Source organism: Anolis sagrei, chromosome 1 (genome assembly GCF_037176765.1).
Source record: "Anolis sagrei isolate rAnoSag1 chromosome 1, rAnoSag1.mat, whole genome shotgun sequence".
Classification (NCBI taxonomy): Eukaryota; Metazoa; Chordata; class Lepidosauria; order Squamata; family Dactyloidae; genus Anolis; species Anolis sagrei.
This window is the reverse complement of record NC_090021.1, coordinates 332,385,186-332,507,081: the sequence shown is the minus strand read 5'-3', so window position 1 is coordinate 332,507,081 and position 121,896 is coordinate 332,385,186. Positions and strand designations below refer to the sequence as shown.

General features: G+C 42.1%; 2 protein-coding genes across 2 annotated transcripts; one reads left to right on the top strand and one right to left on the bottom strand.

The window, feature by feature from the left end:
* Nucleotides 1-1,078: 1,078 nt before the first annotated feature.
* TRMT5 (tRNA methyltransferase 5) lies at nucleotides 1,079-12,660 on the bottom strand. The gene is made up of 5 exons (XM_060754193.2): nucleotides 12,571-12,660; nucleotides 7,520-8,178; nucleotides 5,811-5,938; nucleotides 3,378-4,023; nucleotides 1,079-1,397 (listed from the first exon to the last, which is right to left on the bottom strand). Exons 1-5 carry the CDS (start codon nucleotides 12,573-12,575, stop codon nucleotides 1,312-1,314), a joined length of 1,524 nt encoding a protein of 507 aa, XP_060610176.2. The 5' UTR covers nucleotides 12,576-12,660; the 3' UTR covers nucleotides 1,079-1,311.
* Nucleotides 12,661-12,728: 68 nt separating this feature from the next.
* On the top strand, nucleotides 12,729-94,526 carry SLC38A6 (solute carrier family 38 member 6). Its single transcript, XM_067463055.1, has 16 exons — nucleotides 12,729-12,836; nucleotides 16,450-16,568; nucleotides 18,929-19,002; nucleotides 25,089-25,141; nucleotides 25,385-25,424; nucleotides 47,975-48,053; nucleotides 61,305-61,387; nucleotides 61,898-61,956; nucleotides 75,742-75,792; nucleotides 77,156-77,209; nucleotides 78,227-78,306; nucleotides 80,124-80,224; nucleotides 89,610-89,734; nucleotides 90,689-90,833; nucleotides 90,934-91,028; nucleotides 93,232-94,526. Exons 1-16 carry the CDS (start codon nucleotides 12,729-12,731, stop codon nucleotides 93,310-93,312), a joined length of 1,347 nt encoding a protein of 448 aa, XP_067319156.1. The 3' UTR covers nucleotides 93,313-94,526.
* The last annotated feature ends 27,370 nt before the right edge of the window (nucleotides 94,527-121,896 follow it).

Here is a 121,896-nt window from a genome sequence, read left to right as displayed (position 1 = left end):
ACAACATGCTTGTGTGGAGGAGAGCAAAACACAGACCACCTACTACAATGCAGTCTGAGCCCTGCCACAGGCACAATGGAGGACCTTCTTACAGCAACACCAGTAGCACTTCAAGTGGCAAGCTTCTGGCCCAAGAACATTCAGCATAATTCAACATAATGCCAAATTTTTAACTTTGTGTTTTTCAGTACATTACAATTGTACCCTCAATTTGCTTCTGACACGAAGAGAGCTTTTCCTGATTCCTTCTCCAGAGGGATAGAACCGAAGAAATGTGAGTAATAAATGGCTTCTGGTTGGAACCAGAGGAGGCTCCATTTTGCAGTTTTCTCACAGCTTCCTTAACCTCAGAACATGTGGAATTTCTCCCAGGCCCCTACTTTAGCAGCTTTCAGAAAGAACCTAAAAACTTGGCTGTTCCGATGTGCCTTCTCAGATTAGGAATCCCCACCCAAGTCCTAGAAGCACTTTAGCACAATTAACATTACTGCACACCGTACTATTTTATTCCCATGCTCCTCCTACCACTCTAGCACTTTTAACCCTGTACCCCACTGCGCTGGCCAGCCCAGTTTTAAAGTGTCATGATGTATTGTTATTGTTGTTATTGCTTGCTTAACTTATTGATTTGCTATGTTTTCTACTGGTGTGTTGTTTTTACTGTATTGTGTTTTGAGGCTTCGGCCTGTGTAAGCCGCATCGAGTCCTCCGGGAGATGCTAGCGGGGTACAAATAAAGTTAATAATAATAATAATAATAATAATAATAATTGTCCCACCTTAAAAGGGACTGTGCCCAGGACTATAAATAGAGGGATAACAATCAAAATACAAATCTTTAAAAAGAGTTTGCCCCGGTCTATTACATATGCATTTCCTTTGTCGACCTGGTTATCCCCCTTATGGGAACAGTGGGCTCAATGGAAGGACATCAATCTGGCCAAAGCTTTGACAACTTCCTCTCTGCAAAAACACTGGCTGGAGTTGTTGAAAAGCTACAGTCAAGATACCATTTTACTTGGTTAATTTAACTTCCCCAGTTTCTCCATGAAAGGCTGCATAGAATAAAAGACAACATCCATGGTGAAAAAATACATTTTAATTATTTTTCAATAAAAGAATGGACGTTGGCCAACTTTCAAGGAATAAAAAAGAACCCATAATCAGCACCTGAGTTTAGCATCTGGATTTCCAGTTTCCAGAGGTGGCTATTCAACATTTGCTCATATATATTCAGATGAGAAAATCCAATCCAATTTCCCCACCTTGAAAGACGAGTTAATGTTTTGTTTAGCGATCCACAAAAAGGCTCCTATACCACTGGATTCACTTTTTCTTCAAGGGCGTCTTCGGTTAAGCGCAGGCGTTTTGATTCCGGTTGCTGTGTATTATCCACACCTACAATAAGACAACAGGTTATCTGAATCCATACAGATTTGCATAATTTACTTGTATAAATTTCTGAAGCTGCACAGAGTTTAGGTTTCTCGTGCAGTCTTCAGGCCACTTAACAAAACAGTATGTTGCCCAATTCTGAATCAGAGCGCTGATCCATCTAACTCAGCTTTATCTTCAGTGAAGGTTGTGGAGTTGGTACACTATACCTTGGAATCCAATGCCTGCATTCTTTCTACTCTTTCATAAATAGTAAATAATCAGTAATAACAAATCTTTTGTAGGAAGATTTTAGCACCGTCACCCCATGCCTCATCAGGCTACTTAGACTGAGAGAACATAAAATATATTTATGTGATTAAAATATCTGAACAATATCTCACAACCTCTGAGGATGCCTTTCATAGATGCAGGCAAAACATCAGGAGAGACTGCTTCTATATAGCCCAAAAAACTTATAACAACCCAGTGATTCCAGCCATGGAAGCCTTCGACAATACATCTGAACAAGACTTCTATTTATTATTTTGAATTAAATTTATTTATTATTTTGAATTAAATATGCAATAAACCAGGCATTTAATGTAAGGTTTTACTTTGAAGTTGAATCCAGTACATTTCCATTAACTCCAACTCAATCCAAATTTGCCTCCAATTTTGGATCCATACTAACTGGCAGTAATATCTCCAGAAAAGACACTGGAGTGGATGTAAAGAAATAAAAAAAAACTACTGATCTACAAGATACAGAGTACTGTATGCACAGTAGGGATTTTTCTCCCACCGCATTTTCAAGTATAGTTCTTCCAGACCACTAAGGGATCACTCCTTCAGGGACAGGGCAATCAATATGACAGAAGATTATTTGGATGAAAACCTCCCTATGAGTATCTGTATCCTTTCAGCCTTGGCCATGGAGCCTAGGATTTTTTCCCCATGTCAGAACCTACTTGAGAAGCTGCAAGTTGCTTCTGATGTGAGAGAATTGTCTATCTGCAAGGATGTTGCCTAGAGGATGCCCGGATGTTTTACCATCCTGTGGGAGGCTTCTCTCATGTCCCCACATGAGAAGCTGGAGCTGACAGGGAGCTCACCCTATTTCCTGGATTCGAACTGCTGATCTGCTGGAACAAGGGTCTAACTTATTGTGCCACAGGGGCTCCTATATACAAATTAAAATGTATTAAATCATTTAGTCACAGGGCTTGGAATATCACTTTTTATAGGAAAAGAATGCATATCCTAAGCACATATTTTCAGTTCCTGACAAATTTGTTCAGATGGATTTGGTACCTTTTGGAAACAAGCTCCACATTATTATTATTGTTGTTATTATTAATAAATATATTTTTCATATCACAACGGTTTAACCCATTGCACAACCAGGGGCAATAGTAATAATAATAATAATAATAATAATAATAATAATAATAATATACTTTATTTATATTCTGCTATATCTCCCTGAGGGGACTCAGAGCTGATTACAGGATATATTTATGGCAAACACTCAATGCCATTATACAGTTAACAACAAAGACAAACTGTACATAGACAGAGGCAAAAGCCTATGGGGAGCCTAGGATCAGAGTGACAGAAAAAGTAAACATCTGAGAGTGACCATCAAATTGTTCAATTCTTCTAGAAGCGTAAAAATATGTTGAAAATATGTGATAAATGAATATGAATGTTCATTTCACCACACCTATATGCTGAGAAAGTGACTGAGAACAGCTTTCCCACACATAAAATTGATACATGTGTAGTCAACATGACAAACATCAAAAAACATGACATTTCCCTCTGTTATCCCTGTCAGAATATCATCATACCTGTTTTGGTTCAGAAGCCTATCTATAAGACCAGAGTGAACAGAGTTCATAATTTAAGAATCTCCACTGGACATTAATCTATTACAAAGAATTTGTTTTCAAACACAACAAACCCTCACTGTAATAGTGGCCGTTTCCTGGGTGAATTTACCTGCCAGAGATGATGGTGGCTTGTACAACACTTTGGCAAGAAGACGGAAGCTAATGCACATCATATCTTTATTGGGCGCCACGTTCCTCACCAGCTCCACCGAGCACAAGCCCTCTAAGGAAGTTCCCAAGCAAGCTTCGGCTCGTTGCTGAACGTCCTGTGCAGGATTTTCATGCTTGGAAAAGCAATGGCAATGCACTGTGGGAAGCTCTGTGCCACTGGGTTCTCCATCCAAGAGGTGCTGGAAAACATCCAGGAAGTCAATGGCCATGGCTGGCAAGTTCATGATGATATGTAGGGAACTTTTACGCTCTTTCAGAGAAAGTTGCTTGACCAGTTCTTCCTTCATCGGCCCCTTCATGAACTCTCTGCCATCCATGTTGAAGACTTGCACTTTTGTGTCCACTTTGTTCAGTTTACAGTTGTGCTGCAGCCACTTGTAGGACTCAGGGTTGAGGTCATTTGCAAACACAATACAGTTCTTCTTTGCTGCAGGGATAGCAAAGGGCCCCACCCCAGCAAAGACGTCAAAGAGAACATCACCAGGCTTCAAGAGGCTGACAATGCGCGCATGTTCAGTGGAGAGGCGGGGATTCCAGTAGACCTTGGAAAAGTCAAATTCGTAGGAGATGTAGTTTTCTTTGACCTACAAGAGTCCAAAACACAGCCTATGTCAGATATGCACTTAGGAGGAGCTGCACTGATGCAGTCAAAAGTTGTATTATGACCAAAACTACATCTTTGCTATAGAGAATGAAAGCTCCAAGGACTGTGATACCACTTCCAGTGGTGCACCAGTGTAGCCAACTGGGATATCTGTGGATATGAATCTTAGTGTTGGAAGAGACCACAAGGGCCATCTAGTCCAACCCATTTTTGTCATGCATGAACACACCATCAAAGCACTCCCAACAGTTGGACATCCAGCCTCTGTTTGACTTCTGCAGTTACCCAGCCCTGTCCTAATTTTTTTGCAAACTTCTGTTATTAGAAGGGGCAGGCCTTTGAGCGGTGCAATTGCAAGGAAATTCCAGAGCACAATGGCATTTAAAACCACTTTCTGTGGTCTCCTCACCAGCCTAATGCAAAAGAATCACTGGGTTGCTGTGAGTTTTTCCAGGTTGTCTGACCATGTTCCAGAAGCATTCTCTCCTGACGTTTCTCCCACATCTATGGCAGGCATCCTCAGAGGTTGTGAAGTCCTTAAGAGGGCCAAATTTAGGCCAAGAGCTCCTGACATTCGCTTTGACGGCACAGAAGCCCTCTGTCATATATGCCAAATTCTGTTGTTCTTGTTTAGGTAAAGGTAAAGGTTTTTCCCTGATATTAAGTCCAATCGTGTCTGACTGGGGGTTGATGCTCATCTACATTTCTAAGGAGAAGAGCTGGCACTGTCCATAGACGCCTCCAAGGTCATGTGGCCAGCATGACTGCATGGAGCACTGTTACCTTCCCACAGGAGCAGTACCTACTGATCGACTCACATCTGCATTTTTCGAATGCTACGTTGGCAGAAGCTGGGGCTAACAGCGGGAGCTCACGCTGCTCCCCGAATTTAAACCTGCGACCTTTCGGTCAGCAAGTTCAGCAGCTCAGTGCTTTAACCCACTGTGCCACCGGGAGCTCCTGTTACTGTTTATTTAACATACAAGAACTAAAGATGGAATGGGCACCCAGAAACGCAACAAGGAATGGGCACCCAGAAACCAGGCTTTATAGTCTGGGGCTTCACACTAAAAGATATAGAACAATGCTCATTTTCAGTATGAGATTTAAATATAATTCATTCTCTAGGGCAAACAGAAAAAGTTATCCATCAAATTCATTTTGCATGCATCCCTGACTAGGAAATGACCAAGTGAGTGTGTTTTGGATCCAAAATATTGTAAAATGTGATATGCAGAAATTGTACTGTTCATATGCCTTTTAAAACTTCGGTATCAGCTCCGAAATACAAGGCATATCATATAAATCCATCCTAAATATTGCTGGAAGGGATTCAATGTGCTTACTTATTTTCCTCAAACCAAATGCATACATGTTGAACGGGAAAGCTACTACATTTCTGAAGGAACAGAATACCATACTAGGTTTGTACACTAGCTCTAAAATGAGTTTCTCCAATAGTTCATTAATGTCTTTGGTTATGTGGTTCAAAACAATTTAATGTGGGCTATAAATTCAACCAGTAAGCTATACTCTTTCTACTTGAGGCTTATGAGCAGAGCTGTGATTTCATTTAGGCTCAACTGGGACATTTGAGACTATGTAGACTGCCAAGTCTGTCAAACCCAGAGGAAGGGAAGCATTAGTATGTTGGATTGCATCTTTCCATAATGTCTACACTTTGCTTTGTCTACTCTCTTTCTCTCTCAATGTAAGAATTTAACCCTCTTTTTGCTACCTGGAAATAACTCTTAAAAGCTGCAGTACCTTTGTTGTCATGTTGCTCTCATCTCCAGCCAGCACCTCCATTTGGAAGTTTCGATAAGCACTCTCAATGGTATTGATTTTATTTACAGCACAGGTGATACCATGATTCTTGTCAATAATAACTTGGCCTGAAAGTAAAGGAGACTTTCTATATGAAAAAAGCAGAAATGTGATTTAAGCATATCCAAAGAAAAACCAGTTCCATTTTTCATGAAATCAGTGCTTTTGTTTATTAATCACAAGTAACATTTTCGACAGCTGTCCCAAAGCATGACACTGCCTTTGTCGATAGCTGTGTGCGTACAACTGTTCTCTAAATCTATGGAATTATCAGTTACCCTTTAAGACTGAAAGAGACTGATACCCCATCACAGTTATACATCCAATACCTTAGTCCTTGAGACAAAAGAAGAAGATGGAAGGAGAAACACAGCTTTGAAATTTTCTTTTAAAATGTTACTTTCTCAACTACAACTCCCAAAATTCCAAAGTCAGCATGGTCAAACACTGGGGAACAATGGAAGTGAGGGAAGAAAAAGGTAGGTTACCTCAATAATTTTTGTAAAAGCAAAAAAGTCTTGTGGTAACTTAACCAGTAACAAATTAATCGCAACATGTGCTTTTTAAATCACCGCACAACACTCATTTTAGGACAGAGTAACTCATTGGATTTAGATTGGTCAGTTGTAGAATTTTCTCCTAATAAGGAGTTATTTAGGATTGGGTTAGAGACCTACACTATTGCGGTTCCCAATCACAGTATTGTAAGGTAAAGGTAAAGGTTTCCCCTTGACATTAAGTCTATTCGTGTCGACTCTGGGGTGTGTGTTCATCTCCATTTGTAAGCGGAAGAACCGACGTTGTCCATAGACACCTCCAAGGTCATGTGGCCAGCATGAATGCATGGAGCATCGTTATGTTCCCACCAAAGTGGTACCTATTGATCTAGTCACATTCACATGTTTTCAAACTGCTAGGTTGGGCAGCGTGTTTGGCAGTCCATACAACCCCAGGAGACTCACAGACCAGAAAACTGACCAGCTCTAGACTCTAGAAACAAAATCAGCTTGAAATGGTACAAGACCTCCCCTATAGAAACAATGCCCAGTTTGGTACAACAATGTTATAACCTCAACTTAGATCAAAACTCCAGAGTCTATATATACAGAATGTTTGGCTCAGCTATTCACAGGCCACTTTTTGCCTATTACTCTTTTCTGTTTCTTTATCAAGAGCTCACAATGCAATTCACAATAAGCCACATTATTATTTTAGATACCCGACATGAATAATGTGTTGTCGAAGGCTTCCATGGCCGGAATCACTGGGTTGTTGTAGGTTTTTTTGGGCTATATGGCCATGTTCTAGAGGCATTTCTCCTGACATTTCACCTGCATCTATGGCAAGCATCATCAGAGGTAGTGAGGTGGAACTTCACTACCTCTGAGGAACCTCACTACTTCTGAGGATGCTTGCCATAGATGCAGGCGAAACGTTAGGAGAAATGCCTCTAGAACATGGCCATATAGCCCGAAAAAACCTACAACAACCCAGTGATTCTGGCCATGAAAGCCTTCGACAACACATTATTCATGTCGGGTATCTAAAAGCCTGAATCCTTTTTGTGTGTCACATGCTTGAAGCAAATTTAAAGAACAACTGCTGAATCACTAAAATGAGGACTACTACAAACCTTTACCCACACGTACCAATTAAATGCTTGTAAGGTAGCTGATGGTCTCTGAGATTCAAGTGAGCGATGTGGCCGACTCTGCTAAATGCTGTGGTCACTTCCTGGCCTTCAGGAAGAACCGCTTGCAGAATTTCTTCCGCCTTGAAATGGTCGTATGTCAACTCCACATTGTAACTGATTATCTCGGGGTTAATGTTAAAGCTCTTTAAGATCTCTTTCTCAGGTTCACCAAGGGAACCATCAGCAGACATTTTGTGAGGATCTAACAAAATGAACCTTCTGCTTTCATCTTCTGGGTCTTCAATAACTCTCTTGAGACCCGGTCGCTTGATCATCACCTCCTTAAGGGACTTCACCAGTTTGTTTGTGATGTCTTTGTTCACCTTAATTGCTGGTACCACAACATCCCTTTTGAAAGCGTCTCTGTTCAGTCTGGTCATCCCACGAACCCTGGGATGAGGGACGTTGAGGTCAAGTTCAACCTTCTTGTCAAACATCTCCGGCATTGTGAAAATGCTATTTCTCTGAGCTACTACTGAAAGATGTCCAGGAAGTCGATGAAGAGGCTGGTCACAAAGCTTCCAAATTGCTGAAAATGATAAATGGGATACAGTTGTTCCAAAATCTTTCGTTTTCAGGAGTCCAGCAAATAAGCCATTTAATTGCCTGCAAATCCTAGAAAGGAAATTATTCGTTTTATAGACATTATGTAAGCGTTTAGGCAGAAATGTTACAAACAGGCATGTCTGCACTGGTCTCATAAATTCACCTGAATGAGATTATTTGAATTTTAACTTTAACCAGAGCTGTGACAGAAGAGCCGGGCTGGATCCACACTGCCAAATTTTAACTTTAACCAGAACTGTGGCAGCTTTCTGTATCCACCGAATTAAAAAGAAATCACTGCTTGAAATTCTTCCCCATCAACAACAATTTTGTTTACAAAAAACAAACCTTGATTTTGCCACTTTATATAACAAATACAACTTTACTATGCCATTATATACATAATGGAACTGGAATATTCACAAATTTTGGTATCGAAAGAGGTGCTGGAAACAAATCTCAGTGGATACTAAGTGTCCTCTGTACTATTAAGAGTCACAATTTTACAATGGCTCTTTTTGAACATTTGTGTTGAAAGCAATAATACTAATAATAATAGTAATAACTTTACATACAATATCATCATCATCATTTGGTATCTTGTTGCCTGTAGCTCTTTTCATGGCCTACAGTGATTAACCTTGAGCTCTCCAATAATAATAATAATAATAATAATAATAATAATAATAATAATAAGTAGTAGTAGTAGTAGTAGTTATGTTTCTGGTTTGAAATTGTTATTTCTTGATTAATTGTGTGGTCCTTACTTTGAAAGTAGTTTTTCCGCTCCAGAAACTTTATTTTTGTGGCTAAGGATAGTGTTATAATTTATTTCAGTCTCTAGGCACTTTGTTTGTAATTCTCCTTAATGAAAATATGCCATTTTTAATGTTTCAATGTGCAGACTGCAATAAAGTTTTTGCAGTTTAATCAACCTTTTCCATGATTTTATAATATAACTAATTGGGAAATGGCATAACCCAGGAACAAAAATTGGGCTACTTGGTGGAATCATTCCCTCACACTTGATCAGTGGTTCCCAGGTTAATAACTGGGGTGGCATACAACTCCCATGTTACCGAGCACAATTCTAAATGCTGGCTTTGGCCTATAAAACCCTAAAGGGTCCCGGGCCAAATTACCTGTCTGATCGCATCTCCCCCTATGAACCATCATGGAGATTAAGATCCTCAGGGGAGGCCCTGCTTTCCGTCCCACCATTGTCACAGGCACGATTGGTGGGGATGAGAGACAGGGCCTTCTCGGTGATTGATCCCAGGCTATGGAACTCCCTTCCTGGTGAGATCAGGTCAGCTCCCTCTCTCCTGGTCCTTTAGAAGGATGGTAAAAACTTGGCTGTGGGACCAAGCTTTTGGGACAGGGCAATAAAGTGGCAATAGGAAAGATGACCAGGCCAATGATTTGACGCGGATGACTAGGACGGTTTTAAATGGTGTATTTTAATATGTTTTTTAAAATGTTTTTTTAATGTTTATGTATTGTATGTGAATCTGTGTTTGCCGTGTATATGCTGTGCTCCTCGATGAGTCCCCTTCGGGGTGAGAAGGGCAGAATAGAAATGTTTTAAATAAATAAATAAATAAATAAACATTCACACTTGCTTCAAATAGGCAAGGGCTCTTTCTCCCATCCTGGATATCATTCCACAGAGGATGACTCCAGGCAACAACAGCCAGGCAGCCTCTACGCAGATACCTCCACTGATGGCCTTTGCAACTCCATGGGTATTCAATGCTATTCAAGCTGGTGGCCAATGGCAATATTCACACTTGCTTCAAACAGGCAAGGATTCTTTCTCCCACCCTGGATATCTTTCCACATAGGGTGCCTCCAGGCAACAACAGCCAGGCGGCCTCTACGCAGATACCCTCACTGATGGCCTTTGCAGCTCCATGGCTGTTCAATGCTATTCAAGCTGGTGGCCAATGGCAACATTCACACTTGCTTCAAATAGGCAAGGGCTCTTTCTCCCACCCTGGATATCATTCTACAGAGGAAGACTCTAGGCAACAACAGCCAGGCGGCAACATTCACACTTGCTTGAAACAGGCAAGGGTTCTTTCTCCCACCCTGGATATCTTTCCACAGAGGGTGTCTCCAGGCAACAACAGCCAGGTGGCCTCTATGCAGATACCCTCACTGATGGACTTTGTAGCTTCATGGCTACTCAATGCTATTCAAGCTGGTGGCCAATGGCAATATTCACACTTGCTTCAAACAGGCAAGGATTCTTTCTCCCACCCTGGATATCTTTCCACAGAGGGTGTCTCCAGGCAACAACAGCCAGGTGGCCTCTATGCAGATACCCTCACTGATGGACTTTGTAGCTTCATGGCTACTCAATGCTATTCAAGCTGGTGGCCAATGGCAATATTCACACTTGCTTCAAACAGGCAAGGATTCTTTCTCCCACCCTGGATATCTTTCCACAGAGGGTGCCTCCAGGCAACAACATCCAGGCGGCCTCTACGCAGATACCCTCACTGATGGATTTTGCAATTTCATGGCTACTCAATAGTATCCACACTTGCGTCAAACAGGCACGGGTTTTTTCTCCCACCCTGGACACCTCCACATATATATATTATATATATTATATACTAGCCGTCCCCTGCCACGCGTTGCTGTGGCCCATCTGTTGATCTGGAAAATAAAGTATTGGTTTCTAATCTATGTAATTTCTTTATGATTGTGGGTAAACAGTATTTCTTGTTGTCTCTTTGTCAGTGTTAATGTGGAGATTGTCTGGTTTGCCTACTCTGGAATATGCAAGATATCATTGTCCTTCTTTAGGGGTCACTTTCAAATCTATGATACTATATGTGTGTATGTGAATCGTATCTATCTATATCTATGGCTGGATGGCTCTTTGTCAGGAGGGTTTGATTACGTTTTCTTGCCCCCGTGAAGGGAGTTGAATGGCCTTAAGTATTTTCTGTTGGTCATGTGGGTTCTGTGTGGAAAGTTTGCCCCAATTCTGTCATTTGTGGGGTTCAGAATGCTCCTTGATTGTAGGTGAATTATAAATCCTAGTAACTACAACTCCCAAATGTCAAGGTCTATTTCCCCCAAACTCCATCTGTGTTCATATTTGGGCATATTGAGTGTTTGTGCCAAGTTTGGTCCAGATCCATCATTGTTTGAGTCCACAGTGGTCTCTGGATGTAGGTGAACTACAACTCCCAAACTCAAGGTCAATGCCCACCAAACCCTTCTAGTCTTTTCTGTTGGCCAGGGGAGTCCATCATTGGTGGAGTTCAGAATGCTCTTTGATTGTAGGTGAACTATAAATCCCAGCAACTACAACTCCCAAATGACAAAATCAAATTTTTTTGAGTGAAGGACATACATTGGGTTGTTAGGTGTATGCTGTCCAAATTTGGTGCCAATTCGCCCACTGGTTTTTGAGTTCTGTTAATCCCACAAACGGATATTACATTACATTACATTACATTACATTACATACATACATACATACATACATACATATATATATATATAAGCTGTCCCCTGCTACGCACTGCTGTGGCCCAGTCTGGTGATCTGGAAAATAAAGTAATGAGAAAATGTTGGTTTCTAATATATGTAGTTCCTTTATGCTTATGGGTAAATAGTATTTCTTTCTGTTTCTTTGTCAGTGTTGATGCGGAGATTGTCTGGTTTGCCTACTCTGGAACAGGCAAAATATTATTGTTCTTCTTTAGGGGTCCCTTTCAAATCTTTGATACTGCATCTGTCATATACATACATGTGTGTGTGAATGGCTGGATGGCCCTTTGTCAGGAGGGCTTTGATTATGTTTTCTTGCTCTAGTGATGGGAATTGGACTGGATGGCCTTAAGGCCGCATTTCTCAACCTGGGAATTGGGACCTCGGGGGGGGGGGGGGTGCAAGGGGGTGTCAGAAGGTCACCAAAGACCACCAGAAAACACAGTATTTTCTGTTGGTAATAAGGGTTCTGTGTGGGAAGTTTGCCCCAATTCTGTCGTTTGTGGGGTTCAGAATGCTCTTTGATTGTAGGTGAACTATAAATCCCAGTAACTACAACTCCCAAATGTCAAGGTCTATTTCCCCCAAACTCCATCTGTGTTTATATTTGGGCATACTGAGTATTTGTGCCAAGTTTAGTCCAGCTCCATCATTGTTTGAGTCCACAGTGCTCTCTGGATGTAGGTGAACTACAACTCCCAAACTCAAGGTCCATGCCCAGCAAACCCTTCCAGTGTTTTCTGTTGGTCATGGGAGTCCTGTGTGCCACGTTTGGTTCAATTCCATCATTGGTGGAGTTCAGAATGCTCTTTGATTGTAGGTGAACTATAAATCCCAGCAACTACAACTCCCAAATGACAAAATCAAATTTTTTTGAGTGAAGGACATACATTGGGTTGTTAGGTGTATGCTGTCCAAATTTGGTGCCAATTCGCCCACTGGTTCTCTCACCTCATGGCCGGGCGCAGGCTTCCTCTGAGGCGAACCTAGGCCCCGTCCTGTGCTGGCACGAGAGGGCGGCGCCTCTGCGGCCTAGCTCCTCCTCCTCCGGCCTCGACGCCCCATCTCCTCCGAGGAACCAGCCACCCCTCTCTCTCTCTCTCTCCCTGATGGCGGAGGTGGGGAGCCTCAACGGCGAGGCCGGCGGCTGGTACTTGTCTGCCCAGGAGCTGGAGGACGGGGCCGCGCTGCTCTCGCCGCTGCCGGGCCCGCCGAGGGTGCGTGTGAGGGGCCGCCGGGGAAAGGGATGGAAAGGAAAGGATCTCAGAGCCGCCTCGCATTGGCTCCCACACTTCCGGGGTTGTGGACTTCAACTCCCAGAAGCCTCCGCCGGTTTGTTCAATGGCTGGGAATTCTGGGAATTGTAGGCCCAAGAGTGTGTGAGGATGCCGGCTTGGTCCTTCAACTCCCAGAATTCCTAGCCATTGAAAGAGCTGGCGAGGGCTTCTGGGAGTTGAAGTCCAAACAAAGTCAGAAGGGCAGAATCAGTGCAGTTGGACTCAAAGCTGAATAAAATCCCACACTATCTGCTTTGAACTGGGAAATATGGCAGTGTGGACTCAGATAATCCAGTTCAGAGCAGATATTGTGATATCCTGGGTTATATAGCTGTGTGGAAGGGCCTTTAAGCCTCTCCCACACAGCTAACTAAAATCCCACATTATCAACTGGGATATAGGGCAGTGTGGACTCAGATAATCCAGTTCAGAGCAGATAGTGTGGGATTTTCCACCTTGATACTCTGGATTATATAGCCTTTAAGCCTCTTCCACACAGCAGACTAAAACCCCACATTATCAACTGGGATATAGGGCAGTGTGGACTCAGCTAATCCAGTTCAGAGCAGGTATTGTGGGATTTTCCACCTTGATAGTCTGGGTTATATAGCCTTTAAGCCTCTTCCACACAGCTGACTAAAATCCCACATTATCTACTGGGATATAGGGCAGTGTGGACTCAGATAATCCAGTTCAGAGCAGTTTTTGTGGGATTTTCTACCTTGATAGTCTGGGTTATATAGCCTTTAAGCCTCTTCCACACAGCTGACTAAAATCCCACATTATCAACTGGGATATAGGGCAGTGTGGACTCAGATAATCCAGTTCAGAGCAGGTATTGTGGGAATTTCCACCTTGATATTCTGGATTATATGGCTATGTGGAAGGGCCTTTAAGCCTCTTCCACACAGCAGACTAAAATCCCACATTATCAACTGGGATATAGGGCAGTGTGGACTCAGATAATCCAGTTCAGAGCAGGTATTGTGGGAATTTCCACCTTGATATTCTGGGTTATATAGCTGTGTGGAAGGGCCTTTAAGCCTCTCCCACACAGCTGAGAAAAATCCCACATTATCAATTGGGACTGGAAAAAATCAACGTATATCCCCATACCAAAAAAGGGAAATGCGAAAGACTGCTGAAACTTCCGTACAGTGGCCCTTATTTCTCATCATGCCAGTAAGGGAATGCTCAAGATCCTGCAAGGAAGACTCCAGCAATACATGGAGCGAGAGTTGCCAGATGTTCAAGCTGGGTTTAGAAAAGGCAGAGGAACGAGAGACCAGATTGCCAATATCCGCTGGATAATGGAGAAAGGCAGGGAGTTTCAGAAAAACATCTACTTCTGCTTCATTGACTATTCTAAAGCCTTTGACTGTGTGGATCATAATAAATTGTGGCAAGTTCTTGGTGGGATGGGCATCCCAAGCCACCTTGTCTCTCTCCTGAGGAATCTGTACAAGGACCAAGTCGCAACAGTCAGAACTGACCACGGAACAACAGACTGGTTCAAGATTGGGAAAGGCGTACGGCAAGGCTGCATCCTCTCACCCAACCTTTTTAACGTGTATGCAGAACACATCATGCGATGTGCGGGGCTTGATGAATGCAAGCCTGGGGTGAAAATTGCTGGAAGAAACATCAACAACCTCAGATATGCAGAGGACATCACTCTGATGGCCGAAAGTGAGGAGGAGCTGAGGAGCCTTCTAATCAAGGTGAAAGAAGAAAGCGCAAAAGTCGGGTTGCAGCTAAACATAAAAAAAACCAAGATTATGGCAACAAGAATGATTGACAACTGGAAAATAGAGGGAGAAAATGTGGAGGCCGTGACAGACTTTGTATTTCTAGGCGCAAAGATGACTGCAGATGCAGACTGTGGCCAGGAAATCAGAAGACGCTTACTTCTTGGGAGGAGAGCAATGTCCAGTCTCGATAAAATAGTAAAGAGTAGAGACATCAGACTGGCAACAAAGATCCATTGCCTAGTCAAAGCCATGGTATTCCCTGTAGTCACCTACGGATGTGAGAGCTGGACCTTAGGGAAGGCTGAGCGAAGGAAGAGAGATGCTTTTGAACTGTGGTGTTGGAGGAAAGTTCTGAGAGTGCCTTGGACTGCTAGAAGATCCAACCAGTCCATCCTTCAGGAAATAAAGCCTGACTGCTCATTGGAGGGAAGGAGACTAAAGACCAAGTTGAAGTACTTTGGCCACATCATGAGGAGACAGCAAAGCCTAGAGAAGACAATTATGCTGGGGAAAGTGGAAGGTAAAAGGAAGAGGGGCCGACCAAGGGCAAGATGGATGGGTGGCATCCTTGAAGTGACTGGACTGACCTTGAAGGAGCTGGGGGTGGTGAACAACAACATTCTGGGTTATATAGCTGTGTGGAAGGGCCTTTAAGCCTCTTCCACATAGCTGACTAAAATCCCACATTATCAACTGGGATATAGGGCAGTGTGGACTCAGATCACCCAGGGCCCTTCCACACAGCCTTATAACCCAGAATATCAAGACAGGAAAACCCACATTTTCTGCTTTGAACTGGGTTATCTGAGTCCACACTGCCATATATTCCAGTTCAAAGCAGAAAATGTTAGATTTTATTTGGCCTTGTGGAAGAGGGCTCAGGCTACATTGCCAAATAACCAAGTTCAAAGCAAGTAATCTGGATTTTATAAAGCAGTGTAGAAGGGACCCTAGTCGTAGGGCACATCTGCACTGTAGAATTAATGCAGTTTGACATCACTTTTAAGTGCCAAGGCTTAATGCCATAGAATGCTAGGAGTTTTAGTTTGGTGAGGCACCAGTATTTGGTAAACAAGGCTAAAGATCAAGGGTCTGGAGAACAAGCCCTATGAGGAGTGGCCTAAAGAGCTGGGCATGTTTATCCTGAAGAAGAGAAGGCTGAGAGGAGATTTGATAGCCATGTATAAATATGTGAGAGGAAGCCACAGGGAGGAGGGAGCAAGCTTGTTTTCTGCTTCCTTGGAGACTAGGATGCAATGGAACAATGGCTTCAAACTACAAGAAAGGAGATTCCATCTGAACATGAGGAAGAACTTCCTGACTGTGAGAGCCTTTCCTCATGTTCAGATGGAATCTCCTTAATATTACACTATACAACACAATTTTTGTTCCTAGGTTATAAATGTTATTTCCTAATTGGTTCTATCGTAAAAATATGAAAAAAGTGTATTGAATTGCAAAAACAATAGTTTTTGTGGGACGTGCTGCAGCACATTTTGCTCTAGTTTTTCAATAATGTCTCAGAAAGTCTCAACCAATTCAACATAGTTTGTGACAGCCACTGAAACAAAGTTTCTGGAGTAGAACAACTACTTTCAAAGTGAGTACCATATGATTAAATAAGAAATAACACTTTTAAACCAGGAACAGAAACTTTTTGAAACTTCAATGGTTTTGATTCATAGACCTAATAGTGGGTTTGAAAGCAGCCTACGTGTTAAATGTCTTCTTGGTTTGGTCATGTTTTGACCCAAATGAAAAGCTTGCAATGTAACCACCTCTTTTGGTTCCGCCATTTACAGAGATACTCACCTGGTGCTTCTTTTGGCTTCTCGGTATTTAACTTAATGAACGCCATCATGGGCAGCGGGATCCTTGGATTGGCATATGCTATGGCCAAGACAGGAATCATCGGGTTTAGGTATGTTTTTTGGTCTCAGTTACACTGTTTATTACCCAGAGAAACTCTGTGCTTAATACAGTTCGTCCACAAAAATGTATACACTGTTAACATTTTAAATTACATTTCCCCCAAAAAACATCCTAATAGTAGAAAAGCATTATGAAATTACAATGGGAACTTAATTACACTAATACTTGTGTCAGGAATGTGTATTTTTCTTAATGTATAATTTGAAATACATGTATATTTTAAAAACAGGATTGGGGAATAATGAGAAACATTAGCACATTGGAGAGAGTTTTGTGATCATTTTTTTACTTTAAAAAAGGGCTCTCTATTAAAGTACAGTGTTATTGCGGATGTTTTGTTCCTGACCACCCGCAATAAGCGAAGTTCCGTGAAATAGGGACGAGGAAGAGGAAAGGAGGGGGAGCCAGGCTCTGGGCCTTAGCCTGGGGCTTGTCTCTGGGCTGGGCCTTGGCCCGGCCCTCTTCGATGGTGGAGGTCTCCTCCTCCCCGCCACCTCTGCTGCTCCCTGCTCCTTTCTCGGAGAGAGCCATGCCGAGGCTCTTCCTCCTCCTCGGAGGCCCCTTGGGCGCCGTTGACGCCACTTCCAGAGTGGGCTGAGGCCTGGTCTTCTGCGCTCCGCAGTGGTGTCAATGGCGCCCAACTTAAAACAAGAAATAGTTTTCTAAGATCTACAGAGACACTTGCTGGAACACCTCAGCAAGTGAGAGTCCAAAAGTGGCAGGCTCAAACCCAGAACCTCAATCAATGGCTGATACCAAATGAGAGACTCCCCCTGGGCACAAAGAAAACCGGGCGACTTGGAAGGTGCTGAACAGACTGTGTTCTGGCACCACAAGATGCAGAGCCAACCATAAGAAATGGGACTACAAAGTCGAATCCACGACATGCCAGTGTGGAGAAGAGCAAACCACAGACCACCTACTGCAATGCAACCTGAGCCCTGCCACATGCACAATGGAGGACCTGTATTGTCGAAGGCTTTCATGGCTGGAATCACTGGGTTGTTGTAGGTTTTTTCAGGCTATATGGCCATGTTCTAGAGACATTCTCTCCTGACGTTTCGCCTGCATCTATGGCAAAACATCCGGAGAGAATGCCTCTAGAACATGGCCATATAGCCCGAAAAAACTTACAACAACCCAATGATCTTCTTGCAGCAACACCAGAGTCACTCCAGGTGGCCAGCTACTGGTCAAAGGACATTTAATAGAATACCAAGTCTGCAAATTTTGTGTTTTGTTTGTTTGTTTGTCTGTTTTTAATGCAACACAACTGGTCTGGTTCACTCCTGACATGATAAATAAATAAACGGGCCTCTGAGAAAGAGGAGGAGAAGGGAGGAGCCTTGCCGCGGCCCGCTTTGGCGGCGGCCTCCTTCTTGCCGCCTCCACTGCTCCCAGCTCCTTCCTCGGAGGCTCCCAGGCAGGAACAAGCTACACCTAAAAACTGTCAGGCCATCAAATGCTAATCAAGGTGGCCAATTGAAACATTCACACCTAGCTCCAACAGACAAGAGTTCTTTCTCCCACCCTGGACATTATTCCACAGATATATAAACCCAATTTTCATAGTTTCCAACAGACCTCACAACCTCTGAGGATGCCTGCCATAGATGCAGGCGAAACGTCAGGAAAGAATGCTTCTAGAACATGGCCATATGGCCTGAAAAACCTACAACAATGCAGTGACCGGTTTTGATTAGTGGCAGCGATACCCAGCAGACATTTCGAGATCCGGTCATCTGTGTTAAACTCTGCCTGCAAAATGCTCCAAATTCAATCCTCCTTCTCTTGGATTCTGGTTACTAAAACTTCAAAGGAAAAGATCTGTTGAAATGTTAAAATACGTTGTTTAGTTATACCCATGCGTTACTGTTAGTCTGCGTTGAGGAAATTTATGTTTTGATGTTTTCATGACTCATTCTATTGCATTAGTGATTCACACTGATAATGTTTAGTTTTAACAGTTGGAAACAGATCCTGGGATTACAAGTAAATCATCCAGTTTGCTTTTGCTTTGTTCACAGGAAGAAAGAAGATCAAATAGCTGGCTGGCGTTTACCAGAGCTTACATTTTGACCATTGTCAAAGGCCATTATTTTTCTGATGTTCTGCATGTGTATCATGACGGGATCTAATTTTATCATATGGGAAATGTTGTAGAAAAGTAGAACATGGGAAACACTGAATAATCTTCCATGGTGTGAATCATATTTTGCCAGTATAGACTTTCAAATGAGGAAATATGTCTTGTGATTTGTTTGTTGGAAAACCCAACTTTCAGTTCTCCATTTCTCCAGAGAATTTCATACAAAATATGGCTCTGACCCTTTGTCTTTTCCTTCCCAGTGTGTTGCTGCTGCTTGTCGCCATTCTTGCATCTTACTCCATATTCCTGTTGCTTACTATGTGCATTCACACTGGTAAGTAAAAGCAGCTTAAACTTCTAAAGTAGAGATTTCCAAACATTTCCTGTTGGTGACACCCTTTTTGGACATGAGTCATTTTACGACACGGTAATTCAGTTTTACTAGCAAACTGGAGGTTCAACCAACTCCTTTTATAACAATTGCAAACACATACATAAATTGTAATAGCTAAATATATGGAGGCACCACATATCTCATGAAAGCCTTTCATTTATATTTTGAAAAAATATATGATTTATAATAGGGGTCCTCAAACTTTTTAAACAGAGAGCAAGGTCACAATCCCTCAAACTGTTGGAGGGCCAGATTATAATTTGAAAAAAAAAAATGAATGAAGTCCAATGCACACGGCACATCTCTTATTTGTAGTGCAAAAAACAGCTAAAACAATACAGTAATTAAACAATTTTAACAAATATAAACTTATTAGTATTTCAATGGGAAGTGTGGGCCTGCTTTTGGCTCATGAGATAGGATTGTTGTTGCTATTGCGTGCTTTCAAGTCATTTCAGACTTAGGTTGACCTGAGAGAAGGCCAAGTAAATGACCTTGGAGGGCCATATCCAGCCCCCGGGCCTTAGTTTGAGGACCCCTGATTTATAATATAGATTTCCAAGTTCAATCCAGTTCAATGCAGATGATCTGGATTTTATATGGCAGTGTAGAAGGGGCCTAAGAGGGCATTTGGAGATAATCCATGTCCATGTTTAAGGTTACACTTTGCAGGGGAAAATTAGTAGAGCTAGACTATTTTTATTAGCTCTGGAATATTTTCATGCACCAGTCATATTTTGACCTGTTCTCTAATGTGTTCAAGTAGTTATATTCTAAGATTATGTGTAAGCTGTGTGGAAATAACAGTTACAATATATAGGAATTTATTCGTTCCCCCAACATAACTTTATGGTAGCTTCTGACAGGAATGTACTGAAGACTTTATTCTGTCGCACGCTGGGCCTGTAAAGAATTTCCTTTAGAACAGGACGTGCAACCTTTGCCCAGTGGGAAGCCAGGGGGCCCAAAGAGAAGTTCTCAGAGGTTTTCCAACACAAATGATCTTTAGATGGCTTGTGAAGTATAACAAAGTCTTTTATTAATGAATAATCAAACAGAAACTTCTCTTGTCATCAGAAAGTTAAACAAATGATTCCAGGCTTATATGCAACTGGTAGTTTCCTAAATTTGCCAACGAAGGACAGGCAACTGTCTTCAATAACTTCTTCTTTACTTTAAAGGAAACTTTCCTTTTTAACTTCTCCCAGGCTGACTGTAATCTAACCCTTTCTGAAGTGGGCTCCACTACCGGGTCGAACTGCGTCTTGAAACACCAAGTGGACCTACCAGTAAAGGCTTAGATGTTCTCCAGCTGGAGTTCTTTGGTCTTTAGGGCTGTTTCCCTGGAAAGTCTTTGGAAAGTCTTAAGACTGTTGTCCCCCAGAAATTCTTAAGAGTTGAAGCTTTTGTACAGGGGAAGCTTGCACATGTCCTGTACATTAGCTTTCCTTGCTGAGACTAACTAAAAAATGGCTCCCTTCGCCGTATTGTATTGCATTTAATAATCCTGTTATCAAAATGCCTTCTGTTCCTGCCAAGTACATCTCCTAGTATTCCTAGGATTGGGAAGAATTGCAATTCAGCAGCACCTGGGTAGCTGTGCCATTCCCACTCCTACCTTCACGCATGATGTGAACGAGGGTCTTCTTACTTCTTCACTTTTTCTTTGTTTTGCATGCTTTTGCCTTAGAGACAGGAGAGAAAGAGGAACTCTTGAGTCAGCATTGTCTTTGCTTCATAGCTATCTTATGATTGCAACACATGCATACACTTTGGTCTTATGATGATGGTATTTCTAGTATAACTGGACCTGCTCCTATCCTAGTGATGTCCTTTTTGTGATCATTGAGATGCTACATTGAGGAGACAGTGTGAAAATTGGTGCAGTTAGGAAACAGTTGCACAACACTGCCTAGTTTGTGAATTGCAATGTCACACAACTGAATGCACCTTGCAGCTGTGTATGCATAGTACAAAGGGGCACATATGCACCATATGCAACCACAACAACTATATTGGATTGTTAGGTATATTCTGTCCAAATTTGCTGTCAATTCGTCCAGTGGTTTTTGAGTTATGTTAATCCCACAAATGAACATTATATTTTTATCTATATAGATGGAAGGCAGTTTCAGCAAGGGTTTGTTTGGTGCACCTTCCTCTTGGCAAGTTTCTCCCTTTCACCCTCCATTTGTACATCTTTACAATCCACAGCACAGATATGTTTCCCATGCAGGATCTTGGTTCAATTTGCAGTGCATCCTTTTCCCAGTGTTGTTTTATATATATATAATTTTAAAATGTAGTTAGTTGGTTATACAACATATATACAAATTATTGGTTGAAGTTATATTGTAATTTTACCAGTAAATGTTGGAAATTATATGGATCTTTACTTGTAAAAACCAGAAGTTTGGCAAAAAAAAAAACCATGATACCTAACATAAATGCAATGACTGCATATTTTACCTATGACTCTTACATACATCCTGCTTGAGCATCAAAAGAAATGATACGAGTTGCAGCAGGAAATGCTTTCACAGCAGCCAAAAATAATTATAGCTGCCAAGTAAAAATTAGCCAGTCTTCCTTCTTTAGGAAGTGTGAAGACCAGAGTGAAAAGAGGGGGCCAGGAAGACAGTTCCACCTTGTCTCCTGCATTGTGCTAATTATATAATATAATATATTGTATATACATATTATATTCATACTTTCATAATGTAATACAATATAATACGATTTTATAATTATATATTTTATATTACATGTAATATTACGAATAACATTAAAGTATAATGGTATAGTACAATATAGTAATATATAATCCTAATATTGTGCTATGGTAATACTATATTATATTGTATTTAAATATTACTTGTAAGCCACTCTGAGTCCCCTTTGGGGTGAGAAGGGCAGCATATAAATGTCATAAATAAATAACATAATAATAATAATAATAATAATAATAATAATAATAATACTTTATTTGTACCCCGCTACCATCTCCCCAAGGGACTCGGTGTGGCTTACATGAGGCCGAGCCTGAATACAACAATACAAGCAAAACAACAACAATACAAGCAATTAAAATAAAAACATAGACAATAAAATATACATTATCAATAAGACAACACACAATGAAAAACAGTGGGAAAGCCAAATGTAAAGTTAAAATGGAAATATTATTGTCTCTGTGGTTAAACTTACAAAAATTGCTTGTTTAAATTTCATTTATATTTTTGCCTATCTTTTCAATGAAGACAGACAAGTAAAAATAAAAAAAAATGAGTCTCATAATGTTGCACCCCGGTCCTGAAGCCACCGATGACCACAGCCCCCACACAAGAGTCCAGAGTATAAGCCAGGGGTCCTCAAACTTTTTAAACAGAGGGTCCGGTCACAGACCCTCAAACTGTTGGAGGGCCGGATTATAATTTGAGGGAAAAAATGAATGAATTCCTATGCACACTGCACATATCTTATTTGTAGCGCAAAAGATACTTTAAAACAATACAATAATTAAAATGAAGAACAATTTTAACAAATATAAACTTATTAGCATTTCAGTGAGAAGTGTGGGCCTACTTTTGGCTGATGCGATAGGATTGTTGTTGTTGTTATTGTTGTTGTGTGCTTTCAAGTTATTTCAGACTTAGGTTGACCCTGAGCGAGGGCTGGGTAAATGACCTTGGAGGGCCACATCCGGCCCCTGGGCCTTAGTTTGAGGGCCCCTGGTATAAGCAGACAGTTTATTGTTTTTTTTAAAAAAAAACACATAAAAGGTACATGGAAGAAAAGGGTATAAAGAAATAAAGTGTATAACCAAAAGAGTCACCAATAGATGATAACCTAACAGGAAATCAATTGTCTCTTATAAGTCCAAAGGTAACACAGTCCTAGTCCCAAAACCCAAAGGCAGCTTAAATCTACAAGCAGAAGAAAGCCTTAGCAAAACTGAAACAGAAATACAAAACAAGAACCTAGAAAACTTCCAGGATACTTAAATCCAAAACCAAGGTTTGAAACATGAACCCGAGAACTCAGGCCTAGCTTCTAACTTGAATGCTACGTTGCCTGAACTGAAGTCAGAGTGTAAAGAGATAAGAAATCATTGCGTCTGCCACAGATTTTCTGTTTCCCATGAAGCTGTGTTGATCTACGAAACTGGCTATCTGCCCTAATCTGCAAATGTGCTTCCTTGCTTAGGTCTGTATCACCAGGTGCTTTCCCTTGAGAGTTTCCTGTCGACTTGTCCTTGCTCTGACACTTTATCTAGGGAAAATGATCCCAACTCCTATGACTGGCTCAGAGGCAATTACATTCTCAGGGCATGCATCACTATCTGAAGCGGTTTCATTTTCCTGGCCTATATCATTCACTTGACCTGTATCACTATGAATCCCTGGAAGGCCCACAATCCCTTCTAACTCTTAAGTCATCAGTGAACCCATCAGCACCTGGCTGTTGTGACTGTTGCTGGGCTACAACACACATAAAATAGTAGATAGAAACTGATTATCAACAAATACAGAGCATTCGGTGTAATTAGATGTTTCTTATAATTACATATTGGGGATCTTGGGTTGCCATGCATATATTGAAAATTATAGAAAAATATATTTGGTTTTTTAGGAGAATTTTGGCAAAATGTGTTATCTGCTTTCCACATTTGTCTTTTTTATCTCTTTTGTGACATTTTGCAATCCTGAGGTGGAAAATAAAATGGCATTTTGGTATTGAGTCTTATCTGTTTGCATGGGAAATTCATCCTTTTAGTTAGAAAAGAAGTTTCTCTGAACCAGTAAGCTTTGTATACCTTTGAACGTATTGAATATAGCTTATGAAATGCATGCTTTGTGTCCTCATTGAAAACAGTGGATTGTGACTTAAAATCATATATTTAATTTACAATTAATCATTAATTTATCTATGATATAGTATTAATATTTTTCTTAATCCATTTAATCAGCAGTTTTAGGTTTAAAGGGATACTTTGATAGTCCTTTCCCTGCTTGGCAGGGGGAAGGACTAGATGGCCCACGTGGTCTCTTCCAATTCTATAATTCTACTCTAATTATCCCTATCAACATTTCTCGTGTCTGCAATTGAAAATTAGTTCGGTTTTTGAATTAAGAGGCACAGACATTCGATTTATACAGTAACTATTAAATTGAGAAATGTTTGTATCTGTGTATATAAAAATCAATCTACGAAGGTTGAATGAAAAATAATGCCTCCACCTTCATAACTCCTCAATAGATGGCAGTACTGGTATGCGGCAGGTACTGGCTTGTTCAGTAGACTCTCATCCACAGTTCCATTTTGGCTGGAAGCTTTAGCATTTAATAGTTGTGTTGTTAAAGTGCTAAGTATGGAACCCTGCACAGATGGTTGATCAATGCGACTTAAGCAACGTGCAGTCATTGAATTCTTTACAGCAGAAGATGTCACCCCAAAGGAGATTCATCTGAGAATTCAAGATGTTTATGGTGATTTTGTTGATGTGTGTACTGTGCGTCATTGGCCGAGTAAGTTTAAAGAAGTTGAGGTGGGAACATCTGACTTGCGTGAGTTGGGCGTCCTGTGACAGCAACCACCGAGTTTCACAAGCAAAAGCTTGACAGATTGATTCAGGATGATCATCATATCACTCAGAAAGAAATTTCAAGCATAATTGGCATTTCACAAGAATGTGTGGGTCACATTATTGCTTTGCTTGGCTATTGGAAGATCTGTGCACGATGGGTTGTGGAAACAGAGTGTTGACTTCTTCCGTGACGGCTTCAGAAAACTTGTTCATTGTTGGCAGAAATGTATCCAATTGTCTGGTAATTATGAGGAAAAGTGAATCATGGTAGTTAAAGAGCACATTCTAAGGATTATTTCTGAGTTTGATTTATTAAAATATTCCCATCCAAATCCAAGTAACAAAGGTGGAGGCATTCCTTTTCATTCAATCCTCAAATAATAAAATGCATTGCTTATGGAAACAAATATATAACTGAATTATTTCCCTCTTCTGACAGCTGTCACTTCTTATGAAGATCTGGGTCTCTTTGCATTTGGCTCACCTGGGAAGGTAAACGAAATTCATTTATCTTATGAAATAATATTGTTTCCTATCATTCTGTAATCAGGATGAGAGGACTGAAATGGTGAAGAAACAGGAGACATTAAAACATCTATTAAAATAATTGTTGTCTTTTAATTACTTTCTTTCAATCTTCTGAGTCCTTTATTCCACTTTGTGTTGAATATGTGATTTAGATCTGTTTTGAAGTGAATCAGCTGCTTTTCTTGACACAATTTATTGTTTCGCTAGGTTCTGGTGGCCAGTACAATCATTATACAGAATATTGGAGGTAAGAAATATTAATGACAGATAATACTGACTCCTCTTTAGTGCAGTCTTGAAAACATATGCATGTCACTTGTATGGAAAAGGGAATGAGGAGGAGTGATAGTCATTTAGATAATTGATATTGTTATGGTTAATAACACTGTCTACTTTGAGTTTCTGGATATTATGATGATGTTACTGTTCTTAACCTCCTTAGCAGTACTGTGTCATAGATGGTTATCTCTTTACCTGCCTTTGGAAAATCAGTTCATTGTGATGTTTTATTTGTTTACAAAATGATAATGGATTGTTGTCTTTTGCTGCTTCTCACTGTGATTGTAATTTATCATGGCTCCACCTAGCCTCATAATTGCATGTGGTGGATCTCTGCCAGATTGAACCACATACCACCCACTAGACATAACATGCAATCTTGAAAGCTCTGCACTCCAATATGGCTGTCTTGTGCCTCATAGCAATGGACAGAACCAGGGAACTCTGTGGCCCATGACAAAATTATTGTAGTAGCTCTGAGATCCACTGAGATCCTTCAAAGGTCTTGCCCAGTGGTTCTCAACCTGGGTTCCCCAGATGTTTTTGGCCTACAACTCCCAGAAATCCCAGCCAGTTTACCAGCTGTTAGGATTTCTGGGAGTTGAAGGCCAAAAACATCTGGGGACCCTAGGTTGAGAACCACTTCTTGCCACTAATTTCATATCTAACTACAGAGGTGTAGCAAGGTGCTTCTCTGATCTTGCCTTTCCACCCACAAGGAACAGAATAGCCACACAGGGAAGGCTTCTGAGGTTGTATTATAAAACATGGGTGTGTTGGCTCAAAATAAGAATGATCTGTATGCTGATTTGTTTTAGTGAGCCTGATAAAACATCTTGACAATAGCTATAGCCCAAGCATGGGCAACCTTCGGTCCTCCAGGTGTTTTAGACGTCAACTCCCACAATTCCTAACACCCAATAGGAGTTGAAGTCCAAAACATCTGGAGGGCCGAAGTTGTTCGTGCCTTCCATAGCCTATATTGTTTGCTGAGCTGTTATTTGAGTTATGCTAGAAAAACACTACAATATAATGTGTCCAGGAACAACAACCAGATTATTTATTGGTCGTGTAAGGGCAACCAGTCAATTGTATTACATTTCTAACAGAACAAAACAAACAAACAGACAAAATACAAAATTTGCGAGTTTGGTAGTTGATTAAATGTCCTTTGACCTGTATGTGGCCACTTGGAGTGCCTCTGGTGTTGCTGCAAGAAGGTCCTCCATTGTGCATGTGGCAGGACTCAGGTTGCATTGCAGCAGGTGGTCTGTGGTTTGCTCTTCTCCACACTCGCATGTTGTGGATTCCACTCTGTGGCCCTATTTCTTGAGGTTGGCTCTGCATCTCGTGGTGCCAGAGTGCAGTCTGTTCAGTATCTTCCAGATGTTATGGCTACATATAGTACCAGACCATGGAAAACATGATTCTTATCATTTAATGTGCTGACTTCAGATAAGGATTATGATGTATGCCTTAGATATTGCTCATGCTCATTTTGTCGTGGTCTTTGTCTATAGTTCTATAAAATACTTATGCTTGGAATAAGCTTTATCTGTTTTGATCACTTCTGTGAATATGTTGGATTGAAAACAGTGCTGGGACTTGGTAGATATTTTGCGAAAGTTATAGCTTGTTGTCTCCTTGTCTTCCTGTGTAGGAGTTCATTCTAGCTCCATGTTTCACTTGGGAAGTACAGTATGACTGATATTTTAGTCCTACTCAAAAGGAAGAGGGGCAGGACATTTGGCAAAATATACACAGGTGTAAGGGAAACTTATATGTGTGTATGCTGCTAACGGGATGCCAGCCTGTGGATGTTATTGTCCTTAGACCATCTCTTGTTGGTGGTGGTGGGGGTGGGTGGGTGGAGTCTATCTGTTCTAACCTTTCCCATTGCTGTTGTTTGGCCTTTGATTGTGCCTGCACCTGATCTTTCTGGGGATGCTGGACCTGTTAGTGGGGATTCTGGGTCTGCAACTCAGCAGGAGAGCCCTGAAAATGAGAAGTCTTTGTCTGAGGGCCACATTCCTGAAAGGCAGTTCACTAGGAACAGATCTGGTTAGGAACAGATCTGAGCTCAGAGGACGAAAATGGAAGTCCAGGTGGACAGACTAATGAGCAGTTAGATAGGAGATTTACATTCCGTCAACATAGAGCTTCTCAGGAGAGTTTACGATGGTCAAGATGCCTATTAGCCAAGAAGTTCTTATCAGTTTCCCAGGGGAGAAGGCATGTTTTTCTCTCTATATTAGCTAGTCCAGTAGATGGGTCCAGCAGTCCAGGCAATGTTCGTGTTTGACTATTGTCAAGCCAAGGGATTTCTAGTTCCATGTTTCCTTGTGTTTAAGTCTCATGATTCCAAGTTTTGAGGACTGTTCCTGAATCTCCTGTTTTGGATTTATTCTGCTTTTGTATTCTTGGTTTTTGAAGTTACTCCTTTACTTTGATTTATGTGGATTATTCCCAATATTTGGACTTTGGTTTTGTATACTATTTTGCTGAAGTGCTTTTCATATATATTCTTCAATAAACTGCTTTGCCATTTTACATTGGACTGGAGTGTGTGTTAAGTACATTGGTGGTTTCCAGCATTTTGAGGTGCTTATAATGAAAAAGTTGGTACCTGCAAGAAACAACAACAACAACAGAGATCTTATGAACAAGCATCTCAGGTCGAATTATTGCTCCAAAGTGAGATGGTTTTCATTCTTCAATGTGAAGTGAAACCAACCTTGCAAACTAGCCAGGTGGAGGAGGGCATTTTTCCCAAGCAGCAGACTCTTTGGAGTCCACCCAGTCAGCAAATAGATCTGCTGCTCTGTGTTGTCTCTGTTTGGCCAGTGCATGGAACATAATGGGGACAGCGAGTTCCATTTTAAAATGGGGAGCAATGATTAATTTATCTCCTGCAGTTGGAGGAGAAGGGTGCCAGCTGTTCCCTGTATACATCCCAAGGGAGCACGTTAGCATAAATGCGGCTATAGATGCTTCATGGCTATCATGTGAAGTTACTTGTTAGTTTCCACATGCTTTGTGTGAGGAAGATTCTTAATATAAAGTGGAAGGACTCGGACCAAGATCCCAAAATTGTTGAGTAGCGTAATCCTTCCACGATTGTACACATTCCAAGGTATGCTGCCAGTTGTTGCTTTCTTTATACTTGGAACCGGGGCACTCACTTTCATAATCCAATTTGGTGCCCTTCTTTGTACAACAAGCTGTGTTTTGAATTTGCAACAAATGCTTGGTGTTCACTCCAAGGCAGGAGTGTGAACATGTTAATCCTAAAGACGACGGATTATTTATCCATACCAGTTTGAGGGGACGTTACGGAGCAAGAAATGAACTTTTTAATTTCCTTTCCTATTTGACTGGACCTCTAAATAAACATCATTAAACAAGTCGGGGATAAGTGGTGAAGGATCAGACAGACTTGGGACCCTAGTACAAGAGCATGCCGGCAAATGGAAATGTGAGTCTCATTTCCTCCCTCCCCTCCTCTCAGCAGTTCATAACCCATGTGTGTCACTTTTAATAAAAATTCTCCTGGGTAGCCCCAGAGGCCTGGACTATTGCACACAGAGTGTTATAAAACTACTTACTCCATCCCCTGTGATAATCCTGCTTGTCATAATTTGGAGGCATAGCTGCCCAAATTCTCATTTTTACTTAATTCAAAAGCCTGCTTTCATGAGTGGAAAAATATTGTTTCAAGGGTTGGAACAGTACTGATTATTTGGAAACTGCCAAGTCCTTTTGGTATGTGGTGTCATTGGTTCGCCATTTTCCCATGAAAATAATTTTTCTCTTGGAAAATCTAAATATTGCTCCCTGCCCTCCATTCCCAGTAATAAAATTACTGCATGGTTGTGAATACTAAGAACGTAACAAGATTCATGTTAGATTTGCCTGAAAACCTATCCAGCCCAAAGTAAGGCCATCAGGATATGAGGGCAACCACACACTCGTCTCACATTCACTAGCAATAGGCATGCTGGGTTCATCTGCAGAATTAATGCTGTTCGACACCACTATAACTGCAATGGCCCACCACTATGGAATCCAGGCAGTCCTGTCCGCAGGAAATGGGAGGGCAAGGGATCGTTCACATGGAAGCTTGGCTCTCAATGATGGGTCTAGCATAGAATCATAGAGTTGGAAGAAACCTTGTGGGCTATCCAGTCCAACCCCCTGCCAGGAAAATCACATTCAAAGCACCCCCGACAGATGACCATACAGCCTCTGTTTAAAAGCCTTCAAAGAAGGAGCTTCCATCACACTCCGGGGCAGAGAATTCCACTGCTGAACAGCTCTCATAACCAGAAAGTTCTTCCTAATGTTCAGGTGGAATCTCCTTTCTTTCCTGTAGTTTGAAGCCATTGTTCCATTGAGTCCTAGTCTTCAGGGCAGTAGAAAACAACCTTACTCCCTCCTCCCTATGATTTCCCCTGACATATTTATACATGGCCATCATATTTTCTCTCAGCCTTCTCTTCTTCAGGCTAAACATGCCCAGCTCTTTAAGCTGCTCCTCATAGGGCTTGTTCTCCAGACCCTCGATCATTTTAGTCGCCCTCCTCTGGACACATTCCAGCTTGCCAATATCTCCCTTCACTTGAGGTGCCCAGAATTGGACACAGTATTCCAGGTGTGCTCTATCATGTGAATATTTACATGGCAGCCCTTGTTCTCAGGAGGTAAACAGAGTGTAAAGACGTCCCTTACCAATAATGTGACCCCTGAGGATGGGATACCCTCTGCACATTCCCAAGGTAGCCTCGGGAAATGAATGGCAAGGGATGGGGATGCTCCATGGCCGTTCCCAAGGTAGTCCTGTCCTTGGGAAGTAGTACTGTAAGGGTGATAATTCATCCCCTGTCACCTCCTGGCAGGCCTGTAGCGAGGGGGTGGTTTTAAGGGTTCAACCCCCCCCCCCCCGAAATGTTTCAGATTTTTTAAAAAAACCTGGTTTACTCATGAATTTTAACTGGTTAACCAAATCCCCGTGCTTAGTCTCTGAGATGCAAAAAATTAAGAGTCCCTCCAGAACTGCAAGCACTATCTCAAGCAAATATTGACAATTAATTCACACTGTCATTACTTGCAGCAATAGCCAATGTAGTGAAGCAACCAAGTTGGGTGTGTGTGTGTTGAATGCTCTCATTAAGGAGGCCAGACTTGGTGGAGGTGGTTGACAGGGGCAGAGCTGCAGGCTATGGAAGGCTGCTCTGCCCCCTGTTGTGCTCTTTGCTTCAGCTTGAGGTAGGAGGCAGGTTTCAGACCCCCCTCTGCAAAATCTTCAAACCCCCCCCCCCCCCCCCGCAAAATTTTCAACCCCTTCTGAATTTTTTTTCTGGCTAAGGCCCTGCCTCCTGGTATCTTTTATCTAGCTGATATCCCATCCCAGGATGTATCACTTTACTCTGGTGTACATTTGTGATTTTATTGTTCTGTCTTCTGCTTTGCTGAGATCAGGAGCTGTCTGCTGTCTGATTTTGCTCTCATGATTTTGGAAAACTTGGGCACCTTACTACACGGCCCTAGCTCCAAATCTATTTTATGAATAAGTTAAAAAGGTCTGGTTTCAGTTCATATTCCTGAGTTGTGATCTCGCGTCTCACATCTCGCTGTTGCACGAAATGGTCATGTATTCCTGCTTCCTATTTTTTAGCCTACTTTCAGTGCAGAAAGGGACTTTCCCTCTTATCATATGACTGCTAAATTGCAGGATCATATCAAAAGTATCAGAAAATATCTACCAGATCACTCCTCTTAATGTGTTTATTGATATGTCTGAAAACATGGAGGGAAAAGCCAAAGGTGATGTGAATTAAGAGTGATATGTGCTTTTTTCCTTGTGAAAAGTGAATATGTCACCAGACTGAGGTCCTCGCTGCTCTTGCCACCCCATCTGCTGGTCACTTGGTGTAGAGCTGCATCCACTATATTTTCAGACAGAGTTGAAGCTGGAGGGTCTTTTCTCCCCACTTGAGAAGTCTGTGACAGGGATAGCAAAGGAATAAAACTGTTCAGCAGTAAGAATCCTCCCCTTGAGAAGGGGAAAGAGTCTTGACATTATTTGCAGTACGTTTATGTTGAATTTTGTTCACAAGTCTGTGTCTGATGTAACTTTTAAAATTTCTTTTGCGAGACAGTGAATATATTTAATTTCCTTCACCACATAGAATTCTGCATTCATTCTACTGCAGTCCAGAAAGTAACTCCTGTATTTTGCTCAAATCCGATCTTCTAATTTTGTTTTGCTAATTCAACCTGCTGTCTCTGGATAAAAGGTAAAGGTTGTCCCCTGACATTAAGTCCAGTCATGTCTGACTCTGGGGTGTGGTGCTCATCTCCATTTCTAAGCCAAAGAGCCGGCGTTGTCCGTAGACACCTCCAAGGTCATGTGGCCGGCATGACTGCATGGAGTGCCGTTACCTTCCCGTCTCTGGATATTTTGGGCAAATAGACAATGTTTTCCATTTTATATACAGTAGAGTCTTGCTTACGCAACCTTCACTCATTCAACATTCTGTATTATCCAATGCCTCCTGCCCAGATCCACAGCTGTTTCAATACATTGTGATGTTTTGATACTAAATTAGTAAATACAGTAATTACTACATAACATTACTGTGTATTAAACTGCTTTTTCTATTGATTTGTTGTAAAACATGATGTTTTGGTGCTTAATTTGTAAAATCATGACGTAATTTAACGTTTAATAGGCTTTTCCTTAATCCCTCTTTATTATCCAACATTTTCACTTATCCAACGTTCTGCCGGCCTGCTTATGTTGGATAAGCAAGACTCTACTGTATTAATTACTTACTTACTTAGGCAATCCCTCGTTGTCCGTGTAAGATTGTCTTCCAAGATCGATGTACTGGCAGTGGGTCCGTAGGTGACTGTGGAGCCCTATTCTTGATCTGCATGTTCTCCCACAGTGAGGGCATTGGTTTCGAGGTGGAAGGCGGTTCCAGTCGGGGTTGGCTTGATACCTCTTCCTCTTGGCACGTTTCTTTCTTTCGCCCTCCATTCATGCCTCTTCAAATTCTGCAGCACTGCTGGTGACAGCTGACTTCCAGCTAGAGCTCTCAAGGGCCAGGGCTTCCCAGTTCTCAGTGTCTATGCCAGAGTTTTTAAGGTTGGCTTTGAGACCATCTTTAAATCTCTTTTCCTGCCTGCCAACATTCCGTTTTCCGTTCTTGAGTTCAGAGTAAAGCAACTGCTTTGGAAGATGGTGGTCGGGCATCCGGACAACGTGGCTGGTCCAGCAGAGTTGATGGCGGAGGACCATTGCTTCAGTGCTGGCGGTCTTTGCTTCTTTCGGCACGATGACATTTGTCCGCTTGTCTTCCCAAGAGATTTGCAAGATTTTCCGGAGGCAACACTGATGGAATCGTTCCAGGAGTTGTATGTGATGTCTGTAGACAGTCCACGACTCGCAGGTGTATAGCAGGGTTGGGAGGACAATAGCTTTATAAACAAGCACCTTGGTATCCCTGCGGATGTCCTGGTCCTCAAAAACACTCTGTGTCATTCGGAAAAATGCTGCACTCGCAGAGCTCAGACAGTGTTGTGTTTCAGTGTCAATGTTGACTTTTGTGGCAAGGTGGCTGCCAAGGTAGCGGAAATGGTTAACATTTTATAATGTTACTGTATTAATATCACTTCGGGGAACCTAGAAAATGCTTAGAGAGAACTGGTCCTGTGGATACAGGGGTCATATTGTATAAGAACCTTGGTGTTTGCATGTATATGGATTATGCTTATACTAACCCCTCTTCTCTGCATCTTCTTCTCACTTTTCTCTCTTACTCCTTACACCTGTTGCCCAATGACTCACTAGCTCCCACTCATGAAATCGAGGTGAATTTTTCTCAAGGGTCATACTTACACAATTGTTTCTGTAGCTGTTTTTATATGTAGCATTGACCCAGCAGAATTCTGGCCTGTATCTTTAAGGTATATTTAAAGGTCAAGGATAGGTTTGAATCATTGCAAAAGGTGGCATGAAACAAAGCCTACATATATCAGTGACTCCTTGTGAAAACAGGGAAGTCATTTGAGTGTGATGTGTTTGAAAATGGCTAATCCGAGGAATTATAACGGCAAATGCTGTGAAGAAAGCCAGAGATAGGGCCTCTTCTATACATACTTTGCAAACACTTTAGGAATAAACAGACACCTACATTGGACGCCAACTTTGTCATTTCCTGCCACGGGACATCCATGTCTTGGTAAAGATCTGCCTACATTAATCTTTTAAGTGACTTCTGTATTTGCCACAAGTGTGGATTGTTTACAAAGAGATTTAGAGTAATTGGAGCGCACACCCCATTCAGAAGCTTATGTTTAGCCTAAAAGCTAATTACTCTTATTATTTCAAATTGAGTATTTCCAGCCTGACTATAATTGAAGACAGTTTTTCCATAGGCAATCATAGCTGAACAATTTGGGCGCACTGATTTCATTCATTTATTTAATATAATTTATAGCCTGTCATTCTCTCAGCACAGGACCAAATGCATTGAGATCATTGTTTTAATAACTTAGAAAATAGTCCAGAAAAATAAAAAGATTACTTAGTGAAAGTATTTATATCCCAACAAATATCAAAAGATAATGGGAGGCATAAAATAAAATAAAAAATCATGTGGACAACTGAAGATTTAAAACAGTAAGGATAATTTAAGCATTTGGTTAGAGCCCCCCGGGTTGTTGGTTTTTGTGTGTGTGTGTGTCAGGAGTGACCTGAGAAACTGCAAGTCGCTTCTGGTGTGAGAGAATTGGCAGTCTGCAAGGACATTGCCCAGGGGACGCCAGGATGATTTTTTGATGTTTTATCATCCTTATGGGAGGCTTCTCTCATGTCCCCGCATGAGGAGCTGGAGCTGATAGAGGGAGCTCATCCGCCTCTCCCCGGATTCGAACCTGCGACCTGTCAGTCTTCAGTCCTGCCGGCAAAGGGGTTTTAACCCACTGCGCCACCGGGGGCTCGGAGCCCCTGGTGTTGCAGTGTGTCAAACTGCTGAGCTGCTGAACTTGCTGACCAAAAGGTCACAGGTTCGAATCCCGGGAGCAGCGTGAACTCCCGCTGTTAGCCCCAGCTTCTGACAACCTAGTAGTTTGAAAACATGTAAATGTGAGTAGATCAATAGGTACTGCTCTGGCAGGAAGGTAATGGCGCTCCATGCAGTCATGCTGGCCACATAACCTTGGAGGTGTCTGTGGACAACGCTGGCTCTTCGGCTTAGAAATGGAGATGAGCACCTACCTTTAGAGGTAGACAAGTTTAGACTTAAAGTCAGGGGAAAAACTTTATCTTTGACTTACGTGCCTGTGTATGTTTATTTTTTTAAATGATATAATAATGAAAAGTTTTAAGAGTTTTAAACCATGCATACATTCAACTTGGTGCCAGAACAAAGCCATTATTAGCACCAGAAGAGAAGGTATTAGTGGCATTTTCAGTGTGAAATCTACTGGTGACTATCCAGCCCATATTATAAATGAACCAGTGACTTCCATTCCAAATGAATGACCGTGCATTGTTGTAGTTACCTGTTATAGGTTGGGTATACCTTATCCAAAATGCTTGAGACTGAGAAGTGTTTTGTGATTTTTTTTTGAATACCTGTTCAGTTTTTGCATATTTGAACATAATCTCTACAGTGCGGATAGCTAAACTCTCCCAATAGTTAATACAGTGCAGCCTATATCTATGCGAGAAGATCCAACCAGTCCATCCTCCAGGAAATAAAGCCCGACTGCTCATTGGAGGGAAGGATACTAGAGACAAAGCTGAAGTACTTTGGCCACATCATGAGGAGACAGCAAAGCCTAGAGAAGACAATTATGCCAGGGAAGAGGGGCCGACCAAGAGCAAGATGGATGGATGGCTGGCATCCTTGAAGTGACCAGACTGACCTTGAAGGAGCTGGGGGTGGTGACAGCCAACAGGGAGCTCTGGCATGGGCTGGTCCATGAGGTCACGAAGAGTCGGAGACGACTGAACGAATGAACAACAACAACATACCTATTTAACTGCATCTGACAAAATATGCCCTCTAGGCATTTCCTAAGTCCTCCAGCACGAATCATAAAATTATAAAGTCAGAAGAGACCTTGTGGGCCATCTAGTTCAACCCCCTGCTAAGAAGCAGGAAAATCACATTCAAAGCACCCTCAACAGATGACCATCCAGCCTCTGTTTAAAAGCCTTCAAAGAAGGAGCCTCGACCATGCTCTGAGGCAGAGAATTCCTCTACTGAACAGCTCTCACTGTTAGGAAGTTCTTCCTCATGTTCAGGTAGAATCTCCTTTCCTGTAGTTTGAAGCCATTGTTCCACATCCTAGTCTTCAGGGCAGCAGTAAACAAGCCTCCTCCCTATGACTTCCCCTCACATTTTGATATATGGCCCTCATCATGTCTCCTCTCAGCCTTCTCTTTTGCATGCTAACATGCCCAGCTCTTTAAGCCGCTCCTGATAGGGCTTGTTCTCCAGACTCTTGATCACTATAGTTGCCCTCCAGACCCTTGATCATTTTAGTCGCCCTCCAGCTCATCGATATCTCCCTTCAACCGTGGTGCCCAGAATTGGACACCGTGTTCCAGATGTGGTCTAAGCTAGGCAGAATAGAGGGGTAGCATGACTTCCCTGGATCTAGGCACTAGACTCCTATTTATGCAGGTCAAAATCCCATTGGCTTTTTTAGCCGCCGCATGACATTGTTGGCTCATGTTTAACTTGTCCATGAGGGTTTCAAGATCTTTTCCATACATACTGCTGTTGAGCCGGGCATCTATGGTATGCTTTCTTCCTTTCCACATGGTTTCATGTTTTCAAATTCTTGAATTATATCGCATTGTAAATTATGATATACCTGCCTTAGCTGTAAACATACATGGGCATGTCCTACAAATGCTGTCTTGCCCCTGAAACTATCAGTACCAACATGTGAGTCCTGTCAAAATTGGGTCTGACACAGAGTTGCACCTATGTCATTAGGCAGGTGGGCTTTAGAGTCCTTGATAGCATTATAGCTAACAATTAACAGTTGTAAGGGTTAATTTGTATTCATGGCTTTGTTAGATTTGTTTTGCATTAGCTTGGTAATTTGGAGCTGGGACTAACCTGATCTCATAGTTGTGCAAGGATGGGTCGTATTTGCTCTGTTTGATTTTCTCTGCTGGTGTGTACACTATATAACTCTTGGGAGTCTGTTAGTTTCACCTAGAGATGCTCAGGGACTCCCCATTGTAATCATTAAAGGGAATTAGATTGCCAGCCAGGCATAGCCTGTTACAGTAAGTTGTAGCAGAACCAAGTGTGTGTGTGGAAGAAAAACCTTATGATGGTAATTATTATGTGCAGATGATAATGTAGGTCTACCAGCAATCTTGGGCCACACCCGATAGGGTATAACTGTATGGGTTTTTGGAATACACTTCTTGAGAGCTTTTTGTGCTCAAAGGCTCTGCTCTGAGGAGTAGGTTGGAGAGAAGTTGTTATGTTGCTCTAAAGGAGGCTATTGTGGAATAGCTTTTTGCTCAAGGTTTATGTTTTGTTTTCTCATTTGACTGAGGATGAAGATGCCTTATTTTGTGTTACTTATGAAAACTGTGTAAGTTTCTTGTACTGTTTGTTTTTTTGTATGCAACTGCAGGTTTGTATTTCATTTCTGCTATTAAGAGTAAAGATTTTTCTCTTCATTTTTCCTCTTGTCTTTGTGTCTTGTGCATGGGACGTGGCTAAGATCCGCTTGCTGCACAACATAGCCTACATAGAATAAGTTGTTTCGGGACCCATCTCTACCATTAACTGTGTGGGGATGCTGGACTCCTCCAATGAATGGACTGGAATGCTTCTCTACTGTGCACCATCTGCTGCATCATTTACTCCCAATAAAGCTTATCTTGTAGCATGTATATATGTAATTATTCAGCACTGAACAAAGTCTTGGAGGCTACACCCAGTGCCAGAACAGAACAAGCAGCTGCAGTAGAGACCTTTCCTCTCATTGGGAGGAAAGAACAAGTTACTCCACAGCTGGGATGAGGAACCTTGGCCGTGAGACTGAATCTGGCCTCCTGGGATATCCTCCTGCTCCCCTCATGACACCATTGTTTGGTAGCTTCATAGATATTGTGCTTTCCCTCCCACTCTAAAAGGCTGAAATGCCTCTCCCAAGGCTTAATTACTATCCAAAAGAGCTTTCATCTAAATCAGGCTAATATTCGTGATCCTATCCCTTTGCTTTGGCTCTTGGCAACTGTGGGAATTTCACCTTTTCTGAAGTTGAATGTTCCCCATGAGCTGAAAAAAAATGGGTTTCCACCCTTGGCAGTATCTGGTCAAAAACCAATGCAGAAGTTCGGTAGTTTTTGGATAATTCTGTCAAATGGCAGGATTGCATCGAAATATTTTTATGGTGCCTGTCCATAAATTTGATTTTACTTTAGGAGTGCTGCTCAGGAAATGTCCTCTTGTATATCTGAGGTTGCTCTAGTTTGGAGTATGCAAGGCAGACTATATTGACATATCCATCTCTGTCGCCCATAAGGAATTGTGCTGTCATGCGCTGGGCCTGTGAAAGAGTCTGTTAGACAGGACGTGTTTTCTGAATGCCCAACGGGATGCCGGGGGTGCCTCGGCTGAGAGGCCCTTTGGATTTCCCCACATAAAGTTCTTTTAAAGACTTAGAAAGTTTTTATTGTTGCTTAAATCTTCAATAAATCAAACAAATACTTCAAGGCTTTGAATCAACTGGTGGCTTGCTTAAATCTTGTCCACAAGGGACAGGCAACTTTCTTCATAAACTGTTTCTTCCTTCTACAAGGGAAATCCTTGACCCCTACTTGGGCAATCTAACTTAAGCTCTGCTGGCGTGGGCCCCTACACCCGGTCCAAATTGTGTTATGACTGTTGCAAGTGGTCCTTACCAGAGTCCTTTAGTAGATTTCCAAGAGGAAAGAAGGCTTTCAATTCCAAGCGAAGGCTGGCTGTAGAGTTGTGGAACTAAATTCCCCAACAAAGGCTATGCTGTAGTTCTCTGTAGAGCTGTGGGACTGGATACCCCCCAGCAAAGCTGTAAAAGACAAAGCTTTCTACAGGTGGAACTGATTCACGTCCTGTACGAAAGGCTTCTCTGTGTGAACTGAACTAGAGGTCCCCTTTTTCCCTCCTTAACCCAGAAAAAGGGGCAGAACTAAAGAACATAATGATAATAGGCAAGTGGCTGGCCCTATGGCTGCAGCCTGGAAGGAACCACCCAACTGCAAAATGCATAGTTGAAACAAACACATGCATAGAAAGGAAATGTAGGCTTCTGGTACAGCTGTACCAGCACAGGAATAATACATAGTTTGGGAGAAGGAATGGCTAGTGGGTGAACCAGCCAGCGTCAAATACTTGATGCAATTGTCTCACTTTATGTAATGGTAAGTTTGAGTCCTGTCCAGTGGATGCTTAGAGTCTTCTGTTTGATCTGTGAATCAAAACCAGTGTCTATAAAATAAGAGTACGATTTGTTTTTCTCAGAGTTGTTATGCAGACGGCCACAGGGAGGGCAAATTACTTTGCAAATTAGAAGTGTGGTATAAAATACAAACTGTAAACGATAATTAGTAGGAACAATGGGTTTTAAAAGTCTCCTTCTTGCCTTTAGCCCAAATAAACTTCTGTAAAGTGCTGCGTTTGGCTTGTTCCGTAAAGCCCTGTAAACCTCCGTAAAGATATGTGCCCTTCTTAATAACAGTGTCATGAACTGAACTGGTTGGTTATGAACAACTAGCCAGAGGGAATGAGGTTCATTCTTTCCAACCACCGGATGTTTTTAAGGGTGCCTTGCCAACCCTTCAGCAGTCCCATGAACTCCCTGACAACTCCCTGAGCGCACGAACACACATCCTCCTTTTGTCACCAGAAAGCTGTGGTTTTGGCACTAATGGCTTGCCTGTGGACTAAGTGGTTAGGAAACGTTGGAGCCTATGCAAGGTGACCATGAACCTCCAGAAACAAAGCCCAGCTTGTGTGTTAACACTGGTGTAATCGCCTGTCAAAGGATATATCTTCTCATTCTAGTAAAATGAATTTTGAATGTTTTCATTCCTTCTCTTCTACGAGTGAATGGCTTCTTCAGGTGCGTGTCCTCAGGACTACAGCTTGGAAAATATACTTTTGGGGACTACAGCTGCCAAAAACCTCCAACTAGCATGGCTGATATGCTTGAACCTTATATAGTTCTGTGTCTGCAAAATAAGACTGGGATTTATCTGCCTCAGAGTTATGCTTTCCCCAATTCTGTCCAAGTTATCCCATAAGACAACCAAGGCAATTTATGTTCCAAATGGAGGCCTGAAGTCAGATTGAATTTAATCTAGAAAATCATGTAGTCCAAGAGAATTAAAGCTGATTAGCAAATGTTTAGCTGAGTACCTTGCATTGGAAAAGTATGTTAACAATTAATCTTGAGTTGTTTTCCTCGTCATTTCATTTGGGTCATCAGCTGCTCATAGGTAGGATCGCTGTTTATTGCCTCCAGCATCCAAGGCAGGAAGCCTTTGTAAATCTTTTTGTATGTACATCTGTACATTAGTATCTGGGAGACAAAGGTACTGCTCCATCCATGTCTTACTGGCAGGCTTTTTATAGACGTCCTCATGGACAACAAGTTAAACATGAGCCAACAATGTGATGTGGTGGCAAAAAAAGCCAGTGGGATTTTGGCCTGCATCAATAGGAGCATAGTGTCTAGATCTAGGGAAGTCATGCTACCCATGCTCTATTCTGCTCTGGTTAGACCACACCTGGAATATTGTGTCCAATTCCGGGCACCACAATTCAAGAGAGATATTGACAAGCTGGAATGTGTCCAGAGGAGGGAGACTAAAATGATCAAGGGTCTGGAGAACAAGCCCTATGAGGAGCGGCTTAAGGAGCTGGGCATGTTTAGCCTGAAGAAGAGAAGGCTGAGAGGATATATGATAGCCATGTATAAATATGTGAGAGGAAGCCACAGGGAGGAGAGAACAAGCTTGTTTTCTGCTGCCCTGGAGACTAGGATGCGGAACAATGGCTTCAAACTACAAGAAAGGAGATTCCATCTGAACATGAGGAAGAACTTCCTGACTGTGAGAGCTGTTCAGCACTGGAACTCTCTGCCCCGGAGTGTGGTGGAGGCTCCTTCTTTGGAAGCTTTTAAACAGAGGCTGGATGGCCATCTGTCAGGGGTGGTTTGAATGCAATATTCCTGCTTCTTGGCAGGGGGTTGGACTGGATGGCCCATGAGGTCTCTTCCAACTCTAGGGTTCTATGATTCTATAATTGGTTGTGCAGAAAGTTGAACTGAATAGACTTTTCATTTCATACAACATGGTTCTTAGTTTCTTATGGGTTCCTAGCTTGTGTGGTTTGTGTTGTTGGCTAGTATAATTTGAATTATAAACTCAGTTGAATCTTTAATGTTCCAAAATGGTCTCCCATTCATATTGCATAGTTTTATAAAAAGAGGTTCTCCCTGTGCCTTCAGACCTTCTCTGAATTGTGGAGGAAGCTAGTGTTATAGAATCATAGAGTTGGAAGAGACCTCATGGGCCATCCAGTCCAACCCCCTGCCAAGAAGCAGGAAAATGGCATTCAACGCACCCCTGACAGATGGTCATCCAGCCTCTGTTTAAAAGCCTCCAAAGAAGGAGCCTCCACCAGACTCTGGGGCAGAGAGTTCCACTGCTGAACAGCTCTTACAGTCAGGAAGTTCTTCCTCATGTTCAGGTGAAATCTCCTTTCCTGTAGTTTGAAGCCATTGTTCTATTACGTCCTAGTCTCCAGGGCAGTAGAAAACAAGCTTGTTCCCTCCTCCCTATGACTTCCCCTCACATATTTATGCATGGCCCTCATCATGTCTCCTCTCAGCCTTCTCTTCTGCAGGCTAAACATGCCCAGCTCTTTAAGCTGCTCCTCATAGGGCTTGTTCTCCAGACCCTTGATCATTTTAGTCGCCCACCTCTGGACACATTCCAGCTTGCCAACATCTCCCTTCAATTGCGGTGCCCAGAATTGTGCACAGTGTGATTCCAGGTATAGTCTGTCCAAGGCAGAATAGAGGGCTAGCATGACTTCTGTGGATATAGATACTATACTTTTATTGATGCAGGTCAAAATCGCACTGACTTTTTTTTTACCACCGCACGACATTTTGGCTCATGTTTAATTTGATCCCTATGACGATGCCAAGATCTTTTTCACACGACATTCACGTGTCGTCTGGGGTTGCCAGGTGAATATTTTTGGAAGAAGGTGGAAGTTTCTCCCAGTTGCTGCTTGTTCCATTTTGACTCCTTGGTTTCATTAATGGAATAAATGCTTTCCAGTAAGAAGTAGATTCATTAATTGAGCAAGTTGCTAGAGGGTTGTCTAATTCTCGGTAGAGATATAATGTTGGGTTTCTGTTTTTTAGTCAAGATTTTGGCTGCTTGTTGCAGGATGTACATCTGCACAAAGCCATTTTAGTATTCTAAATAATAAGTGAGAAGGCAGACATCCTGGCTTTAAGCCATCTTGAGAAAGGAAAAGATTGACAAGTCTAATTGACAAGTCTTAATTGATACCACATTGGACACAGCGATCGGTTGGCTTCCATCCATGGAGGAAAGGTGAATTCATTCAAAATTGCCAGGAGCTAAGTGAGATTGTCCTAGCATTTCAGCGTCCCATTTGCAGAAGCTACAGATGAGGAAAAGACCTTAAGTTTGTGTTTATATCTGTAGAATCTCTGCTCGATCAAGTACGTGGGCTGACTGAGAAGTCTGTTGACAACTCCTAGTCTCTCGTCTTAGTTTTAACTAATTATTTTTAGCTTTTATCATATGCATCTAGACTGGACCTGGTTATAATAGTAGCCCTGGAACACATTGCACTGTGAGTGCCTCTGGTCATGTGCAGAATATTTTTATTTATTTATTTACAATATTTCTATCCCACCTTTCTTAGCCCCAAGGCAACTCAAGGTAGCTTACAAATTGGTAGCGATTCGATGCCATAGTAGTCATAAAATAAAATTAAAAACATTAAAAACATCATTATAAAAATCCATTTAAAAAAACACGTTAAAAACATATAATCACCAATGTGTTCCTGTTAATCTCATTTTCCAGTAGCATCGTCTAAACAGTTCCATGTTTCACTCTTTCATAGTTCCATGTTTATGTATTACGCTGCATTTCCAATGCTTGTTTGCCTACTCTGGAACATGCAACATATAATTGTCCTTCTTTAGGGGTCCCTTTCAAATTTATGATACTGTAACAACACCTTGGTTACATCCAAACTGGACTATTGCAATGCGCTCTATGTGGGGCTGCCCTTGAAGATGGCCTGGAAGTTTGATCTGGTACAGCTGGTAGCAGCTAGGCTCCTTACTGGAGCCAAGTTTGGTCTAGATCTAGAATGTAGCTGAACTATAACTCCAAAACTCAAGGTCAATGCCCACCAAACCCTTCTAGTGTTTTCTCTTGGTCATGGGAGTTCTGTGTGCCAATTTTGGTTCAATTTCATCATTGGTGGAGTTTAGAATGCTCTTTGTAGGTGAATTATAAATCCCAGCAACTACAACTCCAAAATGACAAAATCAATTTTTTTAGTCATAGTCACTCTTTGGATTGGTAGGTGTCTTGTGGCCAAAAGAGGGAGGAAGGAGAGAAAAAAGGAGGAAGGTTGGCCACAGCAATGCGTGGTGGGTACAGCTAGTATATCTATATAAATAAAAATGTAGTTAGTTTGTGGGATTAATATAACCCAAAAACCACTGGACAAATTGACACCAAATTTGGACACAATGCACCTATCTGGCTATCAAGTGACCATCACTCATAAAAACACTAAAAAACAGGTATGCACAAAACCACACACATACACACACACACTAGCCATCCCCGCAATGTGTTGCTGTGGCCCAGTCTGTGCATATGTGTTTTGTGTGTGTATATATGTATGCTTGCACGTGTGTGTGTGTGTGTGTGTGTGTGTGTGTGTGTGGTTTTGTGCATACCTGTTTTTTAGTGTTTTTATGAGTGATGGTCACTCGATAGCCGGATAGGTGCATTGTGTCCAAATTTGGTGTCAATTTGTCCAGTGGTTTTTGGGTTATATTAATCCCACAAACTAACTACATTTTTATTTATATAGATATACTAGCTGTACCCACCACACATTGCTGTGGCCAACCTTCCTCCTTTTTTCTCTCCTTCTTTCTTTCTCTCCTTCCTCCCTCTTTCCTTCCCTCTTTTTCTTTCCCTCTTTCTCTCCCTCCTTCTCTACCTTTCTTTCTTTCCTTCTCTTTCCCCCTCTTTCTCCCCCTCTTTCCTTCCTTCTCTACCCTTCTTTCTTTCCTTCTTTATCTCCTTCCCTCCTTCTTTCTCTATCCTTCTTTAGTTCCTTCCTTCTCTCCTTCCCTCCTTCTTTCTCTATCCTTCTTTCTTTCCTTCCTTCTCTCCTTCCCTCTTTCCTTCTCTACCCTTCTTTATTTCCTTCTTTATCTCCATCCCTCCTTCTTTCTCTACCCTTCTTTCTTTCCTTCCTTCTCTCCTTCCCTCCTTCCTTCTCTACCCTTCTTTATCTCCTTCCCTCCTTCCCTCCTTCTCTCCTTCCTTCCTTCTCTACCCTTCTTTTTCTCTCCCTTCTCTCCTTCCCTCCTTCTTTCCCTTCTTCTCTCCCTCCTTCCTTCCTTCCTTCCTTCCTTCCTTCCTTCCTTCCTTCCTTCCTCTTTTCTGTGTATGTTTTGTGTGTGTGTATGCATATATATGTGTGTATATATGTGTGTGTGTGTATGGTTTTGTGCATGCATTGTAATGTATTTTGGGGTGGGTTTTTTTTTTTTTGGCTTTTTAAGTCTCTTCTGCTGTGTTTTTCCGTGTTTTTATGAGTGATAGTCATTCATTGGCCTGAGAGGTGTCTTGTGTCCAAATTTGGTGTCAATTCATCCAGTAGTTTTTGGGTTATGTTAATCCCACAGACTAACTACATTTTTATTTATATAGATATATAGATTAAATTAAGGGTTGTATTACTATTATTTGGTGGCGATTTTGAATGTGAAAGCTTCCCTTCAGTTCAAAACATATGGGGGACTCAACCCTGTTGCTTAACCTTTTAAACTGTGGCCAAAGCGTTCTCCTCCAAATAGTGGAGTTTTCTCATGAGCTGCCAAAAGAGAGATCCGTATCTTGCGAAAGCCTCGGGGTATGAATATATTCATTGAACTTGGCATCCATTTTCCTTATTGCCTGGAGTAAGAAAAGGAGCAGCATGCACAGGAGACGGAGGGAGGGAATGCTTTCCTTTTTAGTTTGTATAAAGACACCGGAGTCTAATAGCAAGTACTGGGTCCTTTTTTTGAAAAAAGCAGGAGGGTGCTTTTCAAAGGAGCAGCTCTGCCATTTAGGAAACAAAAGAGTCAATCATACAACAAAGGATAGAAATGATCAAATGGTTAGCCAGAGGCTGAAATAAATGCACAGGGAAAGAGTGACAGATTGTATATTTGCAGGAAATCTGATCTGGAAATTAGTCCGAGGTTTTTTTTTTGACATCGTTTTTTCCCTCCCTGTCTCAACTGATGTGACTTCTTTAAAAATGGAGATAAATCTCTGATTGCTCAGTTCCAGATGTAGAAAACATCGTTCCTTAATGGAAATGGAAGAGAAATATTCCGTGGTGATACAGGAGACGTTTTCAGTTTCTTCGTAGGTTTTGCTTTAAAGGCAAAACCTTTACATTCCTTGGGATCTGCAGGTCACCATCAGAAAAGGGCAGGAGTGTCTTTATTAGTGTCTTACAGTCATGCTGGTGGTTTTCAAATTACATACCGTTATAACACTCCATCAAATTTTCTTTTAAAAAAAGGAATAAAATTGGAGACACCAAATAAAATGTCTCCCCAAGCCTTAGTCAACCGGGAAGGCCGGGCCCGATTGGAAAAACTGGAGTGTCTCAATACAAAGAAGTGAATGTTTCCTTATTTAGTGACCTCACAACTGTTTTTAATTTAACCTTGCTGTAGGTACATGCCACTCTGGATTAATGCAATTCACTTTTCTTTATAGAGGCCACATTCTTTCGCTTCAAAATTTGTAATCTTTAACTGTTTCAGGACTGGTATTTTGTAGCAGCTTGAAATATTATCTACACATTTGTATTCTCATCGATTTTAATAGCAAGGGAAGAGAAATGACGTCCAGCTGCACATTGGTCATGCCAAAAGAATATTTTTCCCCAGTTATTTAAAATACTTTAAAAAAATATGAGGCCCTCAGTGGCGCAGTGGGTTAAACTGCTGAACTTGCTGACTGAAAGGTTGGTGGTTCGAATCCGAGGAGCAGGGTGAGCTCTCGGGTTTAGCCCCAGCTTCTGCCAACCTAGCAGTTCGAAAACATGGAAATGTGAGTAGATCAATATATTCTGTCATGCGCTGGGCCTGTAAAGAATTTCCTTTAGAACAGGATGTGCAACCTTTGCCCAGCGGGAAGCCAGGGGGCCCAAAGAGAAGTTCTCAGAGGGTTTTCACCACAAATAGTCTTTAGATGGCTTGTGAAGTACAACAAAGTCTTTTATTAATGAATAATCAAACAGAAACTTCTCTTGTCTTCAGTAAAGTTAAGCAACTGATTCCAAGCTTTTAGGCAACTGGTGAATTTCTAATCTTGCCCACGAAGGACAGGGAACTGTCTTCAATAACTTCTTCTTTAAAGGAAAAACCCCTTTTTTAACTTCTCCCAGGCTGACTGTAATCTAACCCTTACTGATGTGGGCTCCGCTACCGGGTCAAACTGCTTCTCGAACGCCAAGTGGACCTACCAGTAAAGGCTGAGATGTTCTCCAGCTGGAGTTCTTTGGTCTTTAGGGCTGTTTTCCTGGAAATTCCTAAAGGTTGAAGCTTTTGTACAGGGGAAGCTTGCACACATCCTATACATTAGCTTTCCTTGCTGAAACTAACTAAAAAATGGCTCCCTTCCCTTCCCAATTGCCCTGAGCAAGGGGTGGGACCAAAACTTAACTATGATGGACAGATGACTTGCCCTATAACTGCAACCAAAGGAAGCCACCTATCTGCAGAATCCCTGAAACCCAGGACTGCAACCAAACATTTACTACAAAGCAAATAAAGTTGGAGCTCCTGGTACAGCTGTACCAGAACACAATAAGTACATGACCTGGGAGATGTCTATGGACAACGCCGGCTCTTCAGCTTAGAAATGAAGATGAGCACCACCCTCCAGAGTTGGACACAACTAGACTTAATGTCACGGGAAAACTTTACCTTTATCTTTAAAATACAGGAAGTTTTTTTTTCCAGAATTCAATTCTAAATGATTTAGTATGCAACTCAAATTAAATTAATATTTTTCCATAAGTCACAAAAAACAGAGTTATTCATATACTGTACTGGCAAATGCTCACCATTTTGATTGGTAGAGTGAAGGTTAATAGGGCAGTTTTCTGTGTCTTACAGTCTTAGAGGAGTTGCAGTGGTGCAATGAGTTAAACCCTCATGCTGCTGAACTGCTGACCTGAAGGTTGGCAGTTCGAATCCTTCTCTGAAATATAAGCTACAACACTTGGGATTCTTGTCTGTTTCCTATCCAAATACTCACCAGTACTTATGTCACTTAGCTTCCAGAATAAGATGGTATCTGGTGCTATTAGGGAATTTGTCCCTAACACTTCTTCTGCAGATGCAGACTGCAGCCAGGAAATCAGAAGACATTTACTTCTTGGGAGGAGAGCAATGGCCAATCTCAATAAAATAGTGAAGAATAGAGACATCACACTTGCAACCAAGGTCTGCATAATTAAAGCAATGGTATTCCCCGTAGTCACCTATGGATGCAAGAGCTGGACCATAAGAAAGGCTGAGCGAAGAAAGATAGATGCTTTTCAACTGTGGTGCTGGAGGAAAAATCTGAAAGTACCTTGGACTGCGAGAAGATCCAACCAGTCCATCCTCCAGGAAATAAAGCCCGACTGCTCAGTGGAGGGAAGGATAGTAGAGGCAAAGATGAAGTACTTTGGCCACGTCATGAGAAGACAAGATAACTTGGAGAAGACAATGATGCTGGGGAAAATGGAAGGAAAAAGGAAGAGGGGCTGACTAAGGAAAGATGGATGGATGTTATCCTTAAAGTAACTGGCATGACCTTGAAGGAACTGGGGGCGTCATCCTCATAGTCTTTGGTGAGGGACTATGTGAACTAAAATTGTCTCAACGTGACTACAAAATCTTGAAGACCACAGATGTTCATTACAGTGTGATCTGTTTATCTGTCTTTAGGAGTATAGTTGTTTTTCACTGAAATATAATAATGGACCAAAGGGACTTCTGTATGACATGGGGCACACTTTAAGGACACATTGGCCCTTTCCCCCTTCTTTTAGTGTCAACTGCAGATGCCTCAAGTTTTCAGAAATCTAACATGATAATAATTGGTGGGTTGTTTTTTTTTGTATTTTACAGCTATGTCCTCTTATCTTTTCATTATCAAGTCTGAACTTCCTGGGGCCATTGCGGGATTTCTGAGTGAAGACCACAGCGGGTAAGGAGAAATAATGCCACAGAGTGAAACATAGGGAAATGCTTCGCAACATACAATCCTTTCTTCTAAGATGGATGAGACCTTTCAGGTGCCTGCATCTATGCATATCTTCTTTGTAGTCTCTGGGTGGATCTACACTGCCATATAATCCATATTATCTGCTTTGAACTGGATTATATGAGTCTACACTGCCATATAAACGGTTCTGGCCCTACTTACTCTCCGAACGCATCTCCACCTATGAACTGACTAGGACATTAAGATCATCCGGGGAGGCCCTGCTCTCGGTCCCGCCTGCGTCACAGGCGCGGTTGGCGGGGACGAGGGATAGGGCCTTCTCTGTGGTGGCCCCTTGGCTATGGAATGCCCTACCTGTAGACATCAGACAGGCCCCTCCGCTGCTGGCGTTTCGGAGGAAGGTTAAGACCTGGCTCTACGAACAAGCGTTTGGCTAAACAGTGCAACTGAACACAGGAAGACGGTAAAATTGAACTTAGGAAATGGTACAAGGATTGCGAGAATGGATTCTGGTTTCTTATTGAGGCGTTATGAATTGTTAATGATTGTTAGATTTTGTCTGCTGTATATGATGTGTTTTAATCGCTTAGGATATTGTTGTGATATTATTGATATTGTTGTGATAATCTTTATTGTGTAAACCGCATTGAGTTGCCTAATTAGGCTGAAAAATGCGGTATAGAAATAAAGCAAATAAATAAATAAATAAATAAATAAAATATAATCCAGTCCTGATCAGATAATCTAGATTTTATATGGCAGTGTAGATCCATCCAGAGACTTTCTGCAGCCGGTGGTTTAACCGCTGTTCTACTGTATAATTTAAATTTCACAATTTCATAAATTCTGAGAATGCTTGGACCTCAAGAAGATCAAACCAGTCCATACTCCAGGAAATAATGCCCGGCTGCTCGCTGGGGGACAGGATATTAGAGACATATTATATTTGGCATCATAATATGATATTATATTTGGCAGCATTATCAAAAGACAGGAAAGCTTAGAGAAGATAATGATGCTGGGGAAAATAGAAGAAAAAAGGAAGAGGGGCTGACCAAGGGCAAGATGGATGGATGGTGTCCTTGAAATGACTGGCTTGACCTTGAAGGAGCTGAGGGTGGCCATGGCCGACAAGGAGCTCTGGCATGGGCTGGTCCAAGAGGTCACAAAAAGTCAGAAGCAACTGAATGAATAAATAACAACAATTTGATATTATTTGGACAGGCCTGCTGGTGCATGTATTCTCTGATGGGAAATTGCAAGGGTATAATAAATTAGTGTTGGACCAGATCTGAGCACCATTTTTTTCTGAGACTAAGCCCAGTTCTTTTCCAGTAATTCTCCTTGTACTACTCGATTTGACTGAATTCCATTGATTTTCACTGGCCCTTCTCCCCCTGGAAAATTGTATTTTTTAACTGGAGGTTTGACACATCCCAACTTTAATCAGTTGCCCTTTGGATCAATTGTGGGGGTCTATTTAAAACAGCAAGGTAGATGCTTTGGTCTTGCAGAGTCAGCCCTAAGTCACACATTATTGGTTTCTGAATTTTTTTAAAAAAAGAAATCTGCCTGCTTTCTCCGCAAGGTGACTTTCCTACCTCATTTTGCCCAGAGACAATTTATCACCTTCATTTTTATGCAGCAGGATCCATTTTTGTCCCATCAAGATGAACTCTCGTTTCCAAGGGGGTTCCGTCGCCTGTTAAAAGTCACCTTGTTTTCGCACCAAATGCAAAACATACAACCCGGCCTGTGACTGAGCCTGAAACGTTTAAACTGCTGCTGTCATGTTACCATGTTAACATATTTTTTAAAAACCACAAAGCAAAATTTGGCAGTTACTGAAATTTTAAATATTTTTGTTTTCGCTGAGTAGTTATTGGACTAGGTTTTGGGAGCAGTGCCAGTTTTCATATTTGTTTTATAATTCCTCCAATTTGGCTGTGCAGCTGTGTTCACTTCGCATTTAGAATTGACTTTGGGGAGGAAAAAAGTGGTTCGGCTTGCTGAGAAAAATGTTCCAACCTCGGAATAACTTGTACTTGTTTTGAATATATTGTAGTTGCCTTTTGCTCCTACAATTAAATAGCTGCAGGCTATCTTTGAGTTGTCTTTTTCAGTCTCTTGGTTTCAGTGCATTTGAACTCTTACCATACTCTGCAAAGCATAAGTTAATGCCCAACATTTTGAGTACGCTTTCGGAAAGTCAAATAGCAAAGTGTTTTTCATTCTCAGTTTTTGTATTAAGGGTGTTAGGATTTGAGTTTTTGAGACATAGCTCTATTGAAAATGATTAAAACATCAGGTTCTTGTGGGTTTTTTCGGGCTATAGGGCCATGTTCTAGAGGCATTTCTCCTGACGTTTGGCCTGCATCTATGGCAAGCATCCTCAGAGGTAGTGAGGTCTGTTGGAATTAGGACAATGGGTTTATATATCTGTGGAATGGCTGGGGTGGGGCTGGAGCTAGGTGTGAATGTTTCAACTGACCACCTTCATTAGCATTTGAAGGCCTGGCTGAGCCTGGGAAAATCTTTTGTTGAGAGGTGTTAAGATGTGCCTGGTTGTTTCCTCTCTGCTGTTTTGCTGTTGTAATTTTAGAGTTTTTTTTAATCCTGGTAGCCAGATTTTGTTCATTTTCATAGTCTCTTCCTTTCTGTTGAAATTGTCCACATGCTTGTGGATTTCAATGGCTTCTCTGTGTAGTCTGACATGGTGGTTGTTGGTGTGGTCCAGCATTTCTGTGTTCCCAAATAATATTCTGTGTCCAGGCTGGTTCACAGGTGCTCTGCTATGGCTGACTTCTCTGGTTGAAGTAGTCTGCAGTGCCTTTCATGTTCCTTGATTCGTGTTTGGGCGCTGCGATTAAAACATCAATAAGGGAAAATCAACATTCATAACTCACAGGGTTGATGGTCAGGAAGAAGTTTGTGTTCCACCTAAATACTCAGTGAAAGTCAAGTCAACCCAACTATGTATTTATTTGTAAAGTTAACATATTATTCACAGTGATAAATTACACTACACATTTTTTATTTATATGAAGGACCAGCATTTGGAAATATAGTGTTTTGAGAATCTTATTCAGTCCATATACAGTGTTTCCTCGCTACTTTGTGGTTCACTTTTCGCGAACTTGCTGTTTTGCGGGTTTTTGCCTCCCACTTTATGAATAGTTGCCATTGCCCAGAGCGGTGTTCTAATCCTGCTTTCTGAAATGATGGACCATTTCAGCAATGGGTGGGCTTCCCACGCTCCCCTTCCCCTCGGTTTTAGGGCTAGCACTCAACGCTCGGTGTAGGCCCTGGCAGGCATGGGCGCTTTGGGCCTGCTTAGCACACGTGCACTCTCCTTGGAAAGAGCGTGTATCTGTGGCAAGCAGTCCCAAAGCAACTGCACCTGCCAGGGTCTACAACCAAGTGCTGAAAATCAACTGACCGAATGGTTATCGTTGCCACTTTCCTTTTGTTTCACTGAAACTTTCATACCAGAGGGAGGTGTACAGTTTCGGGTCTTAGAATCATAGAATCATAGAATCAAAGAGTTGGAAGAGACCTCATGGGCCATCCAGTCCAACCCCCTGCCAAGAAGCAGGAATATTGCATTCAAATCACCCCTGACAGATGGCCATCCAGCCTCTGTTTAAAAGCTTCCAAAGAAGGAGCCTCCACCACACTCTGGGGCAGTGAGTTCCACTGCTGAACGGCTCTCACAGTCAGGAAGTTCTTCCTCATGTTCAGATGGAATCTCCTCTCTTGTAGTTTGAAGCCATTTTTCCGCGTCCTAGTCTCCAAGGAAGTAGAAAACAAGCTTGCTCCCTCCTCGCTGTGGCTTCCTCTCACATATTTATACATGGCTATCATATTTCCTCTCAGCCTTCTCTTCTTCAGGCTAAACATGCCCAGCTCCTTAAGCCGCTCCTCATAGGGCTTGTTCTCCAGACCCTTGATCATTTTAGTCCCCCTCCTCTGGACACATTCCAGCTTGTCAATATCTCTCTGGAATTGTGGTGCCCAGAATTGGACACAATATTCCAGGTGTGGTCTAACCAAAGCAGAATAGAGCATGGGTAGCATGACTCCCCTAGTTCTAGACACTATGCTCCTATTGATGCAGGCCAAAATCCCATTGGCTTTTTTTGCCGCCACATCACATTGTTGGCTCATGTTTAACTTGTTGTCCACGAGGAGTCCAAGATCTTTTTCACACGTACTGCTCTCGAGCCAGCACTCCCCCATTCTGTATCTTTGCATTTCGTTTTTCCTGCCAAAGTGGAGTATCTTGCATTTGTCCCTGTTGAACTTCATTTTGTTAGTTTCGGCCCATCTCTCTAATCTGTCAAGATCATTTTGAATCCTGCTCCTGTCCTCTGGAGTCTTCTGAATGAACGAAATGGTACGAAAACATGAATTAAACGGATGAAACGGTAACCGGCCCATGACTTCTCTCCCCTTTACAGGTGGTTCTTTGGACTCAGGGAAAATTTAGTTTTCAAGCTGTTTTTCTCACTGTGAACACTTTGGGAGTTACAGTTATATGCAGCATAGTGCCTTGGAATGTAATGCTTGAATTGTCCTGCCTAGAGCAATATTGCCCCAGTTTTGGCTGGCATCTGGGCATGCTTGGATAGCCTAATGGTCCAGCTGCAGATCTAAGTGAGACGTAAAGCCTGCAGGCTTTTTTCACCTATATGGAACAAGAACCAAGGTTGCCAAAGCCTGAACATCAGCACGCACCAAGGCTCCGATAGCATGCGCCAGATCTGTGGAGGACATCTGGCTGTGCCAAAACTTTGTGTTGCTCCATAATAAACTCTTTATGAGGGAGTCACCTGCAGCGGATGGTCCCAACTGCCAAGGAAAACATTTGGCCAGAGACAGCATTGGAGTCCTTATAAAAATAGTTACCAAAGAGAGAGAGAAAGGAGGGGAGAAAAGAGGAAAGAAATGCCAAACCAAAACATTTTAGAAAACTCAAGGAGTGAAATTATTAACCCTTTAGTGAGCTTTATGTGAATAAAACTGGCCCTTCGGAGAGACAGTCTATTCAATTTACAGCCAGCTTTTAATGCCTTTTCCAGAGCGCAGCCATAACCTTGGGCGCTGCTACCTTCTCCAACAATAATGTTCTTTCCATAACAAATATTTTAAAATTGCTGTATAAGCAAGAAGCATCTTTCTTGCTTTTGTCAACATCAGCCAAAGACTAAGTGCTGATAGGGCAGAATTCCCAACTGCCTAAATAACATTTTAAAAAGAAATTCTTGTTCCCAAGGGCCTTCAGTTTCATTAAGTTAATCTATGAGGGAGCAGAACTTTCATGGGTACCTCTCTGCAATAGATTTTTTAAAGTAGAGGAAATGATTAGAAATGAAAAAAGGCATAATCTTAAGCCACATCAAAGGGGATGCTTCCAATGTACAAGGAATAGAAATATTAGGGCAAATGATGGTTGTTTCTTCCTCAAGTATGATAATTTGATATGTATTAAGTTTAATTACAATAATTAAGAATGTGTTGTCAATATAAATACATTTAGTTTTAAAATGCTGAGTTTATTTCTGCTTTTAAAAATGTTCTCTATGACTCAAACATTGTGCATTTGAACTAGAGTAAGCATCGCAAAATGTATCTGGTTTAGAAATGAGAACAGAGCTACCATAGCAGCACTCCCTGCTAGGAAGACTGGCTTCCCAGTGATGGAAAGAAGGAAGGAAACGAGAAAGGAAAGAGAGAAGAAAGAAAGGGTGAAAGAGAGGAAGAGAAGAATGGAAGGAGAAAGAGGATGTGAAGGAAGGAGGGAGGAAAGAGGGAAGGAAGGAAAGACAAAAGGGAAGTAAGGAAGGATGAAAGGGTGGAAGGGAAGGAGGAAGGAAAAAGAGAAGGATGGAAGGAAGGATAAAGGAAAGAGAGAAGGAAGGAAAGACAAAAGGGAAGTAAGGAAGGAATGAAGGAAGGAGAAAGAGAGAGGAAAGGGAAGAAAGTAAGGATGGAACAGTGGAAGGGAAGGATGGAAGGAGAAAGAGGGAGGGAAAGGAGAGAGGTAAGGAGGAAGAAAAGAGAGAAGGAAGGAAAGACAAAAGGGAGGTAAGGATGAAAGGGTGAAAGGGAAGGAGGAAGGAAAGAGAGAAGGAAGGACGAAATGGTGGAAGGGAATGGAGGGAGGGAGAAAGAAGGATTGTGGGAGGAAAGAGAGAAGGAAGGAAAGATAAAAGGGAGGGAAGGAAGGAAAGATAAAAGGTAAGGCAGGAGGAAGAGGGAGAGAGGGAAGAAAGGAAGGACGAATGGGGGGAAGGGAAGGAGGAAGGAAAGAGAGAAGGAAGGCTAGAATGATGAGAGAGAGGAAGGTCTGAGAAAAGGCCCAAGGGGCCGCATCCGGCCTCCGAGCCTAGGTTTGTCCATACCTGTACTATAGACTTACAAAGAAAATTGTAACTGTAGTTAGAATTCATTTTTGATTGCAGTGGAATTAATTGCCATTCCCTTTGTCTCTATTTTTGGGGGAATGTTCTTTATTTTTCATTTCAAGAAAGCAATTTTTATCAAGCTCATTTGTTGAATAAAACTGAATAAAACTGTTTTGATTTGAACCATATCACTTCCTTACAAATAGATTAAACTATAAAAGTAAATAAACATAAAAAATTAAAATATGCACACTAAACAAAGTACTATTTTATAGATGTAAAGAGGGGCATGGGATGATAGATTTGAGAAGCACCGTCCTAGTGTATTCATATGGCTTCAGTCCTAAATATACTTTGTACTGTTCTTATATGCTTACATGTCTATTCTAACATTTAACAACCCTCAGGCAACTCTTAGCACAGAAGTTAATGGGGCTAAGGGAGTGTGGCTTGCCGTAAGTGACCTAGTGGATTTCCATGGCTGAGCACGGACTCAAACCCTGGTCTCCAGAATGGTAGTCAGTGCTCAAACCACTACACCATGCTGGCTCCACTGAAACTATGGGATATAGCATGGAGTGAGAAGATTCATTTTCTGGAAAGTAGAAGAAAAGTTGGATTTATGCACAGAATATAAATCCAAGACAGGAGATTTGGGATCTGTTGGTTTAGACCAGGAATAGAAAACTTTGGGCAATGTAGGTTGGAGTGGCCATAAATGTTTTGGTAGCCCTTGGTTCCTAGAAAATCCCTAGACAGACTTTTTCTGGTCGAAAACCAAGAATGAGTTTTTGGTCAAAAACCAAGAGCAAGCTTCCAAGTGCAACAGTTGACCTTTTATAAAGATTGCAAAGCTCTGCATCCTGTTTGACAATGAAAATAGTTGTTTTTGAGAACCAGAAGTGAACTTTGGCCCTTTCTGAATTTTTATTTTGAGTATTTTGGTGGTCTGTGTGGCCCAAGGATGAACTCCTTAAAAGATGGACTTCCTGCAACTGCCCAATTCTGCTTTACATGTTTTGGGCTGTAATTCTCGCAGTCCATTACCTTAACTATCATTTTGGCGTCTAATGGGAGTTGCAATCCAGAACATCCTGAGGAGCAAATATTCCACATCATTTGGGGTAATAGGACCAGGGAGTCTGTTTCTGATCTTGCTGAGTGGAGAAGTCAAGCCCAAGAGTGTGCTGATGATGGATCATCTAGAGAAACTTTGGAAGAGGATACCAGTTTGGTTAGTGGTTGGAAAGCCACAACAGCAATTGGAATATTTGACTTGCTACTCTTTCCCTTTGTGCTTTTGCATCCCATTTGCCAATTAGCTGAGAGGCTGGAAATGTAGATACAGTGGTTCATAGAAATGCCCACATGAGATGCAACTACACAAACTGTGTCTTGAGTAATGTATTTCCCTTAAGATACAGTGAGTCTTTTCTATCTGATGGAGTTTTGTTCTAGGTGGCCTTATGAATACCAACATTTGTGGTGCTCAGGTCCCATTATATATGCTGACAAAGTGAAACAGCGCTCCTTATATAATATGACAAAAGCAAGGTTTGCTGGGGGGGGGGGGGGTTAAATATTTCAATGCTGTAGATATATATTTGTGTGCACACCTTTAAGCCACGAGTTGGTTGACACATGGTGACCCCATGAATTTCACTATCCAGGAATATTCAGACAGGGTTTTCCATTACCATCTTCTGAAACACAGCATACAGAGCAGCCTCCCATCCAGGTCCTACCCAGGCCTGATTCTGCTTAGCTTCCAAGTTCAGGCCAGATTTGGTACCTTCATGTTTTAAGGTCTCTGCCCTTTAGGTACATCTTGTGATAGATAGATACCCACACAGGGAGGTCAAATGTGTATGAAATATTTCTCTGGTCAGCACTGCCCACCTTGTTTCAACAACCAGTGCAGACATAGCCATATGTGAGTGGCCTACTTAAATGGTAATATGATGCCCGGGCCTGTTTATGAGGTGCTAACCATGCTCTGCGCTAAATAAACCCTGAGCTCAAGGTGTTTATGGGGAACAACCCAAAGAGATGATGCAGTAAGGTCCTTATCAGCTGGGATACAATTTTAGCCAAGAAGACTTTTCACATGATGTTCCTTCAGAACATTTTGATGATCTGACAGGTCACAGTCATCAGGACTCTTAACTTCTCTTGAGACATATTTATTTTGCTGGAGCAGGAGAACATGCCTCTGCCACGAAGAGTGATGAAAGAAGCTGCATTAGTTGAGATTGTCCTTACTTACAGTCTCTGTGGTACTTTTTGTGTGCACTGGAGAGCACACAAAGTGCTGTGTGCTCTCCAGATGTTCCTGAATTATCCACACGTCCAGGGCATTTTTATACATTGTTACTCAGTGTCTATTTCCCATTCAGAAGGTTCATGAGTGGAAGCTTCTCTATTCCATATAATCCTGATATTATTTTTTTAAGCAGAAAGTCAGTACAGAGCAACAGATATATTTATACACCAATGGAAGCAACAGAGAAACAGTTCTTCTCTGTTTGGAGTTGTTTGAATTAATCAAGGACCTCTTATATTATGCCCCATAATGTAGACCACTCAGCAATTGGTTTGGCTCTTGCTTGGGAAGGGTTCACATAAAAGTTAGTGCTGTGGATTTCCTGCTTGATCCCATTGACCTGCGAAATCCCTCAGATTCCTTTGTGTTTTGCTTTATCCCTATAACATCTACATCAGTGGTTCCAACTTGTGGTCTGTGGACCACCAATGGTCCGCAAGAATAAAATATGGTCCGCTGCATCACCGTTGCAACAAGAGCGACTGGTCTCGCAAAACCCTCTTATTGTCCTGAGGCTTATTAAATATGGTTTTCTGTGGGCGAGCAGATGGCGACTACTGGATGGCATATGTTCTGCATCAGAAACTAGAGCTGATGTGGTTTATCCAATGCAATTTTCTGAATCAGCACCCCAAATAACCAAACCAAATCTAAAGTTGACCAAAAACTGATTCGTAACCATTTTGGTCCTAATGCTGGAGAGTGTTCCCTGGTCAAGTGGTCCCTGATCAAAGTGGCCCCTGATCAAAGAAAAAAAAAGGTTGGGAACCACTGATCTACATGAAACTGCTGGAAGAGATTATCCAAAATTTTGGATCTGGATGTCACCACTATGTTGATGACACCCAACTTCGTATCTCCTTTCCATCCAATTTCAAGAGAGTTGCTTTTGCTAATAGACTGAAGACAAATAAATTTGAAACTTAACCCAGATAAAACACAGCTGTTTCTGCTCAGTCAGAAACAGATCAAGGAGTAGGGATTCAGCCATGTTGGATGAGATTACACTCCTCCTGAAATCTCAGATTCTTTGCTTGGTTATCCACGTCTCGCCAGTGTCCAGGAGCACCAGCTAAAACTGATGCACTGCCTACATCTGTTCCTTGAATCGTCAGACCTGGTTATGGTCATTATATCCTATTTGGATTACTATAACCCACTCTACATGAGGCTGCCTTTGGAAACTGTTTAGAAACTCCAGTAGGTTAAAAAGGTTCTGGCCAGGTTACTAACTGGATCATCAGGATCATATAACCCACTGGCTAAGTCAAGTCTACTAGCTGTCTATACGTTTTTGAGCAGATTTGAAAATGATGAGTATGGCATTTAAAGCCCTATGCAGTTTGGATCCAAACTATTTGAAAAAAACCCTATAGCTTCCTATGTGAACCTGCTGTGTGCTAAGAGCTGCAAAAAAAGGGTTTCTGTTCAGTCTTGTCTCCATCCTAAGAACATCTGATGAAGACATGAGAGGAAATCTTCTCAGTGTCTGCGCCAAAGTTAAGGAACTCCCATCCCTAGAAAATCCGCTTGGTCCCCTCACTGCTGTCTTTATATCTAAGGAAGCTTTTCTTTTTAGTTTAAGCAACATATACTTTTTTGATGTGTAATTTCTTTATTAGTCATTTCAAAATATTTTCCAGAGGGTATGGTAGGGAAGAGGGAATGGGTAGGGTACACATATTTGTCAGTAAGTTAAATGTAAACAAATATCTAGTAAATCACTGAACATACACTTTTTTTAAACAAGGATATTATTTATTTATTATTATTTATTTACTTTACTTGTATACCGCTCTTCTCAGCCATCAGGCGACTCAGAGTGGTTAACAACCAGTATCAGCAACACAGTACAAAATCATTAGTCATTTAAAATAGTAGTATCAATTAATTAACAACAAAGACATCAATGCATAATGTTTTTCTTTTATTATGTTTTCAAAGTATCTCTCGATGCTCTTTTAACTTGTTTTTATTGTTTTACCTTGTATCTCTTAAATTGAAATTTAGTTTAGTTGTGTTTTAAATTCTGCATGACCAGTTCTTTAATTGTACTGTATTCCATGTTGGAATAAAGGTAGGGTATAAATTAATTAAGTGTCTCAGTAATGTTGTTATCCTACCCACCAACAGAAAATAGTTGAACTAAAAAAAGAAGAAAACATTCCCCAAAAAGGTTATCAAAGCTTAGAATAATTCATCTTAAAAGCACAATTTATCTGAGATTGAAAAAAATATTTCTATTCAATAAAAAATAAAGATAATCTCTGAATATTTATTTATTTATTTTATTTAAATAAAGTAAATAAAGTAAATAAGTAAATAAATATTCAGAGATTATCTTTATTTTTCTGGTTAAAAAAATAATTTAAACAAGTTTACTGATTACATAGTATATTTTCATACTGGATGACCAGTATCTACTATTTAGGACTGGTTATCCATTGGGACAAACACATTTTCCTTTAAAATATCATGCTCACATTTGCCTTATGGAATAAGTTAGACTGAAAATCAGTCGTTTTCACTGGACTATTAGGTTTCGTTGTGGCTAAACAGATGTTGTAACTGCAGACAATTAAACAATAACCCTCCCCCCCCAAAAAAAAAGTTTTATCGTTTAAATAAGTCTGCAAAGGTTTTTTACGGTACAGAACGTGCCCTTCATTAATTGGGGAGCATATTATTATTTATTTTAAAACAACTCTGAAGGTATGTATTCACAAACAAATCATACTAAACAGTTCTGGCCCAGTTTACCTGTCCGAATGTGTCTCCCCCTACAAACCATCAAGGACTTTAAGATCATCTGGGGAGGCCCTACTCTCGGTCACACCGCCATTGCAGTCGCGTTTGGTGGGAATGAGAGACAGGGCCTTCTCCGTGGTAGCCCCATGGCTGTAGAACTCCCTCCCTAAGGAGGTTAGATCACCCCCCCTCCCTTTTGACCTTCCAAAAGAAGCTTAAACCCTGGTTGTGGGAGCAAGCGTTTGCAGATTAGATTGTTTTTACTGGCACCATAATTTGGATGGATTTGGATGTCGTTTTTAACCTGTTGAACTGTTTTAATGTATCTGCATTGATCTTTTAGGTATTGATTGTATTTTATTATGTGTTTTATTGCTTGGCATTGAATTGTTGCCTGTTGGTAGCCGTCCTGAGCCCCTCCTTGCTGGTCGAGAAAGGACAGGATACAAATGCTCCAAACAAACAAACAAACACTGATGTTCAATGTATTGTTGAAGGCTTTCATGGCTGGAATCACTGGGTTGTTGTAAGTTTTTAGGGCTATATGGTCATGTTCTAGACAAGAGGTCCTCAAACTTTTTAAACAGAGGGCCAGGTCACAGTCCCTCAAACTGTTTATAATTATAATTTGAAAAAAACATGAATGAATTCCTATGCACAATGCACACATCTTATTTGTAGTGCAAAAAAACACTTAAAAACAATACAATAATTAAAACGAAGAACAATTTTAACAAATATAAACTTATTAGTATCTCAATGGGAAGTGTGGGTCTGCTTTTGGCTGATGAGATAGGATTGTTGTTGTTGTGTGCTTTCAAGTTGTTTCAGACTTAGGTTGACCCTGAGTGTGACCTTGGAGGGCCGCATCCGGTTTCCGGGCTTAGTTTGAGGACTTCTGTTCTAGATGCAATCTCTTCTGACGCTTCGCCTGCATCTATGACAAGCCTCCTCAGAGGTTGTGAACTCTGTTGGAACTAGGAAAGTTGGGTTTATATATCTGTGGAATGTCCAGGGTAGGAGAAAGAACACTTGTCTGTTGGAGCTAGGTGTGAATGTATCAATACTGAAGTGTTGTCGAAGGCTTGGACATCCCACAGATATGTAAACCCCTCTTGCCCAGTTTCCAACAGACCCCTCAACCTCTAAGGATGCCTGCCATAGATGTGGGTGAAATAGCAGGAGAGATACAAGAGAGGAGATTCCATCTGAATATGAGGAAGAACTTCCTGACTGTGAGAGCCATTCAGCAGTGGAACTCTCTGCCCCGGAGTGTGGTGGAGGCTCCTTCTTTGGAGGCTTTTAAACAGAGGCTGGATGGCCATCTGTCAGGGGTGATTTGAATGCAATATTCCTACTTCTTGGCAGAATGGGGTTGGACTGGATGGCCCATGAGGTCTCTTCCAACTCTTTGATTCTATGATTCTGTGAATGCTTCTGGAACATGGCCATACAGCTTGGAAAACTCACAGCAACCCAAATCCTACTACGTTTGATAGAATTCACTCCTAAGAATGACTGCAACTTGAGATTTATTTAATTAGGTGAAGGCCTCCCTGACCTAACTGTGCATAGTAAGTGGCAGGAGCAAAGTTTTGAACGATTCCTTTGAAATCCTGACTCCCAAAAGCAATTTTGTAGAAAACTAAAGACGATCACTTAATTTCCAAGAACCTGTCTTTTCCGAAGATTGAGTTGTTCTCTGCAAAAAAGGCATTTGACACGACAATCACCTTATTTTATCTCACCTGATAGTTCCTGGTACCTTGACGGGAGATTGCTGCTCCTGATTGTCTCCGTCTGCATTGTCTTTCCTCTGGCACTTCTTCCTAAAATTGGTGAGTAATTTTAAAAGGGGGGGGGGGGCTTATTGCTGTCATAATGACATAATTACTTCTCTTTTAGTAGCAGTTTAATTGAGGGGTTTTAAAAGAAACCCTTTAATAGGTTATTGGTTTGCAAAGTGGGGAGGGAGAAAGATTCAAAGCAAGATAGAGGGGGGTGGGTTTATTTGCAACCTATTCTGCCCCATTCCCAGCTTTGCCTAGTTAACCTATTACTGAGATTGCAGTAGTATTTTGTCTGCCCTCCTAAAATAAAACCTTTACAGCAGAACATTAAAGAGCTGCATTTACTTATAGCATGCCATTAGTGGTAAGCCAGTTCTAATTCTGCCCTACAAAACTGCATAAATGATCTGTGACAGGCAAGTTGGAATGTTGTTATTCCGAGTCTTAAGCCCCAGATACCAAGACCTGTAATGGAAAACATACCTACAAGCGCTTTTAGCTCCACGTCAGGATCACTTTCCTTATAAATTGCCTCTTATTTTTACTGTTATTTTACAGGCTTTCTTGGCTACACAAGTAGTTTATCATTTTTCTTTATGGCGTATTTTGCTCTCGTGGTAAGTCTCAATTTTTTTTTGAAAAAACCATACAGTTCGCTGCTTATGTTTTCTTATTATTTTGATGGATTTCAGCGTTCCTTCAAAACGGATGTCTGCTCTTTTAAAACTTGCTTCTAAAACCAATGTTCCTTGTCTTGGCCTTTATGTGTGGCATGTGCATAGGTATGTGTGTGCTTTTGCTGTTGGATACATTGACTGGGGATATATATGAAAAGATATACCATCGTTAATTTTTTGGACCGTAAAATGCAGCAAAGTGTATTTGTTTTGCTGACAAGGCAATGAAAAATATTGGCTCGTGAGCCTCCCTGCCTCTCCGCTCCCTTCCTCCACGTGTGGAATGGGACTCTTGCGTCTTTCCTCCTAACCACCATTTAGTGCAACTCATGCAGAAGAAAATGTCACGTATTCCAAGTAAATTGAATGTACATGTTCGTTTAATGATGAAAAAGCACAAGAAGCAGCAAAACCCTTCTGAGCAATTTAATATAGAGATATTAATATATCAAAAAGCTTATTCTTTCCAGCTGAAAGGAATGGGTTTCTCCCTCTTTTCTCCTCTCTCCAGTTCTGTGCCAACTAGGGCATTTCAGTGGTGATATTTACAGCCATTGATTTCTGTGTGATGTATGGAAAACTAAATCCTGGAGTGCATTTGTTTTCGATTTGAGTTGGTAGTGGTTTTTTTCAGACAAGAGAATATGGAGTAGCTTTTTAGGAAAACTTTAAAAAATATATAGGATAGATTTCAGCATGATTCCATCTCTCAGACTTGCATTAAGACCCACAAAACCCTTGCCTATAATGGGCTCTGTGCAATTGCCATAACTCTTAAATGTTCTTTTTAATATTAGTCTGTGTTCCAGCAGATAGATAGATAGATAGATAGATAGGTAGATAGATAGACAAACAGACAGATAGAAATGTAATGTTTGTTTGTGGGATTAACGTAACTCAAAAACCACTGGGCACAATACAACTACCATCACTCATAAAAATACTGAAAAATACAACAGAAGAAACTTAAAAAACCATTTTTTTTATTACAACACATGCACAAAGCCACATATATATACATATACACAGATATATACACACACAAAACACACATACACAAACTGGGCCACAGCACCGTGTGGCAGGGTACGGCTTGTGTATGTGTGTGAAAGGACCAAGGCAGAGACATCTCCAGCTCATACCCTGTTTGGGTATCAGCCAGCACGTCAATGACTTAAATCTAGAAATAGTTTTCTAAGATCTACAGAGACACTCGCTGGAACACCTCAGCAAGCAAGAGTCCAAAAGTGGCAGGCTCAAACGCAGAACCTCAACCAATGGCTGATACCAAATGAGAGACTCCCTCCTGGGCACACAGAAGACTGGAAGACTTGGAAGGCGCTGAACAGACTGCGCTCTGGCACCACAAGATGCAGAGCCAACCTCAAGAAATGGGGCCACAAAGTGGAATCCACGACATGCGAGTGTGGAGAAGAGCAAACCACTGACCACCTGCTGCAATGCAACCTGAGCCCTGCCACATGCACAATGGAGGACCTTCTTGCAGCAACACCTGGGCTCAGGTTGCATTGTGCCTGGGCTCAGGTTGCATTGCAGCAGGTGGTCTGTGGTTTGCTCCTCCGCACTCGCATGTCGAGGATTCCACTTTGTAGCCCCATTTCTGAAGGTTGGTTCTGCATCTCGTGGTGTCAGAGCGCAGTCTGTTCAGTGCCTTCCAAGTCACCCAGTCCTCTGTGTGCCCAGGGGGGAGTCTCTCATTTGGTATCAGCCATTGGTTGAGATTCTGCATTTGAGCCTGCCACTTTTGGACTCTCGCTTGCTGAGGTGTTCCAGTGAGTGTCTCTGTAGATCTTAGAAAACTATAAGGACATGTAAGAGGAAGCCACAAAATGAAATAGCAACCCGATAAAATACACAGCGAACCCTTGGTATCTGCTGGGATTTTGTTCCATGACCCATTGTGGACACTTGAATCAGTGGATGCTTTAGTCCTATTATATACCATACTCTAGTAAATTGGCATCTCTTATATAAAATGGTAAAATCAAAGTTACTGGGTTGCTGTGAGTTTTTGGGGCTCTTTGGCTGTGTTCCAGAATTCATATTTAACTATGAAACTCACTCCACGACACCAACCCAGTCGGCATTTCTTTGCTTAACCTGAATCACCAAAACTGGTATATGCACCACTTTAGCCTAATTAGAGCAAGAGGAAGATGCAAATAACAATAAATAAAAATGGCAAAATCCAGAGTGGTCAAGTAATTTTCACCCAGAATTCCTATTCTTGGAAGGTATGTGCTTCCATTGAAATGAGTGGGTTAATCCATACGAACTCAGTCATTACAAAGCGATAAAGTCTGTTTATGTGAGCAAGAATTACAGCCTGCCCATCTTCTCTCTGTTGTTGTCACCCCTGCAGCTGTTTGGGGCCTTGAGTGCATAGATTAACTGGGCGGCCCCCATTATTTCGGATTCTCCTTAAGCAAACAACCTCCAGACAAATGGTCAACCCCCCCCCCCCCCACACACACACCTCTCCCCACCCTTTCCTTTAGCCCAATATCCAGGATGTGATTAATAACCTCCCACTGCGTAGTCTGGCTTGCTGTGTCAGTTTTTTTGTTGATCGTGGTGGGCTTTTAATGGCTTGAGTTAAACATCAGTGTCATAATGAGGGGCCATGTGTACCGGTGCCATAGAAATAGATCTTTTAATTGTAAAAGGAGGAAAACCAAGAGCAGTGATAATAAATAAGTGCAGATGGTGAAAACAGGAGTAGTAATGATAATTATATTATATAATTTTAGATAGATATAAAATATTTATTTATATATTTACTGCTTTTTCCCCCTTAAGGAAACTCAAAGCAGTTTCCAGCATTATAAAGGCAAAATTAAATGCTGTACATACATGTGAAAACCAAAAGATAATAGCATATAATTATAAATTAGCCGAAGCAAATTTATTTATTTATTTATCGTGTCAGGAGCAACCAGGCATTTCTATTTACATTTTTAACAAACAAACAGACAGACAAAACATAAAGTTTGCAAACTTGGTAGTTGATTAAATGTCCTTTGACCAGTATCTGGCCACTTGGAGTGCCTCTGGTGTTGCCGCATGAAGGTCCTCCATTGTGCATGTGGCAGGGCTCAGGTTGCATTGCAGCACGTGGTCAGTGGTTTGCTCTTCTCCACACTCGCATGTCGAGGATTCCACTTTGTGGCCCCATTTCTTGAGGTTGGCTCTGCATCTCGTGGTGCCAGAGCACAGTCTGTTCAGTGCCTTCCAAGTCGCCCAGGTTTTTGTGTGCCCGGGAGGAGTCTCTCATTTGCTAACAGCCATTGATTGAGGTTCTGGGTTTGAGCCTGCCACTTTTGGACTCTTGCTTGTTGGGGACCTAGCCAAATTAAAACAAACATAATTTTTTTTAGACATAATGCATAAAAAATTTAAACATCAATAATATAATATCATTTATATTAAAACAACACAATTTTAAAACAGTTATTAAAATCATGCCATCCAAAATCAAGTCTGTAGTCATTCCATTGGTCCTCCATTGTGCACGTGGCAGGGCTCAGGTTGCATTGTAGAAGGTGGTCTGTGGTTTGCTCCTCTCTGCACTTGCATGTCATGGACTCTATTTTGTGGCCCCATTTCTTAAAGTTAGCTCTGCATCTCGTGGTGCCAGGGCTCAGCCTGTTCAGCGCCTTCCAGGTTGCCCAGTTTTCTGTGTGCCCAGGATAGAGTCGCTCATCTGATATCAGCCATTGATTGAGGTTCTGTATTTTGCCTGCCACTTTTGGACTCTTGCTTGCTGAGGTGTTTAGGCGAGTATCTCTGTAGATCTTGGGAAGCCATTTCTTGATTTAAGATGGGAAGGATGGAAGAAAAGAAAGAGGGACAAAGTGTATGAGAGAAAGGGAGGAAAGACACACAAAGAAAATGCAAATATTGTGTGCCTGTACCTTGGTTCATGGCTGAGAGACTGTGACTTCTAAGAAAAGGCAGGATTTGGTGCCATTTAGGTGGTCAGGCCATGAAAATAGCCAGGATGAGACGTAGGATGAGCACTTCTTCAATAGTCAACCCATATATTAAAGTATATTGTAAAGGGGAAGGGATGACAAAACTTACACTGAGGCTGAGAGTGTCAAGATCAAAATAATGCGACTTGCTAAAGACAACAGTTTAAGAATTTTGGGGCTTGCACAAATCTTGGCCCGGCCTTTTAAATTTTTTAAAGGCAGGATTACTTTTAATATATGTGTGTTATGGCGACAATTTTTATGCTTATATCGTTTTGTTAATCTTATGGTTATGTCGTTGTTACTTTGTATGTTTTGTGATGTTACCTGGGAACCTCTCTGAGTCCCCTTGGGGAGATAGAGCGGTACATAAATAAAGTTTTATTATTATTCTATTAAAAGAGGATTGTGCCTACCTTTCTCTGAGGCCAAGAGTGTGGCTCAAGGCTGAGAGAATAAGCACAATTTCTTAATAACTACCTTATGTGCTTGCCATTGTCCGAGTATGCATTTTCTTTTTTTTAAATAGTCTTAATTATTATTTCAGTGTACATCTATTAAAATTGTATATAAAACTAAAATAAAAGTAAAGAAAAATAGAAATAAAAAATAAAGAAGGAGGTGTGTGTGTGTGTAGAGGGGAGAAAAAAGGAAGGAGGAAAAAAGAAAAAGAAAGGAAAAAGAGAGAAAAGAAAAAAGAGAAAAAGGAAAAATAAATAAATATATGAAGTCTAGTTTATTCTTTCTCTTATTCCTTCTTTATATTTTCTCCCCTCCTTCCCATTCTACCTCTTTTCCTTTCTGTGTATATACATATTTTCTTTGCTCTTTTCCTTCTTATCTGTTTCATTTTTGTATCTTCTTCTCCTCCCACATATTTCTGTATTAAGGATTTTCGAATGCTATTTATTAGATATACCCCAGTGGTGCAATGGAACTCTTGTGCTGGCAGGACTGCTGACCAAAAGGTTGGTGGTTCGAATCCAGGGAGCTGAGTGAGCTCCCATCTGTCATCTCCAGCTTCTCATGCAGGGATATGAGAAAAGCCTTCCACAGGATGGCAAAACATCCAGGCGTCCCCTGGGAAATGTCTTGCAGATGGCCAATTCTATCATACCAGAAGCAACATGCAGTTTTTCAAGTCGCTCCTGACATGTAATAAAAAATAAAAATACTTATTGTTGTTAGCTTTACCATTTTATGATTTGTCCCATTACAAAATATATACCTGGGCAGTGCCAGGTACTTAAGCTACTGTAAATATAACTGCCCCTCCCTTCCTTCCATCTGAGAAGGCTTGGTATGCAGAAAATCACTGCTTTGGCTCTGGGATCACCAGGAAAGCCCCTGGACCTCCTTGGCTTGCATTGACTTGTGTACGAGTCTTGAATAATGTGTGCCGCTTTATTTTTGTTCCCTCTTTAAAAAAGAAAGATAAAAATCGGGAAAGGCTGTCCAGCAAAAATGTTGTCCACCATGCGAGACATCCAACCCATTAAGGAACTGAACCATTTGATAAATATCAGACTTCAAAGCTGTCAACGGAATTCCCTAAGGGCTGCGTCTCTCAAAAATGGCAAAAAAAACCCTCCTGCAAAGGTTAGGAGATAATAATCTTCTGCAACTTCACTTACAAGAAGAGACTTCTAGGTGAATTTGATGATTGACATCCAATGTGCATCCAATTCCTTGGGCACACCCAGTGTTTTGAGTGATTATGAGCAACAGGCTACTTTTCCATATCTTACTTAGGCAATCTCTCATTGTCCGAGTAGAATTGTCTTCCAAGATCGGTGGTGGGTCCATAGGTGGCTGTGGAGCTCTATTCTTGATGCATGTTCTCCCGCAGTAAGGGCATTGTTTCCAGGTGGAAGGCGGTCCCGGTCGGGGTTGACTTGACGCACCTTCCCCTTGGCACATTTCTCTCTTTCGCCCTCCATTCGTGCCATTCTACAGCACTGCTGGTCACAGCTGACCTCCAGTTGGAGTGTTCAAGGGCCAGGTCTTCCCAGTTCTCGGTGTCTATGACAGAGGTTGTTGTTTTTTCAATATCTCTCTCTCTTGCTTTCTAGTTTCAAAAGTAGGCATTACAGTAGGGTTGCTATTTATATCTAATGCCCAGAGAGCCAGCATCCTATCATGATTTGAGCAATGGACTATCACATTGGAGACCAGGCATTGGTTCACTGCTCAGCCATGGAAACCCATTGGGTGGCCTTGGGTGAGTAACACATTCCCACCCCCAGAAAACCCTACTATAAGTTTCCATATGTTGGAAACTACTTGAAGACACACAGTGGCTGTAGGCACACATTCCTGTTGCATTGCACTTTGAATCCTTTAGGTTACTGTAATTCAAACTGTTTAGTTTTGCATGACAGTTCCCACAGTTCACCATCCAGTGGTAGCCACGCTCGTTGAAATGTTGAAGTTCCCCAAAGCACCGTAACTTTTCCACATTCTGTGGATTTTTGTTGTTGTGTACCTTCAAGTTGGAGCCCCCGGTGGCACTGTGGATTAAACCGCTGAGCTGCTGAACTTGCTTACCGAAGGGTTGCAGGTTTGAATCTGGGGAGCTGGATGAGCTCCTGCTGTTAGCCCCAGCTTCTGCCAACCTAGCAGTTCAAAAACATGCAAATGTGAGTAGATCAATAGGTACTCCTCCAATGGGAAGGTAGCGGTGCTCCATGCAGTCATACTAGCACACGACCTTGGAGGTGTCTACGAACAACGCTGGCTCTTTGGCTTAGAAATGGAGATGAGCACCAATCCCCAGAGTCGGACACAACAGGACTAAATGTCAGGGGAAAGCTTTTACCTTTACCTACCTTCAAGTTTTTTCTGACTTATAGTGAGCCTGACACAGGGTTTTCTTGGTAAGATATGTTCAGAGGGAGTTAGCCATTGTGTATCCCTGATGCTAAGAGATGTGTGACTTGCCCAAGGTCATTTAAAGGATATTCCATAGATGATCAGGGTGGGGGTGGGTTGAATTCTGGTCTCCCAGACTCCCACTTAAACCACACTACTTTTCTCTCTGTAGATTAGTTTCCATTAGTTTCCATTAGTAAACATGTAGTTTTTTTAACGTATGAGGTCATCAATGCTCGATGGGCCATTCAATCCTTGGATGGAGAATCCATGGAAACAGAAGGCTAACTATATATTTTTAACATCTTTAACATCTTTAGATTTTTCTCAATTTGGATCCCTAGATGTTACTGAATGGCAACTCCAATCACTCTTGATTATCTAGGGGTGCTGGGAATTGCAACCCAGTAGCACTTGTGGCTCTGAAGTTGGGGAAGGTTGAAGGACATTTCAGAGTCAAGACATCCTATCCACAAGCCTTGTATCTAAATTCAAACTCAACTATCCTGACTAAACAGAACAAACTGCAGTCTTTCATATGTTAACTGTATCTCAACTCCCATCAGCTCCAGTCATGATGTGTAATGATGAGGAAGACAGGAACTGTAGTCCAGCATCTGGAGGGCCACATGTGTTGTTCATTCGTTCAGTCGTTTCCGACTCTTTGTGACCTCATGGACCAGCCGACGCCAGAGCTCCCTGTCGGCCGTCACCACCCCCAGCTCCTTCAAGGTCAGTCCAGTCACTTCAAGGATGCCATCCATCCATCTTGCCCTTGGTCGGCCCCTCTTCCTTTTGCCTTCCACTTTCCCCAGCATAATTGTCTTCTCTAGGCTTTGCTGTCTCCTCATGATGTGGCCAAAGTACTTCAACTTTGTCTCTAGTCTCCTTCCCTCCAGTGAGCAGCCGGGCTTCATTTCCTGGAAGATGGACTGGTTGGATCTTCTCGCAGTCCAAGGCACTCTCAGAACTTTCCTCCAACACCACAGCTCAAAAGCATCTCTCTTCCTTCGCTCAGCCTTCCCTAAAGTCCAGTTCTCACATCCGTAGGTGACTACAGGGAATACCATGGCTTTGACTAGGCGGATCTTTGTTGCCAGTCTGATGTCTCTACTCTTCACTATTTTATCGAGACTGGACATTGCTCTCCTCCCAAGAAGTAAGCGTCTTCTGATTTCCTGGCCACAGTCTGCATCTACCGTAATCTTTGCACCTAGAAATACAAAGTCTGTCACGGCCTCCACATTTTCTCCCTCTATTTGCCAGTTGTCAATCATTCTTGTTGCCATAATCTTGGTTTTTTTTATGTTTAGCTGCAACCTGGCTTTTGCGCTTTCTTCCACATAAAGGGCCACATAAAAGGACATATTCGCGTTTGACCCATGTGCTCTAAATTGATCCCGCACATGTTTTTGAGTAAACCACATTGGCTTTGATGGGTCTTCCCCCCTGAAAGCATTGGATATGATTATCACATTAGTTTGCCTTCCATATCCAACTTACAGGTGGTTTAACAGCATTAGAATGACTAACTTCAGTAACATTTGTTAACCAGAACTCAGAATATGAATCCATCTCCACTGAGCTTTTCCAATATTGATCCCAAAAGTTTCCCAAGTTATCTCCTGTATCTTAAAGTGCCTGCGTGGCAAGTTAAGAGCCAAGCGTGGTTTTATGTGTGTGTCTAAAATATAAATATTTTGTTATTTATTAAACATACTGTACTTTTAAAATCAAAACAGGAACAAAATGGAAATAAACCTTATGCTTTTTATTTCACATTCCATTTGCCACACTGACATTCTGGGAGATGTTTTAAGGGCAGTTTGGTTTTCCCAGCGAAAACCTCATGTTGAGAAACATTTGCACAGCATTTCCTGCGATCACAAGCAGATATACTTGTATTCTGTTCCAGCAGAAGGAGAGCCCTACACCAGGCATATGGAAGCAATACTTGTACTATAATTTCCTATTCTTGGTTTCTAGGACAAACCATCTGTTCAGATCCTTGCCCATAAGGATGAATGTTCAGTACGAGTGCATCTGCACTGTAGAATGAAGGCAGTTTCATAGCATCATAGAGTTGAAAGAGACCTCATGGGCCATCCAGTCCAACCCCATTCTGCCAAAAAACAGAAGCACCCCTGACGGATGGCCATCCAGCCTCTGTTTAAAAGCCTCCAAAGAAGAAGCTCTACTGCACTCCGGGGCAGAGAGTTCCACTGCTGAACAGCTCTCAGAGTTAGGAAATTCTTCCTAATGTTCAGGTGGAATCTCCTTTCCTGTAGTTTGAAGCCATTGTTCCATTGTGTCCTAGTCTCCAGGGCAGCAGAAAATAAGCTTGCTCCTTCATTCCCATGATTTCCCCTCACATATTTATACATGGCCCTCATCATGTCATTGAATCATAGAGCTGGAAGGGACCTCATGGGCCATCCAGTCCAACCCCTTGCCAAGAAGCAGGAAAATCGCATTCAAATGACTCCCAACAGATGGCCATCCAACCTCTGTTTAAAAGCCTCCAAAGAAGGAGCCTCTACCACACTCCAGGGCAGAGAGTTCCACTGCTGAACAGCTCTCACAGTCAGGAAGTTCTTCCTAATGTTCAGATGGAATCTCCTTTCTTGTAGATTCCTCTCAGACTTCTCTTCTGCAGGCTAAACATGCCCAGCTCTTTAAGCTGCTCCTCATAGGGCTTGTTCTCCAGACCCTTGATCATTTTAGTCACCCTCCTCTGGACACATTCCAGCTCGACACCACTTTAACTGGCATGGCTCATTGCTATTTAGAATCATGGGAACTGTGGTTTGTTGAAGCAATAGCACTCTTTGGCAGAGAAAGTTAAAGACCTTGTAAAACTGCAGCTCCCATGATTCCATAGCATTGAGCCAAGGCAGTTAAAGTGGTGTCAAAGTGCATTCATTTTCCAGTGCAAATGCACCTTCAGGCTATAGATACATGCTTGGACAATCAAGTCTTATACTGGGAGAAAGCGGGAAACATCAATCAAATTGATCAATCAAATGAAAACTATTTGTACTATTTGGTGTCCTGAGGGTCTGTCTCTCTGTGTATATGCGCCTTCAAGTCACCTCTTGGCTTATAGCAACCCTACAAATTTCATAGAGTTTTCTTGGTTAGGGAATCCTCAGAGGTGTTTTGCCAGTTCGTTCCTCTAAAACATAGCCTACAGCCCTGGGGATTTGTTGTGCTCTCCCACCCAACTGCTAAGCATGGTTGGCCTTGCTTATTTACTGAGATAAGAAAAAAAAACTTTAGGTAATTTAGGCACATTTCCTGGGTCCTAATTCTCAAACAGCAGACGAGATAGTAAATCTGTCAGGATTGCACCATTTCAGACACCAGCTGAAGGCTCACTAGACAGAAGGCTTCCCCTTGCACCCAGCCCTATATAAACTTAAAAATAAACATTCCTGCACATAGCAAAATAGCCTGCCAGGAAGCAGTCTAGCCTAGGACTCTTCCATCTGACTTTCAAGTTGTTTTTTTCTGTGCCCAGGGAATGCTGCATCAAAAAACATTTGATCACAGGAGTCTGCCCTCCTTCCAGCCCTTTCTCTCCTGGCACAGACCAAGCACGTGTTTCCTGCCTCATTTGCTATTTATGAGACTTACACCTTGGGCTCTGCTCCAAAAGATCTCCTTTCTCGCCAGTTCTGTGCAGATACCGTCTCTTTGAGGTCTTGTTTTCTCTCTGGACTCGGAGTACATCCACACTTTAGAACTGATGCACTTTGACACCACTTTCACTGCTGTGGCCCAGTAATTTGGCATCATAGGAGTTTTACAGGGTCTTTAGTCTTTTCTATCTCACCCAACTACAACTCCCAGAATCTTATACCATTGAGCCATGGTAATCAAAGTGATATCATACGGCATTTATTCTACAGTGTTGATGCACTCCTTCAATTCTGATTTTCTGTCATTATGACCAGAATCTAAAAGTTACTCTTTTAGATTCAAACTCTTAGTAGCTCATCCCATATGGTCATTTGAGTTGCACTCTCCAAAAATTACTCTTCGATATTCTAGTCATGCTTTAGGGTGCAAAATGAAGCCACTGAACATTTTCTTCAGTCCCCAAATATCTAGCACTTCAGTAATATAAAAGCTGGTACCAAGCTTGCAAACTTTGCGTTTTGTTTATTTGTTAAAAATGCAACACAACTGTTTGGTTTGCTCCTGACACGATAAATAAATAAGTAATATAAAATAATTGAGTTTTTAGAAATGCATTACGAGCCCTACCCCCAATATCCATGAGGGTCCTGAACTTTCAGTGGAATAGTGCTGAATCCTATTATAAAGAATGATTTCTGCAGAAGTTATAATACTGTCACCCTAGGTGACCTAGGAAATTCCTAGAGAAGTATTGTATTTAGGATTTTTTTAAAAAATATAATCTTTATTGAAAGTTTTTCTTTTAAAATACAAAATACCAAAGATAGTAATAGCATATAGAAAACAGAAAACAAAACAAAAAAAACGGACAAAAAAAGAAAGAAAAAGAGAAAAAAGAAGAAAAGGGGAAAACAAAAAACAGTACATAAGTAGTTAAAAAAACCAGGAGGAAGGTGGTATACATCTCCTTTATGGACTTCCTGAGTATCTTCCGAGTGGTTTTTCTTCTTCTTTCTTTTATCTTGTCTTTTCTTCCATCTTATTTTCTCTTCCTTTTATATTATAGTATTTCCATTCTTCTGTTTCAAATAATTTGTATTTGTATTTAGGATTTTTTAGGTTCTCCAATTCAACTCTGTTGGCACTTCTGACAGAAGCTTGTCATGAAATCACTTACATAACCTAGAAAATTCCTAGGGAGGTAGTTTTTGATGGGTGCGGATAGGTGAAACCACGGTATCATTCCTGCAAATATACGGGTCAGATTGTATGGTTTAGGCATCCAAAGAATCAGAGCAGGCAAAACGACAAAGGGGATGTGAACACCAGAAAGAGTTGTACACATTTACATTGTTAACACTTCTTACCTTCTACATTCCTAGAAATTTAGGGAGTGAAGAAAAAACCATTAAACAGGCAGAATTCTTTTTGTGGGGCAAAGCTTTCATCCTGATCCCACTCTCCCCATTGGTCTTGTTCAGCCTGCCTTCCAGATTACAGTATTTATATTCCATTCTTCTCACCCCAAAGGGGACTCTGGATGGATAACAGAACACATATACAGCAAACATTCAATGTCGTTATACACCGACAAGACAGACAACTGTACACAGATAGAAATATATGTAGGCTTTCCCATCTTTGGCATCTTGGAGGCTGTGCTTAGTTCCAGCCACTGGGGGTGCTGTCGCTCCACTTTCCCTGCCAAAGAGCTTTGTTCGTAAACTTCCTCTTTGATCGAATTGCAGGTATTTTTCTGGTATTTGCTTATGGGTGCCTTAAATACCACCCCACTTAAGCAGTACCTATTTATCTACTCACATTGCTTTTTTTCAAAAGTGCTAGATAGGCAGAAGCTGGGCTAAAGGTCAGGAGTTCACCCTGACCCGGGCATCGAACTGTCAACCTTTCGGTTGGCAGGATTTACTGCAGCTGGCAGTTAACCTGCTGTGCTAAAGCCCGGTCCTTCCTTCCTTCCTTCCTTCCTTCCTTCCTTCCTTCCTTCCTTTCTTCCTTCCTTCCTTCCTTCCTTCCTTCCTTCCTATAGAGCATGAAGCTCTCTCAGCTTGGCAGCTTGATTCACCAAAACACCTCTGCATCAACATGGGAACATCTGGGGTTTCCTCTGGAGAAATATAAGATTTGGGGTACGATTGCCAGTTTGTTCTGCTATGCATGCTCTGCTATACATCTAATAAATAAAAATGTAATGTTCGTTTGTGGGATTAACATAACTCAAAAACCACTTGACAAATTGACATGAAATTTGGACACAATACACCTATCAAGCCAACGAGTGACCATCACTCATAAAACACTGGAAAATACAGCAGAAGAGACTTAAAAAGCCAAAAAATAAAATATGCATTACAACGCAGGCACAAAACCACATATGTACACAAACACACATATACACAAATATATACAGAATGTATACACACATATATGCACACACAAAACACAGAAAAGGGAGAAAGGAAGGAATGAAGAAGAGAAGGGGGGAGAGAAAGAGGGAAAGAAGGAAGAAAGAAGAGAAGGAAAGAAAAAGGGTAGAGAAGGAAGGAGAGAAGGAAATAAAAAAGTGAAAGAGGGAAGAAAGGACAGAAGGAATGAAAGAGAGAAAGAAGGAGGGAAGGAAGGAATGAAAGAGACAAGGAAGGATGAAACCAAAGAGCAAAGGAAGCAAAAAAGAAACAGATAGAAAAGTAAGAAAGAAGAAGAGAAAGAAAAAGAGGGAAGGAAGAAAAGAGGGAGGGAAGGAAGGAGAGAAAGGAAGGAGAGAAAGAGGGAGGGAAGGTTGGCCACAGCAACACGTGGTAGGTACAGCTAGTTACTAAAATATTTCTTTAGAGAAGGGAAGGGTATCAACATTTGAGGGCCCTTTAATAAAGGCTCAGGACCTGTGTTTGACAATTTAAACATTCAAGTATCCACAGTAATTCTATTATAATATATAGTGGTATATATTTTTTTTTATGCCAAGGGACTAGTAAAGTTTCCAGCCTTGCTCTGGATCCTTCTTGGAACAGAAATAAAGCTTGGATGAGTTCTCTCTTGCAGTCTGCAATTCCAAGGAAGATGCAGTCTGGACAAACAATTATTTCTCTGAATCTCGCTGCATGGGCTGGTGGGGTGTGGTATATGTATAACACATGGTCCCACACATATAGAGATGATAAAGCCTGCAAAATATCAACTCTGTTCTCTCTTTGTGCAGATCATAATTAAGAAGTGGTCCATTCCGTGCCCTTTGCCTCTCAACTTCGCTGTAAGTTTCGTTCAGATCCACTCATATGTTGAAGGCTTATCAAAGACATATATGGAAATCATTGAAAATCATATTATTGTATGGTGAAGTGATTGCTTTGATGGTCGGAAACAGCACAGTTTGGGTTGAAGCTAATTGGGGAGTTGGGTTGCTGTGAGTTTTCCGGGATGTATGGCCATGTTCCAGAGGCATTATCTCCTGATGTTTCACCCACATCCATGGCAGGCATCCTCAGAGGTTGTGAGGTCTGTTGGAAACTAGGCAAGTGATTGGGTTGTTGTAGGTTTTTTCGGGCTATAAGCCATGGTCTAGAGGGATTCTCTCCTGACGTTTCACCTGCATCTATGGCAAGCATCCTCAGAGGTAGTGAGGCCTGTTGGAACTAGGAAAAAGGGTTTATAAATCTGTGGAATGACCAGGGTGAGACAAAGGACTCTTGTCTGCTGGAGCTAGGTGTGAATGTTTCAACTGACCACCTTGATTAGCATATAATGGCCTTATTAATATAATGGCTTGATTAGCATATAATATAATTAGCCATTATATGTTAATCAAGGTGGTCAGTTGAAACATTCACACCTAGCTCCAGCAGACAAGAGTCCTTTGTCTCACCCTGGTCATTCCACAGATATTTAAACCCTTTTTCCTAGTTCCAACAGACCTCACTACCTCTGAGGATGCTTGCCATAGATGCAGGCGAAACGTCAGGAAAGAATGCCTCTAGACCATGGCCATATAGCCTGAAAAAACCTACAACAACCCAGTGATTCCGGCCATGAAAGCTTTCGCCAATACATTAGGCAAGTGATGTTTATATATCTGTGCAATGTTCAGGGTGGGAGAAAGAACTCTTGTCTGCTTGAGGCAAGTGTGAATGTTGCAGTTGACCACCTTGATTTAATTGGGGAGTTAGTGTATTTTGCCTTCTCTACCAAAGAAGACTGGTGCCTTATCAGACTACAAATCCCAGGATCCCATCACATTGAGCCATGATAGTTAAAAGTGGTGTCAAACTGCATTAAATCTACAGTGTAGATGCAATCCTGCTCATATTTTGGTGGTTCCTAAATCTGTGTGTTTCCAGATTTGGTGGGACTTTAGCTCCCAGAATCTCTTTCCATTGGCCATGCTGGCAGAGGCTTCTCGGAACTGAAGTTCAACTACTTCTGGAAACCCAAGGGAAATCTGCTTCATATTATTCCTTTGAGGATTTCTTTGCCTCAACTGCCATATGTAGACAAGTGGGTTGTGATGTCCTTTTTTTCTGTGTTCATTCATAGGATTTTGAAATCGTTTTAAACCTATGGGAATTCAATCCAGTCAGTGAGCTTCCTCACAATCCTTGTATGTTTGTCTTTTACAGGTTTCGAACTCTACCGAAGAATGCAAACCAGCACTTTTTAATTTTTCTAAGGAGGTAATCCTTTAGCATCCTTTTAACAGATCATAGGAGCTTAGGAAAATGTATTTAAGCCTTGGGATAAGCCACGACTTTTCAAAGAGTATTACTTTGTAGGTATTGCTTCCTGCCACTGACAATGGGGATTTTTAAAACTACTTTTAGTCTTTGTGGGACGCAATAGATGTGCAATGTGTAGTATTTTATTTTATTCTTTATTTACACTATGCATCTTTTCTGTCTAAAAAAGCAGCTAACAACAAAAATAAAACAGTATAATGTAAACAATACAAAACAGTAAAATGTAAACAATACTTTAATGTAATTACGGTATATGGCCTCTGATTGGAGTTGGATTCTATATCCCAGCAGCTCAGTTAACATAGCCAATAGTGAGGGATGCTGGATGTTGCAGTTTATTATTTTATTTATTCTTTATTTACAGCTTTTATATTCCTGCCCTTCTCACCCCGCAGGGGACTCAGGGCAGATTACAGTGTACACATATATGGCAAACATTCAATGCCAATTTTTGACATACAAAAATACAGACATACACAGAGGCTATTTAACTTTTTCTGGCCACCAGGGGAGCTGTAGCTTTCATCATCCATCTGCGACGCTGATGAAGCACTTCCTCATTCCCCGCATGCTTCCCCGCTGGAATGCTTTGCTGGAGTCTTCTTTATGGCCTCATAAATAAGTTAATTTAGCCTCTCCACACTTTTAAGGTGGTACCTAATTTTCCTACTTGACAAATGCAACTGTCTTTCGGGTTGCAAAGGTCGACAACAGGCTACACACAATTGGTTGGAAACCCACTCCAACCCGGGCTGGCTTCGAACTCATGACCTTTTGGTCAGAGTGATCTTAATGCAGCTGACACTCAGCCAGCTGCACCACAATCCCGGTGCACTTGAATGGCATCTGTGTGCAGATGCAAGATTAAATCCAAGGAAGGTTTAGAAATGTCTAAAATTTACTAAACTTACTTCGAAATGTTCATATGTTCTTTTGTCCTTTTATTTCTTTTAGAGTGCTTATGCTATTCCGGTTATGGCCTTCTCATTTCTCTGCCATACATCCGTATTGCCAATTTATTGTGAGCTCCAAAGGTAACAAGTCGTTTGTATAATCGTTGGACTTGAAATCCAGCAGTGTGAGAGTACTGCGGTGTTCCAAAAATCTGTTTTGTCTTTCATTTACTGATGTAGATATAAGTGGTTCCTTCAGTATTTTGAGCAGTGATGGGCGACTTCTGAATTTATGGGCTGAATGCAGTTTACCAGGCCTCTCCTTCCAATTCAATTAGCTCTTTTCCTCCTCTCCAAAAGCCCCATGTGTCAAGAAAGGTGTGGGAGGTCACCAAGAAGAACCTTTTATTGTTATTATAATCCAGTGGTTCTCAACCTTCCTAATGCCGCAACCCCTTAATACAGTTCGTCATGTTGTGGTGACCCCAACCAAAAAATTATTTTCATTGCTACTTCATAACTGTAACTATTCTCCTGTTATGAATCATAATGTAAATATCTGATATGCAGGATGTATTTTTATTCACTGGACCAAATTTGGCACAAATACCCAATACAACCAAATTTGAATACTGGTGGGGTGGGGTGAGGGATTGATTTTGTCATTTGGGAGTTGTAGTTGCTGGGATTTATACAAAGAGCATTCTGAACTCCACCAACGATGGAATTGAACCAATCTTGCACATAGAACTTCCACCACCAAGAGAAAATACTGGAAGGGGTTGGTGGGCATTGACCTTGAGTTTGGGAGTTGCAATTCACCTACATCCAGAGAGCGCTGTGGATTCAAACAATGATGGATCTGGACCAAACTTGGCACAAATACTCAATATGCCCAAATGTGAATACTGGTGTAGTTTGGGGAAAACAGACCTTGATTTGGGAGTTGTAGTTGCTGGGATTTATAGTTCACCTACAATCAAAGAGCATTTTGAACCCCACCAACGATAGAATTGGGCGAAACTTCCCACACAGAACCCCCTTGACCAATAGAAAATACTGTGTTTTCTGATCATGTTTGGTGACCCCTCTGACACCCCCTCGTGACACCCCCCCAAGGGGTCCTGATCCCCAGGTTGAGAAAGTCTGCTATAATCCATTCTGGGGAGAAAAGGAAGTCCAATCAAGTAGGACACAAGAGTCCTACTTGATTGGACCTGAATAATCATTTACTAGTAGCCACTGCCAACCTTCACTTCCCATGAATATTTCTAAACACATTTTAGGATACATCTACACTGTAGAATAGATGCAGTCTAACAACACTTATAATGTATAACAAATGTATTGAACTATAATAAAATAATAAAAAAAATTTTTTTAAAAAGACAACCTGGCAAAATGGCACTATCTAGAAGAATTCTCCACTTTGTGCAACTGTGGAGCAGCACAAACAACTCCGCATCTGTATGCTTGCCCACAATGTCCTGCCTCATGCACAGAGGAAGAATTATTTCAAGCTACAGACAATGTGGTCACTGTTGCCCGTTTTTGGCCTAAAACTATTTATCTGCTTGTGATCCCTTTATTTTATCAGTTTTCAACTTATTTATTATGCAATACTTTTGACACAAAATAAACAAAAAACAAACTGCAACGGCAGCTGAGCCATGGCAGTTCAAGTGGTGTAAAATGCATTAATTCTACAGTGTAAATGCACTCTCAAAGTTACCTAAGCCAACTGCCATCATCAATGAGTTCTTTCCAGGAATTATCCATTGTATGTAGAAATTCCTTTTTATGAAAGTTGAAGAAAAGTGTGGTTCCTTGGGATTTACTTGTTTATGAGGGGGGAAAACCACTGAGATCCATCGGTCAACATCTGAAACAGTCATCAACAGAGACTTCTTTTCTACTGACATCTTGACTTATGATGCATTTTTCTTTTGTCTTTGCAGTCCGTCCAAAAGCAGGATGCAGAAGGTAACCAACACAGGAATTGGCCTGAGCTTTCTGGTTTATTTGGTGTCAGCACTATTTGGATACCTCACTTTTTATGGTATGTACGTCTTTATTTCAAGATAGTCATTCTGGTTTTTGTTTTTTTATTGACACTTACCCATAGAACTGCTCTCTCACCATCCTCCTCCTCCTCCCCTTCTTACATTCATTTCTATCTCCCAAACTGACTCAGGGTGATTTGTAAAAATCAAACAGAATAGGCACGTGTAACGAGTGTTAAGGAATTAGGGGTCCCTTAACGCATGTGTGACAGGGGGGAATCTTTCAATCCCACCGCTGCCACCAAATGTAACGAAGCCAGGGCCCAGGGGAATAATACTTAACTAATATATTCCCTAACACACACACACCCACACGTTCCTTCAGCTGTTATATTGCTCACAGCTGGCCACCAATTTGAAGGATCAGAGTAAAGGATTTTATTTTCTAAGGCTCCAACTGGACACCAACACAATCCTGTCACAAAGCTCGATGTGTGTTGAGGAAACGTGAATGTGTATTGGTAGAATTACTGCCACCACTCAAATAGATTTGAGAATTTATCTTGATGTTATGCCTGAGGTAAAGCTTGTTGTTCCCAAGCCCTTCCTTTAACTCCCTTTAAATTGTCTGAGGTAAAAAGATGTTAGAATTTACTGGAACAGACCTACTGGAATGAATCAATGTGGAGACTCTATTGAAAGTTGAACTAGAACAAAGTTTATTTATATATTAGAACAAACAACTAAATTCTTCTTAGAGTTACACGAGCGTATATGGTTGTCACAGCACAATCTTCTTAAACGGTTTCTGAGTCCTAACAAGCTTACTGGACTCCCCAACTGGGTATCTTTTCTTCAACGTGAGCAAATTCCCTCTGACAGACCAATCTTGTCTGTCCCCTCAGAGTATCTAGCTTCCCTAGAATACCCTGTCCCTTAGAGAGTAAAAACAACTAGTGTGTTAACACCCACACCAGTTCACAGGCGGCTATCGACTCTCCAGGCCACTCTCTATAGCCACACCTGCCTTCAAACACTCTCCCTCAGGAAAACTTCAGCTCACTCGAAATCCACCCACTCCCTTCAGATCAAAAATCCAATCTCTCTCCCTGTCAGAAGCTGCCTGCCTTTTTTACACTCACAGCTCCAGCTCCTCCCATCTGTCCTAGCCAATCCTGGGATAGCTAAGCTCCTCCCCTCTGCTGATCTGACTCTCATTGTATTCCCTTACTAACATGGAGGCCGTCTTACTGACTTCGAAGGCTGCGGCCTAGCCAGCACAAGTACGAGTCCATTACAGCATGCAAATAACTCTTAGGAGAAAAAAAACGATGAGTTTTTCTACAAATATATGGTACAGCCATTCCTGTAATGGAGTATCCATTTTCTTCTTAAACCTGGATTTGAATAACCATGCTTTTGAAGTGATGAGCCCTTTTATAATGAACATATTCTACATTGAGTGTAATACATGCATGTTAACATTTGTTGACATGTTGATTTGTTAACTTGTTCAGAAGAGGCTTGTCTGTCTTCCTTCCTTCCTTCCTTCCTTCCTTCCTTCCTTCCTTCCTTCCTTTCTTTTTTTCTTTAGCCCAGTGGTTCCCAACCTGTGGTCCATGGACCACCAGTGGTCTGCAAGAACTAAAATATGGTTCACAGTCTCACCGTTACCACATCATTGCAACAAGAATGACTGTTTTCACAAAACTCTCTTATAGTGCTGAGGCTTATTAAATAAGGTTTTCTGTGGGTGAGCAGCTGGCGATTACTGGATGGCATGTGTTCTGTATTAGAACCTAGAGCTGATGTGGTCTATGTAATGCAGTTTTCTGAATCAGTACCCCAAATAATCAAACCGAATCTAAAGTGGACCAAAAACTGATTCATAACCCTTTTGGTACTAATGCTGGAGAGTGGTCCCTGGTCCAAGTGGTCCCTGGTCAAAAACAAAAAGAAAGGTTGGGAACCCTACTTTAGCCACTCTGAGTCCCTCAGTGAGGGAGAAAGGGCGAGGTATAAAACAAAGTAAATAAATTTGAGACTGGAAGAATGTGACTTGCCCAAGATCACCCAGTGGGTTTCCATGGCTGAGAAAGGATTTGAATCTTGGTTGGCAGAGTCATAGTCCAGCATTCAAACCACTAGACCATTGGTTCTCAGCCTGTGGGTCCCCAGATGTTTTGGCTTTCAACTCTCAGAAATCCAAACTGCTGGTAAACTGGCTGGGATTTCTGGGAGTTTTAGGCCAAAACACCTGGGGATCCACAGGTTGAGAACCACTGCACTAGACCATACTGGCTCTCTATATACTCTCAATATCCAGTCAAATTTCAGCACTCCTTAAACTTTGTAAAAGGGAGGCAAGAATGGCCAGTATAGAAACGCAGAAGCATCTTCAGTGGCTTTCTTCTTTTCAAAGGTCCACCAAAGTACTGCAGAAAATTGGTGAGTGATCCATTGGACAGTGTGGCATAGTCTGCTGGTGTGATGTCAGTAGAAATTACTGTATATACTTGTGGATAAGTCTAGAATTTTTTGTTGAAAAACTGACCTAAAAACTTACCCAAGGGTCAGTGTAGTGGCAACTCTTTGGTGCTTCCTCTCAAAGGAACACCAAGGAAGAAGAGGGGATTGATGCTTCTTTAAGGCTCTCCTGGGAGGATGAAGGTTTCACCTTTCATCACTCTACTCAGAGAGAAGGAAGAGCTTCCTATCTTAATTTTTATCAAGAAAAAAAATCCCTTTGTCTGAGTGGAGTGACCAAAGGCCTGTTTGAATTCTTGGCCAGGAAATGATTTATCAAAATTCACCATTTTGGTTCCAAAACTTGCACTTATACATGAAGCTGACAAATGCACAAGTATATAAAGTAATTGTTTATGTCAAAAGCATGATCAGTGTGTCCTGGTGTTTGCGAGTCTCTATATAGTACTGCTGTGTGCTTTTCTTTCTGAGCCTTATCTTGCTATTATTTTAGCATAGGTCCATGAAGCCACAGTCATTTAAATGCTTGCAGCCGTGGTCATTTAAATGCAGGAATATTTGTCTCCTAAAAGCAGCTGGAAATATGCTTTTAAGTCATAGAAACTTAGTAGGAATTGTGCTTTGCTTAGCGAGACTGCCAACCCATTCTCTTTTTTTGTTTGGACTGGTGCTTTGAGAAAGTAGAGCCCCAGTGGAAAGTGCTTTGATTCCTGATTCTTTGAAGCACACAGCGCTATGATTGCACTATCCGTCTAAGAAGAGATCCCTTTGCAGCATGCGATAGATATACAGCCAAGATTTATTTATTTATTTTTGTGTCAGAAGCAAATTGTTATAGTTATAATGTATAAAAAACCACAAACAACGTTTAAAAACTTAGCATTATCTCAAATGTCCTTTGACCAGAAGCTGGCCACTTGGAGTGCCCCTGGTGTCATTGTAAGAAGGCCCTCCATTGTGCATGTGGCAGGGCTCAAACTGCATTGTAGTAGGTAGTCTGTGGTTTGCTCTTCTCCACATTCGCATGTTGTGGACTCCACCATTGTAGCCCCATTTCTTGAGGTTGGCTCTGCATCTCGTGGTGCCAGAGCGCAGTCTGTTCAGCACCTTCCAAGTCACCCAGTCTTCTGTGTGCCCAGGGGGGAGACTCTCATTTGGCGTCAGCCATTGGTTGAGGTTCTGGGTTTGAGCCTGCCACTTTTGGATTCTCGCTTGCTGAGGTGTTCCAGCAAGTGTCTCTGTAGATCTTAGAAAACTATTAAGTCATTGACGTGCTGGCTGATACCCAAACAGGGGATGAGCTGGAGATGTCTCTGCCTTGATCCTTTCAGTATTGGCTGCTACTTCCCGGCAGATGTTGGGTGGTGCAATACCGGCTAAGCAGTGTAATTTCTCCAGTGGTGTAGGGCACAGACACCCCGTGATAATGCGGCATGTCTCATTAAGAGCCACATTTACTGTTTTAGTGTGGTGAAATGTGTTCCACACTGGACATGCATACTCAGCAGCAGAGTAGCATAGCGCAAGGGCAGATGACTTCACTGTGTCTGGTTGTGATCCCCAGGTTGTGCCAGTCAGCAAAACCAAATAAACAAAACACGTCCAAGGTCAGGAAAACACTAACAACAAAGAGTACTTCCAGTGACCAAGAGAGAACCGTTGAGAGTGGCAGGGATCTGTTGGGAGATTGATAGCCACTTACGTCTCCTATTTAACTGTTGCCGGGATTGGTGTAATTTCTCATTCTTTCTTCATCCCTTTGCAAATGATGGTAATGTGTCTTCTGTTTCTGCATTCTCTTGCTGAGGGTAAAGCCCCTCATCTGCTTCAGCTTCCAGTTCTTCAGGTTTGGAGAAACCACTGTCATCAGGAGCTATAAATTCCTGGCAATCTGCCTCCTCCTCCTCCTCCTCCATTTGATTCTTCTAAGGATCAGTTGTGACAATAGAGACCAAAAGAACATATATAGGCATTGCTGCTTATTCAGTTAGCCTCATGTTTATCTCTGAAGGTTTTGTTTATTGGGTTTTGCTAGACCCATCCATTTTACTTCCATATTTCATTTTTTTCTCTCTCATTCAACCATCACAGCTTTGTCATGTCAAAATTAAGATCTCTGCAGCAATCAAATTTGTTCAAGGAGACTAAATGTAGTCACTAGAAATAAAATATTCCCTCCATTCTATTTTGCTGTTTGGAAGGGAAAGATGGCGTATTTAATTACCTTAACTGTACAACAGCCTATTTTCTTATCCTCCATTGCTGCAAAATTGTGGTTGTCCTCCCATTCTGTTCCCAATTAGCTGTTCTTTAATATCATCCAGAGTTTAATTTGCCAAGATTCAGAGGTCAAAAAGTTATTAATGCACCCCACCCACTAGCTTATGGTAGAGAGTTGTGGCACGTCATTAGCTTTAAAAATGAATTTCATGGAATATGTTTTTGCCTATTACGCAGTGTCCTGGACCTCTTTACTCTTCTCTATAACCATTTTGGAAGCAACAGATTCAAGTGTTGTTATGATGTGATGGCATCTTTCAGTTTATCCATGATCCGATCTAGCTCTGAAGAAGCATTGGCCCACCAGAGCTTATTCTTTCTCTTATATGGGTTCTTCTAGTTATTCTTTGCCCAGTCATTGAAATGTTGGCATTCATTTGAGTTTGCTTTGCTTAAGCCTTTGCATTGTTTTTATAAATCATAGAATCATAGAATCAAAGAGTTGGAAGAGACCTCATGGGCCATCCAGTCCAACCCCCTGCCAAGAAGCAGGAATATTGCATTCAAATCACCCCTGACAGATGGCCATCCAGCCTCTGCTTAAAAGCTTCCAGAGAAGGAGCCTCCACCACACTCCGGGGCAGAGAGTTCCACTGCTGAACGGCTCTCACAGTCAGGAAGTTCTTCCTAATGTTCAGATGGAATCTCCTCTCTTGTAGTTTGAAGCCATTGTTCCGCGTCCTAGTCTCCAAGGAAGCAGAAAACAAGCTTGCTCCCTCCTCCCTGTGGCTTCCTCTCACATATTTATACATGGCTATCATATCTCCTCTCAGCCTTCTCTTCTTCAGGCTAAACATGCCCAGTTCCCTAAGCCGCTCCTCATAGGGCTTGCTCTCCAGACCCTTGATCATTTTAGTCGCCCTCCTCTGGACACATTCCAGCTTGTCAATATCTCTCTTGAATTGTGGTGCCCAGAATTGGACACAATATTCCAGATGTGGTCTAACCAAAGCAGAATAGAGGGGTAGCATTACTTCCTTAGATCTAGACACTATGCTTCTATTAATGCAGGCCAAAATCCCACTGGCTTTTTTTGCCGCCACATCACATTGTTGGCTCATGTTTAACTTGTTGTCCACGAGGACTCCAAGATCTTTTTCACACGTACTGCTCTCGAGCCAGGCGTCACCCATTCTGTATCTTTGCATTTCATTTTTTCTGCCAAAGTGGAGTATCTTACATTTGTCACTGTTGAACTTCATTTTGTTGGTTTTGGCCCATCTCTCTAATCTGTCAAGATCGTTTTGAATTCTGCTCCTGTCCTCTGGACTATTGGCTATCCCTCCCAATTTGGTGTCGTCTGCAAACTTGATGATCATGCCTTCTAGCCCTTCATCTAAGTCATTAATGAAGAATAAAACAAAATATTGTATTATGCGGTGTTGTCTTGTCACAATTAGTTTTGCCTGTGTATGTTTTATATTGCCTGAGGATCTATGAGGCTGGAGAGCCGTATAAAATGACTTTTAATAAATAAAGTGCATTACAGGTTGAGCATCCTGCATCTGGAATTCCAAAATTGTCCAGTTGGGTGGCTTAGACAGTGTTTCTTTTGCTTTCTGATGATTCAATGTATACGAACTTTGTTTCCTGCACAAAATTATAAAAAAATGTTGCATTTAAAGTTAGCTTCAGTCTCTCTGTGTGTATGGATATATGTGTGTGTGTGTGTGTGTGTGTATAAAAAGTAAATGAATTTGTGTTATACATGGGTTACTTCTCCAAGATGATGATGACGATGATGATAATTTATTTATTCATTTCCCACCTCTCCTTTTGGCCTGAGGTGAGGCAAAACATAGTTCAAGACATCTATAAAATAACATATTAAAACATAATAAAATGTGACAATTAAAGCATATTTTGAGACATACATATATTAAAATGCATTTATTTATTTGTCGTGTCAGGAGTGACTTGAGAAACTGCAAGTCGTTTCTGGTGTGAGAGAATTGGCCGTCTTAAAGGACGTTGTCCAGGGGACGCCGGGATGTTTCGATGTTTTACCATCCTTGTGGGAGGCTTCTCTAATGTCCCCGCATGAGGAGCTGGAGCTGATAGAAGGAGCTCATCCGCGCTCTCCCCAGATTCGAACCTGTGACCTGTCGGTCTTTAGTCCTGCTGGCTCAAGGGGCTTCTTTCAGTCCCACACCTTTCCACCAGGACCCTCACTTGAGCATAAGTCAAGGGAGATTTTTTTTAGCCTAAAAAGGTGGCTGAAAAACTCGGCTTATACTCGAGTATATGGTATATTCCAAAGTCCAAAAATGCCTGAAATCCTAAACATTTCAGATCCAAAGCATTTTGGATAACAGATACTCAATCTCTATATTTATATAGGAAAATGACACAACATGACAGCAACTTCAACTGACTTAAAACCCAAGGTTTTCCCCTCACTCCCTTTCTTCCAAAGCACTTCTGGTACCAAGTGTTTTGAATAAGAGATCCTCAACCTACATACAGTCCTATTTTAATTGTAAGAAGTGTTTCTAAGCATGCATGCCATATGAACATTTAGTTTGTAATTTATCCTCTTAAGGCAGTGGTTCCCAACCTGTGGGTCTCCGGGTGTTTTGACCTACAACTTCTAGAAATTCCATCTGAACATTAGGAACAAGGAAAGGAGATTCCATATGAACATTAGGAAGAACTTCCTGACTGTGAGAGCTGTTCAGCAATGGAACTCTCTGCCCCGGAGTGTGGTGGAGGCTTTGAAACAGAGGCAGGATGGTCTTCTGTTGGGGGTGCTTTGAATGCAATTTTCCTGCTTCTTGGCAGGGGGGTTGGACTAGATGGCCCATGAAGTCTTTTCCAACTCTATGATTTTATGATTTTACCAGTTGTTAGGATTTCTGAGAGTTGAAGGCCAGAACATCTGGGGACCCACAGCTTGAGAACCACTGTCTTAAGGGCTCTTTTCTGTTTGGTTTGTGAATTGCATGTCATTGTAGTATTTCTGATGCAAACTTAAAATGAATGAACCAAATTGCTTTACCTGTTTTAATACCCTATTGTTAAATTTCTCATTGGAATAGTGAACAAGCCAGCCATTTTTTGAAGAAGCTTGCTTACCATTTCTGATTTCTTAAGGGAGTCCTTGGTTAATATTTCCTCGCCTTTGGCGAGTAGATGTACAACATGATATTACTGCTCCCCTCAACGCTTCTGCCACTGGAGTAAACACCCTCCAAATGGGAAGTTTAGTTTCACAACTCTGTTTTGTTTTTATGAGCTCCCTGCAAATAACCTGCTCCTATTTGATCTCATTAGAGTCTTTTAATTGTTTTATCCTGTACATGTGGCCCGCCCACTGTTATCGTGACTGTGTTTATTGGAATGTTTTTTTCCCTTTGTAATTGTGATGATGTTGTTTGTTGTTTATGTTTTTGCCTTTATTTCGCTTGGCCCCATGTAAGCCGCTCTGAGTCCCCACCGGGGAGATGGTGGAGTGGTATAAATAAAGATTTTTATTGTATTGTCGGAGGCTTTCATGGCCGGAATCACTGGGTTGGTGTAGGTTTTTTCAGGCTATATGGCCATGTTCTAGAGGCATTCTCTCCTGACGTTTCACCTGCATCTATGGCAAGCATCCTCAGAGGTAGTGAGGTCTGTTGGAACTAGGCAAAAGGGTTTATTTATCTGTGGAATGACCAGGGTGAGACAAAGGACTCTTCTCTGCTGGAGCTAGGTGTGAATGTTTCAACTGACCACCTTGATTAGCATATAATGGCCTGACTGTGCTTGAGGCAAACTTTTGTTGAGAGGTAATTAGATGTCCCTGCTTGCTTCCTCTCTGTTGTTGTGCTGTTGCAATTTTAGAGTTTTTAATACTGGTAGCCAGATTTTGTTCATTTTCATGGTTTCCTCCTTTCTGTTGAAATTGTCCACATGCTTGTGGATTTTTATGGCTTCCCTGTGTAGTCTGACATGGTGGTTGTTAGTTGTGGTCCAGCATTTCTGTGTTCTCAAATAAAATGCTGTGTGCAGGTTGGTTCATCAGATGCTCTGCTATGGCTGACTTCTCTGGTTGAAGTAGTCTGCAGTGCCTTTCATGTTCCTTGATTCGTGTCTGGGCGCTGCGTTTGGTGGTCCCTATGTAGACTTGTCCACAGCTGCATGGTATACGGTAGACTCCTGCAGAGGTGAGAGGATCCCTCTTGTCCTTTGCTGAATGTAGCATTTGTTGGATTTTCTTGGTGGGTCTGTAGATAGTTTGTATGTTGTGTTTCCTCATCAGCTTCCCTCTGCGGTCAGTGGTTCCCTTGATGTATGGCAGGAACACTTTCCCTCTGGGTGAATCTTCATCTTTATTCTCGTGGCTTGTTCTTGGTCTTGCAGCTCTTCTGATGTCTGAGGTGGAGTCTCCATTGGCCTGTAGAGCCCAGTTGAGGTGGTTCAGTTCATCTTGGAGGAGGTGGGGTTCGCAGATTCTTTTTGCACGGTCTGTCAAGGCTTTAATGCTGCTTCTTTTTTGACACTACCTTTGAGGATGCTTGCAATAGATGCAGGTGAAACGTCAGGAGAGAATGCCTCTAGACCATGGCCATATAGCCTGAAAAAACCTACAACAATCCAAGATTATTATTATTATTATTATTATTATTATTATTATTATTGTGGTGTTACATGCATGATTGAGCCCTACTTCCCGTCTTTTAAAAACCATTTCAGGCCACGTGGATTCTGAACTTCTGCGAGGATACAGTAGGTACTTGCCCCATGACACAGTCATCATGACAGTCAAGCTGAGCATCCTCTGTGCGGTGCTGTTGACGGTTCCCCTCATCCACTTTCCCGTAAGTCTTGCAAGCAAGTTGATTTCTTGGCCCCGCAAAAATGACTTCCTTAATTATTTCCAGACCTCCTTGCCATCTAGTCTTGGTTGTCTCCCACGTTCAAGTGGTTGATCCAAACCCTTGGGCTCTCATTAACCACAAGCTTAAGATGCTATGCTGATTTTAATTTTTTTTAAAAAAAAAGTAGAAAAAGAAAGAGTTTGGGACTTCAGTTGAATCATAGCATTGTTTCCAGAATCTTGACATTTATTTGGCTAGTATTCATATGACATTTTCAAGCAAGCATGCATTTTTATGAGCTAAGAGGAGTCAGCAAAAAGCTTTCTTGAAATCTCAAAGCCTGTTTCCCTCACTCTTTGAGTATTAGAGCTTCAGGTTGACCAGCAAAACTAAATGGCAGAAGATGTACACAGCTGCATGACTCCAACTTATGCTGGAATTGCTGGGGAATTCTACTAGTTCAAACAGTTGTGTAACCAATCATGCACTGTACAGCAGGCATGGGCAAACTTGGGTCGTTCGGATGTTTTGGACTTCAACTCTCACAATTCCTAACAGCCAGTAGGCTGTTAGGAATTGTGGGAGTTGAAGTCCAAAACACCCGAACGGCCCAAGTTTGCCCATGCCTGCTGTACAGCAATGTTTCATTCTTATCTATTAGAATACCATCCCTATTCAATCTTAGAAAATGCAATTGTTTGCCTAATGCTCACTTCTGTTTACGTTTCCAACAATAACAGGCTGTTAGGAATTGTGGGAGTTGAAGTCCAAAACACCTGGAGGGCCCAAGTTTGCCCATGCCTAGTATCCAGTCTTTATTGTGCCTGTCAACAGCTAAAATAATGCAATTTTATTTTTGCTTTTTCTTTTTTTAAACAAAAAGAACTTTCCAGACAGTTGTTTTTGTTTGTTTAATCATTAAAATGCATATATTTTGTCTTTTGAATTCCCCAGGCAAGGAAAGCTGTGATGATGGTGTTTTTTTCCCATCTTCCCTTCTCTTTAACCCGCCACATTTTCGTCACTTTAACACTCAATGCAACTGCCGTCTTGCTTGCAATGTATGTTCCTGACATCACACAACTTTTTGGAGTAGTCGGTAAGGCTTCCTCTGTTTTTTCCTTCCTTAGCCTGACATTTATAAAATATCTATATAAGAGGGTTTATAACCAAATAACATTCCTCTTACTTTTTTCAAGGTTCTACCTCATCAACCTGTTTACTTTTTATATACCCTGGGTTGTTTTACCTTAAGATCAGCACAGAAGATTTCGTTTCACGACATAAACTTGGGGTAAGATGTCAGTGCGATGCTTTCATTGTGTTTTGAATTGCTAAAGCAAGAAGATAGATGTGGTTTTAGCACACAGGTGCCAAAATCCCATCCCCACAGGAATAATGCTTGGGAAAGTTACCTTTTTAGATTACAGCCCGCCCCATAATCCCCCAGCAAGTATGGCCCAGTTATGTACAAGCATCCAGATGCTAGATTTGTATTGTTTTTAATACACATTAAATGTTGTTTTTAAAGTTGTTTAGTTCTAGTTGTTGATCATGTTATTTGCCATTACTAAATGTACTGGAGCCCCCGGTGGCGCAGTGGGTTTAACCCCTGTGCTGGCAGGACTGAAGACCGACAGGTCACAGGTTCGAATCCAGGGAGTGCACGGATGAGCTCCCTCTATCAGCGCCAGCTCCTCATGCAGGGACATGAGAGAAGCCTCCCACAAGGATGGTAAAACATCAAAACATCCAGGCAACATCCTTGCAGACGGCCAATTCTCTCACACCAGAAGCAACTTGCAGTTTCTCAAGTTGCTCCTGACATGCACAAAAAAAGTCTAATAACACCTATAGTGACATCTTTCATATTCACATATTGTTGGAGAAATATGATTAATCTTACGCAGATATAATCTTTCCTGAAAAGAGTATCAAATTGTGAAGTATCTTAAGACTTCCCTGTTATCTCAGCAGAGAGAGTCTTGAAAGTCAGGAGAATATTGACTAATACTCTTTATTAGTCAATATTAGTCATGTGAAGTTTCCATCTACAAAGAGGAGCTTGGGAGTAGAAACTGGGAGATCATGGGAACTGTAATCCAAAAAAGGAACCTTTCTAAGCTTACTCCTAGCTCAGGCATGGGCAACTGTTAGGAATTGTGGGAGTTGTTTGGGACCCACCTGCCTTCGTGACCGTGTCTCCCTCCATGAACCAACTCGGGCCCTCTGTTCTTCTGGGGAGGCCCTTTTTTCGCCCCTGCCAATTTCACAAGCTTGCCTAGTAAGTACAAGGCAGAGAGTTTTTTCCTCTGTGCCCCCCCCCCCCCCGACTCTGAAACTAATTGCATGGAAAAATTAGGAAAGCCTCTACCTTAGAAACCTTTAAAAAGGACCTTAAAACCTGGCTCTTCTGCTGCGCTTTTGATGAATAGGTTTACATTCTCACACTATTGCTTAGCCTCAACGTTTTGTCATTGGAGTATATGCCCCCCCCCCCTTTGTGGGAAAGCCTGATTCCACAACCCCCACTATAATGAGTTCTCCTCCGCAAATAATCTGTCTCTCTCTTATTTTTCCTGAGTTTTAATTAGTCGTGTCAGGAGTCGCTCCTGTTATGAGAGAATTGGCTGTCTGCAAGGACGTTGCCCAGGGGACGCCCGGATGATTTGATGTTTTTATCATCTTTGTGGGAGGCTTCTCTCATGTCCCCGCATGAGGAGCTGGGGCTGATAGAGGGAGCTCATCCGCCTCTCCCCGGATTCGAACCTGCGACCTGTCGGTCTTCAGTCCTGCCGGCACAGGGGTTTAACCCACTGCGCCACCCGGGGCTCCATATTATTATTATTATTATTATTATTATTATTATTATTATTGTTGTTGTAGTCCAAAACACCTGGAGGGCCAAAGTTTACCCATGTCTGTCCTAACCTAACTCACAAGAGGTCTCCAAACAGAAGTTCTTTCTAACCTGAATACCAAGTTAACACACAGCCTTCTGTATTCTGAGTGTGAACCTAGACATATGAGCTATGGTGGATCTTGGAGCTAAAAGAAATTTGAACTGCTATATATGCCTTGCAAGGGTAAAATTCCCTGTTTTAATCTGAGATCTTAATTTAATTTCATTGTAGATCCCCTTTTTTCACACATCAGGTCATGCACAGTTCATTCCACTAATACTGTTCTATCAAAAATTGCGAATAATTGTGTTTTGCCAAGTTTCTGTCTTGGAGGTTACCATAGCTTTATCCGGTTGAGAAGGCAAATCCTTGAGTGAAATCATTTCCTCAACCACAAATGCAGCCCATTTGTGTGAGCAGATCCGAATATCCCCAAGATGCACACAGTGAGCATGTTTGTTTAAATGCAACCATTTAACTCGGCTGCCACCTACGAGTTGAAATAATGTTCCCTTAATCACGGACTTAATGAATCAAAGCGTAAATTGCTTTCTGCTGCTCAGGATTTATCTGTTTGTCTTAATTCCTTCCCAGGCATGTACGCTGCTCGTTTTTGGCCTCTTGGTCGGCCTCGTCAGTTTAGCACTAATCATGTACAATTGGATTCATCATTGAAAGCATTCCTGCCTTCTGGAACTTGGAGCTGCCACTCAGATAAACATTTTAGCTACACTGCATCAAATGCTGGAGGAGGAAGAAAGGCGTCACCAAAGTTGGGAAATCATAGCAAAACCGCACTGCAAATCTTTTTTTTTTCTTACTGCAAAATTGAGCTGGAACTCAAGAATATTATAGCAGCAATTTTATCACTTTTCACTCTTTTTGATAATAATTTTTATTGAAAATATTTCTACAATATTCTAAAATGGGGCTAATGGGGTTGGGAGTGATATATGGGTATGGTTTGTGGAAATAAAAAAACAATAGTTTTGTGGGAATATAAGGTATGAAATAAGGTAGGGTGAAAAGGGAAGGGTTGCTGTAAGTTTTTTGGGTTGTATGGCCATGTTGCAGAAGCATTCTCTCCTGACATTTCGCCTGCATCTATGGCAGGCATCCTCAGAGGTTGTGAGGTCTGTTGGAAACCAGGAAAATGGATACTAGGAGAACTAGAATCATAGAATCAAAGAGTTGGAAGAGACCTCATGGGCCATCCAGTCCAACCCCCTGCCAAGAAGGAGGAAAATTGCATTCAAGGCACCCCCGTCAGATGGCCATCCAGCCTCTGTTTTAAAGCTTCCAAAGAAGGAGCCTCCACCACACTCCGGGGCAGAGAGTTCCACTGCAGAACAGCTCTCACAGTCAGGAAGTTCTTCCTCATATTCAGATGGAATCTCCTCTCTTGTAGTTTGAAGCCATTGTTCCTTGTCCTAGTCTCCAGGGAAGCAGAAAACAAGCTTGCTCCCTCCTCCCTGTGGCTTCCTCTCACATATTTATACATGGCTATCATATCCCCTCTCAGCCCTCTCTTCTTCAGGATCCCAGGCGCTGGAGGGATGGAGAGAAAGGGGCCAAGCTAAAGTTGGTCCTTGACTTCTAGTTCCAAGGAGGAACGAGGATTTCCAGAAAGGAAAAAAATCCGTGCCAGCTAACACCTCCCAACAAAGGATCCCCTCCTAGGCAGCAACCAGCCAAGCTTTGAAGCTGCAAAACTTTTCAATGCTAATCAAGCTGGCCAATTTCAACATTCACACTTGCCTCCAACAGACAAGAGTTCTTTCTCCCACCCTGGACATTCCACAGATAGATAAATCTCATTTGCCTAGTTTCCAACAGACCTCACAAACTCTGAGGATGCCTGCCATAGATGCGGGAGAAATGTCAGGAGAGAATGCTTCCAGAACATGACCATACAGCCCAAAAAACTTACAGCAACCCAGTGATTCTGGCCATGAAAGCCTTTGGCAATACAAAGGGGGTTTTGTTGACTTCCAATCTTCCTCATCATGATTCATAGAATTTTGTTTCTTTGGATAGTTCTTCTCCCATTCTTCCTTATTTCCAGGCATCTTTTAATGTCTCTTTTATCATTTTCATTTTTTTTGTCATCTCAAGAATTCTTTAAAAGGTGTCCAGTCCGTTATTATTTTATGTTATTGTTTTGCCTTTTGGTTATTTAGTAGTTGTGTCAAATTGTCCATATTCATTATATCGGCTATTTTCAATAGCCAGTCTTCTATTGTAGGGATTTCTTTGCATCCCCAATTTCTCGCACAGTAATTAAACAATCTGTCCTTATTTTTGTCTAATTCCATGTTTGTCATGCCTAGTAGGAATTTATTTATCATATCAGAAGCAAGCCAAGGGTACAGTTGTAATGTATCTAAAAATACAAAGTTTTAAAAACTTGGCATTATATTAAGTGCCCTTTGACCAGTAGCTGAGCTGGCAGGGCTCAGGCTGCATTGTAATAGGTGGTCTGTGGTTTGCTCTTCTCCACACTTGCATGTCGTGGACTTAACTTTGTGGCCCCATTTCTTGAGGTTGGCTCTGCATCTCATGATGCCAGAGCACAGTCTGTTCAGCACCTTCCAAGTTGTCCAGTCTTCTGTGTGCTCAGGAGGGAGTCTCTCATTCGGTATCAGACGTGACTTGAGGTTCCGGGTTTTAGCCTGCCACTTTTGGACTCTTACTTGCTGAGGTGTTCCAGTGAGTATCTCTGTAGATCTTAGAAAACTAGTATGAGATACTGCGGCTTCAATTGAATTCTTATCTCCAAAATTTTCTGCATCTTTTCTTGTATATTTCTCCAATAACTTTTTGCAGCTTTACAGGAACACCACATGTGGTAAAAAGTACCTACATGAGTTTCACATTTCCAGCATTTTGTATTTTTGTAACATTTTGACAGCTTTTGGGATGTTACGTACCATTGGTGCATCATTTTATACCAGTGTCCCTTCAAATCATATGTGTATGTATATTTTAATTTATTATTCCATATTTTCCCCCATTCCTCCAGCTTAATTGGGTGTCCAATATTTCTTGCCCATTTAATCACGCAGTCTTTTATTTGTTCTGTTTCTTTGGACCATTTTATTGAGTCTTGTATATTTTGTAATGACTTTCTTTTCTGTCTTAATTATATTATCGGAGATCACAGTGACATTGTGTTACGTTTTCTGGTTCCAAGTATAAGTGTTGCAGAAGAAGTAAGAAATGCTGGGGTGTTTTTGCACAACAACTCCCAAAATCCCCCTGCCAGCATGGCCAAAAGATTGGAATGTTCCATCCAGAAGAAAAGAAACAAACAACAGAAACTTTGCCATGTTCTGTCCTTGGCCAGCTAGTAATAAAATAATCAAAAGCCTAGTACCCAGTGCGGTAGAGTTGTGGTGAAGGGACACAAATGTAGGGGTACGCCCTCACCAGCACTCCAAATGCACAAGCTTAGGAGTCCCCTCAAAGGCCCAGGCAGCTGTGCAAGGAGGAAGCCACAAGTTGGATTCTTACTACAAAGGCTTTTATTGTGGGCCTAGCAATAACAACAAAATGCATGCAAAAGCTTTGTTGCAACCTGAAATGAGGCTGCAATGCTTTTTTTTTTATCACTTTTACAGGAAATTGAAAACACATTCTCATTGGTGTACAACAATCAATCATTTCATTGGTCTAAGCTGGCTACTTACTTACTTACTTACTTATTTAGGTGATCCGAGTAGGATTGTTTTCCAAGATCGGTGTACTGGCGGTGTGTCCGTAGGTGACTGTGGAGCCCTATTCTTGGTCTGCATGTTCTCCTGCATTGAGGGCGTTGGTTTCCAGGTGGAAGGCTGTCCCAGTCGGGGTTGGCTTGACGCGCCTTCCTCTTGGCACATTTTTCTCTTTTGCCCTCCATTCGTGCCTTTTCAAATTCTACAGCACTGCTGGTCACAGCTGACCTCCAGCTAGAGTGCTCAAGGGCCAGAGCTTCCCAGTTCTCAGTGTCTATTTAAGGTTGGCTTTGAGCCCACCTTTAAATCTCTTTTCCTGCCTACCAACATTGTGTTTTCCGTTCTTGAGCTTGGAGTAGAGCAACTGCTTTGGGAGACAGTGGTCAAGCATCCAGAACATGGCCGGTCCAGTGGAGCTGATGGCGGAGGACCATCACTTCAGTGCTGGTGGTCTTTGCTTCTTCCAGCAAGCTGACATTTGTCTGCTTGTCTCCCCAAGAGATTTGCAGGATTTTTCAGACGCAACGCTGATGGAATCATTATAGAATTTGCATGTGACGTCTGTAGATAGTCCCTGTTTCACAGGTGTATAGCAGAGTTGGGAGGACAATAGCTTTATAAACAAGCACCTTGGTCTCCCTACGGATGTCCCAGTCCTCAAACACTCTCGGCTTCATTTAGAAGAATGCTGCACTCGCAGAGCTCAGCTGGTGTTTTTATTTCAGCGTCAATGTTGACTTTTGTGGAAGACAAAACTACAGGAAATGGGTTTCCACGTAAACTTCAGGAAGAACCTCCTGAAGACAAGAGCTGTTTGACAGTGGAATATGCTGCTTTGGATTGCTTCATTCGGAAAAATGCTGCACTCGCAGAGCTCAGGCAGTGTTGTATTTCAGTATCAATGTTGACTTTTGTGGCTCTACAGATGTTGATTGGCTCTTTATGACTTTGACAGGCATGAAGGCACACGTGAGATCTTAACAATGGCACAACTATAGTCTATCATTCTCTGGCCATGTACACATGGAAAATATCTATAGGTTGGTACTTCATGTGGCTGGGAATTAAGGGAGTATTAGGGAGTATTTTCTGTCCAACTCTGTTCCTTGGCAGCTCTTTCTCTACACATCAGCATTTTTGCAAACAAAGGCCCTCTGCAAAAGCAGGCACATAGGATTTTCAGTCATTGGAAGCATCCATGAAAACCCCGTTTCAAACTACGTCTCCCTCAGTGGCTGAAATCCAACAATACAAGGCAGTCTTCTGAGAACATCCTGCAGAAAGTGGCAGAAATCCTGCGACACCTGCTCCTGTCAGTCCCGCAGAAAGAGCATGCAAAGCTTCCCCATCCTTCTTGCCCAGCCAAGAGCTCTGATATGCAAACCGAAGCCAGGTCTGGTCTATCTCTGATTAAAGAAGCCTGCCATTCCGGATGATTTATAGTTCAGCAGAAAAGCAAGAAATCACAGTGAGATTAACCCTGCCTGCCTGCCAGTGTGTCCGGGCTTTTTCACTGAATGGAAAATGTGTACAGTTTTTATCCTTCAGTGCATTCAGAGGTAAGATCCCAGGGTTAATGTACAATAAAACTCTGGTTTCTTTCACGTGTGTCGTTTGCATCAAAACTGTCGTGTTGTGAATTTACGCGATGGCAGTAATGTTCTTAATTTAAACTATGTGAATGGATTGCCATGGTACAGTCCTTCCATGCCTCTACATGACCACATTGTACTGATATAACTTCCTATGACAGAAGGGGACATTGCTGTTTTGGCTGAACCATCCAACACCTCCTCTTTGAAACCACCGTCCATCAGGCAGAAAGTATGGTTTGAAGTATTCTCTTAAGAAGTATCACTGTCCTAAGATCACTTCATAATCTTAGATTTGGTCCAAGCATTTCATTCCTTGGGGTCTGCAAATTTACGTAGCTGAAACAAGGTTGAATTCCGGCATGGAATAAGTACCCTTAATATAGAGTTTTTAATAGGCTTGTGCAATCCGGATAGCCCTTGACCCATTTTGTGTGCCGGCTTTTGGTGGGGGCCCTGATCCATTTTATGGGAGCCTCCCGAATTCGGGAAGGCAGATATCTGTTTTTGCTCTGGGGTGCCAAAAAATCCATTGCGGGGAGTGGGCTTCCCAGGCTCCCCTTCCCTGCATTTTAGGCATTTAAGCTTATTCTACTCTAGAGGAGAGGAGTTGCAAGCAGACGTGCTCGCTTTCTATTCCAGGCCTGCTCACCAAGGCATTTAAAGGAGGCAAGTTCTTAAAGCTGTTTCTTTCTTACTCTAGAGGAGAGATGCTTAGCTGCAGGCAGGCATGCACACTTTCTCACAGGTGCATGCATGCCACACGCCCTCTTGCAAAGCATTTTTAGGGGGCAAGTCCTTAAAGCTGTTTCTTTCTTACTCTAGAGGAGAGATGCTTGGCTGCAGGCAGGCATGCACACTCTCTCAGGCGCCTGCATGCAGCTGCAGGCAAGCGTGCACACTTTCTCTCCTAGGGCTGCATGCCACACACCCTCTTTCCAAGGCAAGGAGGCCAGGTTTAAAAGCTGTTTCTTACTCTAGAGGAGAGGAGCTCAGCTGCAGGCAAGCGCGCACACTTTCTCTCCTAGGGATGCATGTCACACACCCCATTTTCCAAGGCAAGGAGGCAAGTTTGAAAAGCTGTTTCTTACTCTAGAGGAGAGGAGCTCAGCTGCAGGCAAGCGTGCACACTTTCTCTCCTAGGGCTGCATGCCACACACCCTCTTTCCAAGGCAAGGAGGCCAGGTTTAAAAGCTGTTTCTTACTCTAGAGGAGAGGAGCTCAGCTGCAGGCAAGCGTGCACACTTTCTCTCCTAGGGCTGCATGCCACACACCCTCTTTCCAAGGCAAGGAGGCCAGGTTTAAAAGCTGTTTCTTACTCTAGAGGAGAGGAGCTCAGCTGCAGGCAAGCGTGCACACTTTCTCTCCTAGGGCTGCATGCCACACATCCTCTTTCCAAGGAAAGGAGGCAAGTTTGAAGAGCTGTTTCTTACTCTAGAGGAGAGGAGCTCAGCTGCAGGCAAGTGTGCACACTTTCTCTCCTAGGGATGCATGTCACACACCCCATTTTCCAAGGCAAGGAGGCAAGTTCTTAAAGCTGATTCTTACTCTAGAGGAGAGGAGCTCAGCTGCAGGCAGGCGTGAACACTTTCTCTCCTAGGGCTGCATGCCACACACACTCTTTCCAAGGCAAGGAGGCACATTTAAAAAGCTGTTTCTTACTCTAGAGGAGAGGAGCTCAGCTGCAGGCAGGCGTGTACACTTTCTCTCCTAGGGCTGCATGCCACACACCCTCTTTCCAAGGCAAGGAGGCAAGTTTGAAAAGCTATTTCTTACTCTAGAGGAGAAGAGCTCAGCTGCAGGCAGGCGTGCACACTTTCTCTCCTAGGGCTGCATGCCACACACACTCTTTCCATGGCAAGGAGGCAAGTTCTTAAAGCTGTTTCTTACTCTAGAGGAGAAGAGCTCAGCTGCAGGAAGGCGTCTGTGTGCTTTCTCTCCCAGGCTGCACTTCCTGGGGGATTAATAAAAAAAGATTAAACTGTGATACCAAAAATCAGAGGAGGAGCCGGTATCCGCTCCTGCTTGCTTTCGTGTTGGGCGGGTTTTTGTACCAGGAAGGCCCTTACCATTACGTGCCCCTGAAGCACCAAAGGAAACAAAGGAAACAGAAGAAACAAGTCTAGTTTTTAAACACATGTGAAAACACACAAAAATGCCCATCAGCCCCAACCACGTCAGGACCTTGCACCACTCCCAAATCCATCCAATTTTCCTCTGCTGTCCCTCTCAAAATGGTAAGGGATTGTCACCATTGTGGAGAATGATTGCAGAACAAAACAGGCGCTTGAGCATTCAAAGAAAGCAGCACTGCAAAGCTCGGATGACTGAAGAAAGTCTAAATGAAAGCAAAGATATGCCAGTCATCTTTGCCACTCCTCTTTTTTCTCACCAAAGTCAAAACCACACAAGAAAGGAAACTACATCCCAAAAACGAGTGAGGAAAAGAATCCACTCCATTGGGGGAAATTCCAGAAGCCCTATAAAACAAGGCAGCCTTCCCTTGCTGTCTGATGGCCAACAGCAATTTGGTGAAATGAGATTGCCTGGGTGGGAGTTCCCATAAAACATCCTGATCCCACCCAGGTCATCCAACAGAGAGGGAACTTCAAGCAATTCTGTGCATTTTTGTGGTATTCTTTAATGTTTAAGGATTTTTAATGCTCATTATCTTTGCAATCCTTGCAATAAATTAGTTAGCAGAAATTGGAAGCAGTGACTTGCTTTACTTGCCATGGCTCAATGCTAAGGAATCACAGGAATTGTAATTTTAGAAGGCCTTTAGCCTTCTCTGTCAAAAAATGTTCTTGCATCACCAAACTACAACTTTCAGGAGTCCATAGCATTGAGCCATGACAGTTAAAGTGGTGCCAAACTGAATTTTACAGTGTAGATGAATCCCAAGTAATTAGGATGCAATGAAGTTACATTTATATATATATATATATAGAGAGAGAGAGAGAGAGAGAGAGAGAGAGAGAGAGATGGATTTTAGTTTATTGCTTTGATAAATTATGCTTTCTAGTTAATTTCAGAAGTATTTGGATTTTATGAGAATTGTATGGATTCTTTCAGGAATCATTTTGGGATTATGCCATTGCTTCATCAATCCTTCGCACACACAAAGGAAAGGAAAGGGACAAAAAGTAATGAATAGAAATATAGTAGAGTCTCGATAATCCAACCTTAGCTCATCCAACGTTTTGGATTATCCAACGCAGTTTGCCTCCCACCCGGTTCCACAGCTGTTTCACTACATTGTTATGTTTGGTAATTCATAAATACAGTAATTACTACATAACGTCACCATGTATTGAACTGTTCTTTATCTGTCAATTTGTTGTAAAATGTGATGTTTTGATGCTTAATTTGTAAAATCATAACGTAATTTGACATTTAATAGACTTTTCCTTAATCCCTCCTTATCATCCAACATTTTTGCCTATCCAGCATTCTGTGAGCCCATTTATGTTGGATAAGCGAGACTCTACTGTAGTAGTTTTGCATTCATACTTTGAATGAAACATCCAAAGTTGATTTTCCAATAATGGAATGAGTAATGACAGCACATGACTTTTCAGACTGTCAAGTCCAAACTATAGTTTAAGAGTAAGTTTCTGAACTCTGGCTTGTAGACTCTAGCATCACAACGGAAGTATATGAATGTATAAAAGTACTTAGCTTAATGTTATTATCTATGGAGCGGATGAAATTGAACTGGGTTGTTGTAGGTTTTTTCAGGCTATATGGCCATGGTCTAGAGGCATTCTCTCCGGACGTTTTGCCTGCATCAATGGCAAGCATCCTCGGAGGTAGGCATCCTACCTCAGAAGCTTCCGACCTCTGAGGATGCTTGCCATAGATGCAGGTGAAGCGTCAGGAGAGAATGCCTCTAGAACATGGCCATGTAGCCCGAAAAAACCTACAACAACCCAGTGATTCCAACCATGAAAGCCTTCGACAATACATTGAAATTTGAACTGCTGGATGTTTGTGAATTATGGTTGGCGAAACATCAGGAGAGAATGCCTCTAGACCATGGCAATATAGCCCGAAAAAAACCTACAACAACCTAGTGATTCCGGCCATGAAAGCCTTTGACAATACATTGAAATTTGAACTGCTGGATGTTTGTGAATTATGGGTCTATCTCAGAACCACTGTAAAACATTGGCTGCTAAATATGGACTTTGAGAGTGTTCAAAGAGGCAATTTGAATCCTTTATTTGATTTTTATTTCTGAAAGCCCATTGCTAATTAATGTCGAGAATGTGAAGAAAAATATGTTTTTTTCTCAAAACCACCTCTGTTGCATTTTTGCCAAGGAGGCCTCCAGGTTATTTGTGCTTTGAACACTTCTGGGCAAAGCAGATATTTTTCATGGAATAGAAGCAACCAAAATAATAGTGTATATTCCTCCTCCTCCTCCTCCTCCTTCCCTCCCTTTGCCTTAAAATTGTACCAAGGAATGGTTTGTATTTAAACTGGGAGCACCTTTCATCTCTTTCTCGCAAATGTTATCCTCAAAGGAAGTCTGCTTCTCCAGAAAATAAGAGCTTAACATGAAATTATGAAATTAAACCTTATACTGGAATGGCAAGAATTCCAAGCGGGGAGTTCCTCATTATTTCCAGATGGATGGAAGGAGTTTAATTTTGGCTGAAAGCTTACAAAAGCATAGCTGCCTTCTGAGCACGCCTGCCCTGTGTGCCTCCGCTTCCTGCCAAAAGCACAAAACCCTCGCTGTCCACCGCTTGGGTACAAGGCTTTTCCATCCCAAGCCAACTGACCTTTGCTTTCCCCACCTAGAAGCCGCGCTGTCTGTCAGCGTTTCATAGGGACTCTTTGCTCTGAATCCTCACCCAAACTAGCCAAAGCCAAACATACTATAAACACCCACTAGAGATCTGCCAATTTTTTGGCAGCTTGGGTCAAGTCAGTATTTTGGTCTCACACTGGCTTTGTCTCCTGCTGTCTGTCTTTTTCCTCCAACAGTTGGCTCTGCTCCGACCGAATTTCCTCTTTTTCCCATGCTGATTTCCCTTTGCACCAGGCCTGTTCTCATATATTTCCACTTCATCCTTTCCTTCCACTGCTTTCTTTACAGTTGAATCTGTCTCCAGTCTTTCAAACCATCCCAGCTTGGGGTTCCTTTGACTCTGTGTTCTTTTCGACTCTGCTTCTTTTTTTTAGCTCTTCATGATCAGACCATGGAAAAGTTCCATTATTGTTGGGTTGTTGTAGGTTTTTCAGGATGTATGGCCATGTTCTAGAAGTATTCTCTCCTATTAGGAGAGAATACTTCTAGAACATGCCATTCAGCCTGAAAAACCTACAACAACCCAGTGATTCCAGCCATGAAAGCCTTCGACAACACATTCCATTATTGTTGTGTGCCTTTCCATTCCTCTGAAGCTGAGAGTGTGGCTGAGCTGGGATTCATGCCCTGGTCTCCAGCGTTGCAGCCCAACGTGCAAACCACTAGCGGATCTTAGCCATATCCCATGCACAAGACTCACAGACAAGAGTAGAAATGAACAAAAAAAATCTTTACTCTTAATAGCAGAGATGAAATACAAACTTGCAATGTTGACACAAAAAACAAACAGTGCAAGAAATTTACATAGTCTTTATAAGTAACACAAAATAAGGCATCTTCATCCTAACAATGGCTTCAAACTACAAGAAAGGAGATTCCATCTGAACATGAGGAAGAACTTCCTCACTGTGAGAACTGTTCAGCAGTGGAACTCTCTGCCCTGGAGTGTGGTGGAGGCTCCTTCTTTGGAGGCTTTTAAACAGAGGCTGGATGGCCATCTGTCAGGGTGCTTTGAATGCAATATTCCTGCTTCTTGTCAGGGGGTTGGACTGGATGGCCCACTGGGTCTCTTCCAACTCAGTGAGTCTATGATTCTATGATTCTAAGTCAAATGAGACAGCAAACAGCTATTCCACCATAGCTTCCTTTAGAGCAGCATAACAGCTTCTCTCCAACCTGCTCCTCAGAGCAGAGCCTTTGAGCATAGATCTCCTCAGAGAAAAAGCTCTCCAGAATTGTATTCTAAAAACCCATACAGTTATACCCTATCGAGTGTGGTCTAAGATTGCTGGTTGATCTACATTACCAGCTGCACATAATAATTACCATCATTAAGTTTTTCTTCAACACTCACACACACACACGCATGGTCCTGCTAAAACTTACTGAATATGGCCATACAGCCCAAAAAACCCACAACAACCCAGTGATTCTGGCCATGAAAGCCTTCGACAACACATTCCATTATTGTTGTGTGTCTTTCCCTTCCTCTGAAGCTGAGAGAGTGTGGCCCAGTAATTTCCCATAGCTCAGCTGGGATTTGTACCCTGGTCTCCAAAGTTGCAGCCTAACGTGCAAACCTCTACACCACACTGGCTCTCAGCATCCTTTAAAATTGTACCGGGAGCAGATTTGGCACCCAATGGATAGGGAGGCTTCCAGCTGCCGCTGACAATTGCCTCATTCAATCTAATAGAAGCCCAGCCCTGTGTCTTATGTAGGACAGGCACTTTCAAAATGAATCACAAGAACCTGGCTGCTCAATAATTAGTCTTCCCACATAACACCAAAATGTTCCTCCAGTCTCCGTCCAGTATAAGAGGCTGGAGGAACATTTTAGTGTTATGTGGGAAGGCAGCTTGGGAGTTCTCCTGGACTCACTGCTGAGCCTGGAACCCAATGTTTCAGAGGTGGCCAGAGGCACATTCGCACAATTGAAATTCATGTACCAGCTGCACATATATCTTGGGAAGTCAGACTTGGCCACAGTGGACCACACTCTGTTTACATCCTGAATAGATTACTGCAATGCACTCTACGTGGGGTTGTCTTTGAAGACTGTTCAGAAGCTCCAAATAGTCCAACAGACGGCAGCCAGATTGCTCACCGGAGTGGTGTACAGGAAGCATACCACCCCTCTGTAATGTCAGCCCCACTGCCTGCTAGTCTGCTACCGAGCACAATTCAAAGTGCTGGCTTTGGCCTATAAAGCCCTAAACAGTTTCAGCCCAGCTTACCTGTCCAAACGTATCTCCTCCTATGAACCATCTTGGAGATTAAGGTCTCCCTGCTCTTGGTCCCGCTTCCTTCGCAGGTGCAACTGGTGGGAATGAGACATGGGGACTTCTCAGTGGTGGCTCCTTGGCTATGGAACTCTCTCCCAAGTGGCATTATATCAGCCACCTCACTCCTAGCCTTCAGAAGAAAGGTAAAAACTTGGTTGTGGGATAAGGCCTTTGAAGAATAGTGCAGTGCAATTAATAGTTTTGGAATAAATTGAATGACTATGGAATGGCTTGGACTACGACTATGGATGGTGCGATTTTAATACAGAATGTAAAGTTTTAAAATGTTTACTATGTTTTAATTCTATTTTATTTTATTTTATTGGAATTGTATGCGTTTTAAGGCATTGAATAATTGCCTCTATGTAAGCCGCCTTTGAGTCCCCTTCGGGGTAGAGAAAGGTGGGGTATAAATAGAGTAAATAAGTAAATAAATAAATATTTCCTTCCTGACAACACAACATCTTAACATCACCCTCAAAAACCACCTTGTGTTTTCCATTACTAAGAAGTTTCCAAAGAAGAATTAAGAACATCAATATAACTCTCTAGTATAGTGCTAGACTTCTAAGCTCAGTTCTTAACCATTTATGTTGCTTTTCCGTTTCATATCTCTGGACATTTCTAACAATTATAGGTCAATTTCATAAGCTGGCCAGTTTCCTTCCCTATCAGAATCATGAAAGAAAGAAGTTTGGTCTCCAAATTGCATCCTTCCAACACATTTTTGGCTAAAAGTTCAAACTTTTGGCCCGAGTGTAATACGTGATTTTTGACATTTCTGCTTTGCATAATAGATGTAAGTTCTGGCCTAAAAACAAAAGCTTTTGCTACATTAAACGTTAGATTTTGTTTTTTACTGTGGTAGATACATAATAATAATAATTCCTAGGTAAACTGGCCACTGAAGACTTTCCTAAAATGTATGCTGCAGGCTGACCACAGAATTAGAATGAAAGAAGTAGAGATTCCCATTTAGGACTCTCTTTAGGAATCTCTACATTCTCCAATGTGCCTGGAGAAAGTTTGTTAGGGAATATAAAAATCCCCTTGGTGAGTGTGTTAACTGAAAATGCAAACCACGAAGCTGATTGGTTGGGCCATGCCCGGGAACTAGCTGAGCCTGGGAGTTTTGGCAACAGTTACATTTCTAAACTTGAGCTGTGCAGGTGCTTGTAGAAAGAAAGTTCTTGATTCATGAGTTGCTGGAAGGAGAATTTCCACATGGACCCCTAAAGACCATTTTTAATCTCTCTTAAAGGAGTCTATGCAACTGTTCACATTTATTTATTTGTTGTGTCAGGGCAACCAGTCAATTGTTTTACATTTCTAACAGAACAAAACAAACAAACAAAAAAAACAGACAACATACAAAATTTGGTAGTTGATTAAATGTCCGTTGACCAGTATCTGGCCACTTGGAGTGCTTCTGGTGTTGCCACAAGAAGGTCCTCCATTGTGCATGTGGCAGGGCTCAGGGTGCATTGCAGCAGGTGGTCAGTGGTTTGCTCTTCTCCACACTCGCATGTCGTGTATTCCACTTTGTGGCCCCATTTCTTGAGGTTAGCTCTGCATCTCGTGGTGCCAGAGCGCAGTCTGTTCAGCGCCTTCCAAGTCGCCCAGTTTTCTGTGTGCCCAGGGGGGAGTCTCTCATTTGGTATCAGCCATTGGTTGAGGTGCTGGGTTTGAGCCTGCCACTTTTGGACTCTCGCTTGCTGAGGTGTTCCAGCGAGTGTCTCTGTAGATCTTAGAAAACTATTTCTTGATTTAAGTCGTTGGCGTGCTGGCTGATACCCAAACAGGGGGTGAGCTGGAGATGTCACTGCCTTGGTCCTTTCACTATTGGCTGCTACTTCCCGGAGGATGTCAGGTGGTGCAATACCAGCTAAGCAGAGTAATTTCTCCAGTGGTGTAGGGCGCAGACACCCTGTGATAATGCGGCATGTCTCATTAAGAGCCACATCCACTGTTTTAGTGTGGTGAGATGTATTCCACATTGGGCATGCGTACTCAGCAGCAGAGTAGCATAGTGCAAAGGCAGATGTCTTCACTGAGTCTGGTTGTGATCCCCAACTGTTCACATGATTGTATATATGTTGCTCTGCATTACAAAGAGTAAACTTGTTCTTTACTGATCACTTGCGTGGCATATTTTCTTTCTCTGGCAAGACAGTGTGTGGACTGGTAAAATGTGAACTACACGTAATTTTCATTATGCTACAAAGTTGACTATAGAATTGCACTGGAAGACCTTGAACATTTGCAATCAAATCTGCAAAAGGCAAATATGCAAAAGTGGAGAACCAACTGTACATATCTATTATATTTAAATGTATCCTTTCCCTAAAAGATAGGTCATCATTCTGTTCCAGCAATGACTTTTCCTCCTTGAATATCAGCGCCTTTCCCATCTTTCCATTAGAAGAGCTGGCTAGGGCGAACTCCCCTCTAAACCTAAAATAAAAGATAAGCCAAGTGCTTACTTTATATACTCATGACAAGTGAGGCTCATCGTTGTGGCCTTCCTTTCCCAGGATCTCTTAATTCTCCAGATTCACAGGCTTAGTTATGCTCAGCTGTCTTGGTCTGAAGGCTAAAAAAAATTCTAAATAGATAACAGATGGCAAGAAGGAAGCACCTTGTGAAAAGAGTTGAAGACAGCTGTAAATCGGTGATTACATATTGCCTTGTCCTCTCTGGCTTAAGGCAACATCTCCCTTTTTGAAGCCCCTGGATGGTTGTGAGTCTTCCCCTTCCTCCCCAAAGGTTGGGATCTGTTTGTGATGAATTTTGTAGCATCTTAAGAATAAGAATTGGATGTTCAAGCAGGCTTAGCAGGAATCACCAACTAAAGCTCTTTCTACTGATACCATGAGTTCTCAAGGGTGAGTGAACAGGTCATGAAGCCACTATATTTTTTATTTTATTTATTTACTTATTATTTATTTATTAATCGAAATTATATATCGCCACTCCCCGAAGGCTCAAAGTGGTTTACAACATACATATGCAATACATTTAAAAACAAAGAATTCTAATGCCAGCCTAAATAAATAAGTTTTACAAGCTCTACGAAAAGATAGTAAATCTCGGAGAGCTCATGTTTCCGCTGGCAAGTCATTCCACAGATAAGGAGCCACCACCGTGAATGCTCTACGCCTAGTAGATATCAGGTGAAAGGTCCTAAAATTGGGAACTTCAAGGAGATTCTGATCATCTGAACGGAGTGATCTCGGGGGTTGGTAGGGGGTGAGGCGGTCCCTCAGGTACTTCGGCCCCAGGCCATATAAGGCCTTAAAGGTAAAAATCAGCACTTTGAAGGTGATCCAGTGGTCAATTGGCAACCAGTGCAGTTGCTGCAAGATTGGAGTAATATAACACCTCGCTGGGACCCCTGCGAGAAGTCGGGCAGCAGCATTTTGCACTAGTTTAAGTTTCCGGATCACCAATAAAGGCAGGCCTATGTAGAGGGCGTTACAGTAGTCCAGCCTTGAGATGACCGTAGCCTGAATCACTGTGGCCAGGTCGTCCCTGGACAGATAGGGAGCCAGACACCTAGCCTGATGCAGATGGAAAAATGCGACTCTGCTCGCGGCGGAGGCCTGGACCTCCATCGTCAGCAGAGGGTCTAAAAGGACTCCCAGACTCTTTACCAAATATGCCGGGCATAATGTCACGCCATCCAGGGCAGGCAACCAGATCACCCCTCCGTCCGGGCAACCCAACCAAAGGATCTCCGTCTTCGCTGGATTCAGCCTTAACCTGCTGGCATGCAACCATCCAGTAACGGCCTCAAGGCATTGATGGAAATTATTGGGTATGGAGTCTGGTCAGCCTTCCATCCTCAGAATGAGTTAATTGTCGTCAGCATACTCAACTCCCAAAGCCTTGCACCAGCTGGGCAAGTGGTGGCATATAGATGTTAAACAACAGGGGGGAAAGGATAGCCCCCTGAGGGACCCCATATTCAAGAGGGGCCCTCTTAGAGACCGACCCTTTCCTCTCCACACGTTGGCCCCGCTTTTGAAGGAAAGAAGACAGCCACTAAGGGCCATCCCCCTAATTCCAGCCATGGCTAGGCAGTGAATCAAAAGGTCGTAATCAACCGTATCAAATGCTGCCGTGAGGTCCAATAACATGAGCAGTGCTGATCCGAGATGTCCAACACCTCCCTCTCAGGAGAGGCATCGCCAACCGACTCATCGGCACACACTCATCCTGCCGCCGCTTTGTGCAGACCAAGGGCAAGGACCAGCCAAGTCAGAGCCGAAGGGTCAATCGCCAAACACGCACCCTTGGCCAAGGTCTGGGGTGTCTCTAGGGGTCATCTCCTGTAGCCAATCAGGGTGCAGCAACGGCAGACTGCACCCTGAATGCACCCTATAGAAGTTAATACAAGCAGAAGCCAGAGATAATTAATGGACAACCTTGCTTGTATCCAATATTGGATGTATCAGCCTTAATGAAATACACTAGGCCTGTGCAGTCTTAACAGAGTGTGACTGTCTTTGGCTGTGTATCTCAATCTTCCTAATGCTGCGACCCTTTAATACAGTTCCTCATGTTGTGGTGACCCCCAACCATAAAATTATTTTTGTTGCTACTTCATAACTGTTACTTCGCTACTGTTATGAATCATAATGTAAATATCTAATATGCAGGATGTAGTTTCATTCACTGGACCAAATTTGGCACAAATACCCAATATGCCCAAATTTGCACACTGGTGTGGTTTTTGATCTTATCATTTCGGAGTTGCTGCATCAATACTAATAGAACTCGGGTCCTGGGTTAAGATGCCAATAGTGCCAAAAGAAACCCTCTGAGAGACAAAGAGGAGGTATGTTTAGCAGCATAGACAAAAAATGGATGGGAGTAGAAACTATTTGGGGAAAACTCCAGCCAACCAAAATCCCAGTCTAAGAAGAACTGAGCATGCTCAGTGGCTGCAGAATGCTCAGTGTTTTGTGTAAAAGGAGAAGAGAAGAAATTGAATATCCTTTTAAAAAAGGATTTGGCTGACTAGAAACGTGCCATAATGCCACAATTTTTTGTTTTTATGCACACACTGTTGCTCACAGTTGCAACCAATCAATCAGGACGGCTGTGAAGCACCTGGTTTGTGGCTGCTGCTGTTGGGTGCCTTCATGTCGAATTCCAGCTTATGGAAACCTAAAGTGACCCTATCGTCAGAGGGTCTTGGCAAGATTGGTTCAGAGGGGATTGGCTTTGCTTTCCTCAGAAGTTGAAAGTATGTGACTTGCCAAAGGTCACCCAGTAGGTTTCCATGGCTGATCAGGAATTTGAACCTTGGTCTTCTGGAGTCCCAGTCCAGCATTCAAATTACTATACCATACTAGCTCAGTAAATACCTCGTGAGTGCTGTTCAACTTGGTGGACCAATAATTACAGCTACATATATACTTGTATGGAGGGGATAGAGAAAGCATCTGCCCAGCCTACTTCCAACTTAAGGATTGGGCAGGTACACTCTAAGCCAGTGGTTCTCAACCTTCCCAATGCCGTGACCCCTTAATACAGTTCCTCATGTTGTGGTGACTCCTAACCATAACATTATTTTCGTTGCTACTTCATAACTCTAATTTTGCTACTGTTATGAATCATAATGTAAATATCTGATATGCAGAATGGATTTTCATTCACTGGACCAAATTCGGCACAAATACCCAATACACCCATATTTGAATACTGGTGGGGTTGAAAGAGGGATTGATTTTGTCATTTGGAGTTGTAGTTGCTTGGATTTATAGTTCACCTACAATCAAAGAGCATTCTGAACTCCACCAATGATGGAATTGATCCAAACTTGGCACAGAGAACTCCCATGACCAACAGAAAATACTGGAAGGGTTTGCTGGGCATTGACCTTGTGTTCCGTCCCCCAGGAGCCTGGTTTGCCTTACCTTACAGTGGCTTGAAGTTGCTCCCCCTTGCATTTTCTCCCAGGGCTGCTGCAGCTCTGCCGGAGCCCTGAAAGTTAACAGTTTCAGAGGCTGGAAAGCCAGCCTGCAGGCTTCTTTGCAACTATTGGCCTAGAGAGCAGCTCTTTGGGTTTAGAGCCCGCCTCTTCTCCTGGGCTTGAGATCTCCATTTTGGAATCTCCCCTGCCTCCTTCAGTTTAGAGGAAAGACTTCAGACGTGCTGATGGTTAGGCAGATAGCTCTGGGAAAACCATTGCAAAAACTATATTGTATATTGTTTATTAAGACTATTGAGATATTAAGATATTGAGTTAATATAGATAGTAATTGAGTATTGAGCTATATTGAGTTATAGATAACTATTAAGCTATATTGAGATATATTGAACAATAGGGTATTAACCTATATTGAGATATTATAGATAGATAAGTTTAATTGAGAAGATTGAGTTATATAGTTATAGAGAGAGTTTTCACTGCTTTGTCCCCAGAACTAACCTTAAGTTATAGATAAGGAAAAAAACCTGCTTTTTTCTAACCATAACAGCTTAGGGTTAGGGTGAAAAGATTCCAGGATCTTCTCTGCCTTCTGGGGAAAAGTCAACTCAGTGACTGGAGGAGAAGAGAAAGAAAGAATATATCTGTGGTTTTATTTATTTATTTATTTATTTATTCAACTTGTATACTGCTACTCCCAATTTGGCTCGGAGCGGTTTACAGAAGCAGATTAAAACAATACAATTAGCTTTAAAAATAACAATAACAAAACAATAGGCGGCGAGAACAGGCATCTATTGACTGTATTGTCGAAGGCTTTCATGGCTGGAATCACTCAGTTCTTGTGGGGTTTTTCGGGCTATATGGCCATGTTCTAGAGGCATTTCTCCTGACGTTTCGCCTGCATCTATGGCAGGCATCCTCTGAGGACCTCACCTCTGAGGATGCTTGCCATAGATGCAGGCAAAACGTCAGGAGAAATGCCTCTAGAACATGGCCATATAGCCCGAAAAACCCCACAAGAACTGACATCTATTGACTGTTTGTTTGTAACTTTGATAAGCTGTGCCAAGTCTGCAAGGACTTTGAATAAATAAATACCCTTTTAAAATGTTTAAAACCAGTAATAGCCTCAGTTGCCGAGTATCTCAATCTTCTCAAGCAAGACACCCGCAGTTCGCTCAGACATAGAGAGAAGCACGTCGCAGTTTTATTTTTTATAGCGTCTGGGTGGATAACTCAATAAACTTGAGTTTGGGAGCTATAGTTCACCTACATCCAGAGAGCTCTGTAGATTCAAACAGTGATGGATCTGGACCAAACCTGGCACGGATATTCAATATGCCCAAATGTGAACATTGGTGGAGTTTGGAGAAACTAGATCTTGACATTTGGGAGTTGTAGTTGCTGAGATTTATAGTTCACCTACAATCAAAGAGCATTCTGTACCCCACCGAGAGAATTGGGCCAAACTTCCCACACAGAAGCCCCATGACCAACAGAAAATACTGTGTTTCCTGATGGTCTTTGGCGACCCCTCTGACACCCCCTCGCAACTCTCTCAGGGGTTTCGACCCCCAGGTTGAGAAACACTGCTCTAAGCAATGCCTCCTGGATAAGCAGGAATAAAATGGGGGCCTCTTTTGTTCAGAGCCTGGCCCTCCTCCTTTTCATGGCTCTATCCAAGAGATTAGCCAGGGAAATGTTCTTCCTCCTAGCATGGAGATTCACTGGTGGGAAAAGCTTAAACCTCCTGATGGTGCCTCTCATGCAGCTGTTGAAGACAGAAATAGCTCTGCCAGAACGAAGCAAACAAAACACCAAGCCTATCGGTTGGCGATGATATCCCTGTGTCAAAATGAAGAGGCTTGTCACACAATTGTGGAATAAGACTCCAGCAGGTGCGGCACAGGTGGATTGGTCCTTCCCAACACACACACTTCCTCTGCCTTGGCCCTCGTGTCTCAAAGTTGCCTAGGAAGCAGAAACCAGCATAACTTTGTCTCGTGATTATGTGCATATTTATCAGGGAGTAAAATTTCTTTCTTTCCTTCCTGTACTTGTATCTTGCCCTTCTCACCCCGAAGGGGACTCAGGGCGGCCTCACAACCGGCAGCAATTTGATGCCCAACAAACAAGTTCCAAAAATAACAATGACAATTAAAACCAACAATAAAATATACATTATTAAAACAGCAATTAAAACATGCAAGTTCAAAATCATAGTCCAGAATCAGTCTGTTAATCTGTCGTTTTAAGAGTTCTCAATTATTGCACTGCTATAGTTACTGCTCAAATGCTTGGTCCCATAACCATGTCTTAAGTTTTTTTCCTAAAACACAGGATGGAGGGGGCTGTTCTGATTTCATTGGCAAGGGAGTTCCACAAACAAGAGGCCACCACTGAGAAAGCCCTGACTCTCGTCCCCATCAGCCGCGCTCGTGAGGGTGGTGGAACTGAGAGCAGGGCCTCCCCCGACGATCTTATCCTCCGAGGTGGGCCACAGAGGGAGATACGTTCAGCCCTGTGCATATCTTTCTGAAACTTGGGGAAAATGATCCCCTGTTATCTTGTGTCATTGTATAGAAAATTCAAGGAGATCGCTCTTGAAGTTTTTTTTTAAAATGCGGATTGTAAAAACTTCAACTTTCCCCCCAAAATCAGTGGATGAGTGAAACTTTCTGAAACTTGGTGAGTTAACAGTGGTGATTGTGTTCCATAATTGTAGCAAGTTTCATGCCGATAGCTCTAACAATGAGGGAGAAAGGAGCCATTGGCATGATTACTCAATAAAAAGTAGTTACCTCATTACAGTTATGATATGGACCACATCCAATTTTGGAAATACTTTAGAAACAATCCTCCCACCCGCCCAATTTAGTAATGAGTATTGAAAAAAATTGATCACACAGGCCTATTCTATAGCATTGAGCCATGGCAGTTGAAGTAGGGCTGGGTTGTGGCACAGCTGGTTGCATTAAAATCACTACTGACCGAAAGGTCATGAGTTCGAAGCCAGTCTGGGTTGGAGTAAGCTCCTGACCACTTGTTTAGCTTGCTCTCAACCTTTGTAGCCTGAAAGACAGTTGCATCTGTCAAGTAGGAAATTTAGGTACTGCTTATGCGGGGGAGGCTAATTTAACTAATTTACAACACCATAAAACACCCCAGCAGCCGTGCAAAAGAATGAGGAAGTACTCCATCAGTGTCACAAGTGGATGGTGAAGCGACAGCTCCCCCGGTGGCCGGAATTCAAAAAGCATGCCCTCATGAAGCTGGAAAGTTCAATAGCCTCTGTCTCTCTGTCTTTATATGTTGTGTGTCTATGGCATTGAATGTTTGCCATGTATATGGGCACTGAGTCCCCTGCGGGCTGAGAAGGGTGGAATATAAATACAGTTAAATAAATAAATAATAAGAACCTCCAGTAGCGCAATGAATCATAGAATCATAGAATCAAAGAGTTGGAAGAGACCTCATGGGCCATCCAGTCCAACCTCCTGCCAAGAAGCAGGAATATTGCATTCAAATCACCCCTGACAGATGGCCATCCAGCCTCTGTTTAAAAGCTTCCAAAGAAGGAGCCTCCACCACACTCTGGGGCAGAGAGTTCCACTGATGAACGGCTCTCACAGTCAGGAAGTTCTTCCTCATGTTCAGATGGAATCTCCTCTCTTGTAGTTTGAAGCCATTGTTCTGCATCCTAGTCTCCAGGGAAGCAGAAAACAAGCTTGCTCCCTCCTCCCTGTGGCTTCCTCTCACGTATTTATACATGGCAATGAGTTCAACCCTTGTGCCTGCAGGACTGCTGACTGAAAGGGCAGCGGTTCAAATTCAGGGAGAGGGGTGAGCTCCCATCTGTCAGCTCCAGCTTCTCATGTAGGGACATGAGAGAAGCCTCCCACAAGAAGGTAAAACATCTGGGCATCCCCTGGGCAACATCCTTGCAGACGGCCAATTCTCTCACATCAGAAGCGACTTGCAGTTTTTCAAGTTGCTCCTGACACACACAAAAAATGACAGTTGAAGTGGTATCAAACTGCATTCAACACCTACTCAAGGTCCTGAATAGTAAGAAACACTTGACCTCTAAGGAACTTCTTTTGTTTTTGTTTTTGTTTTTAGTTTATGAGGAACAGGCAAATCCTATTTCTTTCTATGTGTCTCTATTTTAGGGCAGAATTGTTTCATTGCAATTGGTTGTGCTACAATTCTTGATTTTGTGCATCTATGCAACCTGGGAATGTACCTTCCTGCCATGCACAGATATGAGAATTGTGCTTTATTTGTTTTTGCTTATATTGTAAGTTCCTTTGGGTCCTGTTTTGCAAGAAAGAAATAATAATAATAAATCCAGATGGTAACAGAAAAAATAGAATTCTTCATTTTCGAAGCTATTAAATCCAGTTTGTGTTGGATGTACATTGGTTTGAGGTACTGGCAATATGAATGAAAAAGAATCACCGCTAAAGCTTCTCTCCAAATGATTCCTTCTGCGTGTTTTGGATTATAGCTCCCATCAGCCCCAATCAGTGTGACCCATGGATTTATAGTCCAAAACCATTGGAGGGTATCAGACTGGAAAGCTGTCTGAACTAGACAGGTAAGTTCTTCTTTTTTAAAAGCCTCCTTGTGTAAATAGTTAGCCTTAGCCTTTGAAGCTGACACTCTATTAAAGTCGATGGAGGCAATTCACACCTTTATGGGGCTATAAAATTTCAAATACGCTGCCAGGCAGACGGCCCAGCGGCTGCTCTGATCTGTCTGCTCTGATCTGTCGCTTCTCTTGATGGCAGACAAACTTTGAGAGGGGAACTCCCAGATGATTAAATAGAGATACCTGGCTATGCTTGATGCGGTTGTAATTCTCACCTAGTTTTAAAAGGGAGAGCAATATGCTTTTAATTCTTAGGTTTTTTTTCTTTCATGTCAGGAGCGACTTGAGAAACTTCAAGTCACTTCTGGTATAAGAGAATTGGCCATCTGCAAGGACGTTGCCCAAGGGATGCCCAGATGTTTTACCATCCTCGTGGGAGGCTTCTTTCATGTCCCCGCATGGGGAGCTGGAGCTGACAGAGGGAGCTCATCTGCACCCTCCAGATTCGAACCTGCAACCTGTCAGTCTTCAGTCCTGACCAGTGCCCACTTTTACCAGGACCCAATTTGACCACAACCCATATTGACCAGTGCCCACTTGACCAGGGACCACTTTGACCAGCGCCCACTTGACCAGGGACCACTTTGACCAGTGCCCACTTGACCATAGGCCACTTTGACCAGTGCCCACGTGACCATGGCTCACTTTGACCAGTGCCCACTTGACCAGGGACCACTTTGACCAGTGCCCATTTGACCAGGGACTACTTTGACCAGTGCCCACTTGACCAGGGACCACTTTGACCTCTGTGGACTCAAAAAATGATGGATCTGGACCAAACTTGGCACACATGCTCAATATTCCCAAATGTGAACACTGGTGGAATTTGGGAAAACTAGACCTTGACATTTGGGAGTTGTAATTGTTGGGATTTATAGTTCACCTACAATCAAAGAGCATTCTGAACCCCACCAACAATAGAATTGAGCCAAACTTCCCACACAGAACCCCCTTGTCCAACAGAAAATACTGGAGGAATTTGGGAGGAACCGACAATGATTTAGGGGAGATGTAGTTCACCTACATCTGGAGAAAACTGTGAACCCAAATAACGATGGGCTTGGACCAAATTAGGCACAAATTTGGTGGGAGGATTCACCGTCTTTTTCCAAAAAGGAAGAGAAGGTCATGCGGAGAGATCTTTAGCCTTCTCTGCCAAAGGGGTTCCTAAGACCATCAGAAATATGTGTTTTCCTATGGTCTTCAGTGACCCCTCTGAAGCCCCCCTCGCAACCCTTCCGAGATCCCGACCCTCAGGTTGAGAATTGCTGAGCTATATATTTTTGAAGGGTGGTCCTTCTTTTAATTTGCAGAAAGAAGTAATGACGTGACGTAGTATAGTCCACTCCGCTGCATCAGGACTATACCATCTTCTGTTACCGTCTTTTACTCTACGAGACTAGCTTTCACTATGCAGGGGATTCCTCCCATATGAACAATAATAATGTATCCTAATCCAGCAGCAGCCTTTAACTTCAAATGATACCTGGCAGCAATTCTTTCTGAATATTGAAAAATTCTGAGCCCAGCTTCTGGCCTTTTGCAGTTTGCTCAGCAGCCCATAATACACTCAGGCAATTCCCAGCACCTGGTTTGCATTTAAAGCTCGTTTGCACATGATGTCACTTTTTTATTATCAGCCCAGGAAAGGTCGAGATGGGTCACTTGGGGAAGGCTCGCATTGTTGAGTCTCCGCAGGGCCACCGCTGATGCCTTAACCATCTGACTTTGCATTTCAATTTTCTGGCATGATGTAATCAGAGGCACAAAGTTTATAACAAACCCAACAAGGAAACTACTTGCCCGGAGGCTAATCAGCCCGGTTTCGCGGAACTACTTCTCTGGAAAACAGGTCGGAAAATTGCCGTAAATGTCATGTAGCAAATCAAAGCCATGGCTAAGAGTTCACTTGGCTTGGAAGCCGGATGGCTGCTTCATGTCATAAGAGATTTTGGAGGGTTGGAAGATGTGGAAATCGCACTTTGTTAGCAGGGCTTGAGGTAGAGCTACAACTCCCAGATTTCTCAACCAGCATGTCCAGTATATACAGCAGGAATGAGAACCAAGTGGCCTTCACATCCAGGCCTTATGGAAGCGGAGATAAATAAATAAAAGTAATAAATATATTTCACTTGAAGAAAATGACTCAAAATAGGAAATTTTATGACTCAGAAGGGTAAATCCAAGTCCTGTTCAATACTGCCTAAGATGAGATTGTTGTTGTTGTTCATTCGTTCCGTCGTCTCCGACTCTTTGTGACTTCATGGACCAGCCCACGCCAGAGCTCCCTGTCAGCCATCACCACCCCCAGCTCCTTCAAGGTCAGTCCAGTCACTTCAAGGATGCCATCCATCCATCTTGCCCTTGGTCGGCCCCTCTTCCTTTAGCCTTCCACTTTCCCCAGCATAATTGTCTTCTCCAGGCTTTGCTGTCTCCTCATGATGTGGCCAAAGTACTTCAACTTTGTCTCTAGTATCCTTCCCTCCAGTGAGCAGTCGGGCTCTATTTCCTGGAGGATGGACTGGTTGGATCTTCCAAGGCACTCTCAGCACTTTCCTCCAACACCACAGCTCAAAAGCATCGATCTTCCTTTGCTCAGGTCCAGCTCTCACATCCGTAGGTTACTACAGGGAATACCATGGCTTTGAGTATAACCAAATAAACGTTAAATAAAAATCCTTGTTTTTTTTACATATCATTTTCTTCCAGTGCTTATAGATATGGTTCGCCAACAAATACTTGGCTTCAGGGTTTTGAAAATGAAGGTGCACATTAGATTAAATGGCGCACTGGATTTGAGTAAATACTACACAAATTCTTAAAAGAGAGCTGTTGAATAGTTTACATTTTCAGCAAGGACATATCTGGTTCTTGAAACAGCAAGTGTTCCACCTTCCAGGAGCATGGTTTACGTTGCCTTTTAGCTGCATGGGATAGCATTCCTTTGCATTTCCCCAGGGTTGCTATAGACCCAGCAGCACCCTGGAAGTTAAACAGTATCAGAGTCTGGAAAGCCAGGCTGCAGGCTCTCTGCAGTTATTGGTTTAGAAAGTATCTCTTTGGGTTTGGAGTCCGCCCTTTTTCCTGGGTTTGAGATCTCCATTTTGGAATCTCCCCTGCCTCCTTCAGTAGAGAAAAGAACCTCAGATGTGCTGTTGGTCAGGCAGGGAGCTCTGAAAAACCCATTGTGAGTGCTATTGAGTTATAGAGAGGAGAGATATTAAGATATTGAGATAGATAGAATAGCAATTGAGATAGATAGAATAGCAATTGAGATATTGAGTACTAGAGAGAAATAGTTATTGAGTACTATTGAGCATTACTTCATCTCCAAAACCAACCTTGTGCTTAGATAGGGGAAGACCTGTTCTTTCTAACCATAGCAGCTCAGGGTTAGGGTGAAATATCTCAGGATTTTTTCTACCATTTGGAGAAAGGTTACCTCAGTAACTGAAGAAAAGGGGGGGGGGGAAAGAACATCTCTGTGTTTTCTCAAATTGACTGTTTGTGTTGTAACTTTATTAAGCTGTGCCAAGTCTGCCAAGGACTTTGAAAAGTATCTTGACTGGCATCAGTTGCTGAAAGTACTGAGTTATTGCTTCAAAGAAAGACCCCCAGCGGTTCACCCAGATAAAGAGAGAAGCACATCTTAGTTTTAATGTTATAGGGTCTGGGTGTGACGGCACAGCAAGCTATCCTAATCAGGATAATCAGCTCTGCACCCATGCAAATACTTTGAACCCCAGAATCTCACAATTCCCAACTAGTACAGAAAATGGTTTTCAACCAATTAGAGGAAAAATTATAATGATTCCTAGAACCTCAATAAAGGCAGTCCCCAAGTTATGGACAAAATAGGTTCTGTAGATTTGCTCATAGTCTGAATTTGTTTGTAAACCAGAATAGGTATATTTTTAAAGTGTAACTTATATACACTTATATATGGCTGGAGTTACACTTAAAAATATACCTGTTCTGGATTACAAACACACACACACGCACACACATATATGCATACCTGATTACCTCAACAACCAGTAACCAGGGATATAGTGGTATAATCAGATTAGAGAAGGCAGGGCATAGGCTTGTACAAAAAGCAAACTAACCTTCCTTATGCTACCCAAAATGAATTAATATGCATGTATGTATGTACGTACATACGTATGTATGTATGTACGTATGTATGTATTTAGCACTTTACCACCAACCCAGCCCTATAGTTTGCTTTTTGCACAAGCCTATGCAGTTCAAAAACATGCAAATGTGAGTAGATCCAAATGCCGGCTGAGATCTTGTGGCATGGCACCCAGTGTGCCGATGACCACTGGAATCACCTGGACTGGTTTATGCCAGAGTCTTTGCAGTTCGCTTTTGACGTCCTGATAATGGCTGAGTGTTTCCTGTTGTTTTTCATCAATTCGGCTGTCACCTGGTATGGCGACATCAATAATCCAAACTTTATTCTTTTCCACAATCGTGATGTCTAGTGTATTGTGTTCCAAAACTTTGTCAGTCTGGATTCAAAAGTCCTACAGCATTTTTGCGTGTTCATTTTCCACTACCTTTGCAGGTGTATGATCCCACGAGTTCTTTACTACTGGCAGGGGCACTTGTGACATAAGTTCCAATGAATCATTTGGGCCACAGAGTTGTGCCTCTGTTTATAGTCTGTGCAATTTTCTTGCAGCAGCTGAGGATATGATCAATGGTTTCATCAGCTTCCTTGCAGAGTCTGCATTTTGTTGTTGTTATTATTATTATTATTTGAAACACAACAAGATGAATTCACAGAAGACAAGCTCACTCTGCTGGCTGTTGTATTGGATCACACGTCGGACACTTCCCAAGTGTCTAGGACTGTGTGATGTAGTGGTGAATAATGCGGGCAGATTCCAGTAAGGTAGCCTTCTGCAGCTGGCAGATGATAATTTTGTCAGCACCGATTGTGTTTATGTGCAGGCCAAGATCTTTAGGTACTGCACCCAGTGTGCCAATCACCACTGGGACCACCTTTACTGGCTTGTGCCAGAGTCTTTGCAGTTTGATCTTTAAATCCTCATATTGTGTCAGCTTTTCCAGTTGTTTCTCTTCAATCCTGCGCTCACCTGGGATTGCAACATCAACGATCCATACTTGGTTTTGTAACACGATCGTGAGGTCAGGAGTATTGTGGTCCAAAACTCTGTCAGTCTGAATTCAGAAGTCCCAGAGTAGTTTGATGTGTTCATTTTCTGTAACCTTTTCAGGCTTGTGATCCCACCAGTTCTTTGTCGCAGGCAGATGGTGTTTGTGGCACAAGTTCCAATGAATGATGATGATGATTATATCCAGAAAGCCATGCTTAGCTGTGGACATGTTCCAATGGCAACTTACCGACGAGAGGACCATGGGAAGAGGGTCACAATGACCCAGTTCAAGAAGAAGTCACCTGTTCATCCCCTAATCATCCCAAGCATGTCGGGGGGGGGGGGGGGATATAAGATTTCCAGAATGCCCCCTGGTTGTGCAATGCCAACCCACAGGAGAAGAGGGGACATTTTCTGCCTTAATCCGAGCAGGTGACCGGATTGTGCAAGAGGACTGCTTGCCCTTGTAACATTATCCCTACCGGCCTGGACAGCAGATGCTATTCTTATTCATTGCGAAGCCTAAGCCTTTTCAGCACTGGGGGATTTGCCACAACCATAAATCCCCAGCAGTAAATTGCCAAATAATTACTCAGTTTACACTTGCATGTCTTTAAGTGATTGTCAGCAGCAGGTTAACAGCTCCCTTGCCCGCTCAGATTGGATCTGTGGGTGTGGGAGAAGAATGGCTTTGGCCTCAATATTATCAAAGTCTCAGGGTGCAGCTAGACTTGTCCAAATCGTCTTCTGAGGACGGTGTGTCTTCAAGTCTAGGTTCTTGTGGGTTTTTTTCGGGCTATATGGCCATGTTCTAGAGGCATTTTCTCCTGACGTTTCGCCTGCATCTATGGCAAGCATCCTCAGAGGTAGTGAGGTCTGTTGGAGTTAAGAAAATGGGTTTATATATCTGTGGAATGACTGGGGTGAGGCAAAGAGCTCTTCTCTGCTGGAGCTAGGTGTGAATGTTTCAACTGACCACCTTCATTAGCATTTGAAGGCCTGGCTGAGCCTGGGGGAATCTTTTGTCTTCAAGTCATCTGCCAATTTATGGCGGCCACATTAATTTCATAGGTTTTCTAAGGGAATGCATACTTAGCACATCTTCACTGTGGAATTAATACAGTTT

Excerpts from the sequence above, each read along its gene's own strand:
- TRMT5 (XM_060754193.2), bottom strand. Across the intron at positions 5,939-7,519 it reads ACCTTACAAGCATTTAATTG|GCCAAGTTATTATTGACAAG; the intron begins GTACGTGTGGGT and ends CTTTACTTTCAG. Across the intron at positions 4,024-5,810 it reads AGAGCAACATGACAACAAAG|GTCAAAGAAAACTACATCTC; the intron begins GTACTGCAGCTT and ends GGACTCTTGTAG.
- SLC38A6 (XM_067463055.1), top strand. The coding sequence starts at position 12,729 with ATGGCGGAGGTGGGGAGCCTCAACGGCGAGGCCGGCGGCTGGTACTTG. Across the intron at positions 61,388-61,897 it reads GGCACTTCTTCCTAAAATTG|GCTTTCTTGGCTACACAAGT; the intron begins GTGAGTAATTTT and ends GTTATTTTACAG. Across the intron at positions 75,793-77,155 it reads CTTTGCCTCTCAACTTCGCT|GTTTCGAACTCTACCGAAGA; the intron begins GTAAGTTTCGTT and ends TGTCTTTTACAG.